Source organism: Nomascus leucogenys, chromosome 17 (genome assembly GCF_006542625.1).
Source record: "Nomascus leucogenys isolate Asia chromosome 17, Asia_NLE_v1, whole genome shotgun sequence".
In the NCBI taxonomy this organism is placed as follows: Eukaryota; Metazoa; Chordata; class Mammalia; order Primates; family Hylobatidae; genus Nomascus; species Nomascus leucogenys.
Genome location: NC_044397.1, coordinates 37,254,412 through 37,375,504, shown reverse-complemented (window position 1 = coordinate 37,375,504; position 121,093 = coordinate 37,254,412). Strand labels below are relative to the sequence as shown.

The following is a 121,093-nucleotide window of genomic DNA, read 5'->3' as shown; positions in this document are numbered from 1 at the left end:
ACTAGGCAAATTTAGCAGGCAAAACCCCTTGTCAACTATAACACTAAAAAATACCGTGTCTTGGAAGGCAGTCTGCTTTGATAAACCTAATGGAATAAAAAATGAGTTTGCTATCTGGCTTTAAAGAACAGACCCAGCTGGGCGTGGTGGCTCACACCTGTAAACCCAACACTTTGGGAGATTGAGGCAGGAGGACCGCTTAAGCCCAGGCGTTCAAAACCAGCCTGGGCAACATAGTATAGTAAAACCCAGTCTCAACAAAAAAATTTAAAAATTAGCCAGGCCAGATAGCCCAGCTACTTGGGACGCTGAAGCAGGATTGCTTTGAGTCCAGGAGGTGGAGGCTGCAGTGAGCTATGACTGCACCACTGCACTCCAGCCTGGTCAAGAGAGCGAGATCCTGTCTCAAAACACAACAAAAAAACTGACAACCAATGAAGCCTCATCTCTAAAATCTGGCTTCAGGTTAAGTGAGTAAAAAGAGGCTTTCTTGTGGCCAGGCATGGTGGCTTATGCCTGGTAATCCCAGCACTTTGGGAGGCTGAGGCGGGCGGATCACGAGGTCAGGAGTTCAAGACCAGCCTGGCCAACATAGTGAAACCTTGTCTCTACTAAAAATACAAAAAAATTAGCCGGGCGTGGTGGTGGGTGCCTGTAATCCTAGCTACTCGGGAGGCTGAGGCAGGAGAATCACGTGAACCCGGGAGGCGGAGGTTGCAGTGAGCTGGTATCGTGCCATTGCACTCCAACCCCAGGCAACAGTGCGAGACTCTTGTCTCCAAAAAAAAAAAAAAGATTTTCATGTATCTTCTCAGCTCCTACGAGCCAATGAGTGGTGGGGTAATTTGCCCATCACAGTGGGAAGAACTAATTTAACACCAAGATTGTGATTCCCCTAGGGTAGATCCAGTATGAAAGAAGTGTCTCAGGCATCCTTCTGGTTCCTGAGTTAACTCTAGTGAATAAAGTGGGCTGTGCTGTCTCCCCACCTCCCCCAGGCATAGGGGCAGAACAGCTGCAGACCACCAGGACCCAGTGGGCCAAGTGAGGATATGAGTCAAAACCAGTGCTTATTAAACCACCTAATACTGTACTTTTCCCATCCAGGGGAGGCAGGAGAGGATTGAGGAGGCAAATCCCCGAGCCCAGAAGACTCCAGTCAGAAAACAAGGTGGTCCCCATGGGTAGTGGCCAATCCCTCTGGCCTTTCAGAGCAGTGGCTTTGGCCTTGTCCGCTTAGGTAACAGGCTCTGCTGCTGGTAGTTGCTTAAGAGCACAGAATAGCCGGGCGCGGTGGCTCACGCCTGTAATCCCAGCACTTTGGGAGGCCGAGGCAGGCGGATCATGAGGTCAGGAGATGGAGACCATCCTGGCTAACACGGTGAAATCTCATCTCTACTAAAAATACAAAAAAATTTGCCAGGCGTGGTGGCGGGCGCCTGCAGTCCCAGCTACTCGGGAGGCTGAGGCAGCAGAATGGCGTGAACCTGGGAGGTGGAGCTTGCCGTGAGCCGAGATTGTGCCACTGCACTCCAGCCTGGGCGACAGAGCGAGACTCCATCTCAAAAAAAAAAAAAAAAAACCCCAGAGTGAACCAGTGAGAAGGTTAAATGGAGGAGAAAGCAAAGTTCTTACACAAGACAAAAAAGTACCCCGACAAGGGCAGGAAACAAGCTAAATGACATAGGCACAAACAACTGGACAAACCCAGAACGTGGGGCCTTAAGACTGTCAAGTAGCCTAGTCTCAAGCCAATATCAGCCGGGCGCGGTGGCTCACGCTTGTAATCCCAGCACTTTGGGAGGCTGAGGCGGGCGGATCACGAGGTCAGGAGATCGAGACCACGGTGAAACCCCGTCTCTACTAAAAATACAAAAAATTAGCCGGGCGTGGTGGCGGGCGCCTGTAGTCCCAGCTACTCGGAGAGGCTGAGGCAGGGGAATGGCGTGAACCCGGGAGGCGGAGCTTGCAGTGAGCTGAGATCCAGCCACTGCACTCCAGCCTGGGCGACAGAGTGAGACTCCGTCTCAAAAAAAAAAAAAAAAAAAAAAAAAAGCCAATATCAGGCCCAGGCACAGTGGCTCATGCCCATTAATTCTAACACTTTGGGAGGCCAAGGTGAGAGGATCACTTGAGGCCAGGAATTCAGGAACAGCCTAGACAACATACCCATCTTTACAAAAAATAAAAATAGATTTATTGGAAGCCCATGTTGAAAAAAAAAAAAAAATTAGCCGGAAGTGGTGGTGCAGGCCTGTAGTCCCAGCTACTCGGGAGACTGAGTTGGGAGGACTGTTTGAGTCCATGAGTTGGAGGCTGCAGTGAGCTATGATTGTCCACTGCACTCCAACCAGGGCAACTGAGACCCTGTCTCTTAAAAAAAAAAAATAGGCAAATCTAATATTGAAATGCAATTAATGAATTAATTTTAATTGGAGTCTACATGGTGTGGGACGGGGATTGGAAAAAGCTATCAAATGCATTCTGAGGACAATTTGGAGAAATTTGCATATGGGCTGATATTAGGGGAATTATTAATTGGGTGATAACAGTATGGTGGTTATATTAGAGAATGTCTTTTTTTTTTTTTTTTTTTGAAACAGGGTCTCACTGTTGCCCAGGCTGGAGTGCAGTGGCGTGATGTCAGCTCACTGCAATCTCTGCCTCCTGGGTTTTAGTGATTCTCGTGTCTCAGCCTCCCGAGTAGCTGGGACTACAGGCACCAGCCACCATACCCAGTTAATTTTTTTGTATTTTTAGTAGAGACAGGGTTTCGCCATGTTGGCCAGGCTGGTCTCGAACTCCTGACCTCAGGAGATCCGCCCGCCTCGGCCTCCCAAAGTGCTGGGATTACAGGCGTGAGCCACTGTGCCTAGCCGAGAATGTCCTTTTTGTAAAGAGAAATATGAATGTTGGGAGTAAAATGCCAACAGTGACTTTCAAGGTTCCACAACCCATAGAAGAATTTACCTGCTATATCAAGGAGTGGGTCTGTAGCCAATCACTGTAACGTTCTTTTCAATGTTTGTGTTTGGGATTCAAGTGCCCCAATGCCACCTAACTACCCTTTAAATGGAATTAAATATTCTAATTCAAGATATCTGTTTTGGGACCACCAAATTTCAACTGTCCGTATTTAAAATCACAAGGCCAGAGTCACATCAGTGCTCAAAGGCAGCAAAAATCCTATTTCAAGCTCAACCAAATTAGAAGAATGGATGGCAGTAGTTACCTCTAAGAATGGCAATGAATGGGTGATCGGGTAATAGGCATGCTGGGAAGAGTTTCTGATAAACCAGGGGTCTGCAAACTACTGGCCAGAGAGTAAATATGTCAAGCTTCGTGGGCTGTATACGGCCGCCTCACACTTTTGTATTTTGTAACGTGTGCACGGCCAATTCAAAAAATAAAAACCAGCTGGGCACAGTGGCTCGTCTGTAATCCCAGCACTTTGGGAGGCTGAGATGGGAGGATTGCTTGAGGCCAGGAGTTCGAGACCAGCCTGGGCAGTATAGCAAGACCCCAATTCTACAAACAATCCAGAAATTAGCCAGGTGTGTGTGGTGGTGGTGCACACCTATAGTCCCAGCGACTCAGAAGGCTGAGCTCGGAGGATCATTTGAGCCCAGGAGGTAGAAGCTGCAGTGAGTTGTGATCATGCCACTGCACTCCAGCCTGTGCAAGAGTGAGATTCTCTTTCCAAAACAAACAAACAAAAAAACAGCCCCAGGTCATAGTGTTCCTCAAAGTAATTCCTACGGCCTTTCCTCTCCAATACTCTGGATAACAGAGTGCCACGTGAGTACCTTACGTAACCTGAGATGTCTTGACTCATTGTCTTGCCAGTGTGATCCAGCCACTCTCGCCCTAACTCCTCACTGACCACAGCTCTCTGTGGTTAATGAGAGGTAGGGCTTGTGGCCATTCAGATTCAACCACATTTATTCACATCAGAGTTGGAAAATTCAAACCAGTGGGCTAATTAGCAAGCTTGTATGCCACACGTTAATGTTCTGATTAGGCTGGTGACCACTTATTGTCAACTCCTAGAACAATAAGTAATAACCCAGCTAGCGCTCAGAAGGTTGTTTCTCCAAGCAGGCTTTGGGAACTGTGCACCCAGGAGGGAGGTGCCATTCTTAGCCACTCAAATCACCCAGTGAATAAACATGCAGTTTCAGGTGACCAGAGCAGAGGCCAATGCATGTGGTCATCACACATAAATAGAGTGGAGGAAAACTGCTTTCATGCTTTGCTGTACTAGAAGGTCCCACTGAATTACATTTACGGCCTCTCCACTCTACCCCTGACCTGAAGTTCTTGGAATGGAGACCTCTTGATGTTTCACACTGTTATTTTTAATCACCTTTCAGACAAAGTATCAGTTTTTGTTTGTTTTTGAGATGGAGTCTTGCTCTGTTGCCCAGTCTGGAGTGCAGTGGCACGATCTCGGTTCACTACAATCTATCTCTGGGTTCAAGCGATTCTCCTGCCTTAGCCTCCCAAGTAGCTGGGATAAAACGCGCATGCCACCATGCCTGGCTAATTTTTGCATTTTTAGTAGAGACAGGGTTTCACCATGTTAGCCAGGCTGATCTCCAACTACTGGCCTCAGGTGATCTGCCTGCCTCAGTGTCCCAAAATGCTGGGATTACAGGTATGAACCACCACACCCGGCCTACTATCAGTTATTTTTAAAATTGTAGAATGCACTAAAAAAGAGGCAAAAAAGACCTTTACCACTGGTGCCTGATCTAAGACTGATTTAATTCATGTAGTATGAGGTCTTTTTTGTTTTTTTGTATTTGAGACAAGGTCTTGCTCTGTCTCCCAGACTGAATTCAGTGGCGTGATCACAGCTCACTACAGCCTCAACCTCTTGGGCTCAAGCAATCCTTCCACCTCAGCCTCCTGAGTAGCTGAAACTACAGGTGCACACCACCATGCCCACTTAATTTTTGTAGAGACAGGGGTCTCACTATGTACTATGTTGCCCAGGCTGGTCTTGAACTCCTGGGCTCAAGCAATCCACCCACCTCAGCCTCCTAAAGTTGACAGGCGTGAGCCACCGCACCCACCTAACAAGAACTTTCTTAACCTTATTCTGCTTCTGCCATTCAACTTCAATTCTTTAGGTTCACGCCTTTCCAACTACTTATTTGTGTGATACTGTATTTTTTTCAAATACTTCAAGTGAAACAACATATCATAACAGGCCAGGTGCAGTGGCTCATATCTGTACTCCTAGTGCTCTGGGAGGCTGAGGCAGATCACTGAGGCCAGGAGTTTGAGATCAGCCTGGACAACACAGTATGACCCTGTCTCTAAAAAATAAAATGGCCCAGCTGGACGTGGTGGCTCACGCCTATAATCCCAGCACTTTGGGAGGTGGAGGCGGGTGGATTGCCTGAGTTCAGGAGTTCGAGACCAGTCTGGGCAACACGGTGAAACCCTGTCTCTACTAAAATACAAAAAAATTAGCCGGGCATGGTGGCATGTGCCTGTAATCCCAGGTACTTGGGAGGCTGAGGCAGGAAATCGCTTGAACCCAGGAGGCGGAGGTTGCGGTGAGCCAAGATGGCACCACTGCACTCCAGCCTGGGCAACAAGAGCGAAACTCCGTCTCAAAATAAATAAATAAAATAAAAATGCTTGGTCAATGTGTGCTGAAGAGTTGGTTGCTGCCACTTGGCCTAGTTTCTTATGGTCTCCTAGCAGTGCAAAAGCAGCCTGGTGTGGGCAGACCAAACTCAGGCAGGCAGATGCAGGTTATCAGTGAGTTACAGGACCTTAGGTATAGCAGTCACTCCTAATTCCACAGCCATACACTTGCAGTGGCACCCAGGGTAGTTCTGGGTGACAAATGAGTCAACATAAGTGAATTCACTGAGTATATGCCAAAAGCCTATTCACAGTGTTATCATTCCTGAAATGTGAATTAATGTTTCTCAGAAAATTAAGAAGCTTGGCTGGGCGCGGTGGCTCACACCTGTAATCCCAGCACTTTGGGAGGCCAAGGCAGGCAGATCACTTGAGGTCAGGAGTTTGAGACCAGCCTGGCCAACATGGCGAAACCCAGTCTCTATTAAAAATACAAAAATTAGCTGGGCATGGTGGTGGGATCCTATAATCTCAGCTACTCAGAAGACTGAGACATGAGAATAGCTTGAACCTGGGAGGTGGAGGTTGCAGTGAGCTGAGATCGTGCCACTGCACTCCAGCCTGGATGACAGCGAGACTCTGTCACAAAAAAAATAACTAAAAGCTATGATCCAGTTATCATTTAAACCTACAACCACACCCACAGCCACCCAGGCTAAGAAGTTTGAATAATTTGCCCAGGAATCAAAAGGGGCCATAATTCTGGGAGGCACTTAAGCCCAGGAGTTTGAGCCCAGCCTAGGCAACATGGCCAGACCCCGTCTGTTGTTTTGTTTTGTTGTTTAAAAAAAAAGACAGGTGGGGGGTGCCATCACTCACACTCAGGTCTGTGTTTCTCCGCAGTGGTACCCCAGAAAGGCCCTCAGAGATCCAGTTGAACAGGTTCATTTAATATGAGAAAAATGGAGGCCCAAAAGGTGCAATGGTTTGGTTTTGTTTTTTCAACAGAGATAGGGTCTCAATATGTTGCCCAGGCTGGTCTCAAACTCCTGGCTTCAAGTGATCTTCCGCCCTCAGCCTCCCAAAGTGCTGGGATTACAGGTGTGAGCCACTGTGCCCACCCTAAAAGGTGCAAATTTTTTTTTTTTTTTTTTTTTTTGAGACGGAGTCTCGCTCTGTTGCCCAGGCTGGAAGACAGTGGTGCAATTTTGGCTTACGCAACCTCCACCTCTTGGGCTCAAGTGATTATCCTGCCTCAGCCTCCCGAGTAGCTGGTACTACAGGCACCCACCACCACGCCCAGCTAATTTTTGTATTTTTAGTAGAGATGGGGTTTCACCATGTTGGCCAGGCTGGCCTCGAACTCCTGACCTCAGGTAATCCGCCCGCCTCAGCCTCCTGAAGTGCTGAGATTACAGGCGTGAACCACCGCGCCTGGCCTGGTGCAACGGTTTTTTAAGTCCCCAAACCCAAATCTGATTCCGGGTTGGAGGCGCTTTCCAGTATCTACTGTCTTTCCCCTTTTTCCCCCCAATCCAACTTCATTCCTTGGGCTGGGGAGGGAAGAGAACACCAACATCCGATCCAACCTTCAAAAGCAAAGGACAGTCAAACTCACATAATGAAGCTAAGGAGCAATGGCGTCAGATCTGTAAGTTTATTTGCTCAATGTACGACAGCTACATAATGACTCACATTCATGATATTCCATCACTGAGGAAACTGCTAAAGATGGTCCGTGTGTGAAATAATTCCTTAGAGAAACACGGAGCTGGAAAAATAATCACTGATTAGACCTTAAAAATAGTTCACTGCATAACATGACAAAAAGCACAAAGGCTCATTCAGAGAACATATTTGTTGTTCTCCGACACTGTAATAGTTATAATTTCACCATGACAAACACCAGACATTAAGATTAAGCTAACACTGGTGTTTCTTTTGCTCCCCCCCTTTTTAAAAACAAAATATATAACTGCATGTCACTATAGCAACATCCAAAACAGATCAATTTGTTACAATCACTATTTGGTAGAGCAAACTTTACCCCCAAAAGGAAAAATTAAATTAAAAAAAAAAAACCTTTAAAAAATTTGAAGACTTAATTTTTTTTGTCATAGGAATACATAACACCTACAGTATAAGTTAATCAATTTCAAGCTACTGTATAGAAATACAACACTAGCATGCACAATATTGTATCAATAGAGTAATGGAGGAGTAATCATTTCACTGGAGAGACAGTATCATAGGCAAGTGCATTTCTTTAAAAATAAAGAAAAGAAAAACCATTCAAGCTGCTTAAATATCAAGTCTCCCATTCCCTCTCCGTTTTTAGCCCTCAGGTGTGATTTTTATCTTGCATTATTCTAAAAAGCAGCCAGAGCCAAAGCTAAAATTTAAAGGAAAAATAGGTTTTGTAATTCCAGTAAATCATTTCCAAATGCTACAAGGAAAAACGCAACACTGCTCACTGGACATGAAGATAAATTAGGGAAAGCCCCACCTACCCCGCCCCCCCGCCCCCCAAATCGTTTTCCTCCCATGGCAATGACTTTAGGCGCCTGTAAGAGGCACAAAAGCGGCAAAGCTTCTTCTACTAGTTCTTCTGGTAGGCTTCAGTTAACTGGGACTTTTGCTCTAGCGTGAGGAGGGGGCCTCCTAAGGAAAGTCATGCTGGGTAAACTGTGCAATGTTACAGAGCACACTGAGTCTGTGGTCATCGTGGTTCTTCTATCTTCACTGTCACCTGTATCCTGTTACACATACTCAGTTCCTAATTGTAAGCTCAATTTTGGTATTAGCAAAAGCATCTGTCAGTTTTTCCTCAATTACTCACACCTCTTCTTGCCTAAATAAAACAAAGAAAGAAAACAAGTGTGGTGTCATTACAGGTCTCAGGAGTTCCTCTTGTCACTGACTTTATATAAAAAAAAAAAAAAAAAAGAATGCACATGCGAGCCACGTTCACGGATAGACAGATTCACCCAAAATGAGAATGAGGGCCTTAAGGCTGCCGAAAACAAATGGGTGGAAATAGCAATGTTGTTTCTGTCAATTCCAAATGTGCACTGGCTGCGTGAGACAAGCCAATCTCCAATTTCTATGCTTTTTTCATTAAAAAGAAAAACTATCTCGAGAGGAAAAAGTTCTGGTCAAATAGGAGTTCAGTGTTTGTTATCTGGTAACAGTTTTTTTTTTTATCTTCCTACAATTACTTGGGGAAGGAGTGTCTTCGGGGAGGAAAAACCGACACACTGACAAGGCTCCCGAAATTGGACAGAATGGTTAAGGATATAGCTCTTCCTTTTGGGTTTTTCTACCAGTAGGCTTCTAGCACCTGAATTTTCACACACTGCACCACAGACCTTCTCCAAACGCCTCTCCGACCCCACAGCTTCTCCACCCAGCTGCGTCCACCAGCACGAGGCGCACTAGGAAACGCCCCAGTGCAGAGTGGGTGACGGCAGTGTGATCCCTGAGGAGGGAGCTGTGGCAGCTTTGGAAGCGGGATGTTCTCTGAAAATACCAACATGATCCATGACATACAGACCTGAATTTTCTCTATTTTTGTGGCGTTTCATGTTTCTCTCAAGAGGATTAATAATTTTGGTGGTGGATTTACGTTAAGAGGAAAGAAGGACCAAAAAAAAAAAAAAAAAATCCCACAGCCACCTGCCGAGCACCTATGAACCAAAACCTGAAGTCGCTTTCTTTCTCATTTAGCCTAGGAGACCGATCAACAGCAAAACCAACCTGGATAAGGCTGAATAAGGATGTTAAAGCCCAAACAACTAGCAAAGGAAAAGTACACAATCGATGGCTTGATGTTACATATGGCTGTAATGTAGAAATACTGTAAACTGCAATTTAGTGTTAATACTGTCAACTAATCAGAGACTTCGGAAAACTGGCAAGGCCTAAACCATAAGGACGAATGAGACCTCAGGTTCTAAGTCTGTCAGTCTGGGATTTACACTGTTCCATGTCTGTAGGCTACACCCTGGAAAACATGCAGAGCCGAGACAGATGAGATAGAAAGTACCCAAAACGAGAGACGAGAGCGTATGTACATAAAAATCCTCACTGGAACCACAGAACTTACGAATGAGGGCCATTCCTCTTTAAGTTTTCTTTTCATCTGAAAACCCTATTATCTAGCAATAAGTTAAATTAGAGACAGACAGCTCCACTTGCATGAATCTACAGAACAGTCCAGACGCCAGTGTGAGGCTGCTATTCCAATACCAGCACAGCTAGCCTGACTTTCCACTAGTGGTATTTTGGCAAAAATGTCAAAGAGGCGATCAAAGACAGGACAGGTCGTGGGTTTCTCCCTGGGAAGGTCATCCCTCCCTTTCCCTCCCCCACCCGACCCCCAACTCATGGGAAAAAAATAAAGACTGCAGTAGTAGCATCCGCGTGCGCTGCCAGTCCCCCGGGGCCTTAATTGTTGCCTTCGCCGCCATCGTCGTCCTGCTGGTCGCTCGTCCAGAGCGTGAGGTTGTCGCGGAGGAGCTGCATGATGAGCGTGGAGTCCTTGTAGGAGTCCTCGTTGAGGGTGTCAAGCTCAGCGATGGCGTCATCGAACGCGGTCTTGGCCAAGTGGCACGCTTGCTCTGGGGCGTTCTGGATCTCGTAGTAGAAGACGGAGTAGTTAAGAGCCAGGCCTAATCGGATGGGGTGGGTGGGCTGCATGTGCTCTTTACTGATCTCGTGGGCTTCGCTGTAGGCCTTCTCGGAGGACTCCACCACTGTCGCCCTTTTCTCTCCGGTGGCCACTTCGGCCAGGTAGCGGTAGTAGTCCCCTTTCATCTTCAGGTAGAACACTTTGCTCTCGTACTGGGTCTCGCTGCAATTCTTGATCAGGTAGTTATCCAGCAGGCTCAGCACATCCTGGCACACTGCCTCCAACTCCTTCTCTATCTTCTCCCGGTACGCACGGACCATCTCAATCTTCTTCTCATTGCCGTCCGCAGATGTCTTCTGCTCAATGCTACTGATGACCCTCCAGGAAGAACGGCGTGCCCCCACAACATTCTTGTAGGCCACAGAGAGAAGGTTTCGTTCCTCATTCGACAGTGGCTCATTCAGCTCTGTCACCTGTCAGGAGGAAAGAACAGAGTTGTTATGGTACAGATGGTGTCCACTGGGTTAACTGTATCTCTGAGACACTAGAACAGAGCTCTGTTGAGTAACATGATGAACAGAAGGAAATTACGTTGTGTGGGCTGGGGGAAGGGGGCTGGAGGTGGAGCACACACAAGGGAAGGAAAAGTGCGGCTGGATCAATGGTGTCTGAACCCTGGCTTCCTCCCCAGAAAAGGACACAGGCTTATCAGTGTGTTCCACAAAACACTGTCAAGTCTAGGCCTTAGATGAGAGACTGAGAGTACAGATGGTCTAACTCAGCAGTTTTTTAGGAAAACAGACTGACAAATTCCTCCTAATCCTGCCCTGTCTACTAAACTTCAGTCCCATCCCTTCTGCTTGAGAAAATACTGAGTCAACTTCAAGCTGACTTCTGAGAAACATGGAGGCCTTTCTGCTCATATGCCGAGACCACGTGAATTCTAAACCTCAGGGAGTCCAAATAAGGGGCATAGGATTGAGTCTGATCGCTGTGATACTTTAGCAACCCAGGGAACATGTATTGTATTTGTGGCAGTGGGAGTGTCTGACTGAATACAACTTTACAACCAGCAATACAAAAGAATGACGCAAGCACAGCGCCTCTAGCTGGGCAACAGGAATCAATGCTTCTCCCAAGATGGCCATTTCTCAAGGCTCCCGCCCTCATCACCCCCAAGACTAATCACTTTCAGAAGACTCAAGTGGCATCTCAAACCAATGCTGTATATTTTTATGACTACAAATAACTGCTTATTAATCTCAGCCAATAATACTAAATTTATTTACCTGGTTTCTATAGTATCAGAGTCATATACTATTACATTACTTGACAACCATATGAAATACATTATTATTATTATATTTGAGACAGGGTCTCATTCTATCACCCAGCCTGGAGTGCAGCGGCAGGATCACAGCTCACTGCAGCCTCAACCTCCCCAGGCACAGATGATTCTCCCACCTCTGCCTACCGAGGAGCTGGGACTACCAGCACACGCCAGCTGGCTGGGGATGGGGAGAGGAGAGGAGAGAAGAAAAGTGGTTACTCCCTGTCCCTTGAGTCCCCACTGTTCCCTGTGATGATCAACTGCAGCATCTGTATAACATTATATTACATACAGAGACGACAGGAAGGGACCTAGAATCCAAAAAGATCTACTAAACCAAGCTTATCCAACCTGTGGCCCACAGGCTGCATGCAGCCCAGGATGGCTTTGAGTGCAGCCCAACACAAATTCGTAAACTCTATTAAAACATTGGGAATTATTTTTGGAAATTTTTTTTTTTTTTTTTTTTTTAAGCTCATCAACTATTGTTAGTGTTAGTGTATTTTACGTGTGGCCCAAGGGAATGTGGCCCAGGGAAGCCAAAAGACTGGACACCTCTGTACTAAACTCCTGGGGCATGGGGGAACTGAACTACCAGGAGACTTTTTTTTCTACGTTTGAATCATTATGTTCAGTATGTTGGCTCATGCCTGTAATCCCAGTGCTTTGAGACACCAGGTGGGGAGGACTGCTTGAGGCCAGGAGTTCAAGACCAGCCTGGCCAACATCATAAGGCCCCATCTCAAAAAAAAAAAAAATTTTTGTTTAATTATAAACGGGGGGGTATGCTTGGCAAAACTGGTTACAGTCATTACTTCAAGCAGCATCTACTTAGAGATAATTAAATCAAAACATAAACCAAATTATGCTTATTAGTTTATGGCAGGCAATTCATTTTTTGAATGAACTGATCAGCAATTGCTATGCGCTCAAATATTCTCTAAACTGATTAGTAGTGTTTTTAAAGTTAACCTTTTCCTAGACATTACTGATGCTGTTTTAATGCTGGAGAACAATGTTACTCCTACCAGCCATGCCCTCAGTGAAACAGACTCAAAAGAGGGGAAGAATAGGGGGTGGGTACTACTTGAGTTCAGAGCAGAAGGAAACCAGGAAAGAGAGGCTTTGCTCCACCACCTCCTGTTCCCCGCACTTCTGCAAACACTCCTCCTGCATGAATAAACACAGGCACCTCGTGTCTCATTCCGCACTATCTGTCATCCAGCAGACTGCTGTCACTCATGCTGAATTCTGATGTGTCCACAAATAACTGGAAGATTGGGCTTTTCCCAGTTTCATCATTTGCTAAGCAATCTTGGGGACAAGCTGCTTCATTTCTCTGGGCTTTGGTTTTCTTATCTGCAAAACGGGGATTTCTGCTTCTTTCATAAGGTAATATAGAGGTATATCAGACAAATAAGAAAGTCTTTTTTTGTTCTTTTTGAGACATAGTCTTACTCTGTTTCCCAAGCTGAAGTGCAGAGGCATGATCACAGCTCACTGCAGCCTCAAACTACTGGGCTCAAGCAACCCTCCCACCTCAATCTCCAGAGTAGCTGGGACTACAGGTGTGTACCACGATGCATGGCTGATTTCTTTTTTTTTTTTTGGAGACAGAGTTTCAAAAAGACCTGGTCTCACTCTGTTGCCCAGGCTGGAGTGCAATGGCATGATGTTGGCTCACTGCAACCTCCCCCTAAGTTCAAGCGATTCTCATGCCTCAGCCTCCCGAGTAGCTGATTGCAGGGATTGCAGGCATGTGCCACCATGCCTGGCTAATTTTTGTATTTTTAGTAGAGACAGGGTTTTGCCATGTTGGCCAGGTTGGTCTCAAACTCCTGGCCTCAAGTGATCCACCCGCCTCAGCCTATGGCTGATTTATTTATTTATTTATTTAGAGACGGGATCTCACTATGTCAACCCGCTGGAAGTGCAGTGGCACTATCTTGGCTCACTGCAACCTCAGCCTCCCAGGGCTTCAAGTAATCCTCCTACCTTAGCCTCCTGAGTGGCTGGGACTAAGGCACGTGCCACCACGCCCAGCTAATTTTTCTATTTTTCTGTAGAGACAAGGTCTTGCCATGTTGCCCAGGCTGGCCTTGAACTCCTGGCCTCAAGTGATCCACCCACCTTAGCCTCCCAAAGTGTTAGGATTACAGGTGTGAGCCACTGCATCCAGCCGTTTTAAAATTTTTAGTAGAGACAAGGTCTCACTATGTTGCCCAGGCTGGTCTCAAACCCTTCGTTCAAGTGATCCTCCCACCTTGGTCGCTCAGAGTGCTGGGATTACAGGTGACAGCCATTGTGCCCAGCAAAGTCTTCCTGAAAAAGTAAAAGGCTACAGAAACGTGAGGAACTACTTTTAAGAATACCCTGAATACTTTTCCTTCGTTTTAGTTCTCACCACAGTGGATGTCTACATTTCCTAACCATCTCCCAGCTCATCTTCCTGTATCGAGTGTCTCTCTTCTCTGTTTCATCCTCTTCTCTATTTTAACCGGAAACTGCCTTAGCTGCCTCACATCTCTTCCTTTCCATAAACCCTAGTTCCATACAGCCTGAAAAAAAAAAACTGCCCAGACTTGGCTTTGGAAGGAGTCGAGCCCTCGGGCGCTGCTGCCACCCGTCTCTGGCATACTTTCCTGAGTGTGCGAACGCTGAAGACAAACCGCCCCGCGGTGCAGCCCTCATGACTGCCTCCAGTCATGAGGCCAGCGTGCCGAAGGCCACAGAGATCAAGTTCTGGCCTTTCCCCTAAATCATGCTGTCCTTATTTCAAGGGCCAGGAGCTATTTAAAGCTCAAATTACCTCACCAGTCCTGGGGGTGCTCCTCCTGCCGCAAATGAAGTCTCCCTGCAGCGCCCAGAGTGGCAATCTGTACTTATGTAAAGTCTGCCTAGCTGTCCCCAGACAAATTGGAACAAGGAGATTATGAAATGCCAGGATCACCTTTGGATACAGTAGCTCGACCACATTTGGAACACGCCCAGATGTTCTCTGCCAGTGAAAAAACTAAGTTAGAGGGGAAACCCTTCTGCTCTAAAAAGTCTAAAGAAAGGTTGTTCTGAACACCTTATATCAGAATTTTAAAAAATCCTTTATCCTTTAGATCATAATTACTTGCATGAGAATCTGTTTTTTTTTTTTTTTTTTTTTTTTTTTTTTTTTTGAGACGGAGTCTCGCTCTGTCGCCTAGGCTAGAGTGCAGTGGCGCGATCTCGGCTCACTGCAAGCTTCGCCTCCTGGGTTCACGCCATTCTCCTGCCTCAGCTTCCCGAGTAGCTGGGCCTACAGGCACCTGCCACCACACCCAGCTAATTTTTTGTATTTTTTTAGTAGAGACGGGGTTTCACCATGTTAGCCAGGATGGTCTTGATCTCCTAACCTAGTGATCCGCCCGCCTCGGACTCCCAAAGTGCTGGGATTACAGGCGTGAGCCACCGTGCCCGGCCGAGAACCTGTTATTTTTAAATTAAGAGATCCCCACCATATTAGTTTTAAAGGTCAAAAGATAACCTCTTAAAAGAACAAGTTATTCTAATAGTGTCTAAAAAGATTTAATCAAGACAGAATGACAGAATGACTATTCAATAGGGAAGATACGGGATCTTGTATCATTTGGGAAGAGAGGCAACATTTTTCAAAACAGTCATTAAATTTGTTGTTGTTGTTTAAACAGAGATAGGGTCTCACTCTGTTGCCCTGGCTGGAGTACATTGGTGCAATCACAGCTCACTGCAGCCACGCCACAAACTCCTGTGCCTCAGCCTCCAGAGAAGCCAGGACTACAGGCATCCACCACCATGCCCCCTAATTTTTGTATTTTCTGCAGGGACCAGGGTCGCCCTATGGTGTCCAGGCTGGTTTCGAACTCCTGAGCACAAGTGATCCTCCAGCCTTGGCCTCCTAAAGTTCTGGGATTACAAACTTGAGCCATCCTGCCTAACCTTATTCTTCTTTAAAAAAAAAAAAGAAAGAAAGAAAGAAAAGAAATGGGGTCTCACTCTGTTGCCTAGGCTGAAGAGAAATGGCATGATCACAGCTCACTGCAGCCTCAACTTCTCGGGCTCAGGTGATCCTCCCACCTCAGCCTCCCATCATGCCCTGGTTAATAAATTGTTTCTATGAATGGGACACTTGAAAACATGGTCCCCAAAATTTACTGTCATGGCTGTTGGAAAATGTAGAAGGTTTCAGTTTTTATTCCCCAGAGTTGTATGTTCTGCTTAAAAACAAAGTTTCTGCCTTCTCTACTACTACAAGCTCAAATTCAAATTTCTTTTGGTGACTTAAAAGGTGTTAAAGATAGCTGTAGGTAAAAACGGTTGGAATAATCTGTTATTCTCACCAACAGTTCAAAAAGCAGAACTCCCCAAATCCCAGCTGCTAAGGAATCAGATGTTAATTAGTGTCAACTATTTTCCCCTAAGAGCTGATGAGGAGAGAAACCTTTTCTACCTAAGATTAGCAACTCTTGAAATTCTTGGATAGCTACTTAGATGACTTTCTGACCTTAAGCCATGGAGTACAAGGTCATTCACAATTTCCTTATCTACCATGAACCTTACATTGTAATGGTAGGGACCAGGCACAGCTGCTCACCTTTGTAATCCCAGCACTTTGGGAGGCCAAGGCAGGCGGCTATCGCTTGAGGTCAGTAGTTCGAGACCAGCCTGGCCAACACGGTGAAACCCCGTCTCTACTAAAAATACAAAAATGAGTCGGGTGTGGTGTGCATGCCTGTAATCCCAGCTACTCGGGAGGCTGAGGCAGGAGAATCACCTGAACCTAAGAGGTGGAGGTTACAGTGAGCTGAGATGGAGCCACTGCACTCCAGCCGGGGCAACAGAGCGGTATGTCCGCACCCCCCACCCCCCCAAAAAAAAGTTATGAATGCAACTTTGCATTTTTAATCTTCTTAAATAACTCCTCGGGGCTCAAGCAATCAATCCTCCTGCCTCAACCTGGAACTATAGGCATGCACCACCTCACCCAACACATTGATTTAATAAAACTGAAAATCTCTACAAAGAACTGAAGTTCACATCCAAAAAATAAGCCAGGAGAGATGAACAGGCAGAGCACACAGGACTTTCAGGGCAATGAAACTACACTGTGTGATACTCAGGTGGTGGCTACACGCCTCTATAAACTTGTCCAAATCCACAGAATGTAGAACACCGAGAGTGAGCTCTACTGTAAACTGTGGACCTTGGGTGATAATGATTCATTAATTGCAGTTTAAGCATACCCCTCTGGTGGGGGCTGCTGAGGGAAGAAGGCTGTGCTTGTGTGGGGCAGGGGGTATACGGGAACTCCATTAAATTTTCCTGTGAACCCAAAACTGCTCTAAGAAAGTCTGTTTTTTTTTTTTTTTTCCCCTGAGACAGAGTTTTACTCTGTCACCCAGGCTGGAGTGTGATGGCGCGATCTAGGCTCACTGCACCCTCTGCCTCCGGGTTCAAGTGATTCTCGTGCCTCAGCCTCTAAAGTAGCTGGGATTACAGGCACCCACCACCACACCCGGCTAAATTTTTGTATTTTTAGTATAGATGGAGTTTCACCACATTGGCCAGGCTGGTCTTGAACTCCTGACCTCAGGTGATCCACCCGCCTCGGCCTCCCAAGTGCTGGGATTACAGGCGCAAGCCACCATGCCCGGCCCTTTTTTTTTTTTTTTTAACCTAGCAAGTGCTAGGTATGAGACTTGGCTCCATCTTACATTTTCTGTCCTCCTAGAATTTGAGAATATTGTCACCTGAAAGGGCCAAGGGGCCATGAAAAAGAGAAATGCAGTGAGTGCTAAATAGAAACAGAAAGAATGACATGACTAAGTGCAGGATGTGTGCTGATGTCCATGTTAAGGATACACCGTGCAGATAGTGGATAAACCACTGCAAACGGATGGGACACAGTTCTCCTTCATCACAACTCGTTCAAAAGACAACCTATGTTTACTAATCAACTAAACACTGTGAAAATAACCTTATGTATCTGAAATACCATGCCTCAAATGTGAACTCCCTTCTGTGCAGAAGAGTTAACATAATAGGCTTGAGTCTGCTGTCTTTCGAAAGGCCTGCTTACAAGGCTGGTCTCTGGCTGGCATCTGAGAACTTGGGTTTAGGGAGGGTTCCCACCATTCCCTGATAAAGATGGCTCACTGTCGCCAATCTGTTGGTACAAACGACTTGGTTTACGTTAAACCTGTTTTCCTTCTGGGAATATGGATTTGGACATATGCTAGGCAGGCAGAGGGTACTTAAGTGACCAGCCCCCAGCTGCTCTCTAACGAGACCCCCGGTAGACAGCATTTCTCACATATTGTCACAGCTTGGAATAATGACGCGTATCCCGCGTGATTTCCCTGGGAGAGGACTCTTGAAAACTTGTGCCTGGCTTCCTCTGATTTTCATCTCCTGCACCTCTTCCCTTTGCTAATGTTTTTTGTTTTTTTTTTTTTTTTTGAGATGTAGTCTCGCTCTGTCACCCAGGCTGGAGTGCAGTCGTGTGATCTCGGCTCACTGTGGCCTCTCCCTCCCAGGTTCAAGTGATTCTCCTGCCTCAGCCTCCTGAGTAGCTGGGTCTACAGGCGCCCACCACCACACCCAGCTAAACTTTCTATTTTTAGTAGAGACGGGGTTTCACCATGTTTGGCCAGGCTGGTCTTGAACTCCTGAGCTCAAGTGATCCGCCCGCCTCAGCCTCCCAAAGTGCTGGGATTACCGGCATGAGCCACTGTGCCCGACCCCCTTTGCTAATTGAGCTTTGCATACTTCCCAGTATAAAACCACTGCCATGAGTACAAGTATTTGCTGAGTCCCAGCACATCACCAAGCCTGGAGGCAGTCTTGGGGACTCTCAACACACATTCATTTCAGAAAACTTGATACAACATGTTCTATAGGTCTGGTGACCAGGGAAAATATGCTTAATGACCACAACTTATCAAATAATTAATTCATCAAGCATCCATGGACCATCTAGTATATACATCACATTGTATCACAACGTGAAGACACAAAACACTAGTGGGATGTACTCAAGGTACTCAGTCTACACAGAGAAAATACAACTTATTCACATTGGAGTATCAGTCACAGAGGTATTCTTAACGTAGCAAACTGCATGGAATACTTGGAGAAAATTTTAATTAGGAACTAACAACTTTAGTTTTCTCAGCAGCAATAACCCTGGCTAAAAATTGTGCAGAGGGAAACATTCATTCGAGGAAGAAGAACAGCCTCAGAGTCGTGAAACTTCTACCCAAGGCCAAGCCAAGGTCTCACAGATGAGAGGAGAGCTGGGTGAGGGCCTGGGTTTGGCTGACAGCGCCAAGTCCCACTCCACAAGGCGGGTATTACACTCGCTTTACAGGTGTGACTCAGAGAAATAACATGACTTTTCCCCAGAGTCACCTCATTAACACTCCACAGAGCAGAAAAAACTCCAGCCCTGGGGCTGCAAATCTTGTGCTCTTCTTCTATGCTAAGAGTCTCTGATGATGTAACTACTGCAACACCACGGAGAACCGGCTATTTCTCTAATACATAAAAACCTCCGGAGAATTTCTAAGATCAACCAGTAACAGAAAAATGGGCAAAAGGAACGGAGAAAAGGAAAACAATAGGAAAAATGCTCAACCTCATTCACTCTGTGAATTGTTCTCTGATCACAACCTCATTCATTCTGTGAATTGTTCTCCGATCACAATGCCAAGGCTTCATTGTGAAGGTGACAGTGTGGGTAACAGGCACGTATCCACTGGTCATGTGCATATGACAAAATTCTAGATGGCACTAAAAATCATCTGTGCATTCACACTGCATTTCTAGAAGGGTCTGAAAGCCATACTGGCTGGGAAGCAGTCAAGGTTGACTAGGTTGAATTTTGTACCAATGACTAGTAGTACCTATTCCAACAAACCCTCTCCACAATTTACCCTGTTATTCATACCTACAATTGAAGCTTAAAGCCAATCCTGAAAGCCAAGTTTTCAGAAAAGCCCAAAGCCAGTAATTTTATATAAACAGTTTATGGATGTATACAACAAACTCAAACCACACTTCTTTGCTTTCTATGTGTTTTAACTTAGTTGTATAAAAATAATGTTAATAGGCCGGGCGCAGTGGCTCATGTCTGTAGTCCCAGCACTTTGGGAGGCCAAGGCGGGTGGATCACCTGAGGTCAGGAGTTCGAGACTAGACTGGCCAATATGGTGAAACCCCATCTCTACTAAAAATACAAAAATTAGCTGGGCGTGGTGATGCACACCTGTAATCCCAGCTACTCGGGAAGCTGAGACAGGAGAATTGCCTGAACCCGGGAGGCAGATGTTGCAGTGAGCCAAGATTGTACCACTGCCCTCTAGTCTGGGCAACAGAGCAAGATTCCATCTCAAAAAAATATATATAAAAAAAAATAACGATAATGTATAAAAATGATAAAGATACAATGAAGAACAAAGGAAACCTTTATATGGTTATAATAATACACAGAATACATACTATACTGTTGACCCTTGGACAACACAGGTTTGAACTGCACAAATCCACTTACATGTGAATTTTCCTCCACTTCTGCCACTCCTGAGACAGCAAGCCCAATCCTCTTTATCCTCCTGCTCAGCCTATTCAACACGAAGACCATGAGGATGAAGATTTTTACAATGACCCACTTCCACTTAATGAAGAGTAAATGTAGTTTCTCTTATGCTTTTCTTAATAATATTTTCTGCCAAGTGCGGTGGCTCACAACTGTAATCTCAGCACTTTGGGAGGCCAAGGCGGGTGAATTGCCTGAGCTCACGAGTTCGAGACCAGGCTGGTCAACAGGGTGAAACCCCGTCTCTACTAAAATACAAAAAATTAGCCAGGCGTGGTGGCATACACCTGTAATCCCAGCTACTCGGGAGGCTGAGACAGGAGAATTGCTTGAACCTGGGAGGCGGAGGTTGCAGTGAGCTGAGATCATGCCATCGTACTCCAGCCTGGGTGACACGGCGAGACTCCGTCTCAGAAAACAAAACAAAACAAAACAAAACAAAACAAAACAAAACAAAACAAAACACACACACACACACACACACACACACACACACACACACACACAAATAAAAAAGTTACACATGGGATTTGACTGTGCCCCTAACTCACACATTGTCCAAGGGGCGACTGTATGGATCAGCCCTGTTTCACTAACAATCAATTCTAGTATTTTTCCAGTTTATTCTCTACAAAAATAACCTATGGTTTCCAAATGTCACCTGTCCTTTCCCATAGTTACAATTTCCTATACTTGAATCAATACTACCTGGACAAGGCCAATGTCAATAATGTTTGTGAGAATTTTTTTGTTTTGTTTTGAATTCAATGGAACTATTTCCAGTGGTTTCATTCTTAAATGTCAGCTCTTGGTTTAATTGTATTTTTCTCTATCATGTTAAGAAAGTATCCATTTAGTCCATATTTTTCTAATAAGCTTTTGTGATCAGAAATGGATTTTTCAACAAAATTATAACTCCTCACGCTCCAATCATTTATGATTAAGTATCATTATTCCTAATTTAAAGAAAACTAAGGCTAAGAGCTGAAGAACAGAACTCAAATACACTGGCTCCAAATCCCACATGCTTTCCACTATACAAGTAGTTCTTAACCAAGGAGGGAGGCTTTTTATAATAATCTCTCCTCAAGCAGCCCTACCCCTTGCCAATTCAGATGGGAACCATGCATATCTATTTCTCTAGGTTAAGAATTGTAGCAGTTCTCAAAATGTTTCGTTAGCAGCATTATGACTCAGCAATTCCACTCCCAGATATACACAAGAGAAATAAAAACATAAGTCCACACAAAATTCTTTTTTTTTGAGACAGGATCTCACTCTGTCACCCAGGCTGGAGTGCAGTAGTATGATCAGGGCCCACTGCAGCCTCTGGCTCAAGCAATCCTTCTGCCTGAACCTAGCCTCCCGAGTAGCTGGGACTACAGGCATGTGCCACCAAAGTGATCCTCCCGCCCCTCCCCGCCAACCCCCTAACGTGCAGGGGAAGCCACTGCACCTAGCCCATACAGAATCTTGTACAGGGGCTGGGAGCGCTGGCTCATGCCTGTAATCCCAGCACTTTAGGAGGCTGAAGTTGGCAGATCGCTTGAGGTCAGGAGTTTGAGACCAGCCTGGGCAACATGGTGAAACCCCATCTCTAACTAAAAATACAAAAATGAGCCGGGCATGGTGGCTCGCACCTGTAATCCCCGCTACTCAGGAGGCTGAGGCTGTAGTGAGCTGAGGTGGTGCCACTGCACTCCAGCCTGGGTGACAGAGCAAGACTCTTGCCTCAAAAAAAAAAAAAAAAAAGAAATCTTGTAATGTTCACAGCAACATTAGTCCTAAGAGCCAAAAGGTGGAAACGATGCAAATGTCCATGAAATGAGGAACGGCTGAACAAAATGTAGTGTGATCTATGTAATGGAATATTAGACAGACAAATGATGCACTGATAACATGCTACAGCGATGTTCTCAAAAACATTTTGCTAAATGGAAGCAGTCAGTCCAAAAGACCGCATATTGTGTGATTCCAGTTACATAATATGTCCAGAATAGGCAAATCCATAGAAATAGAAAGCAGATTAGTGGTTACTTAGGGCTGGGTTGGGAGGGGAGGTGATGGGGAATGACTGCCAATACGGGGTTTCTTTTTGGGTTGATGGCATGTTCTAGAATGTGGTGATGGTTATGCAAGTCTGAACATACTGAAAACCATTAAATTGCACACTTTAAATGGGTGAATCTCATGGTATGTAAACTGTATCTCAACAAAGCTATTGAAAAATTGCTGCACCATACGACAGTTTATATAGCACTCTCACACACACCAGCAATCAAACATCATCAGCTCACTTGTTTGAAATACAAAATTCGAAATATTTGATGCTTAATACATGGACTTACACAGAGAAAACTCACTGTAATGGACCACAGACCTCTGGCTCTTACATTTAATCCTCCTCTTGTGACCTCCTACCAACATCTAGTAATGTAATGCAGGTTGTATTTCTCAATATCCTCTCCAAAAAGGTGAACGAAAGGGCTTGTTTAGATTTATGCACAGCTATCATAAAAGAAAGATGAAAAAGGACAGGAAATTTATATGTCCTGCCATGGGTATCTGTCATTATGAAGCATTCGATCCCACCAATACGGAGGAAAAAGTCAAAAGAAGAAACACACTAAGACAACTCACTCTGAAATGCAGATAATCCACACATTCCTCCCCAAACCAGTACTCCCTTCCCTCTTACAAACCCTGCTGGGTGAAGGATGGTCTCTGACCCTCTGTTGCACGCTCCTGTGAGAACTTGGTTGAATTCCACCTTCAGAGGTTAACAAGTACTTGACTTCTTCATATCAAGGCTGCTTATTTCCCTACAACTGCCATTTGCTGGCCTCAAGATTTTTCTCTCTTGGGAGCCAGAATGCATTTTTGAAACTGGCGAGGCTGGTTCTCATATCCTAGAGTCTTCTCTAACCTTACTCACTGTTTCCATCCCTGTCCCAATCTTCCCCTGAATGCACTCCTGCTTATCAATACCCTTCAGCCTGCTATTTAGTGTATTGGGCTTCGAAGCTCCGCTGGGCTACTTTCTGAACTCATCAAACAAATTAGTGACTATTTCTAATTAATTACTAGTTTTACCATAGATCTGATTTGGAAGTGGCGGGGAGAGAGGACTTTCCCACCAAAAAATCAAACTGTTAACAAAATTAACCAGCCAGGCGCAGTGGCTCACGCCTGTAATCCCACCACTTTGGGAGGCCGAGGCAGGAGGATCACCTGAGGTCAGGAATTCGAGACCAGCCTAGCCAACATGATGAAGCCCCGTCTCTACTAAAAATACAAAAATTAGTTGGGAGTGGTGGCAAGCGCCTGTAATCCCAGCTACTTGAGAGGGTGAGGTAGGAGAATCATTTGAAACCAGGAGACAGAGGTTGCAGTGAGCCAAGATTGCACCATTGCACTCCAGCCTGGGTGACAGAGCAAGACTCTGTCTCAAGAAAAAAAAATTAGGTTGTTATGTGTAAAAGCTGTTGTAAACTATGGTGTATTGCAGCCATTTTTAAAAATCAGCTTTATTAAGGTATCTACTGGGTGGAGGCCAGGGATGCTGCTGAACACCCTACAATGCACAGGACGGCCTCCACATCAGCAAAGGATCACCTGCTCCGAATGCGCATATTGTGGAAGCAGAAGAACCCTGCTGTGAGTTCTCGATACCCCGGCCACCAGACTTAGACTCTTCCCATCACACCTCTCTCTGTTTCTTCACATTAATATAACACTCATACTCCACCCCTAGAATATGGGCTTGGCCATGTGAATCAGCATCACCCATGAATCATGGTGGTACCTTAACAGTCACTTCTGTAAGTGTGCTGAATGACATCAATCTTCACATGATGTACCCAGCTGAGACTGTTTTCAAAAAGGGTCCTAGTAATTCCTCCTGACTGTCATTCCTTCCACCCAACTCCTTTCCAATATGAATCCAGCTACTCCCATCAACAGATGGGGTATCTCTCTACCTCCATAATCTGAACTTGGTCATGTGACTTGATTTTGACTAACGGAGCCTGAGCAAGTATGAGATAAGCAAGGCTTGAAAAGTGCCTGTGAGTTGGGACTCGCTGCTGGGACCTTCCACCACCACATGAAGAAGCCTGGGTTAACCTGGAGGTGAGAGACTGTGGGTGAGGCCACTGCAGTTCACCCAGTGTTAAACTGTGAGAATTAACAAATATTTGTTTGGGGTAGTTTGAGACAAGCAAACACTAATACTGTATTTCACAGCTCCAAACTAAACTGACTTATGAAAAGCAAATCATACTCAATTCCTATTGAGATGTCAGTCAAAGCCCGAGATCTATCTTTCTCTGCAAGTGTTACTGTTAAGCAACAACTGCACCAAGTGTAATGGAACAGCTGAACCTGGGGATCAGGGTACAGGACTTTAAGTAAACAATTAGGATTTTTTTTTTTTTCTTGAGACAGAGTCTTGCTCTGTTGCCTAGGCTGGAATGCAGTGGTGCGATATTGGCTCACTGCAGCCTCCACCTCCCGGGTCTAAGAGGTCCTCCCACCTCAGCCTCCCGAGTATGTGGGACCACAGGTGCATGCCACCACGCCTGGCTAATTTTTGTATTTTTAGTAGAGACAGGGTTTCACCATGTTGGCCAGGCTGGTCTCGAACTCCTGAGCTCAGGTGATCAGCCCACCTCGGAATTAGGCTTGTTAAAACATTTTTAACGATTAGGGCACATGACATGCCTCTACAGCTCACCTAACTCCACATCAGGAAGACACCTCATCAAATGCTTTGAAAAAATCCAGATATACTATGTTCCAGCACTCCCATGGCTGGCAGTCAAAAACCCTATTCCAAAATTAGTTCGATCAAAATTAGTTGAAAAGGTTCTTAAACACACCCATATTGACTCCTACATGATAATCTCTTTCAGGTCTGATCTTTGCTTCTACAATTTCTCCTGGAATCAATGTCATGCTCACTTTAAATGGGGTTATTTATCTGTGTCCAGACCTCTACCACTTCCATTATCCCAAGGCTATTCTCAAAAATGAATTATAAACGTTAGTTGAACTCATCAATTGGGACAACTTACCCCAAACCACACTCTTGACCTTATACAGAATCATTCACTTTTAGTCAAACTCTTGTAACCTCCCAGTCCCCATTCTTACCTACAAGACTTACTCTTGAATACTGTCCTTTCTCTCTCAGCACGTTCCCTTCAGGCTTTAGTCCTTCCCTGCAAGGTTCATGGAGACCCGGCAACTCCATTCTTTCTGCAGGCATATCACTGTCTTGTCCTTCTGCTACACCATCCCTAAAATACCCAGATCAATCCAAACCCCTGCCCCTCCTCCCACTCTCACGGCCAAGATTTAGGTGAGGGAGGGGGACACTGAGAGAGAACTAGAGGTTGAAGTCACTACAAATCGCCTGGCAATCCTAGGTTATTGCCATCTCTTCTTCACAGAGGAACGTGACCATTAGCTATGCCTATCCTAAGGCTTTTTTTTTTTTTGGAGATGGAGTCTCGCTTTGTTGCCCAGGCTGGAGTGCAGTGGCACGATCTTGGCTCACTGTAAGCTCCGCCTCCCAGGTTCACACCATTCTCCTGCCTCAGCCCCCCGAGTAGCTGGGACTACAGGCGCCCACCACCACGCCCAGCTAATTTTTTGTATTTTTTAGTAGAGACGGGGTTTCACAATGTTAGCCAGGATAGTCTCAATCTCCTGACCTCGTGATCCACCCGCCTCAGCCTCCCAAAGTGCTGGGATTACAGGTGTGAGCCACCGTACTCGGCCAGGCCTTTCTTCCAGAAGTAGCTGCACCTATCACTGCCTCCTTTGTTGAGTGCCAACAAAAGATGTTCCTTCCCCCTCCATGGATTCCCACTGGTCATTCTATTATATTCTTCTATTCTCCCTCTCCTACTCTTTCCCATTAACATACAGTGAAAGTTAAGATTTAAAAAAATGACGCCAGGCGCAGTGGCTCATGCCTGTAATCCCAGCACTTTGGGAGGCTGAAGTGGCCGGATCATGAGGTCTTCAAAACCAGCCTGGCCAACATGGTGAAACCTGTCTCTACTAAAAATACAAAAATTAGCCGGGCATGGTGGCGCGAGCCTGTAATCCCAGCTACTAGGTAGGCTGAGGCAGCAGAATTGCTTGAACTGGGACCCTGGAGACGGAGGTTGCAGGGAGCCGACACCGTGCCAGTGCACTCCAGCCTGGTCTACAGAGTGAGACTCCACCTCAAATAAATAAATAAATAAATAAATAAATAAAATAAAAAATAAATCATGCATTTCAATCCCACCTCTTCCTGGTTCTTTCAAAATCAAGGTTCTGGAATTAAGTCTACAATTGTTACCATTTCTTCAATGTTTCACTCCCTCCTCAACCCCACAGCCCTACACAGTCATCACTGTCTTCCCACTCCAGGCATCCAGTGCTCTTGGTCTTCATCTTAAGTCTGAACTCACAGAGGCATCCAACCCTGATGACCACTCTTTCCTGAGGCTCTCCTCCCCTTGTCAGCCTTCTTTCCTGGTCTTTCCTTCCTCGTTCCAGTCACTACTTAAGTGCCAACCACTCCCTAGCGCTTTACACTGTGACATAGATGCTACATTTTTCTCTGGGTGACCTTTGTTCTGCATGGTTCCAACACACATGGATACAAAGAAGGCTCCCTCTTGAATGTCTGTTCTACCAGGGAAGAGGATATTATATTCTGCCGCTGTTAGGCCAGCCTGGTTATTAGTGGATTCTAAATGTTCCTTTGCTTACACTGTGCCAGGCACTGTTATAAATGCCGGTCAAACTGACCTGTAGCCAAGTTAATTTGTCACCACTTAAGTGTTTCCTCAAATTCAGTAGAACACCGGAATTCATCTTTTCCACCATTTTCTCCTCCTCTTCTATCTCTGGCCACCCATTTCTGCCTCTCCAACCTGCCCTCGCCGTTCTTGTCCAGGTCCCTGAAGACTAGACCCGACAATCTACTCCTCAGCCTCCCCTCGCTCTGCCTCACTGTCCTACTCAGTTTCCACACTGCTGCTTGGGATCTCTCCACACCAAAAATTAGATTATGGTCCTCTTCAGCCTGAAGAGACTCACCATGGCTTAAGAAGAAACAAACTCCAGAAGGCCCTTCATGAACTGGTTCCTGTTAACCTCTTTCAACTCATTTCCTGCTACTCCCTCAAAAGCACACCACCACAGCATTCCCTGAATGCCACCAACAGAGACTAAACAAATCATGCCACCAGTTCTTCTTTTCCATCCTGCAATTAAGCATCCTATGCCCTCTGCCTGGCTATTCCTTCCTCCAACCTCTCCCCCTCCCTCAAGTCCCCCAAAGACACTGCGCAGGCATCACTTCCTCTAGGAAACCCTCCCCGACGACTAGTGTGAACTCAACGTCCGTCTCCAGTTGCACAGCACCCTAGGCTTACTTCAACTTGTTTTGTGGAATCAAGATCCCCACAGATGTTCAACAGGACTCTCATCACAACCGAATCTTTCCTAGGATTTTAGATCAGTGCATTTATTTCTTCCACCTGCCTAAAATGTCTACAAAATATTCAAATGCTTACATTCAAATATTCAAATGTCTGCAGGGCACAGTGGCTCATGCCTGTAATCCTAGCACTTTGGGAGGCCAAGGCAGGTGGATCACCTGAGGTCAGGAGTTCAACACCAGCCTGACCAACATGGTGCAACCCTGTCTCCACTAAAAATACAAAAAAATTAGCTGGGCATGGTGGCGTGTGCTACTTGGGAGGCTGAGGCAGGAGAATCACTTGAACCTGGGAGGTGGAGGTTGCAGTGAGCTGAGATCGCGCCATTGCACTCCAGCCTGGGCAATAAGAGGGAAAATCCGTCTCAGAAAACAAACAAACAAACACTCAAATGTCTATGAAAGTATCTTACACACAATATAAAAAACTAGCATCTCTTTTCTTCCTTTGATCTTCACCCACATCCTCAAAACGTGCTCCAAACTCCAGTTTGCAAATTCCACATAAAACCATATTATTCTGGTTCTTATTTGCGATACAAAAGGTTTTCTCTTCCTGCCAGATCTGTTTCTTTTGAGTGAGGTATCTGCTTCCATTTGGTTCTGAGTGGTACCCTCATGCCTCCTGGCAATATCTCTAAGACTCCAACAGCAAAACTACAGCACTTACCTCATGTTAAAAATCTCAAGCTCTCCTTTGTTAAATGACATTTAAAAAACACGCTGCAATCGTGGGATCAAATGATGTTTTCTAAAAGAAACTGGGTTACACTTGTATTGAGTAATACATCTTTCAACTGTCCTAAAGGAAATGAGTTCTTCTGTATTTAAACCTAGATGACACGCCACCACCTCAAGGTTAACCAATGGAAAAATTATTAAATATGCAGTAGTTTAAAAGGATTTTCCATGCATCTGCAAGCAATGGAACATATGCTAAAATTGAAAGAGATCAATTGAAACAACAGCTGGTATCCACTTTACCCATGACCCCTTTTCTAGAAAAAACAAAAACTTAAAACAAGAGCCTCAGACTTTTTTTTTTTTTTTGGAGATAGCGTGTCGTCCAGGCTAGAGTGCAGTGGCACAATCTCAGCTCACTGTAGCCTCTGTCTTCCTGGTTCTAGTGATCCTCGTGCCTCAGCCTCCGAGCAGCTGCGACTATAGGTGCATGCCACAATGCCCGATTTTTTTTTTTTTTTTTTTTAGACAGAGTCTTGCTCTGTTGCCCAGGCTGGAGTGCAGTGCAAGCTCCGCCACCCCGGGTTCACGCCATTCTCCTGCCTCAGCCTCCCGAGTAGCTGGGACTACAGGTGACCACCACCACGCCCGGCTAATTTTTTTTGTATTTTTAGTAGAGACGGGGTTTCACCGTGTTTGCCAGGATGGTCTCAATCTCCTGACCTCGTGATCCGCCCACCTAGGCCTCCCAAAGTGCTGGGATTACAGGTGTGAGCCACCACACCCGGCCTAATTTTTGTATTTTCAGTAGAGACAGGGCTTCACCACGTTGGCCAGGCTGGTCTCAAACTCCTGACCTCAGGTGACCCGCCTGCCTCCACCTTCCAGAGTGCTGGGATTACAAACCATGAGCCTTAGACTTTGAAAAAAAATTTTAAGGCAAATTAAACATTTCCACCTTTAAAATCAGAAGACTATCACTTTATAAAACTGTTGTGAAATTAAATGGGAAAAGTATATAAAAATGCTTCCCAAAGTGACAGTAAACATCAAACTATATTACAATATTTCATCTAAGTGTGCAATTTAAAAAATCTCGTCTTCCCGACCGGGTGCAGTAGCTCATGCCTGTAATCCCAGCACTTTGGGAGGCCAAGGCGGGTGGATCACGAGGTCAGGAGATCGAGACCATCCTGGCTAACATGGTGAAACCCTGTTTCTACTAAATATGCAAAAAAATTAGCCAGGCGTGGTGGCGGGCGCCTATATTCCCAGCTACTCTGGAGGCTGAGGCAGAATGGTGTGAACCCAGGGGGCAGAGCTTGCAGTGAGCCGAGATCATGCCACTGCACTCCAGCCTGGGCAACAGAGCGAGACTCCGTCTCAGAAAAAAAAAAAAAAAAAAAAAATCTCTTCTTCCCAGTAAGATTTTAGTCAATGCAGAAATTTAGAGACCAGATGTAAAAAATTCATACCAAAAAGTACCGTAAGTTTTCCATTGCGGTCCAGACGCATTTTGGTCATCATTTATTAACACACACACACACACACACACACACACACACAGCCAGATGACGAACAGAGAAAACCAAGATCAAAATGCAACAGGGTACCAAAAAATGAAAGTAAGAGGTAGTTGTAATTCACTCAGCGTTTTTGAGAATCTACATGCCACAGCTCCAAATAATGTCAGTAGAAATATATTCTATGTAAGTTTTAAAAATTTAATCTGTTAATGATAGCTTTGAAGTTCTGCCATATTGTTTTTCCTTCCTCAATAAATAGATCAAGTTTCAAAAATCTGAAGTCTTTTTCTACATGGCCAGCAAACGATGAAAAACAAAAACATGCCTGCAAGTGGATCACTTGAGGTCAGGAGTTCGAGATCAGCCTGGCTAACATGGTGAAACCCGGTCTCTATTAAAAATGCAAAAATTAGCCAGGCGTGGTGGTGGGCACCTGTAATCCCAGCTACTGGGGAGGCTGAGGTAGGAGAATTGCTTGAATCCAGGAGGGGGAGGTTGAAGTGAGTTGAGATTGCACCACTGCACTCCAGCCTGGGCAACAAAACGAGACTGTCTCCAAAAAGCCATCTTCCAAATTGGTAAATAATCCCCGAGGAGGCCAGAAGAGTAAGAAAATACAGACAAATGACCGATGTGCTGAAAAATGGTGAAGCTGGGTGTACGGGGGTTACTGTACTATTTGTCTTTATTTTGTATGTTTGCAAGTTTCCATTAGTCAAAGGGAAAAAAAAGGCAATCACTCCAAAGAAGCATAAGGGAGATGGGCCCTGCCTCAAATAAGCCGGCATCGAGCCTACCCCTGCTTCAACCTCGTTTTCCTTCCTAGAGGACAAAGGGCGATGGGTGCCTTTTGAATTCTGAACATGTATACGTAATACCTATTCAAACAAATCTTTCAAAACTTTCAAGAACACCCTGTACTAATGAGGACCTTAAACATTATTCTTAGCTAGTTTTCCAGCAATTCCCCTCTTGGGTCTGTCTTAACGTACGAATTGTGCCTGAAAGATACCAGATGCTCCTCGACATATAACTCGTTTATGGGGACATGACCCTCCTAAGCAGAGGAGCTTAAGGAATGCCTACTGCTTTTGCACCATCGTAAAGTCGAAAAATCGTCAGGTTAAGGTCAGGTGCAGTGGTTCATGCCTGTAACCCCAGCACTTCAGGAGGCCAAGGCGGGCAGATCACCTGAGGCCAGGAGTTGGAGACCAGCCTGGCCAACATGGGGAAACTCCATTTCTACTAAAAATACAAAAATTAGCCGGGTGTGGTGGTATGTGCCTGTAATCCCAGCTACTTGGGAAGCTGAGGCAGGAGAATCGCTGGAACTCAGGAGGCAGAGGTGGTAGTAAGCTGAGATCGCGCCACTGCACTCCACCCTGAGCAACAGAGCAAGACTGTCTCAAAAAAAAGAGAAAAGAAAAATCGTTAAGTTAAACCACCTGAAATCAGGGACCATCTATACCCACACCAATATTATTTACAATATGAATTTGGAAACAGCCTAAATACTAAGTAAAAAAATAATTAAATTATGATATATCCACAGGATTATTCAGCTACTGAAAATAACGACAGAATATCATTGAAATGATGTCAAGTGAAAAAAGCAAGGTGCAAGAGAATATAAACTAGAAAAAGACACGATGGAAATATCCCTGCATGTGAATCATTATGGTGATTCTTCTTGTCATTTTCCCCCGAAATTTCTAGCATCCTGAAAGGCCACCAACATTTTTGTCTTCAGTAGTCAATCCCATTGTTCACAGCCTTCCAAAGACTACAGACTCCCTTAAACAGGCATGGCATTCCAAAATCCAAGCTATTCTAGAATATTCCTTCCCTACTCCTTGTCCCCACTAGCTTTCCTCGCCTTGGAATGCTCTTTTCTGTTGTTCGTATTCTCCTCTCCTGTTTGTTCTTCTCGCCTTTCTAGGTAGGGTCATTTTTTTCAACCTAGTAGGAAAAAACTTCCAGTCTTAACCTCTATTACACAGATACAAGACCCAATGTGAAGGTTTGAAAATAACAACATCTATTCTCTATAGCAGGGGTCCCCAACGGGCCCATGGCCTGTCAGGAACCTGGCTGCAGAGCAGGAAGTCTGTTGCTCCCCACTGCTCGAATTACCACCTGAGCTCCACCTCCTGTCAAATCAGCAGTGGCATTAGATTCACAAAGGAGTGCCAACCCTACTGTGAACTGCACACGCAAGGGATGTAGGCTGCACGGTCCTTATGAGAATCTAATGCCTGATGATCTGTCACTGTCTCCCATCAACCCCAGATGGGACCATCTAATTGTAGAACAAGCTCAGGGCTCCCACTGACTCTACATTATAGTGAGTTGTATAATTATTTCATTACATACTACAATGTAGCGATACTAAAGTGCACAATAAATGCAATGTGCTTGATCCATCCCCAAACCATTCCCTTACCCCTCACCCCCATCCAGTCCATGGAAAAACCGTCTTCCATGAAACGGGTCCCTGGTGCCAAAAAGGTTGGGGGCCACTGCTCTTTAGCTTACTCAGGCCAGGCAGGCCCTTACATTTAAAACATACTGCCAATGAGTATGGGGTTATCTGCATGGCTACTATGCTGCACCTCCACTGCAAAGACATGCTCACTGCTTCATGTTAGATTGCTACAAAAGCAGTCTGTATAGAAACAGTAAAAAATTCAAGCTGATTTCTACATTCTTAAAGAACCAGCACCATAGGCATTTTGTTTCCCAGATCTGGGTTTTTAAAATATGGTAACTTAAGAGTCGTATGAGTAATTCCTTTCAGACAGCTCAAGAAATGTAAATCATCTCTATGGCTTCAAAAGAAATCTGGCTTTTTAAAGCCTTCCCCTCGCTCCCTTAGCCATTCCTCACTTCCCTGCCCACGGCAGCTGCTCTTCATACTCAGCTTGCGGCAGGTTGGGGGTGGATCAGTGACTCCTCTTCAGCTACTGTCATTACATGTTCAGCTGGCCACTGCTGTCACTGTCATACTCCCAGCTCAGACACTCCTGCTCAGAGGAAAGCTGGGTACCTGGGTCCCACTCACCAAAATGGGCTTTCTCTCTCCAAAGACAGGTACCCTTCCAAAGGTTAAGAAGCCCAAGAGTTTTATTCGGAATAATTTTATCGTTTTAATGTTATGTTAAAAATCTATATTATGTAAGAACACTCTCTTTCCTATTCACAACCAAAGCTTATTTTTTGGAGACAGAGTCTCGCACTGTCACCTAGGCTGGAGTGCAGTGGTGTGATCTCGGCTCACTGCAACCTCTGCCTCTTGGGTTCAAGTGATTCTCCTACCTCAGCCTCTCTCTAGTAGCTGGGATTACAGGCACGCGCCACCATGCCCAGCTAATTTTTGTATTTTTAGTACAGATGGGATTTCACCATGTTGACCAGGCTGGTCTTGAACTCCTGACCTCAAGTGATCAACCCACCTCGACCTCCCAAAGTGCTGGGATTACAGGCGTGAGCCACTACACCCGGCCCATAACCAAAACCTAACGCCATGCAGCACATATTAGTAGTATTCAACTCAGGTAAAGAAAAATCTATTTCTGTAGGACACACACTTAACAAGTGAAATGCTGGGAGTGATTTAACTAAGACTTCACTAGTTCTTTAAACAGAAAGAAAAGACTCACACACATGGTCTTTTAAGATTTACAATTTTTATTTTTTCTACAAAACCATGGTAGCAAACCAATTATTTATAACTATTTACCTTAAAATCAAAGCTTTCTTTTGGGAATTTTTTTTTCTTTTTTTCAAGATGGAGTCTTGCTCTGTCACCCAGGCTGGAGTGCAGTAGTGCAATCTCAACTCCCTGCAACCTCCGCCTCCCAGGTTCAAGTAATTCTCCGGCCTCAGCCTCCCAAGTGGCTGGGATTACACGTGCGGGCCACCACACCCAGCTATTTTTGTATTTTTAGTAGAGACAAATTTCACCATGTTAGTCAGGCTGGTCTCCAACTCCTGACCTCATGATCCGCCTGTCTCGGCCTCCCAAAGTGCTGGGATTACAGGCGTGAGCCACCGTGCCCGACTCAGGGAATTTTTTAAATCAGTTTTCGTGTAACTAATTTTCTACTACTCAAATTCATAAATTCCTTTAGCAAAATATCAAAAATTTCAAGATTTCTACAAATGACAATTTTAAGTAAAATAATATGTTTTGGTATTTAATCAAAATGATAGCTGCCACCTAAAATGGAATTTGGGGAAGATACAGAAAAATAATTCTGAGAGGAGAGGCCATAAGACAGCTGGTATTGGTAGCCTTTGTAGAAAGGCAACATTTAGCTGCATTATAATTATAGACCGGGCTGGGTGTGGTAGCTCACACCTGTAATCCCAGTACTTTGGGAGGCCAAGATGGGCAGATTGCTTGAGTCCAGGAGCTTAAGACCAGCCTGGACAACATGGCAACACCCCGTCCCTACAAAACAAAATACAAAAAATTAGCCGGGTGTGGTGGCATGCTCCTGTAGTCCCAATTACTTGGGTGGCTGAGGCTGGAAGATCGCTTTAGCCTGTGAGGTAGAGGCTGCAGTGAGCCTGGGTGACATGCTCCAGCCTGGGTGACAGAGTGAGACCTTGTCTCAAAAAAAAAAAAAAAAAAAAAAAAAAAAAAAAAAAACCAAGCAATCAAACACACACATAATTATAGACTGGAATATCTGGTAAAACACTAAGCAGCTTTCAAAAGAAGGCAAAGAGAAGATAACGTTTTATATCATTTAAAAGTGGTATTTCCCTTTGACTACTGAACATAGAAAGTGGTCCTTGTGGCTGGGCACAGTGGCTCACGCCTGTAATCCCAGCACTTTGGGAGGCTGAGGTGGGTAGATCACCTGAGGTCAGGAGTTCGAGCCCAGCCTGGCCAACATGGTGAAACTCGTGTCTACTAAAACAACAAAAATTCACTGGGCGTGGTGGTGGGTGCCTGTAATGCCAGCTACTTGGGAGACTGAGGCAAGAGAATCACTTGAACCTGGGAGGCAGAGGTTGCGGTGAGCCGAGGTATCACACCACTTTCCACTGCACTCCAGCCTGGGTGACAGAGCAAGACTCTGTCTCAAAAAAATTAAAATACAATACAATAAAATAAAATAAAGTTAGGACTGCTGATATTGGGAGTGGGCAAAGAAGGGAAAAGTAACTACTTTTCCCATCCAGCTCCTGACAGCCACAATGTATTGAATGTCTTGTGCTGGCGTCCCATCAGTTGAGAGCCTCATGCTGCAGGAGCTCCCCAGTCTCAACCCTGCATCCTGCTCATTAGGAAACCACCACCACACAGGCGGCAAATCACTGATAATAAAGGCAGCCTTGGGGCTGAAAACTAGAACACCAGCAAAATTTCCATAATCCCCAAAGAGTTAACGATTTGCTCAGATTTCAAGTAAGTTGTTCTTATTTATTTGGGTGAACATTATACAGTGTTCAAGTTCCATAACTTTTTAAGTGGAAATACAGTACAAACGTAGCTAAAGCTAATTCCCTTTTTTCAGTTCAGACGCTTGGAAACGAAGACAAAGGGATAGATAATTATCGCTGGCTGTGACCTGTTGTGGGCACTCCATTATCGACACATTCCTGAATAGGTAATGGCCTGCTGAATTCCAGCCAGCTGTAGTCCAGACCAGCATCACTTTTTAAAAATAACCACTTTCTCTCTTCTTGAACACAGGTGATGGCTGCGCAACACTGAATGTACCCAATGCCACTCAACTGCACTTGCAATCTGATGTGACTATGTTAAAGTTATGTTACACAACTTTTACCTCGATAAAAACACATCGTTTCCTCCACTCTTTTCAATAATTTAGAGATTGGCTTAATAAATAAGGCTTCCCTGAGTACAAGAGATGAAATCCTACCCAAGGTTTGCAGTTAATCCAGGACTGCAATGAGGATGAACATTTAGCGCCATGTTGAATCTCGGTAGAATTCAAAAGACACATAGATTTCCAAAATAATCAGAAAAAGCACTTAATATCCGCTTCAGTTACTGTGAAGGCTAACACATGAAAGGCAAGCTGTATGATCTGTATTCTTTCCACGCCCAAGAAGAGAACAATTCAACCCACATGACTTAGAATAATGGTTGGCAGAACTCCACCTCTGAAGAGTCTACAGAGGTACCATTACTCCATTAGTGATAATAGCTATTGATCTCCTGGAAGAGCTGGGGGGAAATGGAATATTTAAGATAGAAAGAATTTGAAAGTCTATTGATCCCACTAGGAAGATTTAGAAAAATTACGATAGCCTTTTGCCACCTTTGCCCTCCCACCCCTTATTGAGTTAAACTGCTTAACTCAGTAACTTCAACAAAATTAGTAATCCTGAACTTTTTCTCCCCCCGAGGCAAGTACCAGTAGCCTACTTAAAATATTAACTTCTCAAGAGACTATTAAAAGTCAAAGGACAAGACAGTATTGTCTAATACGTAGGATACATCTAGGTGTTCACTCTCCTTCAATACAAGACTAAACATCTATCTTAAAAGACCTAACATTCCTCTTTCCTTCTTTTCAAAATACTGCACAATACAGTATTTCTGTCCTGGTTACCCACATAGAACTACCATTCTGCACAGATCCCAATAGTGTTAGCACTAGGATAATTTCAGTAAACTCAAATTTTAATCCCTCTATCAACAGGATGATTTCAGCCTTAAAAGAGAGCTCACGTGAGTGGTAAGACTGGTTTCTTTCTCTGCAGTTTCCAAATTCTCCATGATGACTTTTATAAACAGGAAGAACATTTCTCAGGTAGTTGCCATTTTGGAATACCTACTACATTTCTTACTGAATCCGCACAACTTTTTCAAGTATTGTCCCATTTTACAGATGAGGAAAATGAGGGACAGAGCCTATTTCCTTAAAGTCACAAGAAACAGATTTGAAAAAAGGTTTTTATTTTACAAACTGTTCTTTCCTCTATACTGTGAAGGAGCAGAAGCACAAATCTAGTAAAAAACAAACTTCCCAAATCTCGACTTAAAAGGCTTTGGAACGGGTTTTCATTCCCTACTAGTAACTGAAAATGACTCAGTAGGAAGTCATCATTTTTTTAAGGTTTTTATTAAAACCTGCCAAATTAATTATCTGCAATAAACACAAGTATACATCCCATCTCTGCACTAGTGTCATAAGCTATATTCTTGTTTAAAATTTCTACTTTTATTCCATAAATTATCGTTTAAAATTTCTACTTTTATTCCATCATTGCCCAGTATTTTAAATAAATGAGATGAATGTTTAAAAATACAAAAAAGCACCTTATAAACTTTTGTGAGAAAGCTAGCAATAGGGTGAACAAGGCCTAGCTAGAGGTCACAGATTTGCATGTCTAAGGGTAAATGATATCCTTATTTTTTGGACTAATTCTTATCTGGTGGAATATGAAGTGCTCGATTCCACCTGGCTTATCAGCTAATTTCTGCATTACCTTGGATAAATGCCATTTGCACACTCCCTACCAGCCCTTAGGTGCATTGCAGCCTCTGTGTCATTGTGTGTGACATCACTTGGTTGCTATGGATATAGGTGCGAGGTCACTCGCTTTCCTGTGGAACTAGAAATATGGAAAAATTAGAAGAGTCTAAATAACACGAACTGAAGATATTTCCAATACTGATACCTATTAGAAGTGCAACTTACATCATTTAAGCATTAAAACCTTGTAAGACAGCGACTGTGGCCACAGCAGTATTCCGAATTTCAGAATCAGTTCTCTTCTTTAATAAGACAAAAACCTTTCTTTGTTAATATAGCTGGTTTAAATATAAAGGTATCGGCATTGTCATCTTTTGAGAACCAGTAAAGTTATTCAAGAATTGATCTGTAATATCAATAATGCTTCATTTAAAAGATGTAACACGCAAGGTACACTCCAGTATCCACTTCACAATGGAGATGAATTTGAAAATCTTTGTTACATAAGGCAGGAAATTAAATATTAAGATAGTGGGGGCCCGAAATCATTAGATTAATTTTCTACCTTTCATTTCATAATGTTCAATACTTCCCCCTCCTCTAATATCAAACTGGTTGATAGCCCATTAGATAAATGTGGTGTTACTGACAAAATGGTGCAATACAGGGAGGAATCTGCAACCCAGACAAAATGCGACAACTGGAGATCGGTATTCTCTTTTCATCAGCATGAAGATGTACTCGCTTAAAAAAAAAAAAAGCCTCAGATGCATCTAACAACCAAAAATTTTTAAGAAGACTTTTTCCCCTTTAAAATAACTCCTCCCAGCCTCCACCCAGTCTAGGCTCTCTGCAATATGACAAATGCAGAATCTTCTGGAATGACTTGATACTGCCTCTCACCACGGCTTTGTTTGCACTATCAGATCAGACAGAATATTTTTTCCCCCAACTTAAAGGAATTTCAACAGACGCGTGCCTGTATTCAAAAAAGAAACGGCATATGTCACACGGATCGAACCAGTCAGCTACATTCATCACCTTTTATTTTACAGGCAATACCTACCCTTTTCAATACAAAAACATTAGGGAATAAAATGGAGATGACATGTTGAGAATGATCAATGAAAACGCTAGCGAGACAAACGTTCCCCCTTCCTAAAAGCCGGAGGACTTGCTTTGGGGGAATGGAGAAAGAAGAGCCTTTTGTTAAGAAAAACGTGAGCAAGGTGGTTTCGATTCTGCATCACGGAGCTCAGGTTTTCAAGAGACCCTATACAATGTTTCTGGGAAGATTCTCAGGGATGTGTCGGGACAGACAGTGGGGAAGACTTGGGGGGGGCTGGAGAGGTGGAAAACCGGGAGACCCGCTGAGTGAATGGGAAAGGCGCCGCCCAGACACCAGGGAGAGAAAGAGGAACCGCATCCATGCGGTCCCCCGCCCCCACGCCCAGGCTGGGAGGAGGGGGGAAGTGGGGCACAAAGGATGCGCACGGCTCCCCTCTCGGGTCCCCTGCACCCCTAGAGCCGCGGGGGCCGGAGACCCCGCTCCCAAGTCCATCCCCGCGGGACCCCGCCCCGGCCCGCGCCCGCGCCGGCCCTGAATGGCAGTGCCGCGGGGCCACGGGGACTCCGAGAAGAGGCCGCGTCACAGCCCGGGTTCCCGTCGCCTCTCGGGACCCTCCCCAGCCCCCCTCAGTGAGCGAGACGGGGCGGTCACCCCGCCATCGCGACAGGGCAACGAAGCCCCGAGCCTTCCAAGCCAAGGACCGCGTCTTCGGAGGGGCAGGGAGCGGCGGGGGGAGGGGAGGAGACACTCACGTTCTTCATGGCCGCGGCCATGTCGTCGTAGCGCTCCGCCTGCTCGGCCAGCCGGGCTTTCTGCACCAGTTGCTCGCGGTCCACCATCTTCGCGGGGCTGGGTCTGGCCGGAGAAGGAGGAGGACACTGGGGCGGCCTGAAGGGCTTGGAGGGCGCGACTGGAGCCCAAGTGCCGGAGAGGACCGACCCACGGAGCGAGCGGCTGAGGCGGCGGCTGCGCGGAGAAGGCGGCTGGAGCTGCGACCGCGGGACCGGGCGCGAGGCGGCTGCGGCTGCTGTGCGTGCCACAGACGGACAACCCCCTGCGGCCCCGCCCACGCCGCATGACGAAGGTAGGCCCCGCCCGCCCGTCCGCAAGCCCCGCCCAGACCCCGCCCGGGCCCGGCCGCGGCTAGAACTCCCCGCTCCCCAGCTCGGCTCACTGCGCGTCTTCCGGGCACCCAGTCCTTTCCCACTGCGCCCCCACTCTCCTCTTTTTTCACTTCACTCCCCAGTTCCCTCACCCCAGCTTCTCCAGACGCCCCCTTACCCTTCCCCCTTGAGCTTCCCGCCCCACCAGGCCTCGGACGCATGGGCCTCTGGGAGTTGTAGTGTAACCTGCGGTGGACTGAGGCGTTGAGGAGACCAAGGACAAAGGGGCGGTCAAGACTACAACTCCCAGCGGACGTAGCGCGCAGGCGCAGGAGGACGGGGGGTGGTTCGAATCCCGAGGCCGCTGGGGACCCCTGGCGGGGATCAGGGCTGCATCAGTCGCTGCGAGTGCTGATTCACCGCCCCGCCCCATATTCTCCGGGAAATTACGAGAGGAGGGGGCAGGAGCCTCGGTCCTAGACCCTATTTCCGAGATCACGTAGCAGGTCGTGGTGGGGGAAGGACAGGAGGCGCGTCCATTGTAGATCCAGACTCTCAGTGTGGTGCCTGCCCGCGGGATGGCTGAATTAAGGGGCCAGACCCTGGGGACTGTAACCTCCTCCCCCTACGAGCTTCCACTAAACCCCCCACCCCACCTTGAGGCTCTTGGGCCTGAATAGGTGAAAACATGGACGAACGACAAATACCGGCTGGCCACAGTGGTTGATTTCCAGAAAGGATGCAGCTGTCTGCTGGCTGACCCTGGAGAACCCCTTCTTCCTCTCCAGGGTGGAATGCTAAAGATTCAGTTCAGCCACCAGGAGCCTACTCCCCTTCTAAGTGGGCTGCGTCTAGGGCTTGGTTGTCCAGCTCTTCTCTCCCCTCCTAAGACATACATACCCACCGAGGTCACGCTGATATATTCTCGTTCATATTATTCCACATAGCTTGCAGATAGCATAGGTTTTTTTGCTTTGTTTTGCTTTTTTGTAGAGACGGGGGTCTAGCTTTGTTGCCCATGCTGGTCTCGAACTCCTGGGCTCAAGCGATCCTCATGCCTTGGCCTCCCAAGGTGCTGGGATTACCGACGTGAGCCACCATGCCTGCAAGCCCGATAGTTTTGACTGCACATTTTATTTACTTTATGTATTCAACAATTATCTATGAGAAGCTACTGTGTTCCAAGCCCTATTCTTTTTTTTTTTTTTTTTTTTTTTGAGACGGAGTCTCGCTCTCTCACCCAGGCTGGAGTGCAGTGGCGCGATCTCGGCTCACTGCAAGCTCCGCCTCCCGGGTTCACGCCATTCTCCTGCCTCAGCCTCTCCGAGTAGCTGGGACTACAGGCGCCCGCCACCACGCCCGGCTAAATTTTTGTATTTTTAGTAGAGACGGGGTTTCACCGTGGTCTCGATCTCCTGACCTCGTGATCCACCCGCCTCGGCCTCCCAAAGTGCTGGGATTACAAGCGTGAGCCACCGCGCCCGGCCTCCAAGCCCTATTCTAAGCCACGAGGTAGAGTAGTGAACAAAACAGACAAAAATCCCTGCCCAAGAAAATAGGTGAGATATGTACAGTGTGCTAGAAGTCAGTAAGAAGTGAGTTTTGAGGTTGCAGTGAGCTGAGATAGCGCCACTGCACTCCAGTCTGGCGACAGAGCGAGACTCCGTTTCAAAAATAAAAAATAAAATAAAAAGTTTTTTAAAGGCTGGGCACGGTGACTCACACCTGTAATCCCAGCACTTTGGGAGACCGAGGCAGGCGGATCACAAGGTCAGGAGATCGAGACCATCCTGGCCAACATGGTGAAACTCGTCTCTACAAAAAATACAAACAAACTAGCTGGGCAGTGGTGCCCACCTGTTATCCCAGCTACTCGGGAGGCTGAGGCAGGAGAATCGCTTGAACCCGGGAGTCGGAGGTTGCAGTGAGCTGAGATCGCTCTACTGCACTCCAGCATGGGTGACAGAGTGGGACTCCGTCTCGAAAAAAAAAAAGAAGTGAGTTTTGGCCTGGCACGGTGACTCACACCTGTAATCCCAACACTTTGGGAGGCCGAAGCAGGTGGATCATCTGAAGTCAGGAGTTCGAGACCAGCCTGGCTAACATGGCGAAACCCCATCTCTACTAAAAATACAAAAATTAGCTGGGCATGGTGGCGGGCGCCTGTAATCCCAGCTACTCGGGAGGCTGAGGCAGGAGAATCACTTGAACCTGGGAGGCAGAGGTTGCAGTGAGCCGAGATTGTGTCATTGCACTTCAGCCTGGGCAACAAGAGCAAAACTCCATATCGAAAAAAAAAAAAAGTGAGCTTTGCAGACGCTGCCGCCGCCAGGAGTACTCTACTACTGGCCATGGTCTCACCGTGTTCTTTGACGTTACTGTTGAGCCCTCGGGCTGCGTCTCCTTCAAGGTTAGGGGCGTGGAAACCAAGAAGCCAAGTGACCTCTCCAGAGCTTGCAGTGAGCCGAGATTGTGCCAGTGCACTCCAGCCTAGGCGACAGAGCAAGACTCGATCTCAAAAAAAAAAAAAAAAAAAAGAAATGACCTCTCATCTAAACTGTAAAGCCATGTTAATATATCGGAGCTGTTAGCAGACAATGTTCTAAAGACAGCAGAGAAGTTTCGTTCTCTGAGCACTGGAGAGAAAGGATTTGGTTATAAGGGTTCCTACTCTCTCTTTTTTTTCTTTTGTTTTTTTTTTTTTTTTGGAGATGGAGTCTTGCTCTGTAGCCCAGGCTGGAGTGCAGTGATGCGATCTTGGCTCACTGCAAACTCCATCTCCCGGGTTCAAGCGATTCTCCTGCCTCAGCCTCCTAAGTAGCTGGGATTACAGGCGCGCACCACCACACCTGGCTAATTTTTGTATTTTTAGTAGAGACGGTGTTTCAGCATATCAGCCAGGCTGGTCTCGAACTCCTGACCTCGTGATCCATCCGCCTCAGCCTCCCAAAGTGCTGGGATTACAGGCGTGAGCCATTATGTCCAGCAAGGGTTCCTACTTTCACAGACTTATTCCAGGGATTGTGTGTCAGGGTGGTAACTTCACACATCATAATGGCACTGGTGGCAAGTCCATCTATGGGGAGAAATTCGATGACGAGAACCTCATCCTGAAGCATACAGATCCTGGCATCTTGCCCATGGCAGATGCTGGACCCAACACAAATGCTTCCCAGTTTTTCATCTGCACTGCCAAGACTAAGTGGTTAGATGGCCAGCATGGTGGTCTTTGGCAAGGTGAAAGCAAGCATGAATATTGCGGAGGCCATGGAGCGCTATGGCTCCAGGAATGGCAAGACCAGCAAGAAGATCACCATTGCTATGGCCGGGCACGGTGGCTCACGCCTGTAATCCTAGCACTTTGGGAGGCCAAGGTGGGCAGATCACTTGAGGTCAGGAGTTTGAGACCAGCCTGGCCAACATGGTGAAACCCCCGTCTCTACTAAAAATACAAAAATTAGCTAGGCGTGGTGGCAGGTGCCTGTAGTCCCAGCTACTCCAAAGGCTGATGCAGGAGAATCGCTGGAACCTGGGAGGCAGAGGTTGCAGTGAGCTGAGATTGCACCATTGCACTCCAGCTTGGGCAACAAGAGTGAAACTCCATCTAAAAAATAAATAAATAAATGAAATAAAATCACCATTGCTGACTGTGGGCAACTCTAATAAATTTGACTTATGTTTTATCTTAACCACCAGACCATTCCTTCAGTGGCTCAGGAGAGCACCTATCCACCCCATTTGCTCCCAGTATCCTATCATCTTTGTGCTCTTGCTACAGTTCCCTTTGAGTCCCATGATTTTCTTATTCCCTTCCATGTCTGGCTGGATTGCACAGTTAAGTTTGTGACTACGAAATAAAAACTAAATAACAACAAAAAAATCAATAAGAAATGAAAAATAAAATAGGAAACATGAAGTGTGGATGAGAATCTGGAATAAAAGAGTTTCCATGGGGGAATATTGCAGGCTCTATGCCAGATGCTGGAGGACCCTTGTCCTCAAGGAATTCAGAGTGTGTTAAGCACTGTAAATATTTTGTTTAAAAAATAACTTCTTTCAGGCTGCATAGGAAGAGGTTCTGAAAAGCTTCTCCAGGGAGTTTGGTAACATTTCCAACCCATCCTTTAAAGGATTGTAGGATTTGAGCACAGGCAGAGGCACAGGTAGCAAGACTCAAAGGCAAGTTCCTCCCTGATTTATTTATTTATGTACTTATTTTTTAGAGGTGGGGATCTCACTACGTTGCCCAGGCTGGAGTACAGTGGCACGATCATAGCTCACTGCAGCCTCCAATTCCTGGGCTCAAGTGATCCTCCCACCTCAGCCTCCTGAGTAGCGGGGACCACAGGCATGTACCACCACACCCAGCTCCCCTGAAATATTTATTGATAGGCAAAGAATCTGATGTATCTGGTGTCTGAGTGATGGGTAAGGGGCTGGGGATAGAGTCACAGGCCAGAACATGAGGGGCACTGAATGGCAGCCCCAGGAGTTAAATTTTTATTCTGAAATTAATCGGAAGCCTGTGAAGAGATTTAAACAATGGCAGAAAATGATCAGATTTGGGTTTTGTCTTTTTCATCCTCACCTTGGCTGCTCAGTGCTCAGCAGAATACCTGGCACATGATAAGTACATAGATAGAGAATAGGAAATAAATAAATGAATATGGCCGGGTGCACTGGCTCATGCCGGTAATCCCAGCACTTTGGGAGGCTGAGGTGGGCTCATCACCTGAGATCAGGAGTTTGAGACCAGCCTGGCCAACATGGTGAAACCCTGTCTCTACTAAAAATACAAAAATTAGCCAAGCGTGGTGGCACGTGCCTGTAGTTTCAGCTACTCGGGAGGCTGAGGCAGGAGAATCGCTTGAACCCAGGAGGTGGAGGTTGCGGTGAGTCAAGATTGTGCCACTGCACTCCAGCCTGGGTGACAGAGTGAGACTGTGTCTCAAAAAACAAAAAAAAGGAAAAGAAAAACAAGAAATGAATGTGGCTGTAGTCCTAGCTACTCAGGAGGCCAAGGCAGGAGGATTACTTGAGGCCAAGAGTTCAAGACTAGCCTGGGCAATATAGCAAGACCTCATTTCTACAAAAAAAAAATGTAAAAATTAGCTGGGCATGGTCATCACAGCTATTTGGGGGCTGAGGCGGGAAGATTGCTTGAGCCCAGGAGTTGGAGGCTGCAGTGAGCAGTGATCACGCCACTGCACTCCAGCCTGGGCAACAGAGCAAGACCCTGTCTCTAAAAAAAAAAAAAAAAGAAAGAAATGAATGAGGGAAGAAAGTGCGCTTTGGGGAGACTCTACTGGCAGGAGGTGGAGGAGATGGACTGAGTGGGGAGAGAGTCTAGAAATAGTTTTCTACCCCTCCTCCAACATAAGATCTGGCCCGGACCCTCTTCTCTTACCACACCACCCAGCAAAATGCGATCCTGCTGGTGAATAAACCCTCCCACTTCCTTCTGTCTCTTGCATGAGTGTTCGCCAAGTCATTCCTCTTCCTTTCTTTTCCTCCCTGCAGGGCAGGCCTGAGCTCCTCTGGCCCCTGCATCACTAGTCCGTGGGAATGAGCCCTGACTGCCAACCTGGGTTGCCCACATGTGGCTTAAACGGGTCCATGATTCAGGACCAGATGTGAAATCTCAGGAACTTCCTGGCCGATTTCAGGCTACCTCTCTGACCTCTCCACCTCAGTTCCTTCCCCCAACAGTCTAATGCAGAAAGGGAAAAAAAAAAAAAAAAAAAAACAGCTCAGGCCAAATCTGTTTGGGAAAAATAAAATAAAGCAGATGCAAAGAAAAGGATGTTTCACAGCCAAACAGAAATGACATCCGCAGCCTCCACACGGAGCCTCCCCTCCAATGGTGCAGGGGAGAGTTGGCCCTGCCTTCCTTTCCCTTCTGATTTTGCAAAGCTCTGTGCTTCCAGCTGCAGCTGCCCACAGGTCCTGGCTGTTTAGAGGGCGGCTTCAGAGGCATGACGACATCACAAAGAGCAAATGGCTTCAGATCCTGGCTTCCTCCTCCACTGCCTGGTGGTACAGAAAGAAACCTGGAGCAAGGACGTTAAGAGCTAGCATTCTGGCTTCTGCCTGGCCCGTAGCTCTGCGGGCAAGACCTGTCCCTTCTCTGGGTCTAATTTCCCCACCTTGAAAATGTGAAATTAAACTGAAGGAGCACTAAGTGCCCCACCCAGCTGTGATGAGTCATAGTTCTAGATTCAGCATGTTCTTCTGAAATGGAAGTTACTGGCATTCTTTTTTTTTCTTCTTTTCTTCTTTTTTTTTTCTTTTTCTTTTCTTCCTTTTTTTTTTTTTTTTTTTTTTTTTTTTTTTTTTTTTTTTTTTTTTTTTTGAGACGGAGTTGTCTTGTTGCCCAGGCTAGAGTGCAATAGCATGATCTCGGCTTACCACAATCTCTGCCTCCCAGGTTCAAGTGATTCTCCTGCCTCAGCCTCCTGAGTAGCTGGGATTATGGGCATGTGCCATCATGCCCAGCTAATTTTTGTATTTTTAGTAGAGACGGGGTTTCTCCATGTTGGTCAGGCTGGTCTCGAACTCCTGATCTCAGGTGATCCACCTGCCTCGGCCTCCCAAAGAGCTAGAGCTGGGATTACAGGCATGAGCCACAGTGCATGGCCGGTTTTTTGTTTGTTTGTTTGTTTGTTTTTTGAGACAGAATCTTGCTCAGTTGCCCAGGCTGGAGTGCAGTGGTGCAATCTCAGGTCACTACAACCTCCGCCTCCCAGGTTCAAGGGATCTCCTGCCTCAGCCTCCTGAGTAGCTGGGATTACAGACATGTGCCACCATGCCTGGCTAATTTTTGTATTTTTAGTAGAGACGGGGTTTCACCATGTTGGCCAGGCTGATCTCGAACTCCTGACCTCAGGTGATCCACCTGCCTTGGCCTCCCTAAGTGCTGGGATTACAGGTGTGAGCCACCGTGCCCGCCCAGCCTCATTCCTGTTTTTTAAGACAAGGAAGCAGAGACACAGAGAGGCTATGTGATCAGCCAAAAGTCACACAGCCTCTCCGTGTCTCAGCTAACAGAGCCTGAATTCAAACCCAGGCAGACCTCCTAGACTCTTAGCAGCAAAGGCACCGTTTCCTGTCCAGGATCTACCCTCCTTGGCATCTGCTCAGGAAAGGAGTGACCAACCTGACCGAAGGGCACCCTCCAGCCCCTTCTCCAGCACTGGAGGACATGACCTTTTAAATGTATCCTCTCTGGCTGGGTTGGCGGACACACAGGCCAGCCAGGGACATGATTGTCCTGCTGTTTCTGTGCAGTCATAAATCACCGCAGCCCCATCCCCTGGCTTCTGGCTTCCTCCTGCGGCTGGAAAGCTCCCTGATTAGTGCAGAGGGAGCAGCAGCAGCATCTTCTGAAGCCAAACAGCAATGCTCCCCGCCCTGTCCTCTGGGAACACTTGCCCATCACTGCCTTAGCAGGCTGTCCTGCAGCAGAGACAAAGAATGACAGGAAATCTCTGCAGCCTGCCTCTCCTTCTGAGGCTCTCAGGCCAGTGGAGGAGGCATGAGCCCGGGAGGCAGGACCCACAGGTTGAAGCCCTGGCTTTGCCATTAATCTTCCTGGGTGACCTTGGGCAAATCACTTTGCCTCTCTGGGTCTCTGATTGTGCATCTATAAAATAGAGGAACCAGGTGGATGCTTCTTAAGATCTTCCAGTTTATAGCAACAGCTTTTCAACTGATGTCCCTGTCTCAGTGTCTTTCCATTCTCCCCAGTAAAAGATCCAAAATATCTTTTTTTTTTTTCCTGAGAGAGGGTCATGCTCTATCGCCCAGGCTGGACTAGCAGCCTCGACCTCCTAGGCTCAGATGATCCTCCCGTCTTAGCCTTCAGAGCAGCTGGGAATACAGGCTCACACCACCACGCCCAGTAGAAAAAAATTTTCTTTTTTTCTTTTGTAGAGATAGGGTCTATGTTTAGTTGTCCAAACTGGTCCCAAATTCCTGGGCTTAAGCAATCCTCCTGCCTCGACCTCCCAAAATGCTGGAATTATACATATGAGTCACCACACCTGGGTAGTCTGGGCTTTTTCTTTTATTTTTTTTCTTTTCTTTCTTTTTTTTTGAGACGGAGTTTTGCTCTTGTTGCCCAGGCTGGAGTGCAATGGCACAATCTCAGCTCACCATAACCTCTGCCTCCCAGGTTCAAGTGATTCTCTTGCCTCAGTTTCCTGAGTAGAAGAGATTACAGGCATGTGCCACCACACCCAGGTAATTTTGTATTTTTATTAGAGATGGGGTTTCTCCATGTTGGTCAGGCTGGTCTCGAACTCCCAACCTCAGGTGATCCGCCTGCCTCGGCCTCCTAAAGTTCTGGGATTATAGGTGTGAACTACTGCGCCTGGCCCAGTCCGGGCTTTTTCAAAAGCTGTTCCTTGTGCTGAAAGCTCCTTCTATGCCCACCCCCATTAGATCCAGACCTCCTCATCCTTCGGACTCAGACACTGAGTTGAACTAACCACTCTCTCCTCAGTCCCCATGGGCTCTCCTGCCATGTTCTCTAGAGAAGAGCCCAGACCACCATATAGCACTCAGATGTATATGAGTCTGTCTTCCCTGGGGTCATATTCCTCAAAGACACACTCAGTCTGAGCCATCTCTGATCTCCAAGCCTAGCATGGAGCAGGTGCTCAGCAAAGTTGTGTTCAATGAAGGAGACTCTCTGCTTTAAGAAGGGAATCAGGGCAGGCACTGTGGCTCACACCTGTAACCCCATAACCCCAGCACTTTGGGAGGCTGAGGTGGGAGGATCACATGACCCCAAGAGTTGGAGGCTGCAGTGAGCTATGATGGCGCCACTGCACTCCAGCCTGGGCAACACAGTGAGACACTATCTCAAAAAATTAAAAAAAATTTTTTTTTTTAAAGGAGGCCAGGTGCAGTGCCTCATGCCTGTAATCCCAGCACTTTGGGAGGCCAAGGCGGGTGGATCACTTGAAGTCAAGCATTCAAGACCATCCTGGCCAACATGATGAAACCCTGTCTCTACTAAAAATACAAAAATTAGCCAGGCGTGGTGGTACACATCTGTAATCCCAGCTACTTGGGGAGGCTGAGGTTGGAGAATTGCTGGAACCCGGGAGGCAAAGGTTGCAGTGAGCCGAGATCACGCCACTGTACTCCAGCCTGGGTGACAGAGCAAGACTCCTTTAAAAAATAAAATAAAATTGTCCCACCAAGGGGATGTGTGTCACCATGAAAAAAATGGGCCGCTGTCTCAAAGAGACAAGTATTCTCAAGAGAGAGAAGAGCCTGGGCTGCAATCTTCTCCCGAAACCCAGCTGTGTGAACTTAGGCCAAGTACTTTACCAATCTAGAGCTTGGGTTCCCCAACTGAATCTTAAAGAGAAATCTGTACCATGCCCTTTGAATCGAACTGTGAAATGAACAGCAGTATTCTTCGACTTCGTAGAAGAATCTGGAGTGTTTTGGTACTTGGAATACCAACAGAGGACAAATGATTTGTGGGGCACCCACAGTGGTGGGGATGATGGCAGCCTGTGGTTTTTCTTTGTGTGGGTGTGTGTGTGTGTGTGTGTGTGCGTGCGCACGTGTGTGTGTGTGCATATGTGTGTGTATTGAGACAGGGTCTCCCTTTGTCAGTCAGACTGGAGTGCACTCGTGTGATCATGGCTCACTGCAGCCCTCAACCTCCCAAGCTCAAGTGATCCTCCCACCTCAGCCTCCCAAGTAGCTGGGACTGCAGGTGTGCACCACCACGCCCAACTAATATTTTGATTTTTTTTTAGAGACAATGTCTCGCTGTGTTGCCTAGGCTGGTCTCAAACTCCTGGCCTCAAGCAATCCTCCCACCTCGGCCTCCCAAAGTACTAGGATTACAGGTGTGAGCCACCACTGATGGCTGTTTTTGTGTTTTTAGAGGACTCCAAGTGGCAGAGAGCCCATCAATTTCAGCTCAGTTCAAGGAAGCGATTTTTCCATAAGCTGAAGCTGTCCAGCAATGGCAGGGGAGTCAGGGGACAGAGACCACTGCTCATGGGTAATGCTGAGCAGTGGTCCTCAGCCTAGCTGTGCATCACAGTCCCCCAACACTTTGAGGAAGCTGATCTAGAATACGGCCCCAGACCCCACCTAGACATAGTGGGTCAGAGTCTCCAGTGCTGAGAGGTCTGAGGATCTATATGTTTTCAAATCTTTCTAGAGGGTTTGTACACCACCAGTGGTCTGAAGGAGGCCAGCCTGGGTTGCCTGAAAAGGAAGGGAAACAGCCAGGAGGGGTCCCGGGAGCCGGCTGGAAGGGGTGCAGGAGCTGGCATTTTCTGATGTTGGCCATTCTGCCGAGTCAGCCCAGCACTAATTCTTCTAGAGTGCAAATCCCACTTGGTCATGTAATAAGAACGCCAGTGCTGACGCAGCAGGCAGACAGGAGCCCAGGCTGCACTAGGGCAGGAGGTAGGTGCAGACATTCAGCCCCAACTCCTTGCTCTGAGCCTGGGGACAGGCAGGGGCAAAAGGTACCATCTCCACCTCCAGCTTCCAGCACAGTCAAGATGACTCAGGGGCATGGACCCTGCAGTGCCTTCTAGGTTTCAGAGCCAGCCAGGTGCCCTTCCTGTCTTCCTGGAGTTTGGGATTGCTAAATTGGAAAGGACTGCAGAGGGACTCTAGTTTGTCCAGGATGGAAATCCCTTATACAGCTCTCCATCTCCTTGTTCTCAGCCCTTCCTAGCACACCTCCAGCCACAGGCAATTTACCATTCCCCGAGGTCACCTTTCCACTGTGGGACAGCTCTCACATTCCCAGAACCTTCGGCCCGTGCTTTCTTATACTACCCTCTGGGGTTAAAAGAAAAAAAATATGGACCAGGTGCAGTGGCTCACGCCTGTAATCCTAGCAATTTGAGAGGCCAAAGCGGGAGGATTGCTTGAGCTCAGGAGTTCAAGACCAGCCTGGGAAACATGGTGAAACCCCATCTCTACCAAAAATACAAAAAATTAGCTGGGTATGATGGTGCACGACTGTGGTCTCAGCTACTCGGGAGGCTGGGGTAGGAGGATGGCTTGAGCCTGGGAGGCAGAGGTTGCAGTGAGCTGAGGTCATGCCACTCCACTCCAGCCTGGATGACAGAGCGAGACTCCACTTAAAAAAAAAAAAAAAGAAAAGAAAAAGGATAACTTTCCTTCTCCCTAACAGATTTTTAAATTAAAAAAAAATTTTTTAACTTGTAGTAGAGGCAAGATCTGACTACGTTGCCCAGGCTTAAGTGCAGTGGTGGGATCATAGCTCACTGCAGCCTCCAACTCTTGGGCTCAAGTGATCTTCCTACCTCCGCCTCCTGAGTAGCTGGGACTACAGGCACCACCATGACCAGCTAACTTGTTTTGTGTAGGATGAGGATCTTGCTATGTTGCCTAGACTGGTCTCAAACTCCTGGCCTCAAGTGATCCTCCCCACCTTGGCCTCCCAAAGTGCTGGGATTAAAGGTGTGAGCCTCCACTCCCAGCTTCCAGCAGCTTTTTTTTCTTTTTTTTTTTTGAGACAGAGTTTCACTCTGTTGCCAGGCTGGAGTGCAGTGGTGCAATCTCAGCTCACTGCAAACTCCGCCTCTCAGATTCAAGCGATTCTCCTGCCTCAGCATCCCGAGTAGCTGGGGACTACAAGCGCACACCACCACGCCCAGGTAATTTTTGTATTTTTAGTAGAGATAGGGTTTCACCATGTTGGCCAGGATAGTCTCGATTTCCCGACCTCATGATCTGCCCCCCTCAGCCTCCCAAAGTACTGGGATTATAGGCATAAGCCACCACGCCCAGCCCAGCAGCTGTTAAAGATGACACCAAACACAAAAATTAGCCGGGCGTGGTGGCACGCACCTGTAGTCCCAGCTACTCGGGAGGCTGAGGCAGGAGAATCTCTTGAACCAGGGAGGCAAATGTTGCAGTGAGCCGAGATTGCACCACTGCACTCCAGCCTGGGCACCAGATCAAGACTCCACATCAATCAATCAATCAATCAATAATGACACCAGAATGTGTGAAGCCCTTTTGTCCCCACATTGGACACTCTCCAGGAGTGGAGAGTAGGTTTTCACCACATGCTTCTCTCCATCCATAATGCCTGCTGTGCAATGGAAATGGAAAGATGACCAACGACATCAATGGCCGCGACATGGGGTGCTAAGCTCTCGACACCACCCCCTTTGAGAAATATGAACCCAGAGCATTACGTAAGGCCAAAGAGCACCTTAGGACAAATGAAGGTTTGGCATCCAGCTCCAGGGTAGCACGATCTCAGCTTGCTGCAAACTCCGCCTCCCAGGTTCAAGCAATTCTCCTGCCTCAGCCTCCTGAGCAGCTGGGATTACAGGCGCCCACCAACATGCCCGGCTAATTTTGTATTTTTAGTAGAGATGGCATTTCACCATGTTGGTCAGGCTGGTCTTGAACTCTTGACCTCAGGTCATCTGCCTGCCTTGGCCTCCCAAAGTGCTGGGATTACAGGTGTGAGCCACCGTGCTTGGCCAACAGGATTTATGTCTAACCCCGTCTATCGGAGGATGCAGAGGAAGGTAGGTAGGTGAGGGAGGGGACAGAGGGAAGAAGTGAATGACCTGCCCCCTCATGGGAATGAGAAGGAGTGTGGTCTCTGCAAGAGACAGGGTGAGTCAAAGTCAAGACCCCACTGGAGAAGTTGGAGGGAGTACAGTTGCCAGGTGGACTGCCCAAGACTGCGGCCATCCATGCTGGATTCAGGAGCCAGGACAGCAAATAGAACCCTAGAGGCCTGGTTCCAACAATGACTTGCTACATAACCTTAAAGCAGTCACTTCTCTTCTGTGGATCTCTGTCTCTCCTTTGCTAAATGAGGAACCAATGATCCATCAGCTCAAAACAAGACACTTGGGTTAATATGAAAACCTTTAAATTTTCTTGCCTTTGCCAAAGTTATCTGAACTCCAGCTATCCTGTGCAGATCAGAAGTGCTCAATGACGATGGCTCACACCTGTAATCTCAGCACTTTGGGAGACCAAGTCAGATGGATCACTTGAGGTCAGGAGTTTGAGACCAGCCTGGCCAACATGGTGAAACCCCGTCTCTACTAAAAAAAAATAAAAATAAATAAAAAAATGGGCCAGTCACTGTGGCTCACACCTATAATCCCAGCATTTTGGGAGGCCAAGGTGGGCGGATCACCTGAGGTTGGGAGTTTGAGACCAGCCTGACTAACATGGAGAAACTCCATCTCCACTAAAAACACAAAATTAGCCAGGTGTGGTGGCGCATGCCTATAATCCCAGCTACTCGGGAGGCTCAGGCAGGAGAATCACTTGAACCTGGGAGGCGGAGGTTGCGGTGGGCAGAGATGGCGCCATTGCATTCCAGCCTGGGTAACAAGAGTGAAACTCTGTCTCAGAAAAACAAACAAACAAAAATTATCCAGGCATGCATCTGTAATCCCAGCTACTCGGGAGGCTGAGGCAGGAGAATGGCTTGAACCCAGGAGGCAGAGGTTGCAGTGAGCTGAGATTGTGCCACTGCACTCCAGCCTGGGTGACAGAGCCAGACTCCTTCTCAAAAAAAAAAGTTAAGAAGTGCTCAATGAGCCATGCACGGTGGCATGTGCCTGTAGTGCCAGGTATCTGGGAAGCCGAGGTGGGAGGATCACTTGAGGTTGGGAGTTCAAGACCAGCCTGGGCAACATACTAAGACCCCCACTTCATAGAAAGAGAAAATGCATACATACATAAAGAGGGCGCGATGGCATCATGGGGATTTCCTAGGTTCTGGGGCTGTGGGAGGGTAAGATAAACAAAAGGTTCTGAGAAGCAAAACCTGAAGATGAACTAGCTGTTGACCTTCATTTCTTTTCTTTTCTTTTTTTTTTGAGACAGAATCTTGCTCTGTCGCCCAGGCTGGAGTGCAGTGGCGCGATCTGGGCTCACTGAAACCTCTGCCTCCGTCTCAAAAAAAAAAAAAGATTTGGAGCCCCAGCTGGGCACAGCGGCTCACACCTATAACCCCAACGCTACAGGAGGCCAAGATGGGAAGATCTCTTGAGTCCAGGTGTTGGAGACCAGCCTGCGCAACAGAGTGAGACCCCGTGTGTATAAAATAAAAAATTCAAAAAATTAGCCGAGGGTGGTGAGCCACACTTGTAATCCCAGATGCTCAGGAGGCTAAGGCAGGGGGATTGCTTGAGCCTGGGAGTTGGAGGCTGCAGTGAGCTATGATTACACCACTGCACTCCAGCCTGGGTGACAGAGCAAGACCCAATCTCTTAAGGAAAAAAAAGGAAAAAAGATTTAGAAACAACTGTTTTGAACAGTAAATTAATGGTCAGATGAAGGAGGGAGGAGCTGATACTGCTGGTGGCTTCGGGCAATAGGAAGGCTTCATTAGGCTGGGAGATGCCTGGGACGGTTTAATTGCAGGAGCCTAGAGAGAGTGAGGCTGGAGGGTTAGGGGGTGGAGGTGGGAGGGACAGGTGGATAACTGGAAATGGGGAGGTCTGGAGCACTTGGGGAGGTTCCACTGAAGTGGAAGGCGAGTGAATGGACTTCTGAGCAGGGAGCAGACAGGTCCCTGGGAACCTGTTTCTCTGAGAAGTGTTTCTCTGAAGTCATCTGCTGAGTCATGGAGGAGGATGGGAGGAGGCTGGAGAACAGGCTGAAGGTTTCCAGGAGCCTCCGGAGAGGGTGGGGGAGGACGCTGGGGAAGGACTGGCCGTTGGAGTACCAGCTGGGCCTGGAGACCAGGCCTTGAGGAACCCCCATCTGTGGTTTTCTCCAGGGCCCTCAGCAGCCTGGGCCAGGAGCTGAGAAAGCCAAGGTCAGACCACCCACAGCAAGCAGTGGCCCACTGCGGCCATGAGATTGGGGGATAAGGAGTTCAATATACCGAAGAAGTGAGTGCTCAGATTGGCCAAGGTGGAGAAAGGAAAGAAGGAGGCAGTCAGGGGCTGGAGGCCTGGGGGACCCTGAAGAATAGGTAGAGGGGGACAATGGAGTAGAGGTGCCAGAGCATCAGGAGAGTGGAGTGGCTGGGCACGGTGGTTCACACCTGTAATTCCAGCACTTTGGGAGGCCAAGGTGGGCGGATCACGAGGTCAAGAGATTGAGACCATCCTGGCCAACATGGTGAAACCCAGTCTATACTAAAAATACAAAAATTAGCTGGGCATGGTGGCACACACCTGTAGTCCCAGCTACTAGGGAGGCTGAGGCTGGGGAGTTGCTTGAACCCAGGAGGCAGAGGTTGCATTGAGCCGAGATCGTGCCACTGCACTCCAGCCTGACAACAGAGTGAGACTCCGTTTCAAAAAAAAGGAGAGTGGAGAGTGGAGTGTCCTGGTTCTGGGAGGTCCCCCAAGATCCACAGAAACCCCTGGGTCATGGGGGGCTGATATGGATGTGGGCTGAAGCCCAGGTTTGAGAAGGTTCACCCTGACATGCTCTGATGGAAGATGTCGTGTGCTGTCAATGCAGGAATTCCCCAGGATGAGGCAGGGGCTGGAGAAGGAGGAAAACTACAATCAGGGACCAAAGGTTTCAGGAATCCCACCTAGGACCAGGTGGTTTGGGCAAAGGGACAGCTCACGGAGCTGCAGAACCTGAGCTTTGAGGAAAGGGGTTTGCCCAAGGTGTCTGGAAGGGGCAGCATGATGGGTGGGGCAGCCAGGGCCTTGGGCTTCCACACCTTTCCATTCTGCCTGGGACAGAGGCCCTGACATGCTCTAATTTCACTCGGTAAGCCTGATCTCTGGGCAACACATCCACCTCTGTAAGATGGGGATAGGGTGGGATTCTTGGGCTTCATAATGAGGGAAGAGGAAGCCAAAGGCTTGAACAGATTGGAGCATGACAATGGGATCCCCCTCCTTTGTAATTTTTTTTTTTTTTTTTTTTTTTTTTTTTTTTTTTGAGACAGTCTGTCCTCCAGCCTGGAGTGCAGCGGTACAATTTCGGCTCACTGCAACCTCCACCTCCCGGGTTCAAGCGATTCTCCTGCCTCAGCCTCCCGAGTAGCTGGGACTACAGGTGCCCACCACCATGCCTGGCTAATTTTGGCATTTTTAGTAGAGATGGGGTTTTGCCATGTTGGCCAGGCTGGTCTCAAACTCCTGGCCTCAAGTGATCCGTCCTCCTCAACCTCCCAAAGTGCTGGGATTAAAGGTGTGATCCGCCTGCCTCGACCCCACAAAGTGCTGGGATTAAAGGTGTGGGCCCCAGCGGCTGGCCTGTAATTTTTTTTATCCACTGGCTCATGTAGGCAGCAGAGGAGAGGGACCAGGAAGAGCAGGGGCCACTGTGATTCCTAAGGGGCTGGAAGTCCTGAGGCTATCCCTGGGATAGGAGAAAGATCAGGGAGGAAACCTTGAGGAAGACAAAACAAATAAGAATAATAGAGATGAGAAAAGGGTAATGAAAAGTAACAGACACACCGTGGTGGAAACAGCTCCAGAGAGAGACGAGGATCCGACAGAGGGACAGACAGGAAGACAGATTGCCAGAGATGGAGACAGGGAAAGAAGGCTCTGAGCGCCTGGCCAGGTGCCCGAGACTCATCCCGGAAGCTGCTGGGATGGACCCAATCCACGCAAGAGGGACGGCTGCTAGGGGAAGGTGGAGGCCACCAGGCCAGGCAGCTGGGGCGTCTCTTCCATCTGCACAAACTGCTACAGAAAGCCCAGCGGGGTGACCCCGTTTCCCCACACGCAGACTGAGGCAGGCCCCTGAAGGGCTTCCTCCGGGGGAGGATGAGGTTGTAGGATGGGGCTGCGTTGGAAGCATGGACTCCAGTTCTAGCTGTGATGTTTGGCAGCCACTGAGCTCCTTGCAGTCTTTTTCGGTTTTGTTTTTTTGGAGACAGAGTCTTGCTCTGTTGCCTAGGCTGGAGGGCATCATAGCTCACTGCAGCCTCAACCTCCTGGGCTCAAGTGATCCTCCTGCCCCGGCCTTCCTAGTAGCTAGGCCCAGTTATTTTATTTATTTGTTTGTTTATTTATTTTTACTTTCTGGGACAGGAGATGGATGAGGGGCAGGGGTCTCCCTGTGTTGCCCAGGCTGGTCTCAAACTCCTAGGCTCAAGAAATCCTCCCACCTTGGTCTCCCAAAGTACTGCAATTACAGGCATGAGCCATTGCGCCCGGCCCACATCTTGCAGTCTTTATTCTCATCTGTAAAATAGGAACAACCGGCCGGGTGCAGTGGCTCACGCCTGTAATCTGAGTGCTCTGGGAGGCTGAGGTGGGTGGATCACGAGGTCAAGAGATTGAGACCATCCTGGCCAATATGGTGAAACCCCATCTCCACTAAAAATACAAAAATTAGCTAGGCGTGGTGGCGCGCACCTGTAGTTCCAGCTAGTCAGGAGGCTGAGGTGGGAGTCTCACCTAAACCCAGGAGGCAGAGGTTGCAGTGAGCTGAGATGGCGCCACTGTACTCCCGCCTGGTGACAGAGCAAGACTCCGTCTCAAAAAAAAAAAAAAAGAGATCAACCTCCCCAGTCCTCAGTGATTCAGATCAAGTCTTCACCTGCCCCACAGAGATGGGGACCTGGGTGAGACTGGGGTATAAGGGTATCCTTCAGGTCCAGCAAGAACTTAGAGTTAACACATGCCACCTGCACCCAGCATCCTTCGGCGATGGTTTCAAAAGTTTCAAAATCCAGCCAAGCAGTTTGAGCTGAGGGTGGTGAGTGGTGAGAATAGGTTGTGATCCCAGCTCCCAGAGCTGCATAATTTTTTTTTTTTTTTTTTTTTTAATGAGACAGAGTCTCGCTCTGTCGCCCAGGCTGGAGTGCAGTGGCGCGATCTAGGCTCACTGCAAGCTCCGCCTCCTGGGTTCCAGGTTCATGCCATTCTCCTGCCTCAGCCTCCTAAATACAGGGCTGCATAATTTTTAACGATCCCACCAATTAAGGGCTCCTGTCCATCACCCCCTTGTCCCCATGCCACTGCACTCCAGCCTGGGCAACAGAGCAAGACTCAGTCTCAAAAAAAAAAAAAAAAAAAAAAAAAGTTGAGTGCCTATTACGTGCATAAAATAATGACACATCGGGCCAGGTGCGGTGGCTCATGCCTATAATCCCAGCACTTTGGGAGGCCGAGGTGGGCAGATCACTTGAAGCGAAGAGTACAAGACCAGCCTGGCCAAAATGGCGAAACCTTGTCTCTACTAAAAATACAAAAATTAGCTGGGCGCAGTGGCGAGCGTCTGTAGTCCCAGCTACTCGGTAGGCTGAGGCAGGAGAATCGCTTGAACCTGGGAGGCGGAGGTTGCAGTGAGCCGAGATAACGCCACTGCGATACAGCGAGACTCTATCTCAAAAAAAAAAAAAAAAAAAAAAAGACCCACCAACGGAAAAAGCCTAGGATGCAGGATGCTGGGAGAAGATATGGAGGGAGCTCATCTCCCTTTCCCCAGCTACCCAAATCCAGGTCCTTCAACCCCAGCTAAATGCTTGCTCTTCCAGAAGGCTTCCCAGAACTTCTACTAGGCAGGACCTTTTCTTCTGCCTCTGATGCCCATAACATTTCTCCTGCAAGGTCCCCCACATGGGGTCTTACACAAGGCCTAGGAATGTATATGAATTATATCCCACTAGGCTGTCTCCTTCTGGGTGCAGAGTCCACATCCTGTTCATTTTGGCATCCCACAGCAGCAGGGGATCCGAATTTGGTGCATATGTATTTGTTGTGTGTCTTTGAACCTCAATGTAATTCAATGAGTGCATACAGTTTTCGAGCCTCAGTTTCCCCACTTGTAAAATGAGGACAGTAATTTTCACTTCCCAGTTGTGGCTGGCCAGGTGGATCAAATGAGATATTGCATGCAAAGTCCCCTGGCTCACTGGAGGCCGTTAAGCACTGCGCAGACGTGGGCTGTTACTAATAATACAGCAATCTCGAGACCGGAGCTGGACTCAGAGAGGCAGGGAGCAAGCGTCCCTCTGTCTGCAGCTTCCCCTCCTGCCTGAGAATGATGGAGGGACTCTCTGAGCATGAAACAAACCAATGTGGGCAGCCAGACTGCAGGGGGAAGAGAAGAGGGTGAGAGCCCAGATACTCAGGTTCCAAGGCTGCCTCTAGCTCAGGGTGGGTGACCTTGAACAGATTGGTCCCTTCTCTGAGCATCCAGTTTCTGCATCTGCCAAGAAAAAATAATAATCTCTGGCTGGCTGGCAGCAAGAAGATGAGGCCAGGCCCCCTAAGACAATGTCCAAATATTGTGCAGTTGTGGGGCTGCTGTGAGGTCTGCAGCAATCCCTTTGCAGACATCACCCTTTGCCTTCCAAGCCCTCAATGGATGCAGCAGCAGACCCTCTCCCTGGCAGACCGGACATACTTTCTGACCCAGAGTGGTGCTCAAATATTTGTTGAATGAATGAGAAAATAATTAGCCAGGCATGGTGATGCATGCCTGTAGTCCCAGCTGTTCAGGAGGCTGATGCAGGAGGACTGCCTGAGCCCAGGAGTTGGAGGCTGCAGTGAGCTATAATTGTGCCACTTCACTCCAGCCTGGATGACAGAGCAAGACCCTGTCTCTAAAAAAAAAAAAAGAAAAAAAATGAGAGGATAAATGAACAAATAATCAAACGGGGCCTCAGGGAGGGAGCTGTATTCTAATTCTCCTGGGCATGACAGCCCACTTTGGACAGGTCAACAATTCATCCTCTTCTCACTGTCTCTACCACTCCCATCAGGGTTCAAACTAGCTTCTCTCCATGTACTATCATAGCAGTCTCCAAACTGGATTCCCTGCTCCCTACTATCTCTGGATTCCCTGTTTCCCTACTATCTCTTCTCCGTGGGATACCCAGGGTGATCTTTTAAAAATTCAAATCTGGCTGGGTGCAGTGGCTCACGCCCGTAATCTCAGCACTTTGAGAGGCTGAGGCAGGCGGATCACGAGGTCAGGAGATTGGGACCACCCTGGCTAACATGGTGAAACCCTGTCTCCACTAAAAATACAAAAAATTAGCCGAGTGTGGTGGCACATGCCTGTGGTCCCAGCTACTCGGGAGGCTGAGGCAGGAGAATCACTTGAACCCAAGAGGCAGAGGTTGCAGTGAGCCAAGACCCCGCTATTGCACTCCAGCCCGGGAGACAGAGCAAACCTTTGTCTCAAAAAAAAAACCAAAAAGAATTCAAATCTGGCCGGGCAGGGTCACTTGAGGCCAGGAGTTCAAGACCAGCCTGGCCAACATGGTGAAACCCCACCTCTACTAGTAATACAAAAAATTAGCTGGGTGTAGTGGTGCATGGTTGTAATCCCAGCTATTTGGGAGGCTGAGGGAAAAGAATCACTTGAACCCGGGAGGCAGAGATTGCAGTGAGCCAAGATCGCACCACTACACTCCAGCCTGGGTGACAAAGTGAACTCCATATCAAAAAAAATTGAAAAATCAAAAAGCCCCAGGGCCCACTCTGGAGATCCTGCACTCTCAAGCCTTTGCTGGGGTGCCTCTAGGCAGCTGATCTTGTTAAACCCTCACTCTAGTGCACATGTCTGCAAGTGTACAGGAGCCCCTCCCTTTCCAATCCTGGTTTTATTAAAAATTGGTTTATTATTATTTTTTTTTTTTTGAGACAGGGTCTCACTCTGTCACCCAGGCTGAAGTGCAGTATTGTCATCATAACTTACTATAGCCTTGACCTCCAAGGCTTAAGTGATCCTCCCACCTCAGCCTCCAGAGTGGCTGGGACTACAGACACGTGCGACTAATTTAAGTAATTTTTATGTAGAGATTGGGCGAGGGGTGGGGATGGGGGGGTCTCACTATATTGCCCAGGTTGGTCTCGAACTCCTGGGCTCAAGTGATCCTCTCGCCTCGGCCTCCCAAAGTGCTGGGGTTACAGGCGTGACCCACCGCACCTAGCCGAGGCTTTACAATTTTCACAGGCCTCTCTGGGTTACAAGGGTAAAGGCCCCTGAAAACAAGAGTAAATACCCAGCCTAGCCTTGGTGGGAGGGGGCGGGGTTGGGGAGAGAGAAATGCTCTTTGTAAGTTGCGAGTGGCTGCATAGACTAATAAGGTCGCCTTCACGCCAGGCTTGTGGAGGCCCTTCCTGTCCCTTCCTTCCTGTCCCCGCGTAGGCCGCAGGGCTCCGCGCCCAGGGCCCAGTCAGCCCCGCCCATCCAGTGGCTGGGCCCGGGATGTCCCCAGAAGCCCTGAGGGGTGCGGCGCGATGGGCGGGTTCTAGGGGAGGAGGAGGGGGTGTGGCCTACGCCCTCGGCCCCGCCTCACCAGCACTCTGCAGCTGGCTGTGATAGGCTGTGCCAGTCGCAGGCTCTCCAATCAGGAGGCTGCCGTGGGGCCAGGGGGTGCGGCTCCAGTTCCCACGCGGGGCGCACTCCCTCTCCCCGTCGTCTCCCCAGCCCCGCCCCGCGCGGCTCCCCGCGAAGGCCGTGACTCAGCAGGAAGGCGCGACCAGACTGGGCCGGCCGGCCGGAAAGGCCGAATCACTCCGCGCCCTTCCCTGTCCCCGGTGTCTATGCCATCGGGGCCGGAAGATCTGTGGGCTGGGGTGGGTGTCCCAAGACCTGGCTGGTCCCTGGTCTTTGTGTGTGACCCAGAAAACCCTCCCAGACTTCCCTGGCCTTTAGTTTCTCTTCTGTACAGAGGAGGTAACAATAAACACTTGGAGATTTGGGGATAAAACAGTAAGAGTTACAGGAATAGCATGGTGCTTTGGAATTCCACCGTTCATGGTGCAGATCTCAGCTGTGTGATCCCGTGCATCAGCTCATTGCAGCCTAGAACTCCTGGGCTCAAGTGATCCTCCTGTCTCAGCCGCCGCAGTATTTTGGATTATAGGCATGCGCCACCACATCCTATTTTTTTTTTTATTTTGTAGTGATGGGGTCTCATTATGTTGCCCAAACTGGTCTCAAACTCCTGGCCTCAAGCCATCCTCCCTCCTCGGCCTCCCAAAGAGTTGGGATTAGTTGGGCGAGGTGGCTCACGCCTGTAATTCCAGCCCTTTGGGAGGCTGAGGCGGGCAGATCATGTGAGGTCAGGAATTCAAGACCAGCCTTGCCAACATGGAGAAACCCTATCTCTACTAAAAATACAAAAATTAGCCGGGCATGGTAGCGCATGCCTGTAATTCTAGCTACTTGAGGCTGAGGCAGGAGAATGGCTTGAACCCGGGAGGCGGAGGTTGCAGTGAGCTGAGATCGCTGCCACTGCACTCCAGCGTGGGCAATAGAGCAAGACTCTGTCTTCAAAAAAAAAAAAAAGAGTTGGGATTACAGGTGTGAGCCACTCTGCCAGGCAGGAGAGACCTAGGAAAACAAAAAGGGCAACTTTCAAAGGCCAGGTCTCATAGCCACTAGACCAGGATAGCTAGACAGTTCTGCATTTTAAAAAAATGAGCAAAAGTCTAATGGAAAATGGGCAAAGGACTGAATAGACGCTTTATCCGAAGAGGATAAGTGGCCAATAAGCAGATGAAAAGATTCTCAACATAATTAGTCATTAAGATGCAACTGAAGGCTGGGCGCAGTGGCTCACACCTGTAATTCCAGCACGTTGGGAGGCTGAAGTGGGCAGATCACCTAAGGTCAAGAGTTTGAAACCAGCCTGGCTAATATGGCAAAACACCATCTCTACTAAAAATATAAAAATTAGCCAGGCGTGGTGGCGTGCGCCTGTGGTCCCAGTTACTCAGGAGGCTGAGGCAGGAGAATTGCTGGAATCAGAATGGTAGAGGTTGCAGTGAACTGAGATCACACCATTGCCCTACAGCCTGGGTGACGGAACAGGACTCTGTCTCAAAAGAAAAAAAAGATGTGAGTGCTAACTAAAACCAGGAGATACCACTTCATACCCACTAGAATAGCTAGAATTTTTTTTTTTGTTTTGAGACGGAGTGTCTCCCTGTCACCCAGGCTGGAGTGCAATGGCGCCATCTTGGCTCACTGCAACCTCCGCCTCCCAGGTTCAAGCGATTCTCCTGCCTCAGCCTTCCAAGTAGCTGGGATTACAGGCACGTGCCTCCATGCCCAGCTAATTTTTCTATCTTTGGTAGAGACAGGGTTTCACCATGTTGGCCAGACTGGTCTCGAACTCGTGAGCTTGTGATCTGCCTGCCTCGGCCTCCCAAAGTGCTCCGATTACAGGCGTGAGCCACCAGACCCAGCCAATAATTTTTTTTTTTTAAATGAAAATAACAAGTGTTGGTGAGGATATGGAGAAACTGGAACCCTGGTGCACTGCTGGTGGGAATGTGAAATGATGAAACCACTGGGAAAACTGATAGTTCCTCAAAATGTTAAACAGCATTACTCTGAGGTATACACCAAACAGAACTGAAAACAGGTTATCAAATAGATGCTAGAATACAAATGTTCATAGCAGCATTATTCATAATAGTCAAAAGGTACGAATGGTCCAACGTCCATCAGCAGATGAATGGGTAAACAAAAGGTGGTAAATCCATACAATGGAATATTCTTCCACCATAAAAAGGAGTGAAGTAGGCCAGGTGCGGTGGCTCATGCCTATAATCCCAGCATCTTGGGAGGCCGAAGCGGGAGGATCTTTTGAGGTCAGGAGTTCGAGACCATCCTGGCCAACATGGTGAAATCCCATCTCTATGAAAAATACAAAAACTAGTTGGGCGTAGTGGCAAGTGCCTGTAATCCCAGCTACTCGGGAGGCTGAAGCAGGAGAATCGCTTGAACCTGGGAGGCGGAGGTTGCAGTGAGCCGAGATCACTCCACTGCACTCCAACTTGGGTGACAGAATGAGACTCCCTCTCAAAAAAAAAAAAAAAGGAAACGTTCTAAAATTAGACAGTGGCGATGGCTGCACACCCCTGTGAATATGCATTTGGCTTTCTGTATCCATGGGTTCCACATTCATGAATTCAACCACCTGTGGCTGGAAGATATTTTTAAAACAATAAAAAATAACAATATAATAAAAAGTATACAAATATTGGGAGGTCGAGGCAGACAGACCACTTGAGGTCAGGAGCTGGAGACCAGCCTGGCCAACGTGGTGAAACCTCGTCTCTACCAAAAATATAAAAAATTAGCCGGGTATGGTGGCGTGGGCCTGTAATCCCAGCTAATTGGGAGGCTGAGGCAGGAGAATCCCTTGAACCCAGGAGGCGGAGGTTGTAGTGAGGTGAGATCGTGCTGCACTCCAGCCTGGGCGACAGAGCAAGACTCCCTCTCAAGAAAACAAACAAACAAAAACAAAACAGTATAATAATTGTTTACCTAGCATTTACATCATATGAGGTATTATAAGCAATCTAGAGATGTTAAAGTATGCAGGAGGATGGTGTGTTAGGTTATATGCAAATACTACGCCATTTTATATAAGGGAGTAGCGCATCTATGGACGTTGGTATGGGAGTGGGGTCCTAGAACCAATTTGACACTCAGGACGCCTCTGTCACTTACTTCCCAATGAATTCTCATCATCTTTAGAATAAAACGCCTCCCTGTGGCCTAAAAAGCCCTCAGTGGCCCAGGCCCTACCGGCTTCTCTGATTCATTAGCACATTCTTCTTTGCTCCAATCACAACACTCCGTGGTCCTTCTGCAGGCCAGGCTAAGTTTCCACAGAAGGACCTGGAATAGCACTTCCCAAACCGTTTCATAGCCAAAAGGTTCATGGCCATCTCCCTTTTCCTGCTCAGGCTCAGCTCAGACCTCACCTCCTTAGAGGCCTTTCCTGACTACTCAATCCCCACCTTATGACCCTGCTTCATTTTCTTTTCTTTTCTTTTTCTTATTTTTTATTAATTTTTTTTTTTAGACAGACTATCACTCTGTTGCCCAGGCTGGAGTGCAGTGGCACGATCATAGCTCACTGCAGCCTCAACCTCCCAGGGCTCAGGTGAGCCTCCCACTCCAGCTTCCCAAGTAGCTGGGACTACAGGCGTGAGCCAGCACACCCAGCTAATTTTTTCATTGCTTGTAGAGACAGGAGAGTCTTGCTATGTTGCCCAGGCCAGTCTCCAACTCCAGGGTTCAAATGATCTGCCTGCCTTGGCTTCCCAAAGTGCTGGGATTACAGGGGTGAGCTACTGCGCCTGGCCTTCATTTTCTTTCTAGCACTAATCACTAGGTCAGATGATCTAGTTCATTGATTTGGTCAATGTCTTGTCATTTGTCTTCTCCTTTTTTTTTTTCTTGAGGCGGAGTCTTGTTCTTTCGCCCAGGCTGGAGTCCAGTGGCGTGATCTTAGCTCCCTGCAACCTCCGCCTCCTGGGTTCAAGCGATTCTTCTGCCTCAGCCTCCTGAGTAGCTAGGACTACAGGCACCTGCCACCATACCTGGCTAATTTTTGTATTTTTAGTAGAGATGGGGTTTCACCATGTTGGCCAGGCTGGTGTCGAACTCCTGATCTCAGGTCATTCACCCGCCTCAGCCTCCCAAACTGCTGGGAATACAGACGTGAGCCACCGTGTCTGGCTGTCTTCTCCTCTTGAAGGTCATCTCCGTGTCAGGCAAACAGGAACCTGGTCTAGGCCTCTTCTGGCTCTGGAGCTCCAGAGGCCAGCAGGGTACTTGGCCTAATACACAGGGCTTCAGAAATATTTGTGCATGTGCTGTATTCACTTGGCAATTTTTTTTCTTTTTTCTGAGATGGAGTCTTGCTCTGTCGCCCAGAGCTGGAGTGCAATGGTGCGATCTTGGCTCACTGCAACCTCCGCCTCCCGGGTTCAAGCAGTTCTCCTGCCTCAGCCTCTGGAGTAGCTGGGATTACAGGCGCGTGCCACCACACCTGGCTAATTTTTGTATTTTTAGTAGAGACAGGGTTTCACCATGTTAGCCAAGCTGGTCTTGAACTCCTGACCTCGTGATCTGCCCACCTTGGCCTCCCAAAGTGCTGGGATTACAAGTGTGAGCCACCATGCCCAGCCTCACTTGGCAAATATTATTTCAGCCTCCACTGTGTGTGATACATGTGCACAAGTTTAGGCACAACGGACACAGCCCTAGCCCTCAGCATTCCACTGGGCTAGTACAGCATACAGTCAAGGCGGTCGTTTTTTTTTTTTAGTTTATTATTATTTTTTTTGAGATGGAGTCTCACTCTGTGGCCCAGGCTGGAGTGCAGTGGCACAATCTCAGCTCATTGCAACCTCTGCCTCCCGGGTTCAAGCAATTCTCTTGCTTCAGCCTCCCAAGTAGCTGGGATTATAGGTGCCTGCCACTATGCCTGGCTAATTTTTGTATTTTTCATAGAGACAGAGTTTCACCATGTTGGCCAGGCTGGTCTCTAAGTCCCAACCTCAGATGATCTGCCCACCTCAGCCTCCCAAAGTGCTGAGATTACTGGTGTGAGCCACCGCACCCGGCCTAGGCAGCAGTTTCACGAAGTGCAAGGGTGAGCATGGTCACTGGGGAGGTACAGAGTGGGATGAGGGCTCCCAGTTCATACCAACAGAGACTGTCCATGAAGACCATATGGAGAAAATGAAAGCTGAGACTCTAAGTTAAATAACAGTTGGCTTGGCTGGGTATGCTGGTGCTCATCTGTGGTCCCAGCTACTCAGGAGGCTGAGGCAGGAGGATTGCTCGAACCCTGGAGTTCAAGTCCAGCCTGGGCTACATAGCAAGACCCTGCCTGTATTTTTTTTTTTTTTAAACGGCTGGGTTCAGTGGCTTGGCTGATGCCTGTAATCCCAGCACTTTGGGAGGCCGAGGCAGGTGGATCACTTGAGGCCAGGAGTTCGAGACCAGCCTGGCCAACATGGCAAAACCCTGTCTCTACTAAAAATACAAAAAATTAGCCAGGTATGGTGGTGCATGCCTGTAGTCCCAGCTACTTGGGAGGCTGAGGCAGGAGAATCGCTTGAACCTGGCAGTCAGAGATTGCAGTGAGTCGAGATCACACTGCTGCACTACAGCCTGGGCAACAGAGTGAGACTCTGTCTCAAAAAAAAAAAAAACGTATATGTGAGGATGTACATAGGTTATATACAAATTCTACATAAGTTTATATCAGGGACTTGAACATCCTGGATTTTGGCGTCCTCAGAGGGTCCTAGAATCAATCCCCCTGAGGACACTGAGGCATAATTGTACTTTGCTTAGATAGGAAAGAGATTCCAGGGATGGGAAGCTGTGAAGTTTCTCTGGACAACAGAGAGCACTGAAGTGCATGGTGGCTGGAATGGCTATGACTAGAGCAGAATCCCCGAATGTGGGCTGGGCACAATGGCTCATGCCCATCATCCCAGTATTTTGTTTATTATTATTATTTTCTGAGACAGAGTCTTGCTCTGTTGCCCAGGCTGGAGTGCAGTGCCATGATCTCAGCTCACTGCAACCTCTGCCTCCTGGATTCAAGCAATTTCCTGCCTCAGCCTCCTGAGTAGCTGGGATTACAGGCACTCACCACCATACCCGGTTAATTTTTGTATTTTTAGGAGAGACGGGGTGTCACCATGTTGGCCAAGCTGGACTCGAACTCCTGACCTCAAGTGATCCGCCCACTTCAGCCTCCCAAAGTGCTGGGATTACAGGCGTGAGCCACCGCCCCCGGCCATGATCCCAGTACTTTTGGAGGCAGAGGCAGGAGGATCCGCTTTAGCCCAGGAGTTTGAGACCAGCCTGGACAACATGGTGAGACTCTGATCTCAATTAAAAAAAAAAAAAAAAAAGGATTTCTGAATGTGCTGGAGACCATAAGGCAGCTAGAACATTCCAGTCCCTCTGCCCCAGCTCCTCGAATTCTTAGTATTTTCATCTTTCATCTCTCCAGGCCTTGGCCCAGCCCGGTGGCTCATGCCTGTAATCCCAGCACTTTGGGAGGCCAAGGCAGACAGATCACGAGGTCAAGAAATCGAGACCATCCTGGCCAACATGGTGAAACCCCATCTCTACTAAAAATACAAAAATTAGCTGGGCGTGATGGTGTGCATCTGTAGTCCCAGCTACTTGGGAGGCTGAGGCAGGAGAATCACTTGAACCCAGGAGGTGGAGGTTGTAGTGAGCTGAGATTGCGCCACTGCACTCCAGCCTGGTGACAAAGTGAGACTCCGTCTCACAAAAAACAAAACAAAAAACATTTCTCCAGGCCTCATCCTCCGATGACACAGCTCAGAGAACTCCCTGACAAATGGAGACAAAGCCATGACTGCCAGGAGCCAATGGAGTTTGGAGCCAAAGTGTCCACCTCACTCCCTGGCTGAGAGCCATAACCCCAATTCGGAGCCTGTCGGAGGCAGAATACTGGCCCCTAAATATTCCCATACCCTAATCCTTGGAGTTTGTGCATATGTTCCTTTACGAAGCTAAAGGGATTTTGCAGATGTGATTAAATTAAGGATCTCGGGATGGAGGATTATCCGGGATTACCCAGGTGGGCCTAATATAATCACAAGAGGACTTAAAAGATGGGGGAGGCAGACATAGAGTCAACAAAGGGAGATGAGAGACCAGGCAAAGTGGCTCACGCTTGCCATCCCAGCACTCTGGGAGGCCGAGGTGGGAGGATTGTTTGAGGCCAGGAATTTGAGACTGGCCTAGGCAACATAGTGAGACACCCCTCTCTGCAAAAAACTTTTAAAAAAATTATCAGGGTGTCATGGCACACACCTATAGTCCCAGCTACTCGGGAGGCTGAAGTGGGAGGCTTACTTGAGCCTGGGAGGTCGAGGCTGCAGTGAATCATGATTGTACCACTGCACTTCAGCCTGGCTGACAGAGCAAGACTGTCTCAAAGAAAAAAAAGGGACTGGGCATGGTGGCTCACACCTGTAATCCCAGCACTTTGGTAGGGCCAGGTCAGTGGATCGCTTGAAACTAGGGATTCAAGACCAGCCTGGGAAACATAGTGAGACCGTGTCTCTACAAAAAATGCAAAAATTGGCCGGGCGAGGTGGCTCATGCCTGTAATCCTAGCACTTCGGGAGGCTGAGGCAGGTGAATCACTTGAGGTCAGGAGTTTGAGACCAGCCTGGCCAACATGGTGAAACCCCGTCTCTAATAAAAATACAAAAAATTAGCCGGGCATGGTGGTGGGCGCCTGTAACCCCAGCTACTTAGGAGGCTGAGGCAGGAGAATCACTTTGAACCTGGGAGGCGGAGGTTGCAGTGAGCTGAGATCATGCCATTGCACTCCAGCCTGGGCAACAAGAGCATCTCAAAACAAACAAACAAACAAACAAACAAACAAAAATTAGCAGGGTGTGGTGCCATGCACCTGTAGTCCCAGCTGTTTGGGAGGCTGAGGTGGAAGGATCGCTTCAGCCTGGGCAGAGGTTGTAGTGAACTAACATGGTATCATGTCACTGTACTCCAGCCTAGACAACAAAGTGAGACTCTGTCTTTAAAAAAAAAAAAAAGGCCAGGCGCAGTGGCTCAGGCCTGTAATCCTAGCACTTTGGGAGGCCGAGGTGGGCAGATCACCTGAGGTTGGGAGTTCAAAACCAGCCTGACCAACATGGACAAACCTCATCTTTACTAAAAATGCAAAATTAGCCGGGCATGGTGGCGCATGCCTGTAATCCCAGCTACTCAGGAGGCTGAGGCAGAAGAATCGCTTGAACCTGGGAGGCAGAGGTTGCGGTGAGGCGAGACTGTGCCATTGCACTCCAGCCTGGGCAACAAGAGTGAACTCTTTCAAAAAACAAAACAAAAAACCAAAACTGAAGAAAAAGAATTTTTTCTCAGCTGGGCACAGTGGCTCACACCTCTAATCGCAGTACTTTGAAAGGCTGAGGCAGGAGGATCCCTTTAGATCAGAAGTTTGAGACCAGCCTGGGCAACAAAGCAAGATCCCATCTCTACAAGAAAAATTTTAAAACAGCTGGGCATGGTAGCATGCACCTGTGGTCCTAGGTACTTGGGAGCCTGAGGTGGGAGGATTGCTTGTATCCAGGAGTTCGAGGCTGCAGTGAGTTATGATAAGACCACTGCACTCCAGCCTGGGTGACAGAATAAGACTCGGTGTCTTAAAAAAAAAATAAAAAGGGCCGGGCGCAGTGGCTCACGCCTGTAATCTCAGCACTTTGGGAGGCCGAGGCAGGCAGATCACCTGAGGTTGGGTGTTCAAAACCGGCCTGGCCAAAATGGTGAAACCCGGTCACTACTAAAAATACAAAAATTAGCCAGGTGTGGTAGTGCATGCCTGTAGTCGCAGCTACTCGGGAGGCTGAGGCAGGAGAATCACTTGAACCCAGGAGGCAAAGGTTGCAGTGAGCCGAGTTTGTGCCACTGCACTTGTCAGGGCAACAGAGTGAGACTCTGTCTTTAAAAAAAAAAAAAAAAATTTTCTTCTCTCTTCTAGTGACTCCAACGCCTTGCTATGTGGCCTTGAGCAAGCCCCTTCCTTTTGCTGGACATTGATTTCTATATATGTGAAAGGTGAGAGGAATTGGGTTAAGGGACTCACTAGGGGCCATGGAGGCCTGACACTGTGACTCAGCATTTCCAGGATGCAATGGACCTGTCGAGAGCTCTTGGATGATGCTTTTGAACCGTCCTCCATTCCGAACGCTGTTTCCTCCCGAGAGCCCTGCCCAGAGTCTGTCCTGCTGCCACAGAGAATGCATTTGTGCTCAAACAGTGACTTCAGTTATAAGAGACAGGGGACAATGCTTTATTGACTTGGCACCTATGAACCGGTGGCTACAGGCCCCCAGGGTTCTTTGCTCCTGCAAAGTGGAGGCTCTGTGGTGGAGACGGCATAAATCAGAGATGCCGGTTCCAGCTGCAGGGAGGGGCCACTGTCCCTGCTTTGGCCCCTCCCCCAGTTCCCTTGTCCAGCCGAGCACCATCTGAGTGAGTCCAGGCCCTCTCGGAGCAGGGCAGGACAGGGACCCAGGTCCCTCTGCAGCCCCTGAGGGCCCAAGGTAGGAGCTGTAGGCCCCTCCTGCCTTCCCTCTTCTTGGGGATCCCAAGATGGGTTGGGGGAAGAGGAGATACCCCATTTAAAGAGCCCCTGAGCCTCCTGGATCTAGGTCAAGGAAGGCAGGGTCTGGTGCTATAAAAACAGCCCCACCAAAGAGAAGAGTTAGGAATCATTCTCTTCCCCTCGTTTTGGTTTTGGCTGAGCAAAACCACAGGAGCTTTCACTGAATTGGGCTCAGTGTTGAGTCGATGACAGGCTGAGGTCACGCAGTAAGTGGATGGGGGTACAGCCAGGCTCCCCCACGCAGGACTGCACTGTCTAGGTAGGCTCTCTCCCAGGCAAGGGAAGGAGGGGCAAAGTGAACTGTAGTCATCACAAGAGGAGGGCTTCCTGGAGGAGGAAGGGCAGGTCACAGCTCCCGGAAGAAGAGGTGGTCTGCAGAGCGGGCTGGGTCATGAAGGCTGGCACAGGACACTGGCATCCTCGCTGTGGTCACAGTTGTGGGCATCCCAGCGGATGTGAGAGCAGAGCAGCAGGGCACTTTCTTCCCCACGGCACTTGACATTGTCCAGGAGAATGGGGCCTCGGCCTGGGCCAAAGTGAGCCTCGCCAGGGGCTGCGAGGGCCTGGCCACAGCCCAGCTGGCGGCACAGGACACCGGCTGCCCGCAGGTCCCAAGCATCATCACAGACAGTGCCCCACCGTTGCCCTAGGTAGAGCTCTACACGCCCCTCGCATCGGTGGGCTCCGTTGACCAGACGTAGATGCCCTGTGGGAGGACAAGGGCTGGGTTGGAAGGGGCTGGTCCATGCCAGGCTACTCCCAAGCTAGGTCAGGTTGGGAGTAAAGAGAGGTCTGAGACACTCTGAGCACTGCCCTAGGAGCCACTAGATGAAGGCAGACACATGAAATTAAAGTAAGATTGGCGCTGGCTGGGCACAGTGGCTCACGCCTGTAATTTCAGCACTTTGGGAGGCCGAGGCGGGTGGATCACGAGGTTAGGAGATCGAGACCATCCTGGCTAACAGAGTGAAACCCCGTCTCTACTAAAAATACAAAAAATTAGCTGGGCGTGGTGGCGGGTGCCTGTAGTCCCAGCTACTTGGGAGGCTGAGGCAGGAGAATGGCGTGAACCCAGGAGGCAGAGCTTGCAGTGAGCCGAGATCATGCCACTGCACTCCAGCCTGGGCGACAGAGCGAGACTCCTTCTCAAAAAAACAAAAAAGAAGATTGGTGCTGGGTGCGGTGGCTCATGCCTGCAATCCCAGCACTTTGGGAGGCTGAGGAGGGAGGACTGCTTGTGCCCAGAAGCCAGACAGCAGCCTGGACAACATAGCAAGACCCTGTCTCTAAAAACAAAACAAAACAAAAAAACAAAAATTAGCTGGGTGTGGTGGTGTGTGCCTTGTAGTCTCAGCTACTTGGGAGGCTGAAGCAGGAGGATTGCTTGAGCCCAGGAGGTCAAGGCTTCAGTAGCCATGATTGTGCCACTGCATTCCAGCCCAGATGACAGAGCAAGACTCTGTCTCAAACATAAATAACATGGGGCCAGGCGCAGTGGCTCACGCCTATAATCACACCACTTTGGGAGGCCAAGGCTGGCGGATCACTTGAGGTCAGGGGTTCGAGACCAGCCTGGCCAACATGGTGAAACCCCGTCTCTACTAAAAATACAAACACACAAAATTAGCTGGGTGTGGTGGCACATGCCTATAATCCCACTTACTGGGGAGGCTGAGGCACGAGAATAGCTTGAACCTGGGAGGTGGAGGTTGTGCCATTGCACTCCAGCCTGGGTGACAGAGCAAGACTCTATCTCAAAAAAATAAAATAACAAATAAATAAGATGAGCATCAGTCCAGACCCAGTCTCAGGACTGGGAGAAAGCGTGCAAACGTTTTTGAGTGATCTGCGACGTGTACTGGGTGCTTCATGTCTGCTCTCTCTCTAGTCCTCTGTTCATAATCCCAGTACCCCAGCCCCAGGCTGGCTGTTTGGAGACTCTGTTACATCCTATTGTGTCCCCTGAAGGTCATCATGGTCTCCCGCACCCCCCTGGGCTCCCAGAACTACATTCTGAATTTTTTCATTGCTCTGTTCAGGACAGGATCCTTATCCCCTCATTCTGATCTCACCTCTAGAAATCTCCAGATTGCTGCAGTTTAAAGCTCACCTCCTTCTTTCTGGACACCATATTCCTACAAAGGAGGCCTGAGACCAACGAAAAGGACAAGACTTCCAGGTCCCGGTGTGAATCTGCTGAGCTTTATAACCTAGGCTGTGACCTCTCCCAATCCAGGTCCTTCAGACCCTGATGCCTCCACCCACTTTCAGGGGATTAAGGGCACCTACCGTCCCTGGGCCGAGGAGTGGACACCCGCGTGGTCTCAGAACCATCCTGCTGGACTTGTAATCCCAGCTCCTCTGGGCCTGGTTCAGGAAGGACAGAGATAAAGAGGTGGCTGTCACAATGGGAAGCATGTTCCTTAGGGCCAGGTCCCCTCCTGCTCTCCCCAGGAAAGCCTGTCCTAGGGACAAAAAGGACTTCACAGGTTCCTGAAGAACTGCTCCCTTTGATCAGAAATGGGGGTTGTGTCACTGAGTGGGCGCAGTGGCTCACACCTGTAGTCCCAGCACTTTAAGAGGTCAAGGTAAGGCCGGGCATGGTGGCTCACACCTGTAATCCCAGCACTTTGGGAGGCTGAGGCGGATGGATCACCTGAGGTCAGGAGTTCGTAGACCAGCCTGGCCAACATGGTGAAACCCCGTCTCTATTAAAAATACAAAAATTAGCCATGCCTGGTGGCACGCGCCTATAGTCCCAGCTACTAGGGAGGCTGAGGCAGGAGAATCGCTTGAACCTGGGAGGCGGAGGTTGCAGTGAGCCACTGCACTTCAGCCTGGGTGACAGACTGAGACTCTGTCTCAAAAAAAAAAAAAAAAAGTCATGGTGAGAGGATCGCTTGAGGCCAGGAGTTCGAGAGTAGCCTGGGCAACACAGTGAGACCTCATCTCTAAAAAAAAATTCAAAAATTAGCCAGGCACGGTGGCATGTCCCTTGTAGTCCCAACTACTCTGGAGGTTGAGCAGAGTAGGATTGCTTGAGCCCAGGAGTTTAAGCCTGCAGTGAACTATGATCGTGCCACTGCAGCCCAGTCTGAGTGACAGAGCAAGACTCTGTCTCAAAAGAAAAAAAAAAAAAATAGGTGTTGTGCCTCTCCAAACCTTGGCCCCAAAGCAGAACCCTTTGTGGCCAAAACTATGGGAAGTAGGGCCTACTAGCCCTGGGGCGCTAAATGAGGGTGAAGGTATCAATTCCCACAGCAATCAATGAATTGCACAATGTTCTGCCAAACTGCAAACACCCCTTTCCATTGACTCCGCCCAAAGGTCACACGCTAGCTCTGGTAAGGGTGATCCACTCTCTGCTTAATAAGAGTTTTGCTGGGTCTAGATTTAGCCGGGAGCAAACGGCCCCACCCTTTACGGACTTGATGCGTTTCTCGAACTAGAATCGGCCTTAGCCCTGACCTTCGGACACCGCCCCTCACAGCTGCACCACGCGGCCCTCCCCAGGCCCCGCCCCATTTTCCACTGCAGAAGGCTCTCCTTTCCGGCCCCGCTCCGCCGCGCAGCCGCAGAGCGCGCGGACGGCGGGGCGGCGCCCCTCTGCGGAGTGCGCATGCTCCCGTGGCGGCAGTGCCGCAGAGAGGCCTCATGCGTGGCGCCGCCCTGCCCCTCCCACGCCGCGGTGCGCGGCCCCGCTGTCAGCCTCACCTGCGCAGAGCGCTCCTGCGTCTTCGTGGTGGCCGCAGTTGTGCTGGCCCCAGCCCAGGTGGAAGCAGTCGCTCAGGCGGGCCTCGGTGCCGGCGCAGCCCACGTTGTCCAGCAGCACGGGGCCGCGGCCGTAGCCGAAGTGGCCCAGGCCCGTGGCGCCCAGCGCAGGCCCGCAGCCCGCCTCACGGCAGGCCACGCGCGCGTCCGCAAAGTCCCAGTCATCGTCGCACACGGTGCCCCAGGCCCCGGCGTGCAGCACCTCCACGCGGCCGCGGCACGGACCCGGGCCGCCCACCAGCCGCAGCCGCCCACCTGCGGGGCGCACAGGCCCGCGGCCAGAGGGGCTGGGCTGGGGCTGCCGGCTCCCAGGCACAGCCCCAGCCCTACCCTTCCCCACCCCCCGCAGACCCCGGGCACCGCCACTTACTTTTCTTTCCCGCGGCCCAGGCGGCAGTGGTGAGCAGTGCCGTCTCCCGGGAAGGCTGGGGGCCAACTCCTGTAGCTGCGGAGACAGGGCATCTAGAGTGTTCGAAGGGGACGGGGAGGCCTTATGTCCAGCAGCGCATGGGGACGCCTACCAAGACCCCCCAACCCTACCAAACCCGTACCCCCACTCAGCTGCAACCCCAGAGTCACCACGTTGTCTGGCGCGCGTTGGGATCTCCGGGAAAGTTGGTTGAATGAACCGAAAGCTGATTCTAGGTGTTACCCTAACTTGAGGCCCAGGGATAGTTCCTATCCTAATTCCAATTGCACTGCTAACCTTGATTCAACCTTCATCTCAATCGACCCCCTCATAAGGTCTCTCAATTTCCAGTCTCAGCATCATACCATTGAAAAAAAATTTTTTTTAAACTTCGAGACACGGTCTTGCTCTGTCACCCAGGGTGGAGTGCAGTGGTGCGATCATAGCTCACTGCAGCCTAGAACTCCTGGCCTCAAGTGATCCTCCTGCCTTGGTATTCCAAAGTGCTAGGACTGGTGCGACCCACCATGCCCAGCTAATTTTCTTTTTTTTTTTTTTTTTTGATACAGAGTCTCGTTCTGTCTTGCCCAGACTGTAGTGCAGTGGCGCAATCTTGGCTCTTTGCAACCTCTGCCTGCCAGGCTTAAGCGATTCTCCTGCCTCAGCCTTCCAAGTAGCTGGGATTACAGGCGCCTGGCTAATTTTTGTATTTTTATTTATTTATTTTTAATTTTTGTATTTTTAGTAGAGATGGGATTTCACCATGTTGGCCAGGCTGGTCTTGAACTCCCAACATCAAGTGATCCACCTGCCTCAGCCTCCCAAAGTGCTGGGATTACAGGCGTGAGCCACTGTGCCTGGCAATTTAAATATATATAATATATATAATATGTATACTTTATATATTATATATTATATAATATAGTATATAATGTATTATATATTATATAATATATGATGTATTATATAATATATACTATATTATATTATATAATATATATTATATAATATAATATATAATATACAATTATATAATATATAATTATATATAATATATAATATATTATATGTTATATTATATATTATATAATATATATTGTATTATAATAATATATAATGTAATGTGTATTATATAATATATATAATATAATTATATTATGTATATTTATTTATTTATATTTAGAGACAGGTTCTAGCTAAGTTGCCCAGGATGGTCTTTAACTGACCTCAACAGATCCTCCCGCCTGTTTCCCAAAGTACTGGGATTATAGGAGTGAGCCACCACCCACATTCCAAATTTTACTTCTGTGCTTTGAAGAAATCTCTTACTGCCTCCTCCCACCCCGCTGAAGTTTTCAGAGCTTTGAGTTTCATCATCCTTGCTCCGTCTGCTCATAATTGTCTCACCCACCTCTGCACCATCTGGCCAAAGCCCTGGCCTGTTAGCCAGGGCCCCCGCCTGTGAATCCAGAACATTCTTCCCAGTTCCCAGCCGCACCCACCGTACCCCTAACATTCCCGCCTGGAGGGCTGAGCTCTTTACCGGACGGATCTGTGTGCCAAGCCCAGTCCTCTCTTGTGGCTGAGGATGGCAGTGCTGTGAGCGTTGGGGGACCCAGGCCTAGGGCAGGAGAGAAGGGGGCAGGGTCAAAGGCTGAGATTCTGGTCTCTGGTCAGCCATGGGCTGTCAGGGGAGGATAGGAGGGTCTCCCTGGAGGAGAGAATAGATGTTACTTCCAGGGCTGGTGGCCGCAGCAGGATTCCAAGGAGGCCTGTCCCCACTTTGATAGTGGTAGTAATTCACTTGTGCTGTGAGGCATACACTTCAGTTTATACAGGGCTCTCAACAGACATGCTTTCATTTCTCTCCAGTGTCCCATGTTCTCATCAGAAGCCCTCTGTGTCCAACAGACATGGAGTACAGAAGGCCTTGCCCATCAGGGAGGACCATACACAGTCCTGAGTTCTCATTATCCTCTTTTTTTTTTTTTTGAGATTGAGTTTCGCTCTTGTTACCCAGGCTGGAGTGCAATGGTGCGATCTCCGCTCATTGCAACCTCCACCTCCCAGGTTCAAGTGATTCCCCTGCCTCAGCTTCCCGAGTAGCTGGGATTACAGGCGCCTGCCACCATGCCTGGCTAAATTTTGTGGTTTTTTTTAGTAGAGACGGGGTTTCACCATGCTGGCTAGGCTGGTGTCAAACACCCGACCTCAGGCGATCCGCCCATCTCGGCCTCCCAAAGTGCTGGGATTATAGGCGTGAGCCACCGCACCCAGCCCATTATCCCCCTCTTACAGAGAAAACAGGGCTAGCAGGGCAAGGGCCATGCCCAGGGTTAGCAGGGGCTCTGTCTCGGCTCACCGAGACAGACTTCTGCTCTCCTACGGCCCCTCTTAAAGTAAAAAAACAAAAAACAAAAGAACAACTAATCTCTTGAGTGGGAAATGGGGCAGGAGGGGGGACTCACTCGACTCAGGAGGTGGGGCTCAGACACCGGACCAAATTGAGGACTAGCTAAAACAGGGATGGGGTGGGAGTGCCTCTCCATGAGATACACCCACCCGTATGCCTTGTCAGTTTACCATTGCCGTGGCAACACCTGGAGTTACCTTTCCATGGCAACGCAGACAACCCAAAAATTACCATTCTAGTTCTTAAAATGTCTGCATAATCCACCCCCTAATTTGCATATACTTGAAAGTAAATAGAATTACGACTGCAGACCTGCCTCTCAGCTGCTACTCTGGGCACACTGCCTAAGGGGTAGCCCTGCTCAGCAAGGAGCAGGACCTCTGCTGCTGCTGTGCACTGCCGCGTCAATGAAAGCTGCTAACACCAGCTGGCCCTTAAATTCTTTGCTGAGGGAAACCAAAAACCCTCCTGGACTAAGCCTCAATTTGGCGGCTTGCCTGCCTTGCATTAACTGTGTGACCATGGGCAAGGCTCTGACTCTCTGGGCCTCAGCTTTCCCACCTATACACTGGGAATGATAGCCCTTAGTTTGCTATGAGTTATGAGCTTTGGGCAACCACTTTATCTCTTCCAGAGCAGAGTCCATCTGTGAAATAGCATTATTGGCCCTATTATTCCTCTTTGCTGAGAAACCCTCCCAAATTGGAGGGGAGAAACCCTCCCAAAAAGGTGGGGAGAAAATACTATTATGAGAGCATCAGGATGACAGAGGGGTGTGCTAGGTAATGCTGTGAGCATTAGAGAATTCTGGAATATCTCTGGGGCAATTCTAGAGTGTTACTCTGAGTGTTATTCTAGAGTGTTACTCTAAAGTGGTCCAGGAACAGTACTTGCTGGAACGTTCTGGAGGCATTCTTGGGATATTGCTATAGAATTCTCGAGTATTGGTGAAGCAATAGTACAGGTTTTTTTTTGTTTGTTTGTTTTGAGACGGAGTCTCTCTCTGTCACCCAGGCTGGAGTGCAGTGGCGTGAGCTCGGCTCATTGCAACCTCCACCTCCTGGGTTCAAGCGATTCTCCTGCCTAAGCCTCCCAAGTCGCTGGGATTACAAGCATGCACCACCACGCCCGACTAATTTTCGCCATGTTGGCCAGGCTGGATTAGTGCAGTATTGTTCCATAGCCATGGAGTGTACCACAAGGAGTTCTGGGATATTCGGAGGCACTTCTAGAACAGGACTGAGATAGAGGTAATTTTGGATGCTGCCTGGAGAGCTCTGGGGAGCATCAAGACAGCCAAAACACCCTCCCCGTCCACCTCCCCACCGAAGCCGCCTCCTCCAGCATTGCCACAGGGCCCCGCCCACCTGCCCCGGCCCCGCCCACCGTCCACCGCCCGTAGAGCCCGCACCTGCGCAGAGCGCGCCCGCGTCCTCGTGGTGGCCGCAGTTGTGCACACCCCAGCCCAGGCTCTGGCAGGCTGCCAGGCGGGGCTCGCCGCCTTCGCAGTGCACGTTGTCCAGCAGGATGTGTCCCGTGCCATAGCCGAAGAAGGCGTTGGTGGTGGCGGCCATGGCCGTCCCGCAGCCCAGCTGACGACAGACCACAGCGGCATCCGGCAGCCCCCAGTCGTCGTCACACACAGTGCCCCACAGGCCATTGTGCAGGATCTCCACTCGGCCCTGACACAGGTTCGCGCCCCCTACCAGGCGCACGCTGCCCTCACCTGGGGACGGGGGCGGGGGCAGGGCGCATCTCCCACTGGCCTCTGCCCCCGTCCTCACCACAAGGGCAGCCCGGTGTCCCAGGACCTACAACCCATGGGCATCTGCTCACCCCGCTGCCCAGGGTACCGCCTCCTTGGTCCAGACTGGGGGTGGCTTGTGGGATCACAGTATCATTTCTGCCTAAAACCAACCCCCCTACCCTGCTCCCTGTCTCCTGGCAGCCTGGGACGTGCTGCTTTCTCATCTACTGCAGATGACATCCTCAAGATACAGCGCCCACACCTCTTCCTCCAGGAAGCCCTCCCTGATCTCCTGAGGAATGGGACCCTCTTCCATCTCTGGACTTCCTTGCCTCTTTCACTCTCCCTCTTTTAGAGCACTTTTCATTTTCTTGTTCTAGTCATGATCATCATTCTTGGGCTCATCTGACCTTCCTGTGAGATTAAGCTCCAGTCTCACCGCCCACTCATTTTCTATTTTTTTTTTTTTTTTTTGAGACAGGGTCTCACTGTGTCCCCCAGGCTGGAGTACAGTGGCATGATCTTACTGCAACCTCTGCCTCCCGGGTTCAAGTGATTCTCCTGCCTCAGCCTCCCAAGTAGCTGGGACTACAGGAATGTGCCACCATGCCTGGCTAATTTTTGTATTTTTTGTAGAGACAGGGTTTCACCATGTTGGCCAGGCTTGTCTGGAGCTCCCAACCTCAAGTGATCCGCTGGCCTCTGCCTCCCAAAGTGCTGGGATTACAGGCATGAGCCACCGTGCCCAGCCATTTTCTCTAACTTTACATCTTCAATTTGTAATCCCTGTCTTCCCACTGCCTAGGGTAGGGTGTGAGAGACTCCTCTCCCAAAACCCAGGTGGTGCCCACATTATGCTTACGTACTTTTTCCATTCGGCAGTGTCGTAGGAGGTGCTCTACTGGTTAACATCTTCCTTGTTGGGGGCTGCGTTGGCAAGAATTCTGGAAAGGAAGTGAGGTGGATATAGGGGTCTTTCTGTTCTCCATCCTTACACCACAGGGTGTTTAAGGGGCAGGATGATGGACCCATAAGGTGCTTGCCGCCAGAGCCTCTGGCCACACAAAGAGTCACAGCCAGGAACCCTGGGGTATGAGAGGAGAGGGTCCACACCAGAGTCCTGGACTCCTCTAAAGCACGGTTTTTTTTGTTGTTGTTTTTTATTTTATTTTATTTTTTGAGATGGAGTCTTGCTCTGTCGCTCAGGCTGGAGTGCAATGGCACAATCTCAGCTCGCTGCAACCTCTGCCTCCCTGGTTAAAGCAATTCGCCTGCCTCAGCCTCCTGAGTAGCTGGGATTACAGGTGCCTGCCACCATGCCCAGCTAATTTTTTGTATTTTTAGTAGAGATGGGGTTTCACCATGTTGGTCAGGCTGGTCTTGAACTCCTGACCTCAGGTGATCCGCCTGCCTCGGCCTCCCAAAGTGCTGGAATTACAGGCATGAGCCACCGTGCCCAGCCTGAAGCACAGTTCTTAAAGCAGTTCACCGCCCTTGGGAACTGTTAGCGATGCAGATTCTCAGGCCCCATCCAGACCTGCAGAATCAGAAACTCTGGGATTGGGCCTCAATCTGTGTTTTCATGAGACCCCCTGATTTTCTTGAAAACTAGAAGCACTGCTCTCAGTTTCCGCTGCAGCTCTATGCCACGTGGAGCGCATGGTCAGTGTGACCCCAATAGTCTGTTTTTTCTTTATTTTTTGAGACAGGATTTTGCTCTGTCACCCAGGCTGGAGTGCAGTGTCACAATCATGGCTCACTGCAACCTTGACCCCCCAGACTCCAGCAATCCTCCCTCCTCTGCCTCCCAAGTAGCTGGGACCCCCCCCAACGCCTCGCTAATTTTTCTGATTTTTCGTAGAGTTAAGATACTATGTTCCCAAGATGGTCTCAAACTCCTGGGCTCAAGCAATCTTGCCACCTCGGCCTCCCAAAATGCTGGAGTTACAGGCATGAGCCACCATGCCCAGCTGATTGTCTGGTTTTAAAACTGGGAAAGGAGAACCAGTGGGGTGGCTTGCACCTGTAGTCCCAGCTACTGAGGCGGGAGAATCCCTTGAGCCCAGGAGTTTGAGGCTGCAGTGAGCTATGATCATACCACTGCACTCTGGTCTGGACCAAAGAGTGGGACCCCATCTCCAAAATCTCTAAAAAAAATTTTTTTAAAGGGAGAGGGGCTCTGCTGGGACAATCAAAGTCTTACATAGAAGCAGTAGTGCTGGTTTTCTTTTGGTCCAAGGTCAGGGTCAGGCAATGACCCAGAAGAATCCCTGGGACCCATGCTGGGGCTCTTCCCCAGCAGCAGGCATTGTAGCCTCTGGCCTGATCTGCATGTAACAGCCTTACCTGTGGGAAGTCCCTTCATTTATCTAGCCTACAGCCCTGCTGCCTGCCACAGTCTGTCTGTACCTCCAGGTCCCAGGGCTCCACTCACCATCACACAGGACAGCCACATCCTCGTAGTGAAAGCAATTGTGGACGCCCCAGCCCCGGCTGCCGCACTCGCTCAGCGCAGCTTCCTGCCCGCGGCACTCCACGTTGTCCAGCAGGATGGGGCCTCGGCCTTGGCCAAAGGCGAGGGGCCGTGGCACGGGCAGCGCCAGTCCACAGCCCAGCTGGCGACATACTACGTTGGCATCCACCACGTCCCAGTCGTCATCACAGACGCTGCCCCAGGAGCCACCGTGCATGACTTCCAGGCGGCCCCGGCAGCGGCTGGGGCCCCCCACCAGCCTCAGCTCTGTGAAGAGGGTGGAGCTGGCACCAGGGGATCACTGAGTCCAACCTCCAGGATTCCCACTCCAGGATGTCCTTTTTTTTTTTTTTTTTTTTTGGTGGAGACAGCGTCTCACTATGTTGCCCAGGCAGGTCTCAAACTCCTGGGCTCAAGTGATCCTCCTGTCTTGGCCTCCCAAAGCGCTAGGATCACAGACGTGCGCTATGGGACCCAGCCAGGTTACCCGCTTTGCCATGAAGCCATGGGAACCTTGGGATCAATCCCTTCTGGAAAATGGGGAGACTACAGCTCCCCTGAGATGGGGGCATCTAGAGTCAAGGGGAGCTGGTTAGTCATCACTTCCTGTGGTTCCCTGTCTGAGGCTGGAGTACCTGGGGGACAGGTGAGGGTGAGGAAGGGCGGGGTGGGGCACCTACCTGGAAAGGGCAGTGGAGTGGGCTGTAGGGCGCTGGCTGAAACAGAGTGAGGAAGAGCATTGGCCCCTTTGCCCACACCATGGCTCCCTGGTCCCAGGAACACACCCCCCAACCCCCACAGTCCTCAACATCACCCCCGTCTTCTTGGACTTCAGTATCCCTGCTTTGCCAAAGCCCCATTGTCTCTTTCTCTGACTGTCCTGATTGGCTTCCCTGCCTCACCCCTCTCCTAGTGGTCTCTGGGCCAACCCGGAGAGATCTGCGGGTATAAATCTGTAGATCTACATGTCTCAAACTAATGCTAAATCCCATAATGACCCCTGTTACCTGCAGGAGTCTCAGCTCCTGAGCTTTCACTACAAAACCTTCTAGAATCTTCTAACCATTCTGACCAGCCTCGCCTTTTTTCTTTTCTTTTTTTGAGACAAAGTCTCGCTCTTGTCGCCCAGGCTGGAGTGCAATGGCGCGATTTCAGCTCACTGCAACCTCCGCCTCTGGGGTTCAAGCGATTCTTCGGCCTCAGCCTCCCGAGTAGCTGGGATTACAGGTGCGCACCACCACGTCCAGCTAATTTTTGTATTTTTAGTAGAGATGCGGTTTTGCCATGTTGGCCAGGCTGGTCTCAAACTCCTGACCTCAGGTAATCTACCCACATTGGCCTGCTGAAGTGCTGGGATTACAGGTGTGAGCCAACACACCTAGGCAAGAGCTTTTTTCAATTCCCAGCTTGGAGCTCCTTCCTCTGGGAAGCCATCCTGGAGCCCTCAGCTAGAAGTGCTCTCTGTTTCCTCTGAATTCCTGGGCACTACATACCCAGGCCTCTTTCGGGGCCTTCTCTGGTAATGTGGCCATGCCTGTCTCAACTCTGTGTCCCCGGACTCTCCACTCAGAGCCTGGTACTCAGCAGATGTTCAGTAGCTCCACCTTAAATGTGTAAATTGGCTTTGGGATTCATTATATTTCCCTCCCTAAAGATTTACCTAGATGAGTCCTTCTACTTCATTCTTCTTCTTCTTCTTCTTTTTTTTTTTTAAGACAGTGTCTCAGTCTGTCACCCAGCCTGGAGTGCAGTGACATGATCATAGCTCACTGCACCCTCCAATACCTGGGTTCAATCCATCCTCCTGCCTCAGCCTCCAGAATAGCTGGGACTACAAGCTCCTGCCACCCTACCCAGCTATTTTTTTTTTTTTTTTTTTTGAGACAAGAGTCTTACTCCATTCAGGCTGGAGCACAGTGGCATGATCTCATCTCACTGCAGCCTCTGCCTCCTGGGTTCAAGTGATTCTCCCACCTCAGCCTCCCGAGTAATTGGGACTGCAGGTGCACACCACCACACCCAGCTAATTTTTATATTTTTAAGGTAGAAATGGGGTCTCACCATGTTGGCCAAGCTAGTCTTGAACCCTTAACCTCAAGTGATCCGCCTGCCTCAGCCTCCCAAAGTGCTAGGATTACAGGCATGAGCCACTGCTCCTGGCCTAATTTTTTAATTTTTTGTAGAGTCAGGGGTCTCACTTTGTTGCCCAGGCTGGTCTCAAACTCCTGGCCTCAAGTGATCCTCCCATCTCAGCCTCCCAAAGTGCTAGAATTACACGTGTGAGCCACCTTGCCTGGCCTTGAGTCTTTCTGCTTCAGCTATCATGTATGTCCTCATTGCTTTCTTTTTTTCTTTTTTGTTTTTTTTGAGACGGAATTTCACTCCTGTTGCCCAGGTTGGAGTGCAATGGCGCCATCTTTGCTCACCGCAACCTCCACCTCCTGGGTTCAAGTGATTCTCCTGCCCCAGCCTCCAAAGTAGCTGGGATTACAGGCATACCACCATGCCTGGCTAATTTCATATTTTTAGTAGAGATGGGGTTTCTGCATGTTGGTCAGGCTGGTCTCGAACTCGTGACCTCAGGTGATCCATCCGCCTCAGCCTCCCAGAGTGCTGGGATTATAGGCGTGAGCCACTGCGCCCGGCCCTCATTGCTTTCTTTAGGCGAACTCAGTTAATCATTAGGAAAATTTATAAGTTAGGCAGGATCTTACAGACAGGGCAACTTCAGGGTTAGTGAGATTAGACAACTTACTCAGGGCCACATAGCAAATCAAGGGTAGAGCTGAGAGACTACCCAGACAGCCATACTACTCTTCATCATGCAGTTCTGAGCATGATGCTTGAGAGTGGAGGTGGGAGAGGAAACAGGGAAGTGAAATTTGCCTACGAGGCGAAATGGAAAGCCCAAAAATAATTCCTCACTTGTGGCCCGGGTATGACAGTTCTGACACTTTCACGTACATTACCTTGTAGAATCCTTATAACCACCCCCTGCAGCCTGTACTTCTGTACCTATTTTACTGATGAAGAAACTGAGACTCCACTCTTTTTTTTTTTTTTTTTTTTTTGAGACAGAGTCTCGCCCTGTCACTCAGGCTGGAGTGCAATGGCACGATCTCAGCTCACTGCAACCTCCACCTCCTGGGTTCGAACGATTCTCCTGCCTCAGCCTCCTGAGTAGCTGGGATTACAGGCACCCGCCACCATACCCAGCTATTTTTTGTGTTTTTAGTAGAGACGGGGTTTCACCATGTTGGCCAGGCTGGTCCTGAACTCCTGACCTCATGATCCGCCCGCCTCGGCCTCCCAAAGTGCTGGGATTACAGGCATGAGCCACCGTGCCCGGCTGACTCCACTTCTTATTTATTTATTTATCTTTATTTCTTTTTGAGACAGAGTCTCACTCTGTCACACAGGCTGGAGTGCAGTGGCGTGATCTTGGCTCACTGCAACCTCCACTTCCCAGGTTCAAGTGATTCTCCTGCCTCAGCTTCCTGAGTAGCTGGGATTACAGGTGCGTGCTGCCATGCCTGGCTAATTTTTGTATTTTTAGTAGAGATGTGGGTTTCACCATGTTGGCCAGGCTGGTCTCAAACTCCTGATCTCAGGTGATCTGCCCGCCTTGGCCTCCCAAAGTACTGGGATTGCAGGTGTGAGTCACCACACCTGGCCTTCTTCTTATGTTTGGATAGTCCCTAGGTCATTTGATTTCATCTATTTTACCAGCTGTCTTTCCAACAGCCATTGGTGAACACACCCTCTTTCTCTCCTTCCCTGCACCCAGTGTCCCCTAACTGCCCATTCCATGGGTGTGTTTACCTGTCACCTCCAGTACTGAGCCCTTCATTCCCCAAACTCAGACTCTTAGCTCTTTTGTCAACTCTGGGCAAAGGTCAGCATTGGAAAGAACAGCAGGAACGAGCTCATTCACAACCCCCCTCCTACTATAAAGTTACCGCTGGGACAACGAGAGCCAGAAAGAGGAAGTGGCAAGGGCTAATGGGAGGACTCACCCAGTGGCAGGAGGAGAAGGAAAGACAGGGCTTGGGGGAGGAAGGGAGGGGCAGCACTCCCATCTCCCAACCTCCACCCCCAGCCCTTCTCATCCGGCTGGGGACCAATTAGCATCTCTGCTTCTTTGCGCATCTAGATGGTGAAGGGTGTTTCAGATGCTCCCATCAAGGTGCCAGGGAGAAGTCACAGTTGGAACATCTGAAATTAAAGATCCCAAATGTTGCTTGGCCTCCCAGCACTTTGGGAGGCCGAGGTGGGAGGTTTGCTTGCACCCAGGAGTTCAAGATCAGCCTGGGCAACATAGTGAGACCCCATCTCTACAAAAAGTTTTTAAAAATGAGGCCGGGCTTGGTGGCTCATGCCTGTAATCCCAGCACTTTGGGAGGCTGAGGCGGGTGGATCGCTTGAACCCAGGAGATCAAGATACAGCCTGGGTAACATGGCGAAAACCTGTTACAAATAAAATACAAAAATTAGGCCGGCCGCGGTGGCTCATGCCTATAATCCCAGCACTTTGGGAGGCTGAGGGAGGCAGATCACTTGAGGTCAGGAGTTCAAGACTAGCCTGGCCAACATGGTGAAACACCGTCTGTACCAAAAATACAAAAATTAGCCAGGTGTGGTGGAGTACACCTGTAATCCCAGCTACTCGGGAAGCTGAGGCAGCAGAATCTCTTGAACCCGGGAGGTAGAAGTTGCAGTGAGCTGAGATCATGCCACTGCACTCCAGCCTGGGTGACAGAGCAAGACTCTGCCTCAAAAAGAAAAAAAAATTAAATTTAAAAAATACAAAAATTAGTAGAATTTTTTTTTTTTTTTTTTTTTTGAGACAGAGTCTCACTCTGTGGCCAGGCTGGAGTGTAATGGCACAATCTCGGCTCACTGCAACCTCCGTCTCTGAGGTTCAAGTGATTCTCCTGCCTCAGCCTCCTGGGTAGCTGGGATTACAGGCGTGTATCACCACACCCAGCTAATTATATATATATATATATATTTTTTTCTTTTCTTTTCTTTTCTTTTTTTTTTTTTTTTTTTTTTTTTTTGATAGAGAGGGGGTTTCACCATATTGGCCGGGCTGGTTTTGTACTCCTGACCTTAAGGGATCCACCCACCTTGGCCTCCCAAAGTGCTAGAATTATAGGCGTGAGCCACTGCGCTGGCCCAGAACATTTCTATTTTATGAGTCGGGTATGGTGACGCATGTCTGTAGTCCCAGCTAATTGGGAGGCTGAGGTAGGAGGATCACTTGCACCAAGGCTGCAGGAAAAAGAAAAAAGTTCCAAGTGTTTACTTCCTGGAGGGGTCAGCTTCAGGGGAAAATGACATTTACACTCGCCTTTGGCATTCTGAGTGGAGATGACGGCAGAGGCAAAAGCTGGGAGGTGAGAAAGATGCTGCTTGGATGGAAACGCATGAGGAGTCGGGCATGGCTGGAGCTGAGGATGTGTGAAGAGGGCAAATGGTGGGAGAGGGGGTTGGGAGGGTTGGCTCGGCCCAAACCATGACCAGCCCAAGGGCTCAGAGATTATCCTCCAGGGCTGCACATTTGATTTTTGTTTTCTTTCTTTCCTTCCTTCCTTCCTTCCTTCCTTCCTTCCTTCCTTCCTTCCTTCCTTCCTTCCTTCCTTCCCACCCTTCCTCCCTCTCTCCCTCCCTTTCTTTCTTTTTTTTTTTTTGATGGAGTCTCGCTCTGTCATCCAGGCTGGAGTGCAATGGCGCAATCTCAGTTCACTGCAACCTCCACCTCCCGGGTTCAAGTGATTCTCCTGCCTCAGCCTCCTGAGTAGCTGGGATTACAGGCACCTGCCACCATGCCTGGCTTATTTTCTGTAGAGATGGATTTTCACCATGTTGGCCAGGCTGGTCTTGATCTCCCGACCTCAGGTGATCCGCCCACCTCAGCCTCCCAAAGTGCTGGGATTACAGGCATGAGCCACCGCACCCGGTCTGTGCATTCGAAATATAGTGTTGGTGCCACGGACCGCAACCCACTTAATTTGGGAGGATATTGATACACATGTATTGTTTTATTTTCATTAATTCTTTTTAAATTGTACAATGCCTTCTAAAAAGGACTCTGGTTTTCCATTTATTAGAACAACATAAAGTTCCCCTTTCAAATTAATTAATTTGTTTTACTTTAAATTTTTTTTATTTTTTTTATATTTTAGAGATAGGCTCTCACTGTGTCACCCAGGCTGCAGTGCAGTGGCATGATCATGACTCACTGCAACCTCCCTATCCTGGGCTCAAAGGATCCTCCTGCCTCAGCCTCCTGAGTAGCTGGAACTATAGGCTCGCACCACCACACCCAGCTAATTATTTTTCTTTTTTCCTTTTTAGTAGAGATGGGCTCTCGTGCTGTGTTACTCAGGCTGGTCTCAAACTCCTGGCCTCAAGTGATCCTCCTGTCTTGCACTTTTTTTGTTTTTAATACCCCAATCCTAAATCAGAAAAAAAAAAAAAAATCTTCAAGGCCTTTCCACCCGAAGTGGGCTGAGCATTGTAAGCAGCATTTACTCTCTCAGACCTTCCTTCACTTTTTTTTATGTATTTGTGTGTCATGGTAACTATGATTTCCTTAATATTTTTTCTCATTTTATTGGCTCATTTCTTCTGATTTAAATTATGTATTTTTATTTATTTATTTATTTATTTATTTATTTATTTATTGAGACAGAGCCTCCCTCTGTCACCCAGGCTGTAGTGCAGTGGCCTGATCTCAGCTCACTGCAACCTCCGCCTCCTGGGTTCAAGCAATTCTCCTGCCTCAGCCTCCCAAGTAGCTGGGACTACAGGCATGTGCCACCATACTCAGCTAATTTTTGTATTTTTAGTAGAGATGGGGTTTCCCCATGTTGACCTGGCTGGTCTGGAACTCCTGACCTCAAGTGATATATGAGGCTTGGTCTCCCAAAGTGCTGGAATTACAGATGTAGCCACCACACCCGGCCCTGATTTAAATTAACTCTAGGCCAAGCATGGCGGCTTACTCCTGTGAGCACTTTGGGAAGCGAGGAGGGAGGACCTCTCTCTTTTTTTTTTTTTTTTTTTTTTTTGAGACGGAGTCTTGCCTTGTCGCCCAGGCTGGAGTGCAGTGGCACGATCTTGGCTCACTGCAACCTGTACCTTCCAGGTTCAAGCGATTCTCCTGCCCCAGCCTCCTGAGTAGCTGGGATTACAGGCAGGCATCACCACGCCCAGCTAATTGAGGGAGGATCTCTTGAGCCCAGGATTTCAAGACCAGCCTAAGCAACATAGTGAGACCCCATCTCGGCAAAACTAAAAAACAATTAGCTGGGCATGGTGGTGCATGCCAGTAATCCCAGTGCTTTGGGAGGCTAAGGCAGGAGTTCAAGGCTGCAGAAAGCCATGATCGCGCCACTGTACTCCAACCTGAATGACAGAGGGAGACCCGGTCTCTAACTAAAAAGAAAAAAAAAGTGCATAAACCATGAACTTAGAGCTCAAAGAGCACTCACACTGTGTAACCAGCGTCCCAGAAGCCTCTCTCATGTCCCCTTTTCTTGCAGACTTTTAGCAGGGGTCTGATGCATTGTGTGGACTGTGGACCGGTTGGCTGGGGAGAGATGGGAGGCTGGTTTAGAGGCTGATGCAGTTGTCCAGACTCCAGGCCATGGGAGGCAGAGAGGAAGGAGAGATGCGAAGGATACGTGGGAGACTGAACTGGCAGGACTGGGCTTCTCTTGGTGTTGGGGGGCAGGGAGCTAGGAGCATCCATTTGGCTCCCAGCCACACTGATGGAGACTTTGTAGGAGGTGGTGGTGGAGAGGATGGTTCTGTTTGGGCTACATTGAGAGTGGGACTAGGGGACATGGGTGCTCGTCCCAGAAGGAGCTCCCCACCGTCCCCCCAACCCCCTCCTCTCTCTGGCTTTACCTCTGCCCTGGTGTACAAAGTCTGGTTGGGGAGAAGATGAAAGCCTATCTGGATGCGGACACGGGGATTTCAACACCCCATTCATGGGGCCCAGGACAGCCCCCAGTGGAATAATCACCTTTTGTCCTCCTTCTGCCTGGACTGGGGACAGCTGGGAGATGGGAGCTGAGAACCATGAGGAGGGGGAAGGTCACAGTCCAGTCTTTGCTTGTTGTGGGGGGGCACATAGTTATCTTGGCCTCCTTTTGCCTCCTGGCCTCGGTGCCACCCACTTCTCAGGCTGCTGGGATACTGGCCCCCCAGGCCAGATCAGCCCCCACCCTGGGGACAGGCAAATTCCAGAGACCCTGCCAGGAATCCTCAGCTTCCCCACCTCTATCCCCTGCCACCTTGGCCCAGGAATGAGGGAGAAGGACCCCTGATCCTGACCCCCACGAATCTCAAATCCCAGGTGACCCCAGAGCCCTCCTCCAAGCCTGCCTCCTCACCCACCCAGCTCCAAGGTGGGCCCCTCCAGTCTGCTCCTGCTTCACGCCCTGGGGAACACTGGCAAGACGAGGCTTCATCCTTCCCTGTCCTTGGTGATTAGGGCTCTTGAAAGCCCTCCCATCCCTTCATATCCCTTTCCAAGTCCGTCTGTTGCCCACATTCTCTACAGTACAGCCGGCAGCATAACACAGCGGTTCATATTGCAGCATCAGCTCCACCATCTCCTAGCTGTATGACCTTCACCTTGCAAAGCCTCACTGTTCTCATCTGTAAAATGGCATTTGTGATCCACTTACCCCTTATCATTTTTGCCAAGTTCAATGAGCAAATGTTTTCACAAGGCTTAACCCAGTGTCTGGCCCACTCTAGGTGTGGTAGCTATTGTTATCATTACTGTTTCTCCATCGAGACGGCAGACCCTCGAGGGCGGAAACCAGATCTTATTCAATGGTTGCACTTGGTACAGGGTGGATACTCAGGAAATGTTTGTTGAGTGACTGAATCAAGGTGATGGCTACAGAATCATAGAAAACAGCAGCCAGAAGGGGCTTGGGAGATTAACAAGGACAATTTCCCACCTGACCTGTGGGAAATGGTTGCCTCTCTCTCTCTCTCTGTCTCACTCACACACACACACGCATGCCCATGCACACACGCACAAACACCCCAGCAAAAGCAAAGGATTCATACCTGGGGGAATGTTCTGGGCTCTTTCTGTCTCTTCTTCTACAGTCAATCGAAGATCGAATCACTTTGTCTGCCCCTGGAAGTTTAGGAGGAGGAAGGATCTTCCAAATAGAAATCAACACAGGCGTTTCTTCTTTTCTTTCCACAGCTGGAAGGTGAGCAGAGGCAAAGTCCCTGTCCATGGAGCTGGCTGGTGGCCCCAGCCTGTCCCCATCCGACCTTAGGGACAACGAGAAGCAAAGGGGAGTGGAGGTGGCCGGCACCAGCTGGAGTGGCCCCAGAAAAAGGGCACCCAGGTGGAGGTGGAGCTATGTGGTTGGGGGAGGTATGGACTCTCAGGGCCAGGCAGCCCCTCCTCCCCCCACAGCCCCCCCACCCCAGGGTTCATGTTTCAGAAAGGCCTGGATAGGTCTCCACCCCTTTGCAGGGCAGCCAAGCATCCTGATCTTTGGAGGTAACCCTGATCCAGCCCAGGAGTCCCCCTGATGATGTCCAGACCCATATCTCAGCTGAGGTTTTGGAAATGGTCCCAGGAGCCACAGTGTATGGAATGGGTTTCCCACATAGGCAGGACCTCACAACCTCACTCAGGGGCTGCTGATTTTGACTTCTTTTTTTTCTTTTCTTTTCTTTTTTTTATACATAGTCTTTCTCTGTCACCCAGGCTGCTGGAGTGCAATGGCACAATCTCGGCTCCCTGCATCCTCCGCCTCCCAGGTTCAATCAATTCTCGTGCCTCAGCTCCCGAGTACCTGGAATTACAGGCATGCACCACCATGCCAGGCTAATTTTGTATTTTTAGTAGAGACTGGGTTTCTCCATGTTGGCCAGGATGGCCTTGAACTCTTGACCTCAAGGGATCTGCCTGCCTCAGCCTCCCAAAGTGCTGGGATTACAGATGTGAGCCACAGCACCTGGCCTAATTTTGCCTTCTTGTGTAGTTCTTCTTTTTTTTGAGACAGAGCTTCGCTCTTGTTGCCCAGGCTGGAGCACAATGGCACAATCTTGGCTCACCGCAACCTCCACCTCCCGGGTTCAAGTGATTCTCCTGCTTCAGCCTCCCGAGTACCTATGATTACAGGCATACGCCACCAAGCCCGGCTAATTTTGTATTCTTAGTAGAGATGGGGTTTCTCCATGCTTGTTAGGCTAGTCTTGAAATCCTGACCTCAGGTGATCCGCCCGCCTTGACCTCACCAAAGTGTGGGATTACAGGCGTAAGCCACCGCACCCGGCTAGCGTGTAGTGCTTGAGTTTTGGTGCTTTTTTGGACTTTTGTAGTTGTGGGTGGCAGGAAATGATGTGTGGCTTATTTTGTAGTTTGTAGCCGCAATAAATGGCTATGCTGGGATCCTGCATCTTTCCCACAGGGGCACAAACTCTCAGAGCTGGAGGGACCCTTAGAGCCCCTGCAAGGCAGTTCCCAAATCTGGTGGAGCATCCCCATCCCCGCCAGGGGCATGTGTTTATTTATTTTTTATTTTATTTATTTATTGAGACAGGATCTTGCTCTGTCACCCAGGCTGGAGTGTAGTGGTGATCATAGTTCACTGAAGCCTCCAACTCCTGGGCTTAAGCGATCCTCCCGCCTCAGCCTTTTAGCACGCTGAGACCACAGGTGTGTACCAGCATGCTTGCCTAATTTTATTATTTATTTATCTATTTATTTGTTTGTTTATTTATTTTTGAGATGGAGTCTTGCTCTTGTTGCCCAGGCTGGAGTGCGATGGTGTGATCTCGGCTCACTGCAACGTCCATCTCCCTGGGTTCAAGGGATTCTCCTGCCTCAGCCTTCCAAAGTGTTGGGATTACAGGCATGAGCCACTGCACCTGGCCAAAAAAAAAAAAAGGTTGAGAAGCTCCTGAGGATCAAACAAATTGGGGACCAGTCCCAGCTTTTTATGGTGAGGCTGGGAAGACTGAGGCCAAGGGAGGAAAACAGGTGGCCTGAGTGTGGGCCCGGCGGGACTTAATTTCCTGACTCCTGGTCATGATGCTGTTTCCTATTTCTTGGAAAAAGAAAGTACTAGATGCACCAGGCGAGGTGGTTCACACCTGTAATCCCAGCACTTTGGGAGGCTGAGGTGGGCAGATCACTTGAGGTCAGGAGTTCGAGACCAGCCTGGCTGACATGGCGAAACCCCGTCTCTACTAAAAATACAAAAATTAGGCGTCGTGGCAGGCGCCTGTAATCCCAGCTACTCAAGAGGCTGAGGTGGGGGAATCGCCTGAACCTGGGAGGTGAAGGTTGCAGTGAGCTGAGATCACGCCACTGCACTCCAGCCTGGGCAACAGAGCGAGACTCCATCTCAAAAAAAAAAAGAAAAAAGAAAAAGAAAAGAAAATACTTGATGGAAGGCTGCCATCACCATGCCGCAAAATCTCCATGCCCCTGCTGCTTGCACACGTCCTTCCTCCCTCCCTCCTCCCCTGGCCTGGGGAAGCCCCTTCCCCGAAGTCCAGATTCCATTCCTTCCATCATCTCAGGGACCTCTTTCCCTCCATCTACACATCTATCTGTTTTCCACATTCAGCTGCTCCTTCCCAACCAGATTTTTCAGCTTCTAAGCAAGCTCTTATCTTTCTCATTAAAGCAAACAGTGGCCAGGAGCAGCGGCTCATGCCTGTAATCCCAACACTTCTAGAAGCCAAGGCAGGAGGATCGCTTGAGGCCAAGAGCTCAAGACCAGCCTGGGCAACATAGGGAGACCCCATCTCTATAAAAACTGAGAAAAGTAGCCAGGCATGATGGTGTGCACTGGGCTGTAGTCCCAGCTACTTGGGAGGCTGAGGTGGGAGGATGACTTGGGCCTGGGAAGTTGAGCCTGCAGTGAGCTATGATTGTGCCACTGCACTCCAGCCTGGGCAACAGAGAGAGACCCTGTTTTAGGGGAAAAAAAAAAAAAAAAAAAAAAAAGAACTATGATGAGTTATTGCCACCCATCTATCAGAATGGCTGAAAAATATAGTTGGTGATATCAAATGCTAGTGAGGATATGGAGAAACTGGGTTCCTCACACATTGCTGATGGGAATGTAAAATGGTCCAGACACTCTGAAATATAGTCCGACAGTGTCTTAAAAATCTAAATGTACATTCACCATATGAACTAGCAATTGTACTCCTGGGCATTTATCCCAGAGAAACGAAAACTTACATCTTCACAAAAAAACCAATATATGAATGTTCATAGCAGTTTTATTTGTAATAGCCAAAAACTGGAAGCATTCAAAATTTCCTTTAGCTGGGCGAGGTGGTGTGTGCTTGTAGTCTCAGCTACCCGGGAGGCTGTGGCAGGAGGATTGCTTGAGCCCAGGAATTTGAGACCATCCTGGGCAACACAGCGAGACTCCAACTCTACAAAAATAAAATAATTAGCCAGGCATGGTGATTCTTGTGGACCCAGCTACAAGAGAGGCTGAGGTGGGAGGATCACTTGAGCCCAAGAGGTTGAGGCTGCAGTGAGCTGTGCTTGCGTCACTGCACTCCAGGCTGGGGGACAGAGCGAGACTCTGTCTTTAAAAAAAAAAAAAAGAAAGAAAGAAAAAAGAAAAGAAAAAGATAAAAAAGGAATAACTGTTGATGTATGCAACAATTTGGATGGATCCCAAGGACATTATAATGAGTAAAAAAAGCTAGTCTCAAAGCTCACACGTTGTATGATTCCGTTGATACAACATCTTCAAAATGATGAAATTGCACAGGTGAAAAATAGATTAGTAAGGTTTAGGTTTAAGGATTGTGGAGGGCAAGAGTGGGTGTGATTACAAAGAGATAGTACAAAGGAGGTATTTGTGATGATGAAATAGTTTTGTATCTTACTTGCATATGATAAAACAACAGAACTATACACACACCTTGTATCAATGTCATGTTCTTGGTTTTGGTATTATAATTTTATGTAAGATGTAAACATTGCTGGGCGCAGTGGCTCATGCCTATAATCCCAGCACTTTGGGAGGTCGAGGCAGGCAGATCACCTGAGGTCGGGAGTTTGAGACCAGCCTGACCAACATGGAGAAACCCCATCTCTACTAAAAATACAAAATTAGCCAGGGGTGGTGGCACATGCCTGTAATCCCAGCTACTCGGGAGGCTGACACAGGAGAATCACTTGAACCCGGGAGGCGGAAGTTGCAGTGAGCTGAGATCGCACCATTGCACTCAAGCCTGGGCAACAAGAGCAAAACTCCATCTCAGAAAGAAAAAAAAAAGATGCAAACATTGAGGAAACTGGGGTGAAGGGTAACCACATATCGCTATACATTCCTTTCTTTTCTTTCCTTTCTTCTTCTTCTTTTTTTTTTTTTTTTTTTTTTTGAGACGGAGTCTTTCTCTGTTGCCCAGGCTGGAGTGCAATGATGTGATCTCGGCTCACTGCAACCTCCGCCTCCTGGGTTCAAACGATTCTCCTCCCTCAGCCTCCTGAGTAGCTGGGACTACAGGTGCGTGCCACTGCACCCAGCTAATTTTTCTATTTTTAGTAGATACAGGGTTTCATCATGTTGGCCAGGCTGGTCTTGAACTCCTGACCTCATGGTCTACCCAACTCGGCCTCCCAAAGTGCTGGGATTACAGGCGTGAGCCACCGTGCCTGGCCTCTTCTTTTTTTGAGACAGGGTCTTGCTCTGTTGCCCAGTATGGAGTGAAATGCTGTGATCACAACTTACTGCAGCCTCAACCTCTTGGGCTCAAGCGATCCTCCCACCTCAGCTTCGCAGCTTCCTGAGTAGCAGGGACTACAGGCGCATGCCACCACAACTCGCTAATTTCTGTATTTTTTTTTTAGTACAGTCAGGGTTTTGCCATGTTGGCCAGGCTAGTCTCAAACTCTTCAGCTCAAGCAATCCTCCCACCTCGGCTTCCCAAAGTGCTGGGATTATAGGCTTGAGCCACGATGCCCAGCCATCACTTCTTTGCAACTTCCTGTGAATCTATAATGATTTCAAAATAAAACTTTTTTTTAAAAAAGCCTCGATTTTCAAGAACAAAACAGACTAATATTTTAATTTTATTTATTCATTTATTTTTTGAGACAAAGTCTCCCTGTTGCCCAGGCTGGAGTGCAGTGGCGTAATCACAGCTCATTGCAGTTGCAAACTCCTAGGTTTAAGTAACCCTCCCACCTCAGTCCCCCGAGTAGCCAGGACTACAGGCGTGCGCCACCATTCCCAGCTAATTATTGTATTTTTTGTAGAGACAAAGTCTCACTATGTTGCCCAGGCTGGCCTCGAACTCTTGGGCTCAAGCAATCCTCCTGCCTCAGCCCCCCAAAGTGCTGGGATTATAGGCATGAGCCACCGCACCTGGCCCATACTGATTTTTCTTTCTTTCCTTCTTCTTCTTTTTTTTTTTTTTTTTTTTTTTTTTTTGAGGCAGAGTCTTCCTCTGTCACCCAGGCTGGAGTGCAGTGGCGTGATCTCAGCTCACTGCAACCTCCACCTCCTGGGTTCAAGTGATTCTCATGCCTCAGCCTCCCAAGTAGCTGGGATTGCAGGTGTGCGCCACCACACCCGGCTGATTTTTGTATTTTTAGTAGAAATGTGGTTTCGCCATGTTTCCCAGGCTGGTCTTGAACTCCTGGCCTCAAGCAGTCTGCCTGCCTTAGCCTCCCAAAGTGCTGGGATTACAGGTGTGAGCCACTGTACCCAGCCCCATATCAATATTTGTATTTGAAAGCAAAAAATTTTAGTACTTCTCTAAGTCACCACCTCAAGGTGTGATAAATGGATTCTAACAAGTGGTTTTTCCTGACATGAGAAGCTACAGGTGCCTAGGGGGTTGATTCACTGATTTTCCTCCTCAAAGACCCTTTGGGAGCAGCCTGGCGTGACCGGAGAGTGGGAAAATCTGCCTGTGGTCTGTAAGTGGATTCTCTCTGAGTTTGCCTATTACGGAACGTGGGCTTTTTCAACACTTCTGCTCCTGGGAGGTCAGTAACGCTCAAGTGCTGATGATTCCATTTAGGACAGTTAGGAAAAGATCGTCTCATGCAGAAACAGGCTCTCCTTTTCCACCTTCCCCTTCCCCTTCCCCTTCCCATTCCCCTTCCCTCCCCTTCCCCTTCCCTCCTCCTCCTCCACCTCCTTTTTTTTTTTTTTTTTTTTTTTTTTTAAGATGGAGTCTTGCTCTGTCACCCAGGCTGGAGTGCAATGGTGCGATCTCAGCTCACCGCCACCTGCACTTCCTGAGTTCAAGTGATTCTCCTGCCTCAGCCTCCTGAGTAGCTGGGATTACAGGCATGAGCAGCCACGCCCAGCTAATTTTGTATTTTTAGTAGAGATGGGGTTTCTCCATGTTGGTCAGGCTGATCTTGGACTCCCAGCCTCAGGTGATCCACCCACCTCAGCCTCCCAAAGTGCTGGGATTACAGGTGTGAGCCACTGTACCCGGCCTTTTTTTTTTTTTTTTGAGACACAATCTCACTCTGTTGCCCAGGCTGGAGTACAATGGCACAATCTCAGCTCACTGCAACCTCCGCCTCCAGGGTTCAAGTGATTCTCCTGCCTCAGCCTCCCAAGTATTTGGAACTACAGGCACGTAGCCACCACGCCCAGCTAATTTTTTGTCTTTTTAGTGGAGACAGGATTTCGCCATGTTGGCCAGGCTGGTCTCCAGCTCCTGACCTCAGGTGATCCACCCGCCTTGGCCTCCCAAAGTGCTGGGCTTATAGAGGTGAGCCACTTTGCCTGGCAAATAGTGCTATTTTTTTAAAACACCTACTGAATATCTGAGTGAGTCCATAAAGTCCTTAAGATGGCCAAAATATCACTTTGGGTGGCTGAGGCAGGCAGATCACTTGAGGTCAGGAGTTCGAGACCAGCCTGGCCAACATGATGAAACACCTTCTCTACTAAAAATGCAAAAATTAGCCAGGCATGGTGGCACGCACCTGTAATCCCAGCTACTCGGGAGGCTGAGGCAGGAGAATTGCTTGAACCTGGAAGGCGGAGGTTGCAGTGAGCCAGGATATCACCACTGTACTCCAGCCTGGGCCACGGAGCGAGACTCCATCTCAAAAAAAAAAAGGCCCGGCGCAGTGGCTCACGCCTGTGATCCCAGCACTTTGGGAGGCTGAGGCAGGCAGATCACGAGGTCAGGAGATCGAGACCATCCCGGCTAACATGGTAAAACCCCATCTCTACTAAAAATACAAAAAATTAGCCGGGCGTGGTGGTGGGCACACGTAGTCCCAGCTACTCGGGAGGCTGAGGCAGGAGAATGGCGTGAACCCAGGAGGCGGAGCTTGCAGTGAGCCGAGATAGCGCCACTGCACTCCAGCCTGGGCGACAGAGCTAGACTTCGTCTCAAAAAAAAAAAAAAGGCCAAAATAATAACACATCTTTGCATTGGAGTTATTTTTTGGATGTATCTCCCCCAATGCACACATTGGGTGTTGTTAACTTAAACAGAAAGTATCAGAGAGACCATTGAATCTTGGTTTGTTTCCTCATTGGCTGTGCAAACTTGAGCAAGTTCCTTAACTTCTCTGAGTGCTTATTCCCTCAGCTGTAAAATGGAGCAAATAGTGCCTTCCTAGGTGAGTGTCAGGATTAAGGGACTCAGTTTAGTCCCTGCCGTTTTGAGAATAAGCAATAAATGGTCATTATTGTTATAACAATTTTGGTCATTATTTATGGAAGTGCTCTAAAAAGTCACTTTTTCTTTATGATTTGTGCATTATTTTTGGAGGGTAGGGTCTTATTTAGCAAATATTTTCCAGCTCACTCTGCTCTGAAGATCATATTTTCTTCTCAAAGTTTTAGTTTTGTTCTTTCCCCTTCAGATCTTTAATCTATCTAGAATTCATTTTTATGTGGGAAGTGAAATCCAGTTTTTCCCCAGATGGATAATAATTGACACAGCTCCTTTTCTTGAAGAGTCCATCTGTTTCCTCCGTCCGGTATCATGTTTCCACATATGCACATGGCTGTTTCTAGGCTCTCTCATCTATTCCACTGTTTCTTTTCTGTCCTAACAGCAATGTGTCTTAATTACCATGGCTCTATAATATGTTTTTATATCTGTTAGGGTGTGTGTCTCATGATGTTCTTTTTTTCTTTCTTTCTTTCTTCCTTCCTTCCTTCCTTCCTTCCTTCCTTCCTTCCTTCCTTCCTTCCTCTCTCTCTCTCCCTTCCTTCCTTCCTCCCTCCCTCTCTCTCTTTCTTTCTTTCTTTTTCTTTCTTTTTTCCCCTCCCCTCCTCTTCCTCCTCCTCCTCCTCCTTCTCCCTTCTTTTTTTGAGACAGAGTCTCGCTCTGTCGCCAGGCTGGAGTGCAGTGGCATGATCTTGACTCACTCACTGCAACTTCCGCCTCCCAGGTTCAAGTGATTCTCCTGCCTCAGCCTCCCCAGTAGCTGGGATTACAGGCGTGCGACACCACGCCCAGCTAATTTTTGTATTTTTCATGGAGATGCGGTTTCTCCATGTTGGCCAGGCTGGTCTCAAACTCCTGACTTCAAATGATCCTCCTGCCTCGCCTCCCAAAGTGCTGGGATTACAGGCATGAGCCACCACACCCAGCCTCTTCTTTCTCTTCCTCGTCCCCCTCCTCCCCTTCCTCTTCTTCCCTCCTCCTCCACCTCCTCCTTCTTCTTCATAAAGTCTCACTGTGTTGCCCAGCTGGTCCCAAACGCCTGGCCTCAAGCAATCCTCCTGCTTCGGCCTCCCAAAATCGTGTGCTGGGATTATAGGTGTGAGCCACCACACTCACACCAGATGTTCTTTTTCTGCAAAAACCTTGGCTTTTTTATCCTTAGCTCTTCCATATAAATTTTAGAATCAGTTTACTAAGCTCTGCCCACATACAGCTAAAACATGTTGGGATCTTGATAGAAATTACAGATTGATTTTGGGAGAATTGAAATAATGATGATATTGCATTTCCCATCCATGAACATAGAATACCTCTGTAAATTTAGGCATTCTTTACTCTGACTGCCAATACAGTTTTGTTAATTTTTCCTCAAAGATCTTACATATCTTTTTTTGTTTGTTTTATACCTAGGAACTTCATATTTTGTTTTAGCAATTGCTTTTGGAACTTGGTTAACAGCATCATCTTCTGTCTCACTTGAATCTGACACAGAGAGTTTTTTATGTTTTTGGTTATTTTTTGTTTTACTTTTTATTTTGAAATTAAACTGATGAAAGTTGCACAGATAACACTAAGAACACCTGTTTACCTTTTACCCAGGTTCAGCCAATATGAAGATTGATACATATCCTCCCTCTCTCCCTGTATCTCTTTATATTTATGTCTATATATAACATATATACACATATATTTCCACGTGTGTGTGTGTGTGTCTCCACTTTTTTTTTTTTTTTTTTTTTTTAGTGAGACTAAGTCTCACTCTGTCACCCAATCAGTGGCACGATCTCAGCTCACTGCAACCTCCACCTCCCAGGTTCAAGTGATTTTCCTGCCTCAGCCTCCTGAGTAGCTGGGATTATAGGCATGTGCCACCACGTCAGCTAATTTTTTGTATTTTTAGTAGAGATGGGGTTTCACCATATTGGTCAGGCTGGTCTTAAACTCCTGACCTCGTGATCTGCTTGTCTCAGCCTCCCAAAGTGTTGGGATGACAGGCGTCAGCCACTGTGCCCGGCCATCTCCACATTTTTTTGAGATGAGGTCTGACTCTATTGCCCAGGCTGGAATGCAGTAGCATGATCATGGCTTACTGAAGCTTAGAACTCCCAGGCTCAAGCAATCCTCCTACCTCAGCTTCCCAAGTAGCTAGGACTACAGGTGTGTGCCAACATGCCTGACTAATTTCTTTGATTTTGTAGAGATGGGGCCTCACTGTGTTGTCCAGGCTGGTCTCGAACTCCTGTGCTCAAGCAATCCTCCCACCTTAGCCTCCCAAAGTGCTGAGATTACAGACGTGAGCCACTGTGCCTGGCAAATTTTTAATTTAAAAAAAATTATATATATATATACACACACACATATATATGTATAATTTTTATTTTTTGAGATGGAGTCTCGCCCAGGCTGGAGTGCAGTGGCACAATCTCGGCAACATCTGCCTCCCGGGTTCAAGCAGTTCTCCCATCTCAGCCTCTTGAGTAGCTGGGACTACCGGCGTGTGCCACCACGCCCGGCTAATGCCATTAGTTTTTGTATTCTTCCTCTGTTGCAGGAATTTCACCCAGGGACAGCATAGAGTAGGCCATTGGTAAATGCTGTACCTGTCAGTCCTTCATCATCTCCTGATAGGACCCTTGCAGTAGACTTTTGTTGTTGTTGTTGTTTTGTTTTGTTTTGAGACAGAGTGTTGCTCTGTTGCCCAGGCTGGAGTACAGCGGCATGATCTCTGCTCACTGCAACCTCCACCTCCCGGGTTCAAGTGATTCTCCCGCCTCAGCCTCCCAAGTAGCTGGGATTACAGGCATGTGCCACTACACCGGGCTAATTTTATATTTTTACTAGAGATGGGGTTTCTCCATATTGGCTAGGCTGGTCTCAATCTCCTGACCTCAGGTGATCCGCCTGCTTCGGCCTCCCAAAATGCTGGGATTACAGATGTGAGCCAGCACGCCCGGCCAATACTGTTCCTTTCATGGCCTATTTTTCCCACAGGGCTAAGTCCAGCACCTCAGCCTGGCACCCACAGGGTTCTGCCCCGCCCACCTCCCCAGCCTCCTAAACTGCTACTCTCACTCCCAGGGACCTGAGGCTTCACCAGGTCTTGTTACCTACCCCAACCATGGGTCCTCGGGCTTTCAGTGAAATAGAAATTGACATGAGGTGGCCAGGCGCGGTGGCTCATGCGTATAATCCCAGCACTTTGGGAGGCCAAGGTAGGCAGGTCACCTGAGGTCAGGAGTTCGAGACCAGCCTGACCAACATGGTGAAACCCTGTCTTTACTAAAAACACAAAAATTAGCTGGGCTTGGTGGCGGGCGCCTGTAATCCCAGCTACTCAGGAGGCTGAGGGAGGAGAATTGCTTGAATCCATAGGCGGAGGTTGCAGTGAGCTGAGATCGTGCCACTGCACTCCAGCCTGGGCGACAGAGCAAGATTCTGTCTCAAAAAAAAAAAAAAAAAAGAAAAGAAAAGAAAAAAAGAAAGAAAGAAAAGAAAAGAAATTGACATGAGGGCCAGGCACAGTGGCTCACATTTGTAATCCCAGCACTTTGGGAGGCCGAGGAGGGAGGATCACTTGAGGTCCAGAGTTCGAGACCAGCCTGGCCAACATGGTGAAATCCTGTCTTTAATAAAACTACAAAAATTAGCTGGGCATGGTGATGGGTGCCTGTCATCCCAGCTACTCGGGAGGCTGAGGTGGAGAATCACTTGAACCCAGGAGGCGGAGGTTGCAGTGAGCCGAGATAGCACCACTGCACTCCAGCCTGGGTGACAGAGCGAGACCCTGTCTCAAAAAAAAAAAAAAGGAAAGAAAGAAAAGAAATTGACAGAAGGCTAAACGAGTTTTCCTAGACAAGGCTTCATTGGAGCTTATGCCCAGACATAAAGGAGTCAGCATGAGAGAGAAAGGGAGAGAGAGGGAGAGAGAGAGAGAGAGAGGGAGAGAGAGAGAGAGAGAGATTGAGATTTTTCTATCTGACTCTCCGAAAAGAGCCAGGAGGGCTTTTTTATTAGGCAAAGCGTGGGAATTGACATCGGGGTAGGGCGTGCAGGTTGGCATTATCTGGTTGCCATGGTTATCTTGAGTAATGGGTCACCTGTTAGTCTGGCTGGTGGCAACAAGGCTGTCAATCAGTTCAGCATTCCTTCCTGAGGTGGGACACTCCACAACCTTGGTTTGATATTTGGATCTCCTAAGGTCAGTTCCTAGGATTCTCTTAAGTAATAGGCATGTTTCCACTTGATGACGTCAGTGAAATCGTGGTATGGGTCTGGTGATCACTGGGAATGCAGGGAAGAATGCCGTGGTTGGGCCAGGTGCAGTGGCTCACGCCTGTAATCCCAGCACTTTGGGAGATTGAGGCTGGCGAATCCCTTGTGGGGAGGAGCTGGGCGTGGTGGAACAAGCCTGTAATCCCAGCTACTTGGGAGAGTAAGGCACAAGAATTGCTTGAACCTGGGAGGCGGAAGCTGCAGTGAGCTGAGATTGCGCCACTACACTCCAGAATGGGCAACAGAGTGAGATTGTCTCAAAAAAAAAAGAATGCACTGGTGAAGGTGAGCTGAAGCCAAGCCCCGCTTCTGCTCTGTCTCATTATGAACTCCCGGGGATTCACCCAGGAATGAAGAACGCAGGGCCCCTTCTCCACCTCTCTTCACACAGCTGCCTCTGCCTGAACTGACCTACCCCCCGGCCTCCCATAAAATAAGGCAGAGACCCATGAAATTCCTCCTGTCTCCTAATTGGTACTGCCTCCTTTTTCTCACACTTGGAATGAGCTCCTTATGTCTCAGATCTAATCCCCCTGACCCTTCAATCAAGGGCTTTCTCCTGTGTCTTCCACAGACCTGGGACAGCTCCCTTGCCGGGCTGCGAGCGTCCTAAGGGCAGGGCCAGCAGGGAATTGGAGGGAAGCTGTGATACACTGTGGTGCACCAGGCAGCCAGCACACTCTTTGCGTACTTTAACATGAATACACTTGGGGATTTACAAGCTAAAACTTTCAAGTGAGCCGGGGCAGGCGCGGTGACTCACACCTGTCATCCCAGCACTTTGGGAGGCCGAGGCAGGAGGATCACCTGAGGTCAGGACTTCAAGACCAGCCTGCCCAACATAGTGAAACCCTGTCTCTACCAAAAATACAAAAATTAGCCAGGCGTGGTGGTGCATGCCTTCCTGTAATCCCAGCTATTTGGGAGGCTGAGGCAGGAGAATCACTTGAACCTGGCTGGGAGGTGGAGGATGCAGTGAAACGAGATCGCACCACTGCACTCCAGCCTGGGCAACAGAACGAGACTGTCTCAAAACAAAACAAAACACAACAAAACCAAAAAAACCACAAACACACACACACACACACACAGAGCAAAAAAACTTTAACGTGGATACACGTGGGGGATTTCCAAGCTAAAAACCAAATTCTGCTGTGGTCAGGCTGGGGTGAGGGCTGAGAGTTTGCAGTTCTAACAAGCTCCCAGGTGTTACTGATGCTGCTGGATGGGGACCACTTTATGCAACAAGGGCCCAGCTGGCCAGGGAAGGGAGGCAGCTGAGAGCCCAGGTGGCAGCAGCCAGCATCCCACGGGTATAAGATGGCCAGAGGCGGCTGCCCGCTGCTCTGCAGGCGCCATGGAGCTGAGCTATAGGTTCTTCATCTGCCTCCTGCTCTGGGGTAGTACTGAGCTGTGCTACCCCCAACCCCTCTGGCTCTTGCAGGGTGGAGCCAGCCGTCCTGAGACGTCTGTACAGCCCGTACTGGTGGAGTGTCGGGAGGCCACCCTGATGGTCACGGTCAGCAAAGACCTTTTTGGCACCGGGAAGCTCATAAGGGCTGCTGACCTCACCTTGGGCCCAGAGGCCTGTGAGCCTCTGGTCTCCATGGACACAGAGGATGTGGTCAGGTTTGAGGTTGGACTCCACGAGTGTGGCAACAGCATGCAGGTGAGAGAGGCTGGGGGCCCTAGCTTTGGTGGGAGGATGTTCGAGGCAGCCGGGGATGGGGAGTGTGGCCACAGTCAGTGGGAAGTGGGGTTGGGTGGATCTCTCTCCCTTGTAGGTGGGGAGGTGGCCCAGTTGAGGCCTGAAGTTGGGCGCTGAGGGCACCGAGACTAGGGCACTCCTGCCTCTGACTGCTGACATTAGGTAGATGGGGTGGAGCTAGAGGTGGCCATGCACTTTGGGCTGGCCCAAGCCACGCCACTCTGACTCAGGTGGGTTTGTGACACACACAGGCATGTGTGATAGGATAGCGCCGTAGGTAGCCTAAGGGGCTGTTTCTAATGCTTGGGGCATTAGGAACTCATTCTGAAGAGACCCAAAGTATTCATTATCTTAAAAATAACAAGTGGGCCAGGTGCAGTGGCTCATGCCTGTAGTCCCAGCACTATGAGAGGCCAAGGCTGGAGGATCACTTGAGGCTAGGAGTTTGAGGCCAGCCTGGGCAACATAGTGAGACTCTATCTCTTAAAAAGCCTGTAAAAAAACTAACTGGGGCCTGGTGTGGTGGCTCACGCCTGTAATTCCAGCACTTTGGGAGGCTGAGGAGTTTGAGACCAGCCTGGCCAACATAGTGAAACCCCATCTCTACTAATAATACAAAAATTAGCCAGGCATGGTGGTGCGTGTCTGTAATCCTCAGGAGGCTGAGGCAGGAGAATCGCTTGAACCCAGGAGGCAAAGGTTGCAGTGAGTGGAGATTGTGCCACTGCACTCCAGCCTGGGCAACAGTGCAAGACTCTGGTTCAAAAAAAAAAAAAAAATCCCACATAGATAAGTGGTCTGGGGGCGGGGGCATCATAACCTTGGTGTTGAAGACCTTAAAAGCATCAGTGTGTCCCCGGGGGCAGCTCCAAGGGGGAGAGGCTTAACCTGTGGTACATGCAGGAAAAGACCAAGAAATCCAGGCCAGACTTCCCTTCCCCTAGCCGGTGGGGAAAGAGGCTGCAAGGAGAGGCCTTACAGCAGGGCAGGGCTGGGCACACAGCTCCCCAGCTAAACCCCGATCCCTGGACCAAGTTCCTGCAGCCCTGTCCTCTCCTGCCTCAGGGGAACCTGGCTCCTCCTCACCTGGGCCTAGACCTAGTAGCTTGCCTGGGATGGGGGCAAGTCCAGCCCCTGGATCCCTCTGGCCAGAGCTCTGGTCTTAAGTGTGGTCTCCTGGGCTCTCTTTGAGAACTTGAGGCCCTTGTTTTCCTGGGAAGGGAGGCCAGAGAGCTGCAGGAGTTACTTGAGGAATTATTCTAGTTTAGAGGCTCACAAACATGTCTTAGATTTACTTGGGGAGCCAGGTGCCTGGCTCCCCCACCTTCTGTGAATTGGGCTTGAATAGGTTAGAAGCTGATAAGTGGTATTTTTTTGTTTGTTTTCTGAGACAGTTTTGCTCTTATTGCCCAGGCTGGAGTGCAGTGGCGCCTATAATCCCAGCACTTCGGGAGGCTGAGATGGGAGGCTCGCTTGAGCCCAGGAGTTTAAGGCCACCATGGGCAACATAATGAGACCCCTTCTCTACAAAACACACACACACAAAATAGGGTGTGGTGGCGCCTGCCTTTAGTCTCAGCTATTTGGGAGGCTGAAGTGGGAGGATTGCTTAAACCCATGATTTAGAGGCTGCAGTGGGCTACGATTGCGCCACTGCATTCCAGCCTGGGAGGCAGGGCAAGACCCTCTTTTATTAACCCCACCTGTGGAGCTTCTAAAAATCCTGATGTCCAGGCTGCTAAAATAGAAAGGATGTGGGACCAGCTGTGGGTAATAAGGATCTCAGGTGACTCCAATGAGGAGCAAAGCCTGCAAACTCCTTCCTCTGGCGTGGTGTTTCCCAGTTCTGCCCGGTGAGAATCACCTGTGGCTGGCTGGGCGTGGTGGCTCATGCCTGTAATCCCAGCACCTTGGTGTGCCGAGGTAGGTGAATCACGAGGTCAGGAGTTCAAGACTAGCCTGGCCACGATGGTGAAACCCCATCTCTACTAAAAATACAAAAAAGTTAGCCAGGTGTGGTGGTGGGCACCTGTAATCCCAGCTACTCAGGAGTCTGAGGCAGAGAATTGCTTGAACCCGGGAGGCGTAGGTTGCAGTGAGCTGAGATCTTGCCACTGCACTCCAGCCTGGGCAACAGAGTGAGACTCCGTCTCAAAAAAAAAAAAAAAAAATTACCTACGGCCATGGCCAGTTTCCCAGGTATACAGCCTGTGCAGTTCTGTGGGGCACAGTGCTTAATGGAATGCCCTCCTGCCCTGAAATGGTAATAACTTTTGAATAAGGGGCTCCACGAGCTATGCTGGTTCTGTCTGTGCTGGGGCACTTGCTAATAAGGTCTAGGACTGTTCCCTGAGGATCGAGTTTGGTCAGGGCCAGGCAGCCACCTGAGCTCCTGGGCAACCTTGACCTCCTAGGCTCAAGCCATCCTCCTGCCTCAGCCTCCTGAATAGCTGGGATGGACTACAGGCATATGCCACTGTGCCCAGCCAAGTTATCTTTTTGTAGAGATGGGATCTAGCTCTATTGCCCAGGCTGGTCTTGACTTCCTGGCCTCAAGCAATCCTCCTCCCTCCCAAAGTGCTGGGATTATAGGCATGAGCCACTGTACCCAGCCCTCAAGTAGTTTTTAAACAAGCTCCCTGAGATGAGAGGTGGGGATAGTGAGCTTAGAATAGGTGGTTAGGGGTTGAGTCACGGTGGCTCACACCTGTAATCCAGCACTTTGGGAGGCTGAGGTAGGTGGATCACCTGAGGCCAGGAGTTTGAGACCAGCCTGGCTAAGGCGGCGAAACCCTGTCTCTATTAAAAAACAAAACAAAACAAAAAAAAACATGGTGGCACGTGCCTGTAATTCCAGCTACTCAGAGGCTGAAGCAGGAGAATTGCTTGAACCTGGGAGGCAGAGGTTGCAGTGAGCCGAGTTTGTGCCACTGCACTCCAGCCTAGGCGACAGAGCAAGACTTCATCTCAAAAAAACAAAAGGTGGTCAGGAAGTGACTAAAGTGGGGGTTTCCAGTGCTGGCTCTATGCTAATCACCTGGAAAGGTTGTAAAAATACTGATTCTCAAAGAGAATCTCATACCTTCATTCTATTGGGGTAGGGCCTGGTGTCACATTTTTCTAATATTCTAGCAAAATCTTCAAACATAGGTGTTTGCTACAAAACTCTCCCAGGCAGGTCCTGTCTTCTGCAGCCCTATTGGACGATGCAAATTTCCCCAGTAGCACTCACCTGTGCTCTTCCTGCCTCAGGAAACCTCTGAATCAGTCTCCCTCACCTTATGTGAAATGGGTTTGAATAGGTTAGAAGCTAATGTGGGTTTTTTTTTTTTTTTTTTTTTTTTTTGAGAGTTTTGTTCTTGTTTTTGTTGCCCAGGCTGGAGTGTAATGGCACAATCTTGGCTCACTACAACCTCTGCCTCCCGGGTTCAAGCGATTCTTCTGCCTCAGTCTCCTGAGTAGCTGGGATTACAGGCACACGCCACCACACCCGGCTAATTTTTGTATTTTTAGTAGAGATGGGGTTTCACCATGTTGGTCAGGCTGGTCTTGAACTCCTGACCTCAGGTGATCTGCCTACCTCAGCCTCCCACAGTGCTGGGATTACGGGCGTGAGCCACAGCGCTCAGCCAGAAGCTGATAAGTGTTAACAGCTGGGTACTTCCTGGCTGCTTCCTGGGGGCTATCTTGGCCCTGGGCCTCTCCTGAAAAGAGGAAACTGTATGTACTGGGGGGCGTGGAGGGGGAGTGTCAGAAAGGAAGCGTGTATCCTGATGCCTCTATTGCTTGGGTGCTACATGGTATCTGCCATGTGGTTGATCCAGGCTGCCTGTGGTGGTATCAACGTGTGGTGGTGTCAGGTAAAGATTCCGAGGTACAAAGACAGTACCTGTCCTGCCTCTTTACTGACCAGTGGCAGAGCCTGTGTTCTCTTTTGTAGAGATGGGGTCTTGCTGTGTTTCCCAGGCCAGTCTCGAACTCCTGGCCTCAAGCAATCCTTGGCCTCCCAAAGTGCTGGGGTTACAGGCATGAGTCATTTGACCCTGTGGTCTTTATCTCCTTGTGGGCTGCCCTCCCTGAGCACTCATGTATGGCTTGGGAGTACCCGGGCAGGTGATGGCCGGCAGCATTAACTTCTCACCTTTCCTCTAGGTAACTGACGATGCCCTGGTGTACAGCACCTTCCTGCTCCACGACCCCCGCCCTGTGGGAAACTTATCCATCGTGAGGACTAACCGCGCAGAGATTCCCATCGAGTGCCGCTACCCCAGGTCAGTGTGGGACTGACTCATGATCCCTGGTACAATAACCCCTTGGGTATGGCTGCGGGCAAGTGGGCTGGCTATGGCCAGCAGCTTGCAGCATGGCTATTAGAACTACCCATCAAAGCGTTTGCAGCTGTGGTTACTACACTGGGTGGGATTGTGGGGCCTGAGTCTAGTTCGAGTCCCAGAAGAGTAACAGGAGCCCGACTGCCGCTTAGCGGAAGCTGCAGAGCTGCCCAGCCCTAGTGGTGGTACTGTGCCAGCCTCCACCCTCCTTAGGGTTCAGAAATGGCTTTCCAATAGTGCTAGGCTGGGGCCAGGTGCAGTGGCTCAGGCCTGTAATCCCAGCACTTTGGGAGGCTGACACATTTGGATCACTTGAGGTCAGGAGTTCAAGACCAGTCTGGCCAACATGGTGAAAGGTGAAACCCCATCTCTACTAAAAACACAGAAATTAGCCGGGTGCTTGTAATCCCAGCTACTTGGGAGGCTGAGGCAGGAGAATTGCTTGACCCCAGGAGGCAGAGGCTGCAGTGAGCTGAGATTGCACCACTGTACTCCATTCTGGGCAACAAAGCGATACTCTATCTCAAAAAATAATAAAATAGTGCTAGGCTGGGTTCTAGAATCTGACCTGGGCGGTGGTGGCCTACTCTTCTGTGGTCCTCAAGCCCCTGGCATCAAGCACGTGCCTGTGAACTCAGGCCCTGAAGTGGGAGGAGAAACTATGGCTCCCAAGGACAATGCTGGGTCCTGTGCTGGCCTCAGCATGGGATGCAGGGGACTTTGTCCCTGCCCTTGAACCAGTCTGGGAGTGGGTATAAGATGATGCGACCAGGTACGGTGGCTCACGCCTGTAATATACCAGCCCTTTGGGAGGCCAAGGTGGGCAGCTCACAAGGTAAGGAGTTTGGGACCAGCCTGGCCAACATGGTGAAACCCATCTCTACTAAAAATAAAAAAAAATTAGCTGAGTGTGGTAGTGCATGCCTATAATCCCAGCTACTCAGGAGGCTGAGGCAGGAGAATCATTTGAACCCAGGAGGCAGAGGTTTCAGTGAGCTGAGATGGCGCCATTGCACTCCAGCCTGGGCAACAGAGCAAGACTCCATCTCAAAAAGAAAATGCTAGTGTGAAGTGAATAGGGAGCTGATACCAGTCAGGACATCATGAGGGATGAGCCATGTCCCTGGGAGGGGTCATGGTAGGGGTTATCCTAGAACAGGATCCGGGACTGGGACCTTGAGGCTGAGATGGCCTGGGCAGAGCCACGTGGCCACACATCCCATGGGAGGGCAGTGTGCTTAGTAGGTGCAGCCTGGGGGCTAGAGCCCAGGGACTAGGGTAATGTGGGAGCCAGACAGATGGGCTCACCAGCCTCTACCAGCCTCACCACAGGTGCCCCTTCTGGAATGGGTAAGGACTGAATCTCTGCCCAGGGTCACCTGGTGGTTGGTACAGAAGACTAGAGGGAACTAGTGAGAACCAGCTGGGAGGCTGGAAAACTGGGATTCCATGAGGGCTGACCCGTGGTTGCTGGGACTGTAGAGGCTGATTCGGAGGGGCTAAGAGCAACTGGAGGAGCTTGGTGTCTATGGGGGTAGGGGAGATGGAGGAGGATGGAGGACTCAAGGGCAGGCTGCCCAGCCAGTGGGAGGGACTGAAGCCCTCCTGTGACCATGGAAGTCTGACTTTAGTCTCTGGGCCTGACCCCCGAGGATGGTGGCTCACCTGGTCCATTGGCTACAAGTAGTACTAGAGAGGCTGGTTGTAGGCTGGGATGCTTTAACGTGGCTCCAGATACCTGAGTCTGGTTATCAATAGATGCATCCATCACTTGGAGTAGCTTCTTCCAGCAGATCCTGTGGGGTCAGCAGGGTAGGTATCTGCAGATACCCAGACTTGCTTCCATGGACTTCCCAGTCACTGGTGTGGGTTCAGGCTCTCGGTAGCATCTCGAGACCTAAGGACCTGTCTTTGATCTCTAAAGGATGGCCTTGGCTGAGCGCAGTGGCTCACGCCTGTAATCCCAGCACTTTGGGAGGCTGAGGCGGGCGGGTCATGAGGTCAGGAGATCGAGACCATCCTGGCTAATGTGGTGAAACCCCGTCTCTACTTAAAATACAAAAAATTAGCCAGGCATAGTGGCGGATGCCTGTAGTCCCAGCTATTTGGGAAGCTAAGGCAGGAGAATGGTGTGAACCCGGGAGGTGGAGCTTGCAGTGAGCCGAGATCACGCCACCACACTCCAGCCTGGGCAACAAAGTGAGACTCCGTCTAAAAAAAAAAAAAAAAAAAAAAAAGATGGCCTTAGCTGATTCACCTCTCAAGCATCCTGTGGAGTACTGTGCAGGGCCTGCTATCAGACCCAAAACCTGAACCTCTAAGGCTAAAATATGTGTGGTGGCTTTTGGTTTTTTGTTTTTTAAAAAAAAGTCTTACTCTGCCGCCCAGGCTGGAATGCAGTGGGGTGCCATCATAGTTCACTGCAGCCTTGAACTCCTGGGCTCAAGCAATCCTCCCATCTCAGCCTCCTGAGTACCTGGGACTACAGGTATGTACTACTATGCCCAGCTATCTTTTTTCTTTCTTTCTTTTTTTTTTTTTTGGAGACGGAGTCTTGCTCTGTCGCCCAGGCTGGAGTGCAGTGGTGTGATCTCAGCTCACTGCAAGCTCCGCCTCTGGGGTTCACGCCATTCTCCTGCCTCAGCCTCCCGAGTAGCTGGGACTACAGGTGCCCGCCACCATGCCTGGCTAATTTATTTTTAGTAGAGACAGGGTTTCACCATGTTAGCCAGGACAGTCTCGATCTCCTGACCTCATGATCCGCCTGCCTCGGCCTCTCAAAGTGCTGGGATTATAGGCTTGAGCCACCGTGCCTGGCCTTTTTTCTTTTTTATAGAGATAGTCTCGCTATGTTGTCCAGGCTGCTCTCAAACTCCTAGCCTCAGGCAATCCTCCTGTCTCCACCTCCCAAAGTGCTGGGATTACAGGCATGAGCCACTGCACTCAGGTCCAGGGCTCAAGAGGGAGCAGCTCTCAGTATAGAAACCAAACTCCTAGGTTCAGCTGTATCTGTCTTCAGCAGCCCAGATAGTATCATAGCATCAGTTAGGATGGCTAGGCAACTCACAGGTGCAGAAATTCAGGAGGGTACAGGGGCAGCCTCAGGCTCAAGGTGTCTGTTCAGCCATCTTGCACCAGCTACCTGGCTGGGCCATAGCTGAGGGTCCTGTAGTGGGGTAGCAGTGAGATACTCCCCATCAGTGGGGGCCCAGGTGGGTGTGACCTGAGGCAGGTGTGCAAAACTGCTGTTCTCTCAGGCAGGGCAATGTGAGCAGCCAGGCCATCCTGCCCACCTGGTTGCCCTTCAGGACCACGGTGTTCTCGGAGGAGAAGCTGACTTTCTCTCTGCGTCTGATGGAGGGTAAGAGAAGAAGGCTGGGTGGGACAGCTGTAGAAAGACCTGAGCCATCTCAAACCCCTGCCCTTGGCTGTGTCTTTGGTTTTTTTTTTTGTTTTTGGGTTCGGTTCGGTTCGGTAACAGAGTCTTGCTCTGACTCCAGGCTGGAGTACAATGGTGCGCTCTCAGCTCACTGCAGTCTCTACCTCCTGGGGTTCAAACGATTCTCCTGCCTCAGCCTCCTGAGTAGCTGGGATTACAGGCTTGTGATACCACACCCAGCTAACTTTTGTATTTTTAGTAGAGATGGGGTTTTGCCACGTTGGCCAGGCTGATCTCGAACTCCTGACCTCAGGTGATCCACCTGCCTCAGCCTCCCAAGGTGCTGGGATTACAGGCGTGAGTCACCATGCCCAGCTGGCTGTGTCTTTCAGAGAACTGGAACGCTGAGAAGAGGTCCCCCACCTTCCACCTGGGAGATGCAGCCCACCTCCAGGCAGAAATCCACACTGGCAGCCACGTGCCACTGCGGTTGTTTGTGGACCACTGCGTGGCCACACCGACACCAGACCAGAATGCCTCCCCTTATCACACCATCGTGGACTTCCATGGGTGAGCACTGGGCTCCCTGCCTAGAGAACCTTCCTAGCAAGATGACCCTAAAGCCACTTGTTTGGCTTTTTGAGACAGTCTCACTCTGTAACCCAGGCTAGAATACAGAGGCTTAATCTCTGCCCTCTGCAACCTCTGCCTTCCGGGTTTAAGTGATTCTCCTGCCTCAGCCTCCCAAGTAGCTGGGATTACAGGCACCCATCACCACACCCAGCTAATTTCTGTATTTTTAGTAGAGACGGGGTTTCACCATGTTGGCCAGGCTGGTCTCGAACTCCTGACCTCAAGTGATCCGCCTACCTTGGCCTCCCAAAGTGCTGGGATTATGAGCATGAGCCACCATGCCCGGCCCACCTGTCTGGTGTTAACACCATTCTGTTCTCTTCCAAGCTGTCTTGTCGACGGTCTCACTGATGCTTCTTCTGCATTCAAAGTTCCTCGACCCGGGCCAGATACACTCCAGTTCACAGTGGATGTCTTCCACTTTGCTAATGACTCCAGAAACATGGTAAGAGCTTTAACAGCCTGGAAGAAGGCTGAACTTGCCACCTTCATATCCTACTGAATGGGGTCACTCACTAGCTGTACCCTTAAGCAAATGACTTAGAGCTCTGTCCCAGTAACTCAAACTTACAAGTAAAGCCATGAGCTTTAGTGAGGCCTTCAAGCAGAAGGATGAACCAATATGAAGCCTTAAGAGGTAGAGGCCGGGCACGGGTGGCTCATGCTTGTAATCCCAATACTTTGGGAGGCCGAGGTGGGGGGTGGATCACTTGAGGTCAGGAGTTCAAGACCAGCCTGGCCAACATGGTGAAACCCCGACTCTACTAAAAATACAAAAAAATTAGCTGAGTGTGGTGGTTGGGTGCCTGTAATCCCAGCTACCTGGGAGGCTGAGGCAGGAGAATAGCTTGAACCTGGGAGGCAGAGGTTGCAGTGAGCAGAGATTGTGCCACTGTACCTCCAGCCTGAGTGACAGTGAGACTCTATCTCCCTTAAAAAAAAAAAAAAAAAAAAAAAAAGGCAGGTGTTAGCCTTCCTGGAGGCTTTCCGCAGGGGCAAAGAAAGCCAGTGTGAACTCCCTAGCCAGGGTGGCTTCTTGAACTTGGTCATAGGCTAGGCTAGTGATTCTGAAGGCATCATCCTCACCTGGAGGGCTTGTTGAAATTGACTGGGCCCCAACCCAGGGTTTGATTCAGGTGGTCGAGTGAGGCCTAGAATCTGCATTCTTAAGTGTTGGTTCTGCCGGTCTGGGGCCTCCCCTTGAGAACCTAAACTAGACAGCCCAAATTGACACTAAGAGGGAAAAAGAGAAGGAAGGAATGAAGATGGGAACTGCCTCTGATGGCTGAGGTGGGGAGGGATACGGTAGGAAGTGCAGGTGCAAGGACCGACATCTAGCCAGGAAGTACTGGTAAGTGGTTAGAAATAAATCACCTGGCGCAGTGGCTCACACCCGTAATCCCAGCACTTTGGGAGGCCGAGGTGGGCAGATCACGAGGTCAGGAGATTGAGACCATCCTGGTTAACACGGTGAAACCCCCTCTCTACTAAAAATACAAAAAATTAGCTGGGCATGATGGCGGGCACCTGTAGTCCCAGCTACTCCAGGTTCCCAGGTTCAAGCGATTCTCCTGCCTCAGTCTCCCAAGTAGCTGGAAGTACAGGTACCCGCCACCATGCCAGGTTAATTTTTTTGTATTTCTAGTAGAGAAGGTTTTACCATGTTGTCCAGGCTGGTCCCAACTCTTGACCTCAGGTGATCCGCCTGCCTCAGTCTCCCAAAGTACTGGAATTAAAGGCGTGAGCCACCATGCCCAGCCTCAAGTAGCTTTTAGTTTTTGAGTTGGAGTCTCGATCCACAGTCCAGGCTGGAATGCAACAGCACAATCTTGTCTCACTGCAACCTCCACCTCCTGGGTTCAAGCAATTCTCCTGCCTCAGCCTCCTGAGTAGCTGGGAATTACAGGTGTCCGCCATCACACCCGGCTAACTTTTGTATTCTTAGTAGAGATGGGGTTTCACCATGTTGGCCAGGCTCATCTCGAACTCCTGACCTCGTGATCCACCTGCCTCGGCCTCCCAAAGTGCTGAGATTACAGGCATGAGCCACCATGCCCAGCCTCAAGTAGCTTTTAAACAAGCTCACTGAGATGAGAGGTGAGGCTGTGAGCTTAGAAATAGGTGGTTAGGAAGTGATTAAAGCAGGGGTTTCCAATGCTGACTCTATACTAATCATCTGGAGAGGTTGTAAAAATACTGATTGTAGAGAGTCTCATACCTTCACTCTATTGGGGTAGGGCCTGGTGTCACATTTTGTAACATTAACAAAATCTTCATAAGTGTTTGCTGTAAAACTATGAACTTCAGCGTGCACACCATCTAGGTTCTACCACCAGCATTTTTTTTTTTTTTTTTTTTTTTTTGAGACAGTCTCACTGTGTCACCCAAGCTGGAATGCAATGGTGCGGTCTTGGCTCACTGCAACCTCTGCCTCAGGGTGCAAGCAATTCTCCTGCCTCAGCCTCCTGAGTAGCTGGGATTATAGGTGCCTGCCACCATGCCCAGCTAATGCTTGTATTTCTTAGTAGAGACAGGGTTTCACCATTTTGGCCAGGCTGGTCTTGAACTCTTGACCTCATTATCCAACCACCTCAGCCTCCCAAAGTGCTGGGATTATAGGCGTGAACCACCACGCCCACTTTTTTTGAGAGGGTCTCACTCTGTCACCCAGGCTGGAGTACAGTGGCACAATCTTAGGTCACTGCAACCTCCGCCTCCCAGGCTCAAGCGATTCTCCTGCCTTAGCCTCCCAAGTAGCTGAGATTATAGGCACATGCCACTACCGCGTGCCTAACTGTTGTATTTTTAGTAGAGATGGTTTCACCATATTGGCCAGGCTGGTCTTGAATTCCCGACTTCAAATGATCCACCCGCCTTGGCCTCCCAAAGTGCTGGGATTACAAGCGTGAGCCACTGCACCCGGCCTACTAGCAGTTTACTATTATCCTCCATCTACGGTGATCTACCTTATTCTACTTGGAAATGCATCAAAAGCCACTTAAGCTCCTAGGTGACTCTAATACGCAGCCAGGCTTGAAAACCTCTGAAGCAGAAGCTCATACGTCAGGGTGGCATTAAGGGACAAAGCAGAAACTTTGCAAAGATCACATCGATGCCACTTCACCTCCTCCAGCAGCTGCCTTGTGGGAAGAGAAAGATCAACACACAGATCAGTAGGGTAGCAAAAGGGAAAAGCATCTAATATTGATGACATGGCCTGAAGCTCTCGGTGGTGGGCCCTGCTTCAATGGGGCTGGGGATAAAGGAGGGCAGATTTGGGAAAAGAGTCCTGGCCCTTGGATCAGTGACCGATAGCTCCTTAGGGGAGTAGGGGAGAGGATTCTGGTTGTGGGAGGAAGTCAAGATTGACCTCAGGTGTGGCCCATTTGGGAAGAAGATGAGAAGTTTTCACAGAGGTGGTAGCGGTCAGCATGGGTATAGACTGAGGTGGTTTCTCAAATCTCTGGGGGTTGAGGGGTGACGAAGACCAGAGAACAGTGCTGTTTAATGGAAGATAGTCTGAGCCCTTGGAGGGCTCCCCTTCAAAGGTAGGATTGATGATGCCTCAGTAGACTATGTCCCATGGCACAAAGAAGGAACAACCCTATTTCACAGCAATACGGTGGCTGGGCACGGTGGTTCACATCTGTAATCCCAGCACCTTGGGAGGCTGAGGTGGGAGGATCAGAGTCCAGGTGTTCAAGGCTGCAGTGAGCTATGATGGTGCCATTGCTCTCAACAGAGCAACCCTGTGTACTTTTTTTGAGAGAGTCTCGCTCTGTCACCCAGGCTGGAAGGCAACAGCACAATCTTGGTTCACTGCAACCTCCACCTCCCGATTCAAGCCATTCTCCTGCCTCAGCCTCCCTAGTAGTTGGAATTACAGGCACTCATCACCACGCCTGGCTAATTTTTATATCTTTAGTAGAGATGGGGTTTCACCATGTTGGTCAGGCTGGTCTTAAACTCCTGACCTCAGGTGATCCACCTGCCTCAGCCTCCCCAAGTGCTGGGATTACAGACGTAAGCTATCATACCCCCTCTTTTTTTTTTTTTTTTTCTTTTGAGACAGTCTCGCTGTGTCACCCAGGCTGGAGTGCAGTGGTGCAATCTTGACTCACTGCAAGCTCCGCCTCCCGGGTTCACGCCATTCTCCTGCCTCAGCCTCTCCAAGTAGCTGGGACTACAGGCGCCCGCCACCACGCCCGGCTAATTTTTTGTATTTTTAGTAGAGACGGGGTTTCACCATGGTCTTGATCTCCTGACCTCATGATCCGCCCACCTCGGCCTCCCAAAGTGCTGGGATTACAGGCATGAGCCACTGCACCCGGCCTAGACCCTGCTTCTAGAAGGCCGCTATAGGGGAACTACCCTGGGATCTTAGACTCCAGTTAGCATTAGAAAAACATACTAGGAAGAAGCTAAGGATGAAAGTACATTTCCTTTGTGGAATAGACTACAGGGCCTTGGAAGCTTCTTACTTGCAGGGCAGGTGGCTGAGATGGGCAGCCGGACAACTGCTAAACTGGCTTGTTTCTAAAAGTCTGAATTTACATGGTTTCAAGTTTCTCTGCTGGTGCACTTGGCCACTAGGTGGTGACTGAGGCTTGTGGCTCTGAGGTTTCTGCTGGAAGGTGGCAGAATTGCCACGCTCTGCCCGAGGTTGAGCAGGGAGGAATTTCAGCCCTGCCTGGAATATAAAGGGAAACTGACCTGGGGACGGGCCAAGGCTAGACTAAGCCCTGGCTCTGTCAAAATGGCCCCTAGCCCCAGTGGCAGGATGGAATGTCGGTCTAAAATGAGAAGGCTTGGCCAGGTATGGTGGCTCATGCCAATAATCCTAGCACTTTGTGAGGCCGAGGCAGGTGGATCACTTGAGGCCAGGAGTTTAAGACAAGCCTGGCCAACATGGGGAAACCCCATCTCTACTACAAATACAAAAACTAGCCTGGTGTGGTGGTGGGTGCCTATAATCCCATCTACTTGGAAGGCTGAGGCAAGAGAATCCCTTAAACCTAGGAGGTAGAGGCTACAGTGAGCTGAGATTGCAGCACTGTACTCCAGCCTTGGCTAGAAAGTGAGACTCCATCTCCAAAAAAAAAAAAAAAACAAAGGGTGGGGAGTGGCACTTACAGGGTAGTTGACTATTCCCTGGGTGGGTGGATTGTGGGGGGGGGTCCTTCAGCTCCCAGCAGGAGCTCATATTGGGTTCATTCCCTCGTACTTGTCTAACGAGGGTGGGTAAACATTTCCCAGAGGCCAGGACTGTCAGGGTATCAGCCTGGTGAGTCTTCTGGTCATCATATCCCTTACAGGTGAAAGGAGGCTGACCTAGGCTTGACCAATAGCAGAGGTGTGTGCGAGGAAGAAAAGCCCAGGGAAGCTTGCCCAAGGAGTGAGCCATCAAACTCTTAAGTCTGGCCGGGTGCAGTGGCTCACACCTGCAATCCCAGCACTTGGGAGGCTGAGGCAGGTGGATCATGAGGTCAGGGGTTCAAGACCAGCCTGGCCAAGATGGTGAAACCCTCTCTCTACTAAAATATAAAAACATTAGCCAGGCATTATGGCAGGCACCTGTAATCCCAGCTACTTGGGAGGCTGAGGCAGGAGAATTGCTTGAACCTAGGAGGCAGAGGTTGCAGTGGGCTGAGATAGTGCCATTGCACTCCAGTCTGGGCAACAGCGAAACTCCACCTCAAAAAAAAAAAAAAAAAAAAAAAACCCTCCTAAGTCTGAAATGGCAACTCCATAGAAGCAAGTCCAAAAGGCTTCTTTATGTGCCCAAGGACCTCAGGTCACAGAAACAACTTGGTCTTGCCTTAGCTGGCAATACAGTGACTACATCCCTGAAGAAAAGTAGCTTGTCAACTAGTCAAGTGGCAGATGGCAGAGACAGGAGCCCAGCTAAGCTGCTGGCTAGTAAGGTGTCTACCACTCACCTCGGTCACCTGGGGATGGGCTCGGGGTTTAGCAATGCTGAGTTAAGCCTGGGATTGGCCGGGCACTGATAGCTCGCACCTGTAATCCCAGTACTTTGAGAGGCTGAGGCGGACAGATCACTTGAGCCCAGGAATTTGAGGCCAGCTTCAGCAACATGGCAAAACCTCATCTCTGCAAAAAAAAAAAAAAAAAAAATCCAAAATTAGCCAGGTGTGGTGGCTTGTACCCATAATTCCAGCTGCTCATGAGGCTGAGGTGGGAGGATCCCTTGAGCCCAGGAGGTCAAGGCTATAGTGAGTCATGATCACACCACTGTACTCCAGCCTGGGTGACAGACCCTGTCTCCAAAGCCCAGGGTCAAGCATGCTCAATGATAGGGTAAGTTTGGAAAAGATCAGGGGAATAAGTGGTATATTCTAGTCTAAAACTAGTTGCTACTTGCTCTAACGTTGGATAAGTGAACCTTTAGACCATCTTAGAGATGAGGCTGTTCTTCCCCCTCTTTATTTTATGAGACAGAGTCTCTGTCAGCCAGGCTGGAGTGCAGTGGCATGATCTCGGCTCACTGCAACTTCTGCCTCCCAGGTTCCAGCGATTCTCCTGCCTCAGCCTTCCAAGTAGCTGGGACTACAGGTACCTACCACCATGCCCAGCTAACTTTGTATTTTTAGTAGAGATGGGGTTTCACCATGTTGGCCAGGTTGGTCTCGAACTCCTGACCTCAGGTGATCTACCCGCCTTGGCCTCCCAAAGTGCTGGGATTATAGGTGTGTGCCATTGCACCCAGCCCCTTCTCACTCTTTAAAGGGTTAAGGGTTATATGAGAACTGGTGTGTTAAACTCCCAGGCACAGGCTGGAACTCTGCCTGGAAATAGCTGTTATTCCTTGCAGATATACATCACCTGCCACCTGAAGGTCATCCTAGCTGAGCAGGACCCAGATGAACTCAACAAAGCCTGTTCCTTCAGCAAGCCTTCCAACAGGTGAGGAGGACAGGTGCTCCATGACTGGGGTAGAAACTGAATCAGCGACCCCTTGTCTATTTCCCCCAATACATTAGCAAACTGCTTCCTGCAGAGGCAACAAAAATCTGAGCTGCTTGTCTTTCATCTCAGCTGGTTCCCAGTGGAAGGCCTGGCTGACATCTGTCAATGCTGTAACAAAGGTGACTGTGGCACTCCAAGTCATTCCAGGAGGCAGCCCCATGTCGTGAGCCAGTGGTCCAGGTCTGCTTCCCGTAACCGCAGGCATGGTATGTCACAGGATGGCCAAGAGGCTGTTCACTGTCCCCTACTCAGTTGAGGGTACCTGCTGTCATTTCAGGGTGATGGTCTTTTCCCTTGTCCTCCATTAAAGCTGTTTGTACCTAGGGAAAGGTAGCTGTAGGCCTAACACAAATCTTGGGCTCTCAGCCTTCCACCTTGGTGGCAGCCAGGGTAGATCTGCTGTCATCCTAGGCTTCTACTGAGACATAATTTGGCATGTAGGGGAAATATAGCAGCTGTTAAGATAATCTGGCTGGGCATAGTGGCCTACGCCTGTAATCCCAATACTTTGGGAGGCCAAGGAGGACAGGTCACCTGAGGTCAGGAGTTCGAGAGCAGCCTGACCAACATAGAGAAACCCCATCTCTACTAAAAATACAAAATTAGCCAGGTGTGGTGGTACATGCCTGTAATCCCAGCTACTTGGGAGGCTGAGGCAGGAGAATCGCTTGAATCTGGGAGGTAGAAGTTGCAGTGAGCCAAGATTGCACCATTGCACTCCAGCCTGGGCAAGAAGAGTAAAATTCTCTCTCAAAAAAAAAATAATAATCTGGCCAGAACAGTGGGTTATGCCTATAATCCTAGCACTTGGGGAGGCTAAGGCCAGGGAAATCGCTTGAGCCCATGAGTTCTCGACCAGCCTGGGCAACATAGCAAGACCCTGTCTCTACAAAAAAGATGATGTACTAGGGAATCCCTCTTGGGTGACCTGCTTTCTCTGTATGAGAAAACTGTCTTTTTTTTCCTTCTGCCTCCCCTGCACCAAGATGGTGTCTAGCTCCAGGCTGGAGAGCAATGGCACGATCTCTGCTCACTGAAACCTCTGCCTCCCAGGTTCAAGCTATTCTCCTGCCTCAGCCTTCCAAGTAGCTGAGACTACAGGCATGTGCCACCATGCCTAGCTAACTTTATTTTTAGTAGAGACGGGTCTTGCCATGTTGGCCAAGCTGGTCTCAAACACCTGACCTCAGGTGATCTGCCTGCCTCGGCCCCCCCAAAGTGCTGGGATTACGGGCATGAGCCATCACACCTGGCCGAGAAAGCTGTCTTTTTTTGTCTAGAAACTGTTTCTTAGCCCACACAAAAAAGACAACATCTTAGTTTAGCCCACTGAGGCAGAATAAAACCTCCAACCCAGTTCCCAGTTAGGGACTAAGATGACCCTCGGGTGTGTGTTCTCCTTCCACAGTGACAGAAGAAGCAGATGTCACCGTGGGGCCACTGATCTTCCTGGACAGGAGTGGTGACCATGAAGTAGAGCAGTGGGCCTTGCCTTCTGACACCTCAGTGGTGCTGCTGGGCTTAGGCCTGGCTGTGGTGGTGTCCCTGACTCTGACTGCTGTTATCCTGGTTCTCACCAGGAGGTGTCGCACTGCCTCCCACCCTGTGTCTGCTTCCGAATAAAAGAAGAAAGCAATATCTGGTCATGGTATGGTGGTCAGATGGAAGGTCAGAATTAGTACTGACTCTGTTGGGTGGGGAAGACTGTATACCACCCACCCTGTGCACTCACATAGCACAGTCCAGCAAGCACTACTGTGTCTCTACTGTAAACAGGGCAGGGTTCATGTCCTTAGACAACTATAATCTATTACCTCCATGGGAACCAACATGGAAACTCTTAGATGAAGGTCAGTCTGGCTGGACTCACCTTACTTCTAGGCTAGCAA

At 48.9% G+C, this 121,093-nt stretch overlaps 3 protein-coding genes across 4 annotated transcripts; 1 reads left to right on the top strand and 2 right to left on the bottom strand.

Moving 5' to 3' along the window:
- Positions 1-7,239: 7,239 nt before the first annotated feature.
- Positions 7,240-39,484, bottom strand: YWHAG (tyrosine 3-monooxygenase/tryptophan 5-monooxygenase activation protein gamma). Its single transcript, XM_030797520.1, has 2 exons — positions 39,159-39,484; positions 7,240-10,704 (listed from the first exon to the last, which is right to left on the bottom strand). The coding sequence occupies exons 1-2, from the start codon at positions 39,243-39,245 to the stop codon at positions 10,048-10,050; spliced, it is 744 nt and encodes a 247-aa protein (XP_030653380.1). The 5' UTR covers positions 39,246-39,484; the 3' UTR covers positions 7,240-10,047.
- Positions 39,485-70,056: 30,572 nt separating this feature from the next.
- SSC4D (scavenger receptor cysteine rich family member with 4 domains) lies at positions 70,057-90,585 on the bottom strand. The gene is made up of 11 exons (XM_030797517.1): positions 90,302-90,585; positions 85,222-85,420; positions 81,886-81,921; positions 81,167-81,472; positions 79,599-79,676; positions 78,397-78,711; positions 76,116-76,193; positions 74,534-74,608; positions 74,107-74,418; positions 72,682-72,759; positions 70,057-71,098 (listed from the first exon to the last, which is right to left on the bottom strand). Exons 2-11 carry the CDS (start codon positions 85,352-85,354, stop codon positions 70,782-70,784), a joined length of 1,728 nt encoding a protein of 575 aa, XP_030653377.1. The 5' UTR covers positions 85,355-85,420; positions 90,302-90,585; the 3' UTR covers positions 70,057-70,781.
- Positions 78,407-120,842, top strand: ZP3 (zona pellucida glycoprotein 3). 2 transcript variants are annotated; one of them, XM_030797519.1, is made up of 9 exons: positions 78,407-78,676; positions 103,611-103,835; positions 108,027-108,145; positions 111,463-111,566; positions 111,977-112,154; positions 112,545-112,662; positions 119,050-119,141; positions 119,274-119,410; positions 120,613-120,842. In XM_030797519.1, exons 2-9 carry the CDS (start codon positions 103,677-103,679, stop codon positions 120,825-120,827), a joined length of 1,122 nt encoding a protein of 373 aa, XP_030653379.1. In that variant the 5' UTR covers positions 78,407-78,676; positions 103,611-103,676; the 3' UTR covers positions 120,828-120,842. The 2 variants fall into 2 exon arrangements, with proteins under 2 accessions (XP_030653379.1, XP_030653378.1); XM_030797518.1 differs by lacking the exon at positions 78,407-78,676 and having other exon boundaries at positions 103,515-103,835; positions 120,613-120,841.
- The last annotated feature ends 251 nt before the right edge of the window (positions 120,843-121,093 follow it).

Coding starts and splice junctions, on each gene's coding strand:
- SSC4D (XM_030797517.1), bottom strand. CDS start 85,354: ATGCGCAAAGAAGCAGAGATGCTAATTGGTCCCCAGCCGGATGAGAAG. Junction 81,473..81,885: donor CACTCCACTGCCCTTTCCAG/GTAGGTGCCCCA, acceptor CCCTCTTCACAG/AGCTGAGGCTGGTGGGGGGC. Junction 72,760..74,106: donor CGCAGGAGCGCTCTGCGCAG/GTGAGGCTGACA, acceptor TTCCTGAACCAG/GCCCAGAGGAGCTGGGATTA.
- ZP3 (XM_030797518.1), top strand. CDS start 103,524: ATGGAGCTGAGCTATAGGTTCTTCATCTGCCTCCTGCTCTGGGGTAGT. Junction 103,836..108,026: donor AGTGTGGCAACAGCATGCAG/GTGAGAGAGGCT, acceptor CCTTTCCTCTAG/GTAACTGACGATGCCCTGGT. Junction 112,663..119,049: donor CTAATGACTCCAGAAACATG/GTAAGAGCTTTA, acceptor TATTCCTTGCAG/ATATACATCACCTGCCACCT.
- YWHAG (XM_030797520.1), bottom strand. CDS start 39,245: ATGGTGGACCGCGAGCAACTGGTGCAGAAAGCCCGGCTGGCCGAGCAG. Junction 10,705..39,158: donor TGGCCGCGGCCATGAAGAAC/GTGAGTGTCTCC, acceptor TCCTCCTGACAG/GTGACAGAGCTGAATGAGCC.